At 46.0% G+C, this 121,656-nt stretch overlaps 1 protein-coding gene and 1 long non-coding RNA gene across 8 annotated transcripts; both read right to left on the minus strand.

The window, feature by feature from the left end:
- Positions 1-32,551: 32,551 nt before the first annotated feature.
- On the minus strand, positions 32,552-59,143 carry LOC133343764 (transducin-like enhancer protein 4). Of its 7 annotated transcripts, none has more exons than XM_061553574.1 (20): positions 57,921-59,143; positions 55,285-55,382; positions 54,143-54,206; positions 53,707-53,751; positions 51,299-51,361; positions 49,796-49,897; positions 47,436-47,646; positions 47,017-47,036; positions 45,500-45,619; positions 45,308-45,361; positions 44,753-44,914; positions 43,766-43,898; positions 42,905-43,089; positions 37,797-37,876; positions 36,098-36,347; positions 34,389-34,636; positions 34,119-34,266; positions 33,617-33,767; positions 33,414-33,490; positions 32,552-33,240 (listed from the first exon to the last, which is right to left on the minus strand). In XM_061553574.1, exons 1-20 carry the CDS (start codon positions 57,942-57,944, stop codon positions 33,133-33,135), a joined length of 2,343 nt encoding a protein of 780 aa, XP_061409558.1. In that variant the 5' UTR covers positions 57,945-59,143; the 3' UTR covers positions 32,552-33,132. The 7 variants fall into 7 exon arrangements, with proteins under 7 accessions (XP_061409558.1, XP_061409557.1, XP_061409555.1 ...); XM_061553573.1 differs by having other exon boundaries at positions 49,823-49,897; positions 51,251-51,361; XM_061553571.1 differs by having other exon boundaries at positions 51,251-51,361.
- Positions 59,144-64,152: 5,009 nt separating this feature from the next.
- LOC133343589 (uncharacterized) lies at positions 64,153-74,858 on the minus strand. The gene is made up of 3 exons (XR_009755266.1): positions 74,779-74,858; positions 67,357-67,466; positions 64,153-64,361 (listed from the first exon to the last, which is right to left on the minus strand). It is a non-coding gene; the product is annotated as an uncharacterized LOC133343589 (long non-coding RNA).
- Between the last annotated feature and the right edge of the window lie 46,798 nt (positions 74,859-121,656).

The following is a 121,656-nucleotide window of genomic DNA, read 5'->3' on the forward strand; positions in this document are numbered from 1 at the left end:
ATTGTAATAGGTATACATATATTTTACTGATCTCTGCAAATTACCTTCACAGACTTCAAGCAGAAAAAAACTTCATTATTTTAAGAGAAGCCAGTACACACGGTGTGCTGTAAAATGAGAACGGCATGAGATGATGAAGATAAATATGCTGTAAACAACTACGGCGATGATTATGATGACAATTATGATTTATCTGCTTCCAGCTTACACCCTTGTCACAAGTATTCAAACTTACGAACCGTCTCCTATTGCCAGGAACTTTGAATTCCCCTCAGGAATTCTTTAAAGCAGGCTCTCTACCACGCACCTCTTTATAAACAGCTCAGCATACAAGGGACACTGAAGGAAGTCAGATTTCCATCAAAACTTCACACGGAATGTGTTGTAGCAATTTTACAAGCCGTCGTCAGCCTGGTGAAACACACACATCTTTCACACAATGCTGTCAGTGCTGCTGCTGCTGGAGGTGATTTATATTACGACATTTATTAGGTAGCACTGAAAGAAAGTGCAGCATCGTGCTCGTAATTGCACTGCCATTATTACACAAGATCGTAGTTTGAAGACACGAACGAAGTTTAGTTGCCAAACTCCGCGTTAGTGGCTTCAATTTCTGCCATTGTGACGTTCGATTGCTCGGTTGTGATATTTAGCAACAACAAAAAATAACAGACGCCAAAATATCAGCAGCATTATAAATGCGTACAGATCAACATTGGATCATGCAACCGCTATGTCCCAGCTTCATAAGCAATGTCACAGTCTCACTCATAGGTGTGGACCACTTGCGAGTTTTAGAGAATATTGCTCGGCTCCTGCAGGTCTCAACTGTTAACCCGACAAGCTGTGTAATTACGTGCGGAATAATTGACACCTAAACGTCACTTGTCAAAGACACGTCCCTCATTATTCCCCAGCACCTAATAATGGGGTGGCAAGCACCGTGTCTCTAAGCTGGCATGCTCTAATGAGGTCTGGGCAGGAAGTCTCCTAAATGAGAACAAACCCTCAGGGACGTATCACACCTGTAATTATAGTGTTGCTGACAGGGCACTGTAGAACAACACAGCAACCATCATCTCCCCCACCCCACCCCACCACTTACAGCCCACGCAGTGTCGGCGTCCGTTCTGCACGTTGTTTACGCTCAATTTATATTTATTCGCGACGAATTAATTGTTGTGGAAACAGACACGTTACGGGTGTACATTACCTCGGTTTCCCATGAAAGTTACGCGTCATCTCCGCGGGCTGCACCCTGCATCGCATTCACGGTGTAACGCTTACGCACGCAGACCGTAGCCAGAATTGGAGAACACCTACGTGCTTTGTTTCTAAATTGACACACTAAAACATTAATGCGTGAAATTATAATTTTAAATTATAAAATTGTATTGGTCTCACTTCAGAGTTATGCACAATTTGCTGAGAAATGGATGAAGCACAATCAACAAGTAAATTACAAGGGTTTCATGAACTGTATAATACCACACTTAAAAAGTGCACACGGGTCTGTTAACCATTACACGATTACCCCACAGCAACATCCCAACTCGAGCAATAGCTGGCTCTATTTTCATCCCTGGAGGATTTTTTTGGATAACAAAGCCACATTTTTTTTTAGGAACTGAAAATCTAAAATACTTCATGGAAAGTGAAGCCATTTTCACACAAAATATGCCACGAAAAAAGATTCCATTTGGCAAGATGATATCAGACCCAGTAAGTCAATCTGATGTTGTTTGTACAACGTATTGCAGTTGTAGTTACTTTATTGCCTGGATCTGGGAAATGTGCCATTAACGCATTCATGTGCATTGGCCCATGCAACTGAGATGTGCGGGCTGTGTGTGTCACACACAGCAAGGTATTACTCATACATACGACTACAGTACCTTGTGTTAATTGATGGAGAAAAAAAAACAACACATTCATTCATCAGCAAATCAATAAAGTGCCTATGAAAAGTCTCGTGAAAGAAAAAAACTCATCTGAGTGTCAAACAGTTGATTTGGGCCGTCTCATGCCATAAAAATGGGCAAGTCTCCTCCGTCTCAACGTTTACAAGTGTGTCATGGGGTATTCTATCCTGATAAAAAGAAAACCAATTGAGCCACAATTTATTTCAGAAAAATTGTTACACACAGAGGCAGACTTGGTGTAAGCTAAACAATTTTATATCACCTCCCCCCGACGTGTACAGAATGCTCCCGAAAAAAAGTACACGAGGTCATAAACTGTCGATTAGGGTTCCATCCGCCGCAAGATGGGTTTCATCACACGGTTTTATTCCACTGCGCTTATTTAAGGGCTTCTGGCCTGAGAGATATTGACCTGCGATAGAACGCAAGGTGTGCAGTGAAGTGACAATGGAAATAAAACTGTCATTGGAGGTGATGGCGCCTGCCTGCCTCATCCTTGTCCCTGACCCCGCGGGGTCTATGGAGTCTCACCGTGGGGCAATCGCTCTGCTGTTTCCAAGCAAGCTTCACTGCTGCTGCCCGTCCAAGCAAAATAAATCCTAGCGACACAGGCGGTAAATATCCAGGCCATTTTTGGCAGCGCTTTTCTCAGATGAAGTGTGTTGTAGTGTCAATGCTCACGTCTACCGATTCGGTTTTTAAAGTGTAGGTGCTGCAACAACAACAACAACATTTTCATCATTCAGTGTATTAATTGTGAAAACACTTTCATAAACTTGGACAAACTGCTTGGTGATGCTGCGTTGACACATTCGTCAATAACACCTTAAAAGGAAAAAAAACAGATGGTAGGTCTCGTTTTGGGTAATAGCTCTTCTTCATAGTGCAGACAGGCCCCAGAAAGAGAGGATAATCGTTTGAGACGTTCACTTTCCACAATGGGGCCTCGTGGGAATTAAAGTAAATCTTTTTTTTCTTCTGATGACCAGTTTTTAAATAGGCATATACATAGCTACCTAAATAGTAACTAATGGATAACAGATATACCCTTAAATAATTGATCAAAACGTATGACTAAATAATCTCACATAAAAAGTAAAAATTTGAGATGTTGCAGGCAGATTGCATTTAATAGACTTGGGAAATAAGGCACACCGTTACGTGTTGCAAAACGTAGAATAATTAAATGCGCAATGGATGTTAAATTAAGCATGCATATGTGACCTCGTTGACTGAAATATTAAATGCTTCCCCTGTTAGTTTTGTGCAAATCACAAATTGTTTGTGCATTGGACTTGTTCTGACAACTTTGGGGTGGCGTGGTGGCACAGCGGTGCGAACACTTTGCACCATGATCCTGGAAATCCTCAGATTTATTCCTGGCCACAGCTAATCGTCAGTGGCGGGGCGATATCTGAACCAGTGGTGAAGTATGCATACTCTTTGGTTCTTTCGGTAAAGTCACGTAGATGAACAAAAATAATAATAAAATAACTAAATTCATTTTATTATTTTTATATGATTATTATTTTTATTTTTCACCTACGTGACTTTACCGAAAGAACCAAAGAGTATGGATCCTTGCAGTCACGGAAACTTAAAATCTAGAATGGTGAAGTATGGTCAAACAACTTCTATGAATAACACACCATAGAGTGGCAGTAGATTGACGAAGGGGCTGTACATTAGTATTAATATTATTATAACTATATGCAAGACATGCTTTATAATTTAAAAGAGTTATAGAAATTTGAAAACTGCTAGCAATTAAAAGATAAGACGTGGTTTTAATTAAACCTTTAAATATGTTTCAAGTCATTAATAGCATGTATTCTTTCCAGCCAAAATCTTTAATTGTCCAATATTTCATTTCATATCAGTTTAACATGAACTATATATACATTGATATTGCCAAAAAGAATAGAACGTTTCAATCAAACTTCACATATTCAGCCCCTAACCAAATAATCAGCATTTTAATAATTCCATGCAAGCGCCGCTGGCTCTAATTCCCCGCAGGGCATTAATAAAGCACTCTCACTTGCCATTAAAATCTGAAAATTAGCATTTATTCATTTATGAACTCACATAAAATATGAATGGGTAATAGTGATTATTTTTTTCTCCAGCAAAAAATGATCCCTCCAAGTCAGTTTTCATTACGGTGGAGAGGCATTACTGGCAATGACCAAACCATTTTATTAAGACAACTAGGGCACACAGTCACTTCAAATCTCTATTAGAAGAGGAATTTTAAATTATTTCTGGGCATAAGTCCCCGTTGGATTAGTCTATATAAAATGTCATTCCATTTGTCCTGTGCAAAATTATTAATTAATTATTGTCCCTCCCCCCCTCTCCTCTTACAGTGTCATTGTATTGAGGTGAACATCTCTTGCCAATTTATTAAACTTTTACCACAAATCTCTTGCGTTTTTTTTTTCTACAGGCAAGTTCTATTGCACTAGTTTTAAATTAAAAAGCAACATATTGGCATTACATCAAACTAATAAATCGTAAAGTTTTTCTTTTTGTATTTAATTAAAATTACGATACATGTACTGCTAAGAAATGTTCCTGGAGCATACTCAAATCTCATTTCAACATGAAAGAATAGAGGTATTTTATACTACGTATATAATATATCCTTGAAATGTTCTCATGTTTTGCACATAATTAATGTATATCTTTAAGAGCAAATGCATCAACTGTTACACTAAAACATTGCTTTGTTTTTGGAATTCTTTGGGGCATATGGCAAACGCTTATCTTTTATATTGTAGCTTGGAGGCACATCAACTGCCGGCAAAACAAGACCATGACTGGAAAACAGGTCTGGGCAGCTGCTTTTAGTCAAACTTGGATTCCACGACAAAAAGCCGTTCATATTTCTGAATCTTTTAAGTTTTCAAAGCCACTATTTTATTCGTAACCTCGTAAAAAAAGGTAAGACGTAGATTTAACAACGCACAGAAATGTGCATTGCATGTACAAAAGCTCGTATTAAGACCACCAGATCCCAAGCACTGCATGTGTGGTCATTTTATCATTTGAGACCACCGACTCGACATCATTGAGAAAATGCGATAGATTTTCTCAACATTTACAAGTTAAAATTTAAGGCAAAGTTGCACTCCTGCAATTGCTTGCTCACACCACTTCTGTCAGAACCACCTTCAATCGAAGGAGTTCTGGAGAGCCCAACTAGAAAGCATAATTGGCCTACTTTTCCACTGGCCAAACATCTTGGAAGAGGTGGAAGAGGCCGGGGCAGGAGGAAGAGATTTTTGTTTTAATGCCTATTGTCTCAACTGCCATGCCCAGAGATCAGATTTAAGCGGTGACCTCTGAGTTGCAAGTCTAGCTTGCGTGATAAACGTTACTCCCCGCAGCAGCATCAGCAGCATCGGCATCAGCGTCACCTGTCACCTCGTTCCGTGCATTCGAGTCGCTTTGCCGAAACAAAGCCAGTCGCAGTTTGGCGTGTCACACGGGCGGACAGGAGGCACCGCTTCTGCTCACGAAATCACCGAGCATGCGTGCGTGTGTCACCATGCGCGCATCCCACTCCAAATCCCAAGTTGCGTAGGACCGCCAAGGGCTCTTAGAGGAAGAACACGACATCTGCACGCAAGCATAGGGTGATGCGCACGCGGAGGGGATTGGCGGTTGTAGAGTGGGTGGATGGGGGTGCGACTCGCGCATGCTTCGCTACGCAGGCGCGAGCAGGTGTGCAGGCGGCAGTGTACACGTCCCGTTGCGGCAGAAGGTAATTCCGGTTTATGCCCATCGCGTCTTATTTTGTCACCAGCATGGCTAACATCCAGAGCCAAGCAATCCCCCAGACAGGTCTCAAGATTCTAGGGCTTTCCCCTTTGGGAGCTGCTGCTGCTGCTGCTGCTGCGTCTGTTGCTGCAGAAAGAGATGCACCGAACATTCTAAGCCACAATTTGACAGCTTTTTTAGTAATGGATGTAGTGTTAATTCTAAATGTTTATTGCAGCGACTATGAAAGACCCATAGTGGCGTGGGGAGGATTTTATCATGACAAAGATCTGTACATGTCGTAGGTGTGAACCATTAACGTTGTAAGTGATGCAGGGTGTTTCTTGGTTGTTCCGAGCCAATGCAAGCCACTTATTATTTTGACTTCAATCGCAAAAACAGCAGCAGCAGTAAAACAAATGGGAGACATCAATCTACAGCCGTTGAGTTACAGACATTGTTATAATCCTTCATCTGACATTTGTTTTGACTTACAAAAATGAAACCAACTGCAATTCTATTTCTCGCCCCCGCCGCAAAATCGCCTGATGGTTTTACATTTTATTTCAAAAGCCTCGGTCGTCATAATCAGCATTTCACGATGCGATGGCCCTGAGAGACTCGGGGCCTAACTCCGACGGCGAAGTTAGTTAAGGGACGTCTCTTTGGCTGCGACGGCGTAAAGAGTTGACGGGTCGACGCTGACAACATTTCTCCCTCTGCTCCTCCCCACGCCACGCTTCTCGCAAAATGCAAAGCATCTGCGCCGCACACCTGCCGCTGTGGCTGGAGCGACTCCGGAGGATTTGCGATCAAGTGAAGTGGCAACACTAATTCTAGATTTGAAGCTTTCGTGACTGCAAGGATTCATTTTCGTAGGTTTTTTTCGGTAAAGTCACGTAGGTAAAAAATTTAAATTAATTAAAGTAAAATAAAAAATAAAAATCACGACGTTTCGGAGGCAACACAAGCTTCCGTCTTCAGGTGGAACCGTCACAGCACGATTGCTGTATCTTACTTGATACAGCAATCGTGCTGTGACGGTTCCACGATTGCTGTATCAAGTAAGATGTATCAATCGTGCTGTGACGGTTCCACCTGAAGACAGAAGCTTGTGTTGCCTCCGAAACGTCGTGATTTTATTTTTTATTTTACTTTTATTAATTTAAATTAATTTTTTTTTACCTACGTGACTTTACCGAAAAAACCTAAGAATATGACAACAATAACCTTCGCCAGCAGAGCTCCACGCGGACATTCAAGCGTGCGTTTTCTGGGGGCAGCCCCCTGCGTCGTCATCGGCATCGCCGCCTCGCAAAACGTGGCAGAAAAGCGTCAGGGAGAGGAGGAACCCGCTTATTTGTTTAACTTAAAGTTTGGCACCGTATATTTTCCTTGCAGGTTCCTATGCCTGCTTATGGCCGCCACCTGTCCCCCGGTTTTCCCTGGATAGCGCACTCCTTGGAAATCTCGAAGTCTTCCCTGGATGTTAAAGTCACTTGTTTGTAATTTTTGTAATGATAATACGAATAATTAATCATCATCATTTATTGTGTGATTATACACAACTCGGAATAAGATATTTGCAATGCATCTACATGTAGTTATTCTCCTTCTCTGGGAATGGGAGATAGTCTCATTTTGGATGGTATGACCCAATTTTTTTTGTTGTACCTCAAGAGGTAGAAACCCTGGTGCTTCCTCGTGTCTCTGCGAGTGGTCTCAGTCCATCTGCGTCTTTTCAATGATTACTGATTAATGCAGGCGACTGTGCTTTTGATGTTCAATGTGGACACTTGATGTCCAAAAATTACTTTGCAGACTTTGGCTTAAATATTTAATCTAAAGTTAAGCCAACAGCTCTGAAAACATCAAACATATTTAACAGATTAATCAAGACACCATTAAAACAGTTTTATGAAGGTGAAATGCTAAATATATTCATGAAATGCATGCCATTTCAATATTAACTTTTTAAAACTCTTTTAAGAATTTACATAGATGTGCTGATCCATTAAAGCAGAGAAATAATGAACTTCAGAAGCACTTATAAGACAAGGACACAGAACGCAAGCTTTATACAATAACATGATTACATCACTCATATGAATTTAAATAACAATATCGATTTAATCCCGCAGAGGGCTGCTTTGTAGTTTACTTATTATTATATAATGTATGTGAATGGAAAGATTCATTTTAAAAAATAAAATCACTGTTTTGAGCATGTCATGGATTATTTATGTTTGCTATGGTGAAAGAAAAACTTTGGCAGGCCTGCAGGGTGTGTTACTTTATCACTCCGACAGCTGTTCAACGGATTTGGCCAGAGGATGATGATGGTACAGGAGGCAACAGTCAAACCTCATCGTATTAACCTATTATCGATGTGACAGGGCCCTCGCAGCCAAGGAATCTTCTGGCTCTTCATCCGTTGCCCAAGTCCATGGCGCACACACACACACATTGGCCCTCTTCTTAACCATACCATCCGAATTTAGCCTCCATCTCTTCAAGGTCCCCCAAGAGCATCGCTGGCGAGTGGCATGGGTTAATCCGCTGTCGGGTTACTGCCACATAATCACTTGGCCTTGCGAGGGTTTTTTTTTCTTTTCCTGGCAGTGTTGGCGGTTGTGGTGAGCCAGCCATCACACAGAGCTCGATTTACCGCACTTTGCCATGCATGAAAAGCCACAGACACGCATGGCGCATCAGCCAATGGCAGCTGGCCAGTTTGACATTGATTTCATTATTGTTTATTATTTTTTATTGTTATTCTTATTTTAGCAGCTTGCTGCAGCCTGCTGCTAAAATAATGGCCGCTATTGAGACTAATGATTTTCTGCACATTTCTTTGAATCTTCAATGTGTGTTAACGTATATATAGTTGAAATCTACAGCCTAATACTGTCTCAGACATGTACGCAGAATGAAACATAGTTTGGTTCATTCGTTATTTAATACTGTACTCTGCCACACAGGAAGTACAGGTATTTATTATTAATTCAATATCTACATACGTATATATGAATACTTAACGTGTTCGTCTTAAGTTTCAATGCTGCCTGATAAAAAGAAAATAGTGAGCCGTGAATAATCGGCCAACATTTGCTAAGTGGCTGGAGAGCACATACAGATGGAAAACATGAAAATGTGTTCTGAGTGCCAAGGTCTTTAATCATGGGGTTTCAGAACTTTCAAGACGTTCATCCCCTCAAGTATTATTCTCATGGTTCAGTATCATTGTTGGGAAAATTTTGTACGTATAAATACAAATGTACAACTAAATATGCCGTCCTTTGTATCTCTCTTCACTCTCCTGCTAAACCACCGCACCGCATCTCGTGGTGCAGCTCTGCACAGCAGTACGACTCACAGCCCCCCCTCCTCTCTACACCACGGAACATGACCGTGACCTGTCACGCGTCATCTCTCCGTGGCAGCCCCCGTATCTCTCTCTCTCTTTCTCTCGAGCCGCTCCTATCACCCCACACTCTCTACGCGAAAGGACCACTGCCGGGCGTCGTGTCTCCAAGGCAGCCCTCGCCGTCTGGAATGCAGTCACAGTCCTGCCGCTGCATATTCAAAGCAGCAGCAGCAGCGTACATTCTGCGCGTACTTCTCATAGACACTTTTGGAGGCCGCTGCCTCTTTCACCTGCCTGTCGAGTGTCACAGAGTCTGGCTTCCACACCGCAGAGTCGCGGTCGTTTGTGTCCGTGAAAATTGCATTGTTGTTATTATTGTTATTATCATTGCAAGTGTCATCTTCGTGGGTGTTTTGCTGTGGTATTTCAGCACTTATACAACACTTACTTTCTAGTGTCAGGCTTTTTATTAAAGCTTCTCCGAAAAAATCATCAGCCACAGTTAAAGCCACTGCTGGATAAAGGCCTCCTCCCACCCCCCCCCCCCCCCCATTTCACAATCCTGCAATGTAGCAATCCACCTGGAGCAGGATTTGAGCATTGATGGATGTTGAGCGCCAATGCGAACGAGTGTTAATGCGAACGAGTGTTAATGCCAACGAGTGTTAATGCGAACAAGTGTTAATGCGAATTGAGTGTTGATGCGAATGAGTGTTAATGCGAACGAGTGTTGATGCGAATTGAGTGTTAATGCGAACAAGTGTTAATACGAACGAGTGGTTATGCGAACGAGTATTAATGCGAACGAGTGTTAATGCGAACGAGTGTTTATGCGAACGAGTGTTAATGCGAACAAGTGTTAATGCGAATTGAGTGTTAATGCACACGAAGGATTCATCCACCAATGGAGATGGAGCGACGAAATAATTTTCCGTGCAGGTGCTGGGCGGAGTTGTTGCATGGCAGGGTTGAGAGAGGTGGCGATGGTTTTGGGATGCTCTCATCCAGCAGTGGATTGACAATGGCTGTTGATGATGATGAAAGTGGCAATGCAACCGAAACTTGGATAGTAGGGAAAGGCCACAGTGTAAATCGGTAAAACGTGCACGTGTTCTGTAAAACATCAATTCAATAACGTACAGCCGTTTGTGCCCACGAGTTGACTTCCTGAAGCTCCATTCAGATGAGATGGCACGAGCACGAACGATTACAACAACGCTTTTAGATGCCAGTAATGAATGTGCAAAATATATATTTTTTAAATGACAGCAAAAACTAAGGATTTTGAGAAATTGATTACAATGTTTAAATGTGTAGGACCTGCTGCAATGATATTCGAATGGAATTCACAAAACAAACTCACTCGTCAACAACGCTGGCTTAAAAGAAAATAAACTAAAAAGTCTGTAACGTTTCAGACAAAAGGCACTTATTTATGTACGTTCTGTGGAGAAGGCTCATTGCCCGAAACGTCACCAATTGCATATTTCCTCTTTTAAAGTAGCGTTGTTGTGCACCACCGCCAACGCAGCAGCAACATCATCACCAAAAATTATTTGATATTCAAACTGCATTGCAATCTTAAATCAACCGGCAAAATGTATTGTTAAACATTGTGCATAAACCGGAGTAATATTAAGCCAGCAAAGTTGTGTATTGATTTAGACTTTCACAAAGCACTTTGCTGACGATATCGTGCATTTTGTATTCAACGGCAGTGGCATCTGAAGAGCTTTGAGAAGTGCTTATTGTGACTGGTACCGTCACTTGATTCATTATCTCTCGATGTGACATGCAGTCGATTCGTGTGCTCTTCACAGTGCATAGCGCACAATGCAAGAGTGAAACGTTTCTCACATGCAGACTACCACAGCAATGACGACTCCAGCAGTAAAGAATACACGTTGTCATGCAAATGTTAAATGTAATGTTTTTTTGTATGTGTTTTGTCAAGACAAATAAGCATTCTGCACTCATCAGTGAACTCATGAAGAACAAAATCCTGCGCAGGACAAGTAAATGTATCATTCGTGTACCGTGTGTGTATAAAAATAAAAATCACAGTTACCGAACACAGGCCTCAAGGCCCCAAAGGCTAAGAATTCAACAATTAGCAGCACTATTGAAGGTATAATAGATTCAGAGTTTAACACGTTCATTAAACCTAGCAAGGTTATACAAATTGAGGGAAAATAACTAAACTATTTTTTTTATCTCATCAGGTAAGGCCCACTGATCGATATAGCTCTTTTTCAGAAGCAACCTGGCGAACAATGATAGCTTAACGAAGTGGCTTAGCATGTGGAAATTTATAGCATCCTCTAAACGCACATGGCCACAGGGAGAAATGCAAACTCCAAATATATACACAGACGTTGGGATCGAACCCACGTCCTCCTGCATACCGGTCGAGGGAGTTAACATCTCGCAACTGCCGTATCGAAGAGGCAATGTGAGGGAATTACAAAGTAGAGCGATGTGAGGAAATGCGAAGCGATAGAGACGCGCTGTGAGCTGCAGGGCGGTGGTTGAACGCGTTGTGGATGAGACGAAACGATCGGCTGGGAAAACAAGAGTCCTTGACGTGCATCGAGGAATCTGTGAGTGAAGTTCATGGGAAGAATAACCATTATGCAGATTGCACAGTAAAAACCAGGCTTTCATATATATTGTAGGCCATTCCCCAGGGTTCAATCGGCATGTAATGTAGCTCAGATCAATAAATCTCATGTGCTGGCTCCACGGCATCAGGCCCACATTGAGTGGTCGGTCTAATCTCCTTGTCTCCAGTTTCCACTGCACAGAATTCCCCCTCAGCGCCACAGACATTTTTTCCATAGCCCGACTTGCCGCTTTCCATGCCACGAATTTCACGTTGCAGTGAAGTGAACAGCTGCGTTTTATTTAGTCTCCCCAAGAGTGACCCGAGTATGTGATCTCCATTTCCCCACTGGTGAATAAAACGTAAATCTTGCACCCGGCAGGATCCTGCACACGAAAGCCACTGACAGATTACGCCCACCCAGAGCAAGCCATGTTTATTGCAACTAGAAACTACCAGCAGTGACACCAGGCCAGCCCGGTGCCCCGGGAGACACGTGACCCACGGATTTCGACACGAGGCAGGCCTCGGCCTGCCAGCCGTTGGCATATTGCGGGCATCTTGGCGCCCACTGCATGACAGGCCACTCGAAAGTGGAGCAGTGCAAGGGGGGGGGGGGAGGGTTTGGAGGAAAGCCTCGTCAACCCCATTCTTGGCCCGGTCACTAACACAGAGGAGAAGTTAAATACGGTTTACATGCACATGCGACCTCAGTTGCACGAGCAAAAAATGTCGAGTTGAAGACCATTTTTATACGACGAACCGTGGCACTCGTGAGGCGTGAAAGAACGAGTGGGGGGGGGGGCAGGGACAGTGACGGTGAGAAATGATTTGCGGTGCGAGACGTCCTCCTTTGACGTAGAAGTTGGGGATAATTCACAAACACCGCAAACATGCATTCGGCGATTATTACTGGAGTAGGTTCTGAGTAAAATGAATGGCATATTGTTCATGTCCCATTAAGACGTAATACATGTGGATGGCAAAGGCAGTGCTTAATTACTTGAGGCGGGAAAAAATGGAACAATGTGACAACCGACCAAGTGATAAAGAATTACAATAAAGGTTATTTGACCAATTCAGCAATATTAAAATGTTACAAAGTAGAAAATGATATATTTAATATTCCCGTCCTGTAACAAAAAAATGTCATGGCACGAGATCACAGGACGCCAATGAGTCTTGCAGTATTTCTTGGTTTTACCTTTATCCCACAAGACTCGTTTAGTTCCGGCCAGACACCCTAAAGGCTAACAGATGAGTCAAAGTTTTCTCGGTGCCAAAAATACATTTTGGCACCCCTTTGATTTTGGTTTCATTTCTTTCAGAATCCCAATTTGGACAAACGCATAAAAAAAGAGATCAAACAAGTGTTTGGCTTCTACATCAAAGTGGTGCTGCTAAAGAGAATCAGTCCAATGGCTTTCTGTAATAGAGGTCACATTACATCTAAGGCTGTGGAATATATTGAATGGAGTATCAGGGAAAGCAGCAAGGGAGTGCGTCTGACACACATACATGCGTGAAGAGCTTAAAGAGCGCAAAAGCATTTCTTATATTGTGAGACGGAATGCTAAGATGTTGGGCCGAACCTAAATGTACAATCGAGTGTCTGGCTCGTCAAAATGTTGCCTTCCTCAATGACACCTTGTTTAGATGCTCAAAATAATGTCACGGTTACCCATTTCCTCGATCCCACCAAACGTGTTGTACAAATCTCATACGAGGTGCGGTTTACATTCATTCAAATGTAGGAATTCACATGGTGTCGGCATTTGGTCTTATGAACAAAATGATTAAAATGTTTGACAGCCCTTTGTCAATTTACTGTTGGACCAAAGGTGCTCCCCTACGTCTATGTTGTCTGACCATACTTCGTCAGGCCGGTTAAATGCAGGTCGGTGAAGGAGTGGCCTTGAATCGATTCAGATATCCCTCCCCATCTATCCTCCCCATATCCGGGGAACGAACTCAGGGCTCCGGGTTCAGAACTCAGTGCCGTGAACAGCTGCACCACCACTCCCCCATGAAGTTGTAAACTATTTATGCATGCACGTAAGTTTGAACAAATGTATCGTGAGAATAATAACCAATGTTAATTGAGAAATTGCCACAAGCCCTGGGAAGAGCTGAGCTGCAGGCTGAGACCACTTGAGTCAAAGTCACATTGAGACAGTGTTTTCTCTTTGGTTCTCTAGTTTCCTCCCACATGAAATAAGGGGCTCATTAAGGTAGGGCTGGGTAGTTCAGGAGGTCAGAGCACTGAACTGGCACCACTGAGCTCCTGTGTTGAATTCTGGGCATCTGCCCACGATTAAACTGGGTTCTCAAGTGTCGTGAGTTGATATTCTCAGTCAAGTTACCAATGACACCACATACAAAAATATATTCCAGCTCTGAGAATTAAAAAACATGGCTTTGGCTATGATGCGATAAACATTACTCTTAGGTGTGCAGGTAGGAAAGTGTTGCCACGTAGTATGAATGTCACTGCAACAGATTTCAGAAGTAGTTCTGTGATATCTGCTTGCGGACCTTTCTCTGTCAGAGTTCCCGATGGATTCTTCATCTTGTGACACGATGCGGATTGCAAAAGGATGATAAAATTCAGGGGTTAAAATGATCAAAAGTAAACAATTGAACAATTTACCAAACATAAAAAATACCCTCTTATAAAAGAACGCGGTGCCTTCTGGGAAAATTTAAAGGCAAACATATTTTTCAATTCTTTAGAGTACATATTTGATATTTAAAATTGTATGAACAAACGTATAGCTTTCTACGCTGGAGCAGTCTGTAATGCTAATATTGTTTATTCCTTTCTCGTGTCAGTGGAAACCACGATATTTATTTAACTTTATCAACATGCAAAATAAGGACCAAACAAATGAAAATGAGATTCATTCCAATCAGTACCTATAAATCTCATCTCCGCCTCGCTGCATTTCAACTCAGCTCTGTTTGGGATTCTGTAACAACATTTCCATGTTTAGGCTGACAAAGATTGCCCCCCCCCCCCCTCCAAAAATAGCTTATTGTGCACGTGTATATATTTAAGCTTTTTTTTGTTATACCCCAGTGCGGCTGTACTAACAAAAGTCCGTGCCAGAAGAAATAAATGGTGTGATGAAACAACGTTTCCAATGCTAACATTTCCTGCAATTATACAAGCGTCGCAATGTGCACGTTTCACTTTCCAGTGCCATCCGCTTTTTAAAGATGATTGCCCAATCAGGGGAGAGATACAGATCTCAGCTGCTATCGTTTTACTGCCAGGGAATTCTTGGCAGATGCCTGTGGGAGTGGGTGCTTAATAACCCTGCTCCTCTGGTTACTTTCGGCATTCATTATGCAGTATCTCTTAACAGGAGGCAGATGGGCTTGCTGCGGTGCCGCCAAATACTCGTCTCCATGCCTCGGCAAGGGCTTTGGCAGTTTGGAAACTGCGTGATCGCTGTATAAATAAAGTGCTCCTCTGTACAAGCACCTGTAACTCACCACAAGCTAGACGCTCGCTGTCACCAACTTAGAGACACGGCGCTGATGCCGCGCCAAGAATTAATCCATCACACTCTCACCCCGGCCTGGATAGAGATCAGTTACTGGGTCTATTGCACACAGCGGGTGCCAAACACGTCACACCACAACACTCATAATTGCCACACACACACACAAATATCGCTCTCATCGAGAAATGCTCGCTCCACTTAAGATTTTGCTCCAAGCGATGTAACGGCTTACAGGAGCATCGCCGTTTGCTTTAATTTAAGACGTGGGGTAAAGTAAACAGCGTCGTATTTTAAGAACGCCCAGAAAAGCAGGGCGGTATGCCGTTCATCAATCTTGTGCTTTATAACCCTTCCGAGCGCCCTATGATTTCCAGAAGACCATAACAGGCCACGCACAGACCGCCGCGTCGTTGATTCCGTCGTGATGCCCTGCCTACAGTAAACCGATCAGACAGGTTTCAGTGCAAGAGTACAAAGACGAGAAGCTGTCAAATGTTATACAATTCAAATGATGCGGTAAAGAGAGAATAGAGGACTCGGTTCATCTATATGCTTTATACACACGAGCACTTCGTGTACTGCGAGTGATGATTGTGAGTGATGGAGAGAACTCGTGGACACGAAGCAAAGCTCCGAACGAACTTTGAAGACCAGATGCTACGAATGCAATATTGCATCAATGTGTTCAACCGAAACGGGAGTTTCCAATGTCAAGTATCTTTCTTTAAGAAAAGCAAACTCCCGATGAACAAAATGACAAAATCACCAGCACATGTAATGTCTGCTTTCTGCAATGGATTTCCAACTTTCAACACAAATCAGCATAATAAACAAAAACCTCCCAAGTGCGTCGTCTTTTTAACCATTGCCTTCTGCTATCCACTGCTAGGCTCCGCCAAAAAAAGAAGAAACTTCCTCCAGACCCCGCATCGACAATCGCTATCGAGAAGGCATCGCGAACCCTCTCAACAAGCTTCTGCAGTGTTTACACGTTGCTACACAATAGCACGTGCTTCAACTAGGCTGCGTCAACATACATACCTTATCAGAAGAATACGGGCAGTACCACACATAGACGGAATGCACTGACATACTGTTGTTGTGAAGTAGAACCACGCAGAGACGGAGTTTACTATAAGGCCGATTGCCGTTTATTAACACTATCACGTTCAGCACTCAAGCTCACACCAGGGGTAGGTGCTTTCTTTTCTTGGTCCTTACCCTGGACCCCAAAACTCTATGTCGTCCTACCCTAAGCTATCCCTTGGGCTCTCCAACACCGCCCGGCAACGAGGAGAGAAGAACCCACTCTCTTTAAGCCGATCCTTACTGAATACTTGGAGCCCCGCTCTCGGCTATCCACTTTGGCTCTCGCACTCGTCTGCCCCGGACGGGGGTTCAGCCAACACCGTCCGACGACGAGCGGGAGAGACCTCCTGCAGCCGACCCTTGTTCCGGGCTCCCACAACGACCACGCCTTCGTCACGGGGTCCCCCTTAAGTACCCCTTGGGCGGCAGCTCCCCCTAACTCGGAACCCCTTTGTTCCCGAAGGTACCCCCTTACAGCACCCGTGACATGATGTCATCCTCCGCTGTCAACTCACTCGCACCTCCCTCTGTACCCCCTCTCATGGTTGCTCACTCTACTCCTATACACTATCACTGAGGACGATGGGGGGAAAAGGCTGGCCTTTTTTCATATACTAGCCTGTTTGTCCGTCCAAGGACGGGTGTATATTGCAGTACATCTGAAATATTCAATAGAAAAATTGTTCAGCTCATGATTATTAATGAGTGGGGCTTGCCCCATTTTGAGTGACGTCACCCGCTAATGTTTATCGTGGAGGGGTGCGGCATGTGGAGTGACGTCATCCACTCATGATTATTAATTAGGGGAGGGGTGCGGCATGTGGAGTGACGTCATGCGCGGGACGGACAGACATTTCTGAGTGATTATAGTAGGTGATATATAGGGCCCAGGATCGGGCACGCAACCCTACACAACACAGGGAACGAGACGCGCAGGCTCCTCCACTCACAGCGGAGCATGATCATCATCATTTCAACGGTGTCGTCACTCGAAAGTGCTCGACATTTGCATATTCTCCAATTGCACATGATCCACATGATGTGGAATTGGAGAAGATCTATGCATGTAACTCTGTAGAAAGTAGATGGTGAAAAATTAGGAGTATATATATACATACACACGATAGGTGTATAGAGTATACATACAATATATATGAATATATTATATGTGGATATGTATAGTATAGGTACATATTGTTTCGACTAGTATATGCCATACTCTCCAGATTAAAATACGCTCCAGAAGCACCCCAAGCTTGTGCCCGACGTGAATAAAGTTAAACTAATCTGGTCACGCGCACCCACACACACATTCGTTTTAATATGGAATTGGGAAAAGTGCGTCTATGATCCAAAGGATATGGTATACCTCTGATATTCAGCGCTTTGAGATTATTAATTTCAAATGCGCTTTTTAAAACGGAGTTCATTATATGTTTAAAGCTATAATAGCACTAGTGGTGAATATTTGAACTGGTCCTGGACCTCTCCTAGGTCGATTCAGCCTTTAACGTGTACCTGGTGCGGTGTGTAAATGTCAGCACTGTCAAGACACTGAGGGAGTTGGGGGTTGGCCACCAAAGTCCAGTTACTGACATCAGATCTTGTGGGACATTTAAAAATATCTCAATAAAACATAAGCTATAGTGATAGTAAATGTTTTTATTTAGTTTAGTCATGAATTAAAATTTTAGTTTGTACAACGTCAACAAAACTTAATACGAATGTATGTTTATGTTTTATTGATTAATCTACCACTGTTTCCTCATGAGACCGCATTCAGTTCCCTTTGAACTTTGGATCTTCTGACGAAAAATATGAATATGTATACAAAAAAATAACGGCAAGACAGACATGTGCATGTCAATTATATTTAGGACTGTCCAAACACGGCAAATTTTCACCAGAGTTGGTCAAGAGAGAAGAGCCAGAGCGATTGTTGCAATTTGTAAGAACCATGTTAAATGCTTCGAATTGCGTTAGACCGTGCCATCGTTCGCCCGAACGTGCTGTGCTTCCTCCCGGGCAACTGCAAGTGGACAGATGTCCTGCCCTCACACAACTCGAGGTGTGCAGTGGAGGCACGTGATGACTTCATTTCAATCGTATGTGCAGTGTCGTAATAACAGATGAATAAACTCCTTTAAGGCACACACTGGTTTATTGTCTTTCTTTCGACACAGTCCCTGTACACACACAGAGGGATATACGGTTCCCTCACCCGTAGCCTAAGGAGGTACAGCCTCCGTACCTGGCGGGACCTATACACGGCTCTGACTGCTAGCCTAGGGAGGTACAGCCTCCGAACTGACGGGAGCTATTCCCAGTCTACCCGCGACCCTAGCGTCCTCTGGCTGGGACCTAGGGGAGGCGAGCTTGACCCACCACTGGCTCGGTGGGTCCCTTGACCACTGGTCGCGCAGAGCCTCAGCTCTTACAAGAGCTGGAAGGCTGGGGAGCCAGGGTCTGCCTGCCAGGACATATTCTCCCCTTGACCACTGGAACACTGAGCCTCAGCTCTTACAAGAGCTGGAAGGCTTGGTCCAGGGTCCTAGCTTCTTCAGCCCGGGCTGCGGTATTCGTGCGAGGAGAACTGGCGGTCCGCTCCCCGCGCGTCGCCCTTTTATACCCGTTTGTAACGGTCCTTATCCAATCACACGCTCCCTCGTAGGACCCTCTGATTGGTTCTTTACAAACCGTGTTTTCGATCCTCTTTTACCTCGTCTGACCCTTGGCCGTTGGTCTGGCGGGAATCCGTGTTTACGATCCGCTCTCACCTCTCCCTGACCCCGGCCGTTGGTCCCAGAGCGGTAACACTGCATTGCCCCTCTGATACATAGTGGCCCCGCGGGTTACCGAATAGAGTGTCTAGCACCTCTACATATGCATCAACAACTCTCCCGTGGGAGCCACGGAGTGCCTGAGAGAGAGAAGGGAACGTGCCAACACCTTGGGATTTATAAATACTCCGATCAACTTTTTCTCAAATAGTCCGGTCATAGAAATGTATGAACGTCCCACCCCCCGATCAACGACCCACTCTAAAAAAAAATGCTGCTGCCACAAGCTGGAGATATCAAACGTGGGTTGACGTAGCAAAGCGTTTGTTCTAAAAAAAATTACACAAACCACTTCGCGCTATGAAAGCAAATGCAAACTGATCGGTTCCAGGAGTGGTTCCATGGGCAGCATTTTGTTGTTGTTGCTGTTGAAGGCAGGGCGCCTAATTGCTCCTGTTTGCAAGATGATGTTTTCATTCCAAGTCTGGAGGTCCTAAATCTCACTCACTGGTACAGTTTCCAACTGTCTGCGATCCACGCAGAGCTTCACAACAGACGATCCGGGTGAAAGTCAGTGCCAAAGCTTGATTCATCTCCTGTTCTGCAAGAGACTTGAAGATCTTCATCCTGCCAAGTCGCCCTTAACCATCAATGCGCTATAATGCACCTGTTTTGACATTCGTTGCAGTGGAAACATTCCGCTGGCAATCGGAAGGGCTGTGCGGAGTCAAGATCTCAGCCTGGGTATTTAGAAGACAAACGCTTTGAGAATGGATATCGGAAGTCAACACGCACTCGCGTGGTGCTGTATATTCTCAACGCAGTCACCCTTCACATCAATGCATCCATCACACGTAAGCCCCGTAAATCATTACGGGGCTTCCACATTTAGCGCATTTCTCGATCAGTATCTGATTCCTAAAGCTTCCTCGCCACTCATTATGTGCGATACAAAGAGAAAGATCGCCCTTATAGCCTCAACAAAATGTTGGGACAAGTGCTGTTAAGCGAGCATATATGAAGGCCGGTACGGCACACGAGGAGGTGGGTGGCCAGCTCCCGAGTGGCGATGTTCACACACCACACCAGGTACCCATTTGAGGCTGAGTCGACCTAGGGGAGGCCACTGTTACTGGTCGTGAGCGAGAATCGAACTTGGGTCACCGGGTTCGCAGCGCACTTCGGCAACACAGTATGCGTGTAAGCACACACACGTACATTTGTACCACGTACACAATTTATGGTGCCTTTAAATCATACGATGGTCTTTAAAGGTCAACCTGCACATACCATTTTTAATAGCCAGTAAATCGGTAGGTGGCACATGCGGTGGGGTAAAGTGTGGGTTCCCTCTGTCTCTATCAAGGCGTTTTATGCAGCTTGACAGATGAGGCTAAAATCTCAAGAGGGGCTACTCCATAGCCACCTCTTGGTGCGGGCATTGCAAGGTTGCGCCTTTATCTACATTGCGTGTGGGTTTCTTCTTCTTTCTAGATTTGAAGTTTTCGTGACTGCAAGGATCCATACTCTTTGGTTCTTTCTTTCTTCATCTTCTTCTTCGGGTGGCTGATGCTGATGGAGAACAACAACTGTCATGTTACAGTGAGGTGGTTGAGCCAGATAACTGTTCCGTGTTAAAGCAGCGGCACAGCGACCCGACAGAGCTTTTAGTATTTCCATTCGTGCGCCAAGCGTCAAGCGTTTGCTTGCTGCCGCAGTTTGTCCAGCGGATGCGGTTCAGGGAGTCGTGACCCCCCCCTACCCCCCAAGAAGCTTCGCGGAAGATCGAGGCCAGGGATCTTCTTGCGTCGCCTCCGCAGTGCAATTGGATGGCGGCGTCAAATGGTTTTGACGGTGTCCACTCGAGCAGTCTGCTCCGAGCACGCGCTGCCGTTTGGGCCGAGAGCGAGTCCACGCGTCTGGCCGTGAGCTCTTGATGAGTTGCACCCGGCGAGACTTGGCCCGGACCGTGACAGCGTCTCGCGTGTCAAACTTTCCACTGGCGCAGTGTGTTTATGCTATCTGCCGCAGTTCGGTATGTACAAAAAAATATATTTATAACAACGGCGTATTCTGATATTTTGAGGTGGTGTTTCGCACGTAAACAGCTTGTTAAAAAAAATATAAAGATAGTATGCTCTCTCTCGCTTGTATGCTAATTATTTGTTATGTTATGAATTCAGCCGTGGGTTACAGCACGGCTCGTCGTGCACCAATTACGAACGTCGTGACAGATTCCCATCGGTCGGGACAGACAACGGCGAACAAGCGTGTCCTTTGTAGGGCTTCTGATTCCGGGGTGTTTTTTTTTGTGGTTGTGTTGCGTGTTTGTATTCACGCGCAAAGCGGCGCGACTGGCTCCTGCCGCCGACACAGTCACACAAGCGCGCGTGGCTTATCAGCACGATGACACACGCTCCACACTTCACGGCATTTGAACCCGCCGGTGCCACCTCAATTGACACCGCAAGCGCCCCGCATGATGAGAATCCGGGGCACTCTTCCAACGTCAACAACAAAAGCACAGCGCGCCATCTCGTTAGCCGGAACCATACCGCCTTGCATGCGAAGCTGTTTTGTCTACAGGTTATAAAAACAAAGGCAATGGATTTTCTATTCCACCCTCCCCCTCCCTCCCTCCCTCCCTTTCCTCTTGTTTTGGTCTTTCCATCAAACATTCTCATCTCCGGTTTACCTTTACATCTTCACGCTCCAGTTGCCAAAGTTTGGTTAGTTGGTTTGAATTGTGTTGCCGTATATTCAGTTCATTGCCTAGGGCAAAATATGAACAAGGGGGCAGACAGCAGACAGAATTGGAGCGTAGATAAAAGCGACCCACACTGCTTCGTGTAAACAGGGCTAAGCTGCTGGGTGTCCGTAGAGAAGCAGAGGAAAAATCCACGCAAGGGTCCTTCAGACCACAAACAAACGTAAAAGTTTGTGGATTTACTCGTGGCTCGGGCTTTGATTATATGTTGGCCTTCCTTTTCATGTGCGGTCCAAATAGTTTCTCCCAACTCATGAGGTTATATTAGAAACACAATGGCTCACTTTTTGCAGCAGCCTGCAGCGTTTAAGGTCGGCCTTGGGTATCTCAAGAAATGGAACACCCCAGCAAGTTTTCTTGGTTTCTTTTTTTTGTCCAGCTGACATCATCGCGAGTTTGAACTTTGTTTTTCTTGGCTTGCACTTCCCGGATCCAAAGGCTTTAGTATCCGCTATCAGTGCGACAGCCTGGACAGCAACTAACCTCGACAAACCGCATTGTCGGCAAGGCATTAACGCGGTTATCAACCTCTCGTACTTGGTCTCTCAGAGATAATGGATTTTTTTTAAGCCACGCAATTTTTGCTCTATTTTTATCTCGAAGTATAGCTGATCCAGGCACAGCCTTGTGCCGATGACTAACCAGCAATCAACAGGGTCTTCCGTGAGATGTTGCATGGCAGCAGAAGTACCGAGTGGAGATGATGATCAAAGCAGCCTGGCTGGTTTCCCAGTCACTGCGTTATCTCTACCATTTGGAGGCAGAGCCGAACATGGTCTCTTGGAATGTTTTGCCACTGTGGTCACATCTTGTGGGAATTAAGCCCCTCGGCCAACCTCTGGCTCTGCTGAAATGGATCTAATAGCTTCGGCACTAAGTGGCATTTATAGCTATTTAAAGCTATTTCCCCAAGATTGTCCAATGTGTAAGGATGCACTGAATACAAACCTAATAGTTTTTTTCGTAAGCTGAAACATGTTTTGTCCTCAGGAGCATGGCTCATTAGTTTGGTGTCCCTCCATCCATCGCTGCATATCCGCCAACAGCCTCAACGTTGCAAAATAAATCTGTCATCGGTGGGCGGTGGGAACACCTGGGTGGGCAAAACTTTCCGTGGGGAGCAGAGCCGTCCCTGGGATACGGCGAGTCAAGTCGACCGCCCCGGGCCCAGCGCTTTGGGGGGGGGGGGCACGCTATGGGGGGCGAGCCCACACAGGGTGAGTTGTCCCGGGCCCCGCACCCCACTCTATGGACGGCCCTGTCAGGGGCCCAATGACTCGACACGAGTAACGCCGCTTTTACAGCTTCGGCAATGGTTCAAAGGCACGTGCTGATGGCATAAGCTTCCTGAGTGATGCCAGATTCAACAAATGTAATCGACACAAGAAAGAAAACCGGAAAGAGTCGGCTTTCACGAACTACCTCGGAAATACGCAGTTAACTTCAGTCAAGTTGTAATTTTTACACAAACGAGCGGTCGGCTTAAGTGCACAGAGTGCACGTTAAATAAAACTAATAAAGGTATCTGGGTGTGCAGTACCTCCAGCAGCGTGCATTTTATGCTCAAACAATCCCCGCTTTAAATATCAGAAAATAACATCTCTAAGAAGAAGCGTCGTGCGAATTACAACTCGGATTAAGCACGAAACGAGCTGTGTAAATGCGAAGGTGATGAGTATTAAGCAAGGGATACACTTGATGTTCAGACCCAGCATGAGGTTCAGCCAACAAGTCCTCGGGGCGTTGATTTAATTCGTAATTTGAAAGGAAAACAGACATGGAATGGTTCCCAACCTGTGGTTTACTTTGTGGCGTCACGTGTACCGCCAGGGGCACACGTCACAATGTCGGGGGGAGGGGCGGGGGGGTTACGTGAGACGAATAATTTAGCGGCGATCACGTGGGGCACGATCACACGTGATTCCTCGGCCAGGACCGCATTTGAGGGTGTGCACGAGCAATGCTGAAGCTGCTTTACATTTGTTGCATGGAATTTGGTGAACCCGTGTGCTTGGACGCCTTCCTGTGCACACTTGTTGTGCTCTATGTGCGCTATAGCACACAGCAAGATGTATGGCAGGCAAACGGGTCGGGGAGCTGCCGCCTAAGACATTCCTAAGCGTGTTCCCCAAGTAAGTTGGTTTTAGAAACATGTGTGAAGAGTATTTGGCTGCTGGAAATGTCCACGTGATAAGCCACTTCGTTGAGCGACCATTTGTAGGTCAGGTCGCTTCTGAAAAAGAGCTATATAGCTCAGTGGGCCTTACATTCTAAATAAAAAAGAAAGTGTAAATAGTATAGATTAGTTTATATTGATTGAGTCGACAACTAGCTCATTGTTCACAGGGTCCCGTGATTCAGCAGGGCCAATCACACAACCCCGCCGCCCCGCTACCAGTCAAGACGAGCTTGTGCACCTTGCGAGTTTTCGTGCAAGAGACAAGACTCGATCCAACGAGACGCCTCGTGCTACGTTGGAGAGGTCACACTCGGAAAACACTCGCCGCATTACAGCAGCGCACGCGGCGAATGCGACTCGTGAAATGTTGCTTCGAAGGGAACCTCTTTTCAGAGACACCGAGGACGTGGAATCACAGATGGCGGCGAGACAGCTGAAAGAGAGAGTTATTCAGCCGAAGTCTTCCAGGACGGCTTCCAGAAGCCTGCACAATCATGAGCAGCGATGTTGCCGGTGCAGGAGGAGGGGACCCCACGTGACCTCAACTAATTTGGATGCCTATCGGAGTGTGCGGAGTGCGCTCGCGCTCGCAAGATCTTGGAAATTAAGCAGGTTCAGGCCTGGATAGTGCTCGAATGGGTGATCACCATGCGTATAATTGGTGCTCTATAGGCTGCTGCAGTGCGATGTTTCGTGGGCAGTGGACAATAATAATCGGTTGAGGTATTTTTATTCTATGCTACTCGCCTTCCAGTGCACACGTATGTGCACGTGCTTTGGATGGAATACAGTGCCGTTCATTAATTCTGACATTTTTGACAGGACCTCATAAATTCGTCGGACTAAAAAGGATATAACAAGACTGGCAATTTCCAGCACTACAGCATTTAGATTTTACAGCGACCTTTCTATATTGGTCCATAAAAATATGCGTTTCTCGTGTTGTCATCCAGTCCCAAGTGTCTCTGATTATACACTCTGTAACAATTTTGTTTTGTTCCTGGGTAGTAAATGTTATTTCCGAATTGCTTATGGCTCAAAAGTACAGAAAATGGCTATTATTCTCCACAAACTTTGCTTTTGTGACCAGGACATTGATATTTTGAAATTTACCTATTTTCCAGAACATTCCAGATAGATTCAGTGCTGAGTAAACTTGGAGTAATTTCTAGAACATTCTAGAACTTTCCAGTAAAATAAATAGTAGTATAAATACAGGGTCCTTAAGCCCACCAGTTCAGTTTATTTCCAGCTGCCAAAGTGGATACATATCTGCATTTTTCCGAGATGGCATCAAGAGGCTGCAAGCATCCGGCAGACGCATATTACTATGTCTGCGGCCATTTATCAAGACAAGAGCGAAAACGTACTCTGTGGAAGCATCTGCTAAGATGTGTGAGGCCTAAAAGGAATATTTCGGCATGCCTGCGAGCAATGCAAAACAACTCTGGAAGGTAAGATTGACAATTGTTGCTCGGAATTTAATGTTATAAAATTTGTAAAAAAAAATATTAACTTGTAAAAATTTTACATTTTTAAATGTTTTACAATTTTCAATGTATTGAAAAAATATATCAAATATGAAAAATGTTGCGAGAATCTCTTACACATTAATTATGGGTGAAATAAATTTATTTTTGTTGGATGGTACAGAAGGGAAAAGAAAGCCATTAAGTTCGCTATCCCAGGAATTTGGCGGGAAACGACTGACCACTCAAGCAACTGCTACTTCTGCATGGTGGACCTTTCCAAACGTCGGACTGGCAAGAATGCACCTGCTATCACGTATCCGGACCTTCCTTCATCCATCGCCCCGGTGCCACACTGCCATGAGCTCCTCGTACCCACTCCTCCCGAGAGAGAGCAGCCGTCTTTAGAAGAGAGCAGCAAGTCAGAGAGCGCGAGGAAGACGTTGTAGATCCAGATGACAATTTCAGAGGTGGAGCTGAGGAGAGAAACCCATACTCCCCCAACCAAAAAGGCCTCAACGACTTGATCAGAGATCTTGGTCTCACCAAGTCCAATGCCGAGCTTTTGACGTCTCGGCTCAAGCAGTGGAACTTGTTGGATGAAAGTGTGCAAGTCGCAGATCAGAGGAAGCGTCACCAACCTTTTTGCAGCTTCTTCACCCATCAAGATGGGCTCTGCTTCTGCCACAATGTGACCAGTCTGTTCGAGGCAATCGGAATCACCTGTAACCAGAATGAGTGGCGCCTCTTCATTGACAGCTCATCCAGGAGCCTCGAAGCCGTGCTGCTCCATAATGGTAACAAGTACCCATCTCTTCCCCTGGCTCACTCGGTGCACCTCAAAGAGAATTACAACAGCATCAAGACCTTGCTGGACGCCATGAAGTATGATGAGTATGGCTGGGAGGTAATCGGAGACTTCAAAATGGTGGCATTCCTGATGGGTCTCCAAGGCGGTTTTAACAAGCTTCCTTGCAATGTTTGCCTTTGGGACAGCAGGGACACCAAGCCACACTACCACAGGCAGTACTGGCCACAGCAGACCGAGTTCTCAGTGGGTAGGAACAACGTCAAGTGGGAGCCACTGGTGGACCCCCGGAAGGTGCTGATGCCACCACTGCACATCAAATTGGGCATTATGAAACAATTTGTCAGAGCTGTAGATAAGGAGTCGGCAACCTTCAAGTACCTTCAAGACTTCTTCCCTTAGCTGTCTGAGGCAAAGGTCAAAGCCGGTGTCTTCATCGGACCACAAATAAAGAAGATCCTGGAGTGCAATGAATTCCCCAAAAAGCTCACTAGTAAGGAGAAAGCGGCTTGGGACAGCTTTGTCACAGTGGTTCGTGGCTTCGTGGGAAATCACAAGGTCGAAAACTATGTGAAGCTGGTTGAGACTTTGGTGAAGAACTACGGCACAATGGGTTGTAGGATGTCTCTCAAAGTCCATATCTTTGATGCTCATCTTGATAAATTCAAGGAGAACATGGGAGCGTACTCGGAGGAGCAAGGCGAACGCTTACATAAGGATATGCTGGACTTTGAACGCCGCTAACAAGGACAGTATAACGAGAACATGATGGGAGACTCCATTTGGGGGCTGATTCGTGATTTAGCAGTATAATCGTAAATCTCGAAAAACTACTCACTTCTAAATCTTTTGTAGTCATTTTTGTATTACTTTGGTATAAATACATGTAAATTTTGATTCATATGTTTTTTTTTCTGACTTTTGAGAACGAAAAGACACAAATTAGCTATTTTTTTCATTGAGTAATAGCCATTTTCTGTACTTTTGAGGCATAAGCAATTATGAAATAACACTTACTACCCAGGAACAAAAATTGTGTTACATAGTGTTATGGGCTAACCTCTTGTTGGAGTTTGGCAGTCTACTGCAGACTACTGCCAAACCCCATCAAAGCATGAACTTACACGTGATTCCACTGTTACACCATAAAAGCCTGGGACTTAAGGTGACACTATAAACTCTGTTTATTACTCTTTTGGAGTAAGCCTTCTTCCAATCCACAGAACTTTCGACAGTAATTCCTCCACATCAATCACAGTTGCACCAGGCACTCTCCCCCAAAGAGGTTAGCTTGGGTTTATGCAATATACCACTATTTAATATACTCGGTATTACCTGCCATGAATTTTAATCAGCTTGAAAGCAATATTTCAGGCAATATATCAGTCTGCTGGAGAACTCTACAAATGTTCGACTAACCCGTTTGAAAGTTTGAGTCAACATTTAATGTGTGCAGTTCACAGTAATGTGAATAAAATGTGGTTTCAGGAGCACACTTTAGAAACACTCCATCTTGCAAAGGGCCCTGCCGATTGGCTAAGCAGCGAGACTTCTGGCACTCGGCGCACGACACAACTGGCCATTGCTGCTTCATTCAAATTCAGATTCCTTGAAACGGCACAGGTCACCGTCCACCCAAATGTCGCTTTCCCAGAAACAAGTGCATTGCCAGCATGGGCCTTTTCAAAGTTGATGAAAAAATTTTGATGGTTTTATCAGTACAATGTTGAAATCTGAAACTTGCAAATAATAATAATAAATAAATAAATGTGATTTGTTTATCCATGCAGGAAAGTCACGAGTCTGTAAGAAGGCGGTTCTCCAGTGGCATGTGATATACTGTAGTTTGCTTTGCAAATTAAGGTATATTCAGTAAATAGTCAAGTTATCTTGATTCATATTTATTTAATATTTTTTTGGAATAGATGTATTGGCCAATTATTTTATGATTTAACATATAAAAAACACATGCAGAATGTTCTTTTAATCTCAATCCACTTTTCAAATTACTTTTATCACTTGTCAAAACAAAGCAATTCATGCCTCGTTTCATATTGAGCCATTATCCACACTGCTGAATGAAAGCTTCCCTGCAAAGTCACCATCACTGGTGGGTTCTGCTTAATTTTGTACCAAATCCGATGTGTGTGATGTTCAGAAACGGGTCAGTTGTTGGATAAAGGGCAGCAGTGTTTGAGTGAGAGATTAGACAAAGCTTAGTTTGCAGACAAGGATAACAGGAAATGTTTCTTAATCCAAAATAATCTGCATTCACGACAGATTATGGGAAGCTTTCTCGCGAGCTGGCTTGATCTTTCTCGGACATCAGTGATATAATCATCCTCTGCCTTGGATACATAACCATACATAAACCGCGCGAACATGAGTCCAGGATTGAGGTCAGTCCATTATTGAACAAATTATTTGGTGATGCTGCTGTATTGGCAGTGGTGCACAAGCACACAAAAAGCGTAACTCACTCATAAATAATGCTGTGGCCTTAAAAGGATATTTATATGACAGGTGACGTTTCAGGCAATGGCCCTTCTTCATGGCATATAAAATAATAAAAGAGGGCCCTTGCCCAAGACGTCACCTCCATTATATTTAACTGTTAAGGCTGCAGCAGGATTGATACGTATTCAAAGTTTTTTTCATTATTTATCAGAAACCAACTGCTTGGAATTACCTCCGGCACATAGTGATACATCATGCCTTCCTGAGATATGTTAATGAGCCGTGGAGGCGAGATGTTGACTCCCTTGCCTGGTATGAAGGAGGTCGTGGTTTCGATCTCAACCCTGACACCTGTATATTTGGAGTTTGCATGTTCTCACCGTGGATTTTTCTCCGGGTCGTCCGGGTTTTCCCTCCACATTTCCCCTCCACATTTAGAATCAACGTGCGTTTAAATAATTTGGCTGGCTTAAATTTCCACGTGACAAGCCACTTTGTTAAGCTGTCATTTGTGGCCAGGTGGCTTCTGAAAAAGAGCTGTATAGCTCAGTGGGCTTTACCGGGTAAATTAAAAAGTATTTTTGTATTTACTCACCTCTTCCTGAAAGCAGCCGGAGAAGGACGATGTGCCAGCTGAAGGAACGGTACGCAAAGCCGAGGGACCCGTGGCGTTTTCACTTTGACACGCTCACGGGTTGTGCCGCTCTAATTAGTGTGTGCGCTTGTGAGGAAATTCGCTTTCCGAGATACAATGCAAATAGGGAAGGTTTGCACGTCGGATAGATATTTCCTCCTCCACCACCACCACCACCACCTTAAACGTCATCGTGTTTACTCAGAGACATGCCCTTCCGCGGATGAAAACTAATGCATTTTTATTGAGATAATATATTCTGATATCACTGCAGTGCTCCCTCAACTGTGTGCAATAACCGTCCCCGTTAATATTACATTGATCCCATCTGAAGCACAACAATGAATTAAGTGGTAGCCTCGACAGCAATGTGGAACACATTCCAGTCCTATTCTGGCATTAGAGAGGCAAGGACACACACACACACGCGCACGGCTAACAACGAACGTCCAAAGAGCCATCGTGACAGTAAACTCTCACCCGACTGCCACTGCGGCAGAGGGATAGAACGATAATCCTCGTAACATACCGCCTTGCAGTTTTAACCTGGATTCAATCACACGATGGCTGAACCAGCAGGAGGTTGCCTGCATTCTGCGCACAGCCTGCCTGCTTATTGAGGATTTCAGGATTCCCTAGTAATGCCTCGGGCAGGGACGGCTAAACGAATGCGGACCCGGTAGCACAAACTGGGAAAGAACATAGCAACGGTATAAGGTTGCTCAGCTTATGCCACGTGCCAGACAAGGCTACAGGAATAACATTCCCGGTAGGGGGTTTTCTTAAGTTTCTATCTTGGGTAGAGTTACTTACCCCACAAGACCAAACCCCCCAGCCCGCACCCCCATCCCTCTTGCGGAGCAGTGGTTTGTCGGGCACCTCTTTCCACTGCTGGGATGTCTCAGAGTAGTCAATCGATTCCGTTTGCATTCGTTGCTCGGGGTCAAGTTTGCCGCAGCCGCCACCTCGACCGAACCCAGCTCCGGCTGCTTGGAGCGAGGGGAGCCCCGTGGGGCAAGAGGGGTTCTCTCTGCGCTCGCCACGCTCTGTGGGCGAGGCGCGCCTGTGCATATTCGGAGTGTGCGGGATCTTTTGTACGGGCAGCCGTCAACTCACCGCCACCAGCAACAGCCGCAGCCGCCGCCGCCGCCACTCGGCCTCAAGAGGCGACTCGTGGCCGAGAGGCGGTGTGGGGATCGCGTTGCGGCGTGAAGCGGCGACGTCGGCGTTTTAGTGTTACGCGACGCGGGCTCGTTGGCTCTCGTCCAAAGCGGAATGTCAAAATATTTAATTACTCGTGCACTGCAGGTTAACAACCCCCCCCAACCCCCTGTGCCACCTCCTCTCCTCCTCCCCGTGTTTAAACAAGACACGGACACAACACATTTTGCGCGTGTGCCCAAAACGGGAACGGTATTTCGCTCGACTAAACGTGTTTGGGGATGCACGTGATCGACATTTACCTCGAGGTCTCATCAATTGGCGCTGCGCTGGAGCGGTCAACATCAAAGGGGAGAGACACCTCGACGGCAGAACGCAAAAGTCCCGCGGTGCGCGGCTGGGAAATCGGTGGCGCCGCGGACACCGTGGGAATCACAAAAGCCTTGAATTTAAAAAAAATCACGATTTTGGTGTCGTCGTCACAACGAGGCGCTTGCGAACAACACCACACACGCGAAACAATTGCGTGGTTTTGGCCGCATGCGTCACGGTGGCGGTCACACGACGGCCGACGGTTTGGTGGGTGGGGGGGGTTTGACGAGGTGCGACGATGGGGAACGGCAGACGAATTGAATATGCGGGACGTGTCTTTTAGATGCGGCCAAAACGCGGCGAGGGAGAGAGCCACGTTTACTGGAAACCGAATTGGGGGGGGGGGGGGGGAGAGGCCGAAGCAGCCCGCAGTCATCGTTATCGTCGGTCTCGCATGGCGGGGGATGTGCGGCACTTCAAAAAGGGTTTTTTGTTTTTGTGTTACGGGATGCACAGCCACCGAATGTCTCCCGCCAGATCAATGGGGCTTCCCCCCTTCCCCCCCCCACCCCCCCCGCCGTCTGCGCAAAGCGGCGATGCGGAGAGACGAGGAACGTCGCCGCAGCAGCCGAGGTGAAGACAAGGCGACGGCGATGGTCGAGGAATTTAGAAGGCGAAGTCAAACCGCGCACGGACGCCTCGATTTAGCGTGGGCAGGTGTTTTTTTTGCGACGAACGGAAATTTGGGCGATGCAACCTGGACGCGATGGATCACGCGAGAGAGACTTTCGGGACGGTGCCGTCGGCGACAAAAGCCGACGGCTGGGATAAGGATTGGCGCGAGCGGTCGCCGCTTTGTTACGCAGACAACGGGGAGAAGAAGCCCCCCCCCCCCCCAACCCCTTTTGTAACGATGAAGGCATCAAGATTGAAGATAAGTGGGAATTCTGCCTACTCCAACAGAGGGAAGCGTGGAATGACACACGGTAACCTTTCCGTCCCAGAAGCTTTGGAGAAATAAAAAGGGGTAGACCCTTATTGATGCCAGAAGTAGTTGCTATACATACACACACGAGGTTGCAGAAAGGCCACCATTTTCAGATGCTATACTGTACTTTACCATTAGAATATTGTTTACAGCCCCTTATGGAATCTACTGCTGGATGAAGGCCTCCCCATGCTCTGTCGGGAGCGGGGGATGGGGGGGGGTTAATCCTCCTTCCTTTACACCGGTGCGTGTGGGTCGCCGAAAGGGGGCCACACGACCAGTCAGTTGAGCTATCGCTCGGCTACTGACATTAGCCGTGGCTGCCAACTAGACTCGGGGGTTGTCATCTCAACGGCGCAGTGTGCTGATCACTGCGTCGTCACTTCCCCCTCACCGTCTCGTTGCGAATCCTGAATTAAAACGAGGACACAGGCACACGTTGGGGCGTCAATTGTGCCCGAGAAAAGTGCATCCATGGCGATACTGAAGGGTTTGCCCTGCTTTGAAACTAAATATCCTGAACATGAGAAAACAGAGTAGCATCAGAACACTAAACAAGGCGTTTAAAACGTATGCAAACCTTGCCTTTAATGAGTTAATTTCTTGTAAATGGTTACAGTACGAGCAGAAAGCAACTATTCATGATTTAAAAATAAAATGAATTAAAATCGGTATGGGTATGTACATTTTCGTATATTACATATGCCCCCAATGGTTGAAAAAACAAAAAAAACTAAACATATCGTGAAGATCAAGATTTATTCAATATTTACATTTTATACACAAAAGCAATCCATAAAATACGACACGACACACAACGCTTGATTTTACAGGTTAGTCAACCTACGGGCGCCCGACGGCTGCTTTTGTTCCCCTCCCCCCCCACCAACAAGACAGGTTTACCAATTCACGAGAAAGTCGGTAACATTTAGAGACTGTTCAGTGCAACATCATAAGTAAGAGAGCATAGTTTGACAGTTATATAAAAACGAGAGACGTTTTACTGCTCTTTCGGCAGGGGGGCTTGCTTGACCACTGCAGTCGACCACCCGAGTGATTTTTCGCTATAAAAACACCCGCGCGGCATCATCCCTTTCATTTCAGCTCAAAACGTGTCCATCAGCTTGTGTAATTTCTTAAATGAATTCACCTAACAGCAGTTCCTGCCCGCGCCCACCACCGCCCTCCGCTGAGATATGTGCACCGTTGTTGATTTAGAGGCTCAGATTTCACAAAGGCAATTTGTATACGCACGTGCATACGCGCGCGCGCTCACACACACACTCCGCGTTTTTAAAAAACGTCGGCATGTACACGCGCGATTCAATAAATGACTTCGTACAGGGTAGCCTTCTTGTCCCCGGAACCAGTGACTATGTACTTGTCATCCACCGAGATGTCACAGCTCAGAACGGACGAAGTCTCCTTGGACTGCAAAATGAAAATCAAGACGTTTGTAAAGCACTTGCAGCCTCTCGCGTTAACATCATTTTGTCGACGCAATCATTTTTTGTGCACAAAAAAAAACACAACCACCAACAGGAACGAGTTTTAACTGAAACGCCATTCCTGCAAACTTTGCAAAAAAACTCTGCGACACCTACCTGGAATATGCTTGCCCCGTAGGGTGTTCTCCAGGCATTCAGCAGGTAATCTTTACCGGTGCTCACAAACCATTTACCTGTAAAGTGACACGCACGAACAACCATTAACAACGTGGGTCTTTCATCACGGTCGTCGTTTTCGTGACGCGCGACACGTAATAAATCACAGCGACCACAAAATCGAAACCCCATTTCTCGCTCACCGCAGTGGGCGAACTTGAGCGAGAGGACGCAGCTCTCGTGCAGGTGCAGCTGGTACTTGTCGGGTTTGCTGTGGTGCAGCACCTCCACGTTACTGCTCTCCATGCCCACGGCCAGCCACTCCCCCGTCGGGCAGTAGCCCAGCGAGAAGATCTAGCGAGGGCGAGGAGAGACATTCATTCACACCGCGCGTCATCGGCCTGCCTTCTTGGCCCGGCTTCGTGGCCGGCGTTAAGAGCTGTGGGCACTGGGTGTGGCTTTTCAACCAGGAGTAATGTTTGTCAATAGGTGAGTGGAAGTTAGCATAGGCACGGTCCATTGATTTGTGGCCAACCGTTGTTTTCCAAATGACACAGAATCCAACTGTTGTGCAAATTAGACAACAGATTGGGCTTCGTCAGGGAATAAGGTGGGGAGATGATGGGGGTTGGGGCTTAGATAAAATATATATATTAAACTCTGAAGCAGGACAGGGCAAGAAGAAAGAGGGTGCAGGCAGCACACCTGCGAGGTGAAGTCGTGCTGCTGCAGCTGCCTGCCCTCCCGCAGGTCCCACGACCTCACGGTGTTGTCCAGGCCTCCCGTCCACAGCTTCGTGCCATCGTGGGAAATGTCGATGCAGCTCGCGCCATCCGTGTGTCCCTGGAACTGCCTGTGGGACGAGTTGAACCCGGGGCACGCACAGTTTATCAAGCTGGAGGCCCTGGCGTGCGGCGTGACATGCGACAGTTCGTGTCTGCTGGTGTCTGCTGGTGTCTTTGGCTGGCGACGGACCTGACGAGCGTCTGGTTGTGCAGGTCCCACACGGCGATGTTGCCGTCGCTGCAGCAGGAGAAGCACACCTTGGAGTCGGGACTGATGGCGAGCGCGTAGCACGCGGGCGCCGACGACGTGAGCTCCGCCTTGATGCGTGGGGTCGGAGCCGCGAGGTCCCAGATGGAGATGGTGCTCGCCTCGCCGCCCACGATCAGCGTGCGCCCGTCCGGCAGCAGCTTGCACGACCGGATGTAATTGTCCCGGTTCTCAACAACAAGAACGATAACAAAATTTTACTTAAAACTCTTTAAAAACTGGATGAGAGTACACACTTCAAACATCGTCATAATCAACTTCCATTGTCTGTTCACTGCCGGATAAAGGCCTCCCCCACGTGATCCCATCCGTCAGTCCCATGATAGCACAATAAAAAAAAGTTAAAGGTTCAGCCCTGAAATTGCTTGCTCAAGGCACTGTTGGCGGGAAGACCCCTCCACTCGAGGGAACACGTTGGACCAACCATCTCGGAAGAGGTGGGAGAGTATCCACACTTCACTCCATCACACACGGCGACCTGCCAATTGAGTAAACTGTGGTGCACCCCGTTGATATAACTGCTCGCTGGACAGAGGCGGGGGAAATAACCTGCACTGGCAGGTTTCAACTGCGGTAGGTAGAATCGAACCGGCGATCCGTGGATTGCAAGTCTGGCGTGGGAACAGTTAGATCAGAGCAGCATCTGTGCAGTTCATGAGACCATTGTAATTTTCTTCCTGTTTGAATGTATGCATGCATGTTGAACTTCTTATTGCACCGTACGTAGCCAACCGTGCCAATCAATTGTGCTCGATCCTGTAGTGAGACACTTGCGTAAAAAAATCAATGTCATTTATAAATGTGTTAGAGTAGTATTAATTTGAATTTGGTAACATTGTAAAATCGCACACATTGTGCAACTCTGCTTCAGCGTTGTGTATACCAAAACAAAGTGCGTGTACACGAGACGTGTACCACCTTGTGAGGGAAGTCAAGTGCGGTTATTCTATAGATAAACTTGTCCACGCCATAAGAATGTGGAATTTCCCACCAATGGCTCAGGGCCACAAAAAAAAAGATGAGCACCGTCTGAATTCTTATTCTTATGCAAGCAGGCAATTACTTTGACTGAAATAAACTAAAAACCAGCGCGGTAACCATGGGCAACTCAGGAGCATCCCTGATGTCACGACAAGGCAGTCGAATTGTATACTACAAAATAAACAAGCAGACAATGCATCTCCTTCATACGTTACTCCTCCGCGTGAAAAATATACAAGCGTTATTTTACACTACCCCACAATCACAATGCATTCTGGGGAGTGCACAATTTCAGAAACATTGCTTCAATGCAAGCAAACGCTGGTTTCGCCACACAGCGTCTCATCATCAGCAGTCAGACTTCCTTGAGAAGCAACGCTGGTGAACTGCCACATGTTAAGCAGCAAGGACCCTTTTCTTAAAATATGGGGGGGGGGGGGGGGGGAAAGAGTCCGAGTTCAACGCACAATGATTTCCATGTGATGGTATTAGTCGTGCCATGAGAAACATTACAACCCCCGCACCTCCGATTAGCATGGTTGGCTACATGCGGCGGTGAAAGAAGTTCAACACACTTACATACATACGTACATGCTCCACAAAGGCACGCATTTATTTGTTATTATTGCGTGTTGCAAACGTCAGCTTACGAGGCAGTCGAGCTGGGAAACGGGCGTCTTGGTTCCCGGCTGCCCGATGTCCCAGATCTTGACGCAGCCCTTGCCCCCCGTGTAGACGTGGCGCGTGGGGTTGCTGATGGTGACGGCGCACACCACCTCGCCGTGCGGCAGCGTGCTGATCTGCCGCGCGTGACGCGGGATCCCTGGGCCCATCAGGGCGTCCGGAGGGAACGGCACGGGCTGCATCTGCCCGTCCGCGCTCACGTGGAACGAGTACGCCCTGTGGCACCAAAACGCAAAGATGTAGCGCGCAAAGCACTCTCAACACGGCTCCATTGGGATTTATCGTGGAATATTTGCAATTGCAACCGCGCTTCAAGAGCCTGCACAGAAACAGTAATGTATCACAGTGGCATGCATATCTCACTATATATTTATTTTTGTTTGAAGAGAAGACAGCCAAGTCAGTCATCGGCAGAGGAGAAGAGGAAGGAAGGCCTTGAGCCTGGACTTAGGCGCAGAGAGTCCGTCGCATGGATCAGAATCTTTAATTAGACTGGAGAAATCCGAAGAGATACAAAGCGCTTTTTTTAATTTTTTACACGTCTCTGTGCGGGAGCCCTGAGCACGCGTAATCTTCTGGGGGTGCAGAACCGGAGGTGCAGAGGCACGAAGAGTCGGATTTCCACTTTTCCTAGAGACCAAACCCATACTATTTCCGTCAGCCTAGATCAGGTGTCGGCAAACTGTGGCTCCGGAGCCGCATGTAGCTCTTAAAAAGGGACCGCTTCGTGACGTTTTCTTTTTTAACAGACCACCATCTCGTATTCACATTGCATTGCGGGCTCTTGAAACGTTTTTTTTTTACAGAATTCGAAAAAAACTTAAACTTCTTGTTTTGTTGGTTGTCGACACCTGGCCGAGATCGATCACACCCGTGAAATAGGACTTAATAAAATTGAACGCAACACCACCAGATCCCCATACACCCCCCCCTGGATTGCCAGGGGGGTAGGGAGGGGTTTGATAGTAGGGGCAGAATAAGAAGAGTGACTTCCCACTAAAATAAAAAGGTTGTCTAGGGAGGTTTTGGCCGGAAAGGCTTGTTTTGTCGGGAGCAGAGCGCACGCGACGGGCACTACAGCGAGCTGAGAGAGCAAAGGTCGACAGGGGTAAGTGTCGGGAGGACCTTGAAAGAGGCGAGCGGGATTCTTGAACTATAAACTAACTATAAACAATTTTTATTTTACCAGGTAAAGCCCACTGAGCTATATAGCTCTTTTTAAGAAATAACCTGGCCACAAATGAAAGCTCAAAAGAAGTGCCTTTTCATGTGGAAATTTATAGCAGCCAAATATTCTAAACGCATGTCCTAAATGTAGAGGGAGAAAATGGAGGACCTGGAGAAAAATTCACGCGACCACGGAGAGACACGCAAACTCCAAATATACAGGCATCAGGAGTCGGGATCGAACCCACGACCTCCTGTATACCAGGCGAGGGAGTTCACATCTCGCTACCGAGACTGGTCCAGAAGGCAGGAGGGATAAGAGGGGGGGGGGGGGGGATGATGTGGATTCATTAACGCATGCAGGAGAGGAATCTGGCAGTGACAGCATGGATCATCTACAGGCAGGGGGGGCGGATTTCATCCGACTTCTATGCAGTCGTCATGCATCACCGTCACCAATGCATTGACATGTAAGTGTTATTGATGTGCAGTACTTACGGCTTTCCACCAGAAATACTGTTGGGCAGAGACGGGGGAACGCCGGGCACGCGCATGTGCGAATGTGGATCAAAGCCAACCTGTGAGCGCACGAAAAGGAAACGTTAATCACGCGCTATTAAGGCTCTTGATGCATACGAATTTAAATCGTATTAGAGTGCAAGTGACAGGAGGTATGCAAAACCCCTGTCTGAACAGCCAATTCTGAAAAAATTGAACATATTACAAAAACCCGTGTTGACGTTCAAATTTGGTTTCTGGAATGTATTTTTTGCAAAAAACATTGGGAGTGACTCATTCAATTAAAACATGCAGCAAGCAGTTTATTATTTGACCAGGTGGGAGGTCACATATTCCTCGGTAATCAAAGATAAACTCATATATTAACAGCACCACACATGGATAATATGGCAGTGAAATATTTTTTTAATTGTATTTTAAAGTTTATATTTTAATGACCAACCTGTACCGGGCTTCGTCCACTTTCTAATAAGCATTAGTGTTGCACTCCATTATGGGAGGCAAATGACTTGGTGGGCATTATACATTGCTATAGTGTTTAACATGAGATTTTGGGGGATTAGTGCCACAGTGGTTAGCAAGCACTTCCCTACGAACCCTGGGATCCGAGTTGGATTTCTGGCCACGGATGACATTGGTGGTGATATCTGAACTGATCCTGTATCCTGCCTCCCCACATCATCAATCCCCACTGTCCAGTATCGTCAAATATAATCAAACAAAACCAATGACCGACACAGCGTGGGGAGGTCTTCATCCAAAAGTGGATAAATAAGAGCTGCAAATAATTGTACATTATGCAACACAATTTAGAAAAGCATTCTGACCCTGTGCTTTGGCATCTATATATATGAAATCGTTCATGTCTGTGTCTGTGTGTGTGGACTTTGGCCCATACGCACTTTCATTGGACGGCGGTTGCCCCTGGCAACGGCTAGCCACGCCTTCGCCGCTTTCATTGGACCTGGCAACGGCTAGCCACGCCTTCGCCAAGGGCTGCAGTTTCATTGGACGGCGGTTGCCCCTGCCAACGGCTAGCCACGCCTTCGCCACTTTCATAAGCTCCGTATTTAATTAAATAATAGCCATTACACAGTATTGTTGGAGCGCTAGGGGGGGGGAAGGAACGCCACCCGTACCCTGCCTCTTCCAAGCCGACAATTTTAGGCGAGGCCGCAGGCTTTGCACGCTACTAGGCCTCGACACCCACCACGCCACTCTGAGGTAAATTCATCAAAGTTTTTCCTACTCTTCACTACACCCCCACCACAATGTGTGCTATTAATATTACTTTTAAACCCAACGCGCCAACAATCGATTACTTTAATGTTCACTGTACAAATACTCATTAAGCTGGGTGAGCGTACTGCCAGTCTATCATGTACACTGTAGCCCGCTTATTAAGCTCGGTGAGCGTACTGCCACTCTATCATGTACACTCTAGCCTGCTTATGAAGCTGAGTGCGTGTACTGGCAGTCTATAATGTGGACTCTTGCCTGGTTATTATAATCGATTCTTTATATGTTCTTTGTACAAACAGTCATTAAGCTGCTTGAGCGACCCCAGTTCGATTCCAACTCACGCCCACCACCGCTGACGATTATTTGAAACGGACCTGGCCCTCCCCTAGGTCCACTCAGCCTCAAAAGCGTAACTGCTGTCGTGTGTGAACATCGTCACTGGGGAGACAAAGGCGGCGGGGCATCGTGGATCCAAGTCCCGGGCGAAGCCGGGTCATGTGTATGTGTGTTTGTGTTTATGTGTATGTCTGTGTGTCTCTATGTATGTGTGTATGTATGTGTATGTATGTGTTTGTGTGTATGTGTGTGTGTATGTATGTGGGTTTTTTTATGTCTTTATGTGTATGTCTGCGTGTCTCTATGTATGTGTGTATGTACGTGTGTGCATGTGTTTGTGTGTATGTATGTGTGTGTCTATGTATGTGTGTGTCTATGTATGTGTGTGTATGTGTGTGTATGTATGTGTGTTATGTGTCTGTCTGTGTCTGCATGTATGTGTGTGTGTATTGTGTATGTGTTTGTGTGCATGTATGTGTGTGTTTGTGTGTATGTGTATGTCTGTGTGTATGTGTTTGTGTGTATGTGTGTGTATGTATGTGTGTGTATGTGTTTGTATGTGTTTGTGTGTTTACGCTCGCATTACACAAATGTGTTGCTGGTCTAAGGCGTTCCTCGCACAGCATTGCCGCTTTATTATTTCAGTCGTTTACTGCCTTACGCACCCTGAAAGTCGTGTGTGTCTGCAGCAAGCGCGTGTATGTGTACCTATGGACGCGCGCGCGTGTGTTGTGTAGGGGGAACGGTAGTGTAGTGCTTAGCGTGCTGTCTGTGTCTGTGTGTGTGTGTGTCTGTCTGTGTCTGTCTGTGTGTGTCTGCGTGTGTCTGTGTGTGTGTCTGTGCGTGTGTGGTGTGTGAGGAGCGGTGGGTGTAGTGCTTAACGCTACGCTGCGCTACCAACCCGGCGAACCCAGTTCCATTCCCGCTCACGGCCACCACCGGTGATGATTATTTGAACCTCCCCTAGGTCCACTCAGCCTCAAACGAGTAACTGGTGTGGCGTATTAACATCGGCACTTGGGAGACAAAGGCGGCTGGGCGTGGTAGATCCAAGTCCCGGGCGAAGCCGGGTCATGTGTATGTGTTTATGTGTATGTCTGTGTGTCTGTATGCATGTGTGTTTGTATGTGTGTGTATGTGTTTGTGTGTATGTCTGTGTGTGTATGTATGTCGGTTTTGCCGCCGTGGTGGATCCAAGTCCCGGGCGAAGCCGGGTCATGTGTATGTGTTTATGTGTATGTCTGTGTGTCTGTATGCATGTGTGTATGTATGTGTGTGTATGTGTTTGTGTGTATGTCTGTGTGTGTATGTATATCGGTTTTGCCGCCGTGGTGGATCCAAGTCCCGGGCGAAGCCGGGTCATGTGTATGTGTGTATGTGTTTATGTGTATGTCTGTGTGTCTGTATGCATGTGTGTATGTATGTGTGTGCATGTGTTTGTGTGTATGTATGTGTGTGTGTATGTATGTGGGTTTTTGTGTATGTGTTTATGTGTATGTCTGCGTGCCTGTATGTATGTGTGTATGTACGTCTGTGGATGTGTTCGTGTGTATGTATGTGTGTGTCTATGTATGTGTGTGTATGTGTTTCTGTGTTTGTATGTGTGTGTATGTATGTGTGTGTGTATGTATGTGGGTTTTTTTGTATGTGTTTATGTGTATGTCTGCGTGCCTGTATGTATGTGTGTATGTACGTCTGTGGATGTGTTTGTGTGTATGTATGTGTGTGTCTATGTATGTGTGTGTATGTGTTTCTGTGTTTGTATGTGTGTGTATGTATGTGTGTTTGCATGTATGTGTGTGTGTATTGTGTATGTGTTTGTGTGTGTTTGTGTGTTTACGCTCGCATTACACAAATGTATAATGCGGGTCTAAGGCGTTCCTTACACAGCATTGCCGCTTTATTATTTCAGTCGTTTACTGCCGTATGCACCCTGAAAGTCGTGTGTGTCTGCAGCAAGCGCGTGTATGTGTACCTATGGACGCGCGCGCGTGTGTTGTGTAGGGGGAACGGTAGTGTAGTGCTTAGCGTGCTGCCTGTGTGTGTGTGTCTGTGTGTGTGTGTCTGTGTGTGTGTCTGTGTGTGTGTCTGTGTGTGTGTCTGTGTGTGTGTCTGTGTGGTGTGTGGGGAGCGGTAGTGTAGTGGTTAGCGTGCTGTCTGTGTGTGTGTTTCTGTCTGTGTGTGTCTGCGTGTGTCTGTGTGTGTGTCTGTGTGTGTGTCTGTGCGTGTGTGGTGTGTGAGGAGCGGTGGGTGTAGTGCTTAACGCTACGCTGCGCTACCAACCCGGCAAACCCAGTTCGATTCCCGCTCACGGCCACCACCGGTGACGATTATTTGAACCTCCCCTAGGTCGACTCTGCCTCAAACGAGTAACTTAACTACTGTAGCGTATTAACATCGCCACTGGGGAGACAAAGGCGGCCGGCCGTGGTAGATACAAGTCCCGGGCGAAGCCGGGTAGTACAGCTAGTTAAATCAATAAACCTTTGGGGCTGCAATTATTGGCATCCACATTTCAGAACTTTGGTAAAGGCATTGTTTTTTTAAGACAGACTTTAATATATTTGCAACCAATCTGAAATATCATCAGAGATAACAGCAGTCGCTTAGACAGTCACACTCATCTATGTGTACAAGTTTTTCGGTTCCAAGAAGAACAACAATCAAAATGAAACACTACTACAACAACAGGGGGTAAAAGTAATATTTTTGTAGATCCATTTTACACTAAAAAAGGGTGAAAGTGTAACCCCCACAAGTGCTTGCTCATGCCACTGCTGGCAGAACAGCCTCCCCCCCCCCCTTCCAGGTAGCTCTTATAGAGGCCCCCCTCCAGAAGGGTACTGTGTGGCCAACTCTCCCACATTCGCCAGACATCTTTGAAACGGTGAGAGCACCGATGTAGCTCTCCACACACGACCCAGCAATCGACTGTGGTGAACCTATTTATCATACTTCTAAGTTGGACCGAGACCGGGGTATGGGGTGAGCAGCGCAGTGGAATTTAAGAAACTTGGTCCAATTTGTCACTCGCCACACGCGCTGGGAGATCGAATGGAACCGACGACCACTGGATTGCACGTGCAGTGTGCCCCACCGGTACACCACGGCAGCATCCCCCACTCCCACTTTACACCAGCCCACACAAAAAAAAATACACGTGGTCAGGCTACTTGTGGGAACTGAACCCACCGGCTCCGCGTCAACTGGCTGCGGGCGGGACCACCGGTCACGTGACCACCGAGTCGACCCAAAGCAGAGCAAGGTATGACGAGCGCCACACGTTACACCCACCGTGGGCGAGCGACGCCTGTCATGTGACCACGCGGTCGACCAATGCAGAGCGTGTCGGGCACCCTCCATGGGCGAGCGTAGGCCAGCCATGTGACCGTGCATTCAGCCAATATGAAGCGAGACAAACGTACGAGTGTGATGTTACACCCAGTGGGCGAGCGATGCCCGTCATGTGACCGCGTAGTCGACCAACGCAGAGCGTGTCGGGCACCCACCATGGGCGAGCGTCCGTAGGCGGCGGCCGCGGCCGCCATGGCGCTCATCTGCGGGGACATGCCGTGCAGGCTGGCGTACGCCCCGGGGCTGGCCAGCTCTCCGTTCAGCCCGGGGTGTGGAATCATCCCAAAGGGGTTGCCAAACGGCCCGCCGGCCGCAGCCAAAGGCATCCTGAAGCCGGCCCCTGCAACAACATCCCCACGTCAGAATTATTTAGCGCTAATCCACGGTGTCGCGACCGCCTAACTAGTGGGCTGGCATGGCGCACGTAACCAGGAAGGTTGGGCTCGGCCCAGATTCCAATGGCAGCCTTACCCGGCCCAAGCCGGCATTAACCGGGCCATGTAGCCTACTTCTCTTGGGCCTCTTGGCCCCCTTTCCACAAGGGAGCTGCTCGCGAACACCCGTGCAGCCCTAGGCACTAGCCGTGATGTCACGCTGGGGTTAGCAAGCCAAGCAGCGATGACATCTGTCACTTAGGTTAACTTCAAGGCAGTGGGTTTTTTGGTTGTGTTTAAAAGGATGGCTGAAAATGAAAAAAAGTGAAACAGATTTTTTCTTAGATAATCAAACCCAAGCGTACCTTAAACATTATTTCTATATTATAAAAATAACAAATGCTATCCGGGGTGTGAGGTGGAGCCGCTGGATCTCAACAGGCTTCCCCTGGCTCATGTTTCAGAAGCATGAAAGAACATCACTTGTTGCAAATGGCTAAATGTACGACCGCCGCAGGGTCACGGTGCATTTATTGCTCTTGTATCGCATTACTTAGTCCTGGCCAGAACGCCATCGCCGACTTGAAACACCAAACGCGCACTCCCCTCTTAAAAGGCATATCATCTTTAAGTGCGCCTTACCCAGAGGGTCCATGCTGTGAGGCTTTCCTGGGATGGGCCTAAGGCTGGCCGAGCCGCTTGTGCCAGGCACAGGGAGGTCATTTGAGGAGGCTGGGGTACTTGAGGCGGACATTGGGGTGTGAGGTTTCTCGTTCTGCAGCAACAACAACAAAAGAACCGAGGCGCATGTTAACGCAGTTCCCATCGATCTGTAACGAAACGGCCAAGGCCGAGCTTGTTGCAGAGTTCAATTAAAAAGGACAAGCGGCTCTTTAACCTCCAGCTACATACAGAGAAGTGTGCGGCAACCTCGGGCACGTAAACAAAATGATCCAAGAAGCAACTAGATCTAGCATGAAACGCTTCAATGTGGGCAGTAGTGTGTTGAAATAAACAAAGCGGCGTACTTGCACACAAAGAAGGTCAACACGATTGGGGCATTTACAAGCTGGATAAGAGATGGCAGTAGAGCGACAAATTCTTGATCTACGTGTGGAGGTACGAGCGCTATCCCAGTGCGCGGGAGAGGGGGAGGGCACTCCCTCTTCATATTCCACTTTTTTCCCCCAACAAGAACCCCAAAAACTCATTAGCAGAATAGTCCAATCCAGCTTTTTTTCACCCCCCTTGGGCAACAAAAAGAGCAGCGTTATTACTTCTAATGCTATGACAAAACAACAAAGCTACATTAAAACCGGTGACCTACAACGAAACGAAAAAAGCAACCGAAGCAACAAGCACCTGCACTGAGGTGGGGGGGGGGGCAGACCTCGCGCACCCCCACCCCTTACGCACCTAGGCCGGCTATTTCCATGCAAGCGCGATAATGGCCACCAGGGAACGATGGCTCCCAAGCACATGAAAGGACTGCGAGGTCGCAGCCCAGCAGCACGACTGGCGGGGCCAGATAAATAATCCCCTTGCGGCGCGGGCGAGCGGGACTGCCAAGTCAACAGCCGCCACACCACCACCACAGCTGCCGCTGCCTCCACCGCCAAACCCTCACACCTGCGCGTGGTCCTTGGAGCGCGAGGACGGAGTGCTGCTGGACGACGCCACCGACGCTGGACTCTGCGGGGGCGCCTCCTTCCGGGGCCCGTGACCGTGTGACCGATCGAGCCCGTTCTCTCGGGGCAGGTGGCCCGGGCTGCCCCGGGGGGACGTGGGGTCCTGCCCCCAAGGTGGAGGGGTAAAAAAAAAAGGAGGGGGGGGGGAAGAGGCGTGAGGCAGGAGGGAGAAACGACGCTAACCATGAACGGCGGGTGACACGCACCAACCCAACAAGCCACGGCGAGGCCGCCCCGCACGCTTCCTTTGCTGGAGGCGAAGTCTCCGCAGTAGTTAACGTCAAACACAACAGGCACGCCGTAAACCCTGCGTGGCTCCCGCGATGACCCCGTGCCTCGCCGCCTCTAAAACGGCCTGATTTATCGCGCGCGGGTGTCAGTTGCCCATATTTTATGCATGCGAGCCACGGACCACGCTGCCCTGTGTTTATGCTAATAATCCACCGGACGTAATTCTGAGTGCCGTTTTTTTTTTTACGAACCGCTCATTACGAACCTCATTTGAGACATCCACGACTAGGTTGTCATCACTCTTGTCAGCGTCGCTGTCCTGCAAATGCCAAAACATCGCACGCGTTAAAGATGCGTTTTTTGCCCTAATAGTAAAAAATGTGGGCTTTCCGTATGTCAAAGCATTTAAAAAGCCGATGTCAGTGATGCACATTAACCACATGTTCCATGTACGTACGTAGTGATTCATAGACTCCTTCACATCCATCTTCCTCTTCTTGTTCTCATTTGCAAAGTCGGACGAATTTCTGAATTTGTCATTGCCTCTCAAGCTGCCAGCTGGTGACACGGACTTACTCTGGAATTATAACACAAGACACAACTCAAGTTTAGCCATCACTACTGGCCCCGAAGTTTAAACATTCTATTTTATGCCACTAAATCACATCAACTAGCATATTCATTACTTTGCATTCTTCCCCCAATTGTATACCGACTGTGCTACCGATGTCAGTCATGAGACAAAGCATCCATTCGGACCGCTCGCAGAGCAGCGCAACCCTACACGCTAGAAATGGCCCACAAAAGCAGACACCACAGGGCTACCTGTGAAATCCCATCAAGTGACCTCTGGTCGACTCGGGAAGGGCGCAGAACTTTCCCACCTGCCCTGCCACATTGAACATTAATCATCACGGGAGTCACACTGACATTTCCCATTCTTATACGTGGAATTTAGCCATATTAAGTGCAGAACCAAAATGTATTTGCGGTTGTTTTTTGTGCCGTCATTTTTACGCCATCAAGTCACTCCATTTGAGAAACTGGTTTAATCACAGTAGGCTACCTGGATTCGAACACTGGACCTCAGCATTGCCAGCTTGGCAACCTGATATTTTAGCTTACCTGACCACCTGCATGTAAGAAAAATAGTTGTGGCTTTGAAATATGTTGTTGAGCAACAAGTATAATAAAAGCATTCAATGGCCACAAGTACAGGGATATACCTGCATTAAGAGCCTATTACTAGAGTTACAGCTCGGTTAAAAACACACGACCTTGGGAGAGCACAATTGTGTGGACCATGGAACACTCAAACAACTTTCTTCCACTTGAACTACGACAATTCGCTTCCCGAGTGCCAAATCGATTTGCACCCGTTCAAAAAACCCACAAACTTTTTTAAAAAAGCAATACATATGCAAGCACATTGCAAACAAGGGACTGCACCAACAAGTGAAATTATTTACTCTTTAATAAGCGAAGGCGGCATGCGTTTTTTATAAGTATTTCCAGCTCGCTCTAATAATGTAAAGTCGTGGTGTTTTTCTCTGTTGGCGAACCACTTGAAATGAGGAAATGTCGCTTGGTGGCACTCCCTGGGCACAATTAAAATTAAGAGTCCTCTATATTTAGTGCAGCAGAGAACAATTTTGAGCCAACACATTTTTTTGGTCAACAATTAGCCACTGCTGGGAAAAACATTAAACCCTCAGCATGTTTTACTGCATCTTATGCTACAGCCAGTGGACAAATTGATGCAATTTGAAACTGCACTGTAAACTAATTGCAACAAGAGCAAGTCTGTGTAGCTCCATTATGATTATTTGCAAAATTGCATTTAAACATTAAAACGGCGCATCGCTCCTTTGCTTAGCCTATTCAGCATAACGTACAGTAACACCACCCCACCCCGCCATCATTTACTATTAAAATGGTACAATTACATTTTCTAAATGTTAAGTGCGTGCTTACTGGGCCTGGGTCCCGGTCTGCTTCCGAAGATTTAATACGGCCGGAGACGATCACAGGAGCCAAAAAAATACAAAAGGAAAAAAGCACATTTGTTAAAACTCCAGAACGCACATTGTGTTTGGTCCACCTCTCACAAGAGAAAAGTGGGGCTTCAGCCGGCAGGGACATTGTTCGACGGTCAAGAATGATGATGGCGCGGCGGCCAAGATAGGAACGTAACGAATCCCGAGAGTACATTCGCCATGAGGAGATGGAGCAATATAAATGGTGACATTTTGGAGGTGGCCTTTTCACCCATCAGTGGGCTGATAGCTGCAGATGATGACGACGACGAGAACAAAACAAACACACTCTTGCCACTTCAACCGAAACGAGCGTCGAATGCATGCAAAGTGCCGCTCGCCTCCGTGAACACAAACCTCTGTGGTTGTTGTTGTCCTGGTGGTGGTTCTTGTCCTCCTTGCTGGGGATGTGCGGAGGTGGCGCCAGGGCCCCCGACAGGGCCAGGAGGCCCGAGCTGCCCACGCTCACCGGCGGGAGGCCGGGCGGCTGCAGCCCAGATGGGTGCGGGGGCAGCGGCACGGGCGGCGCGTGCGCGTGCGCCAGGTGCTGCGCCTGCAGCTGCTGTTGCTAAGGTACAATACATGTGTATATAGATAAATCACACGCGTTCCTGCATCCAACGGGATAATTTTTTATATTTGAAAACGTCGCGACAGATTTGGCGTCGAAGCGTCAACGGACGCCGGCGAACGTGATTATGCAACTGGCAAATATCAAAGTGCTTTTTGCTACCCATGTGGAGGACTGCCGACTATTTTGGATCACCAATACTGTGCTGCTCAACCACCATACTGCGGTGGGTTTTACACCCCGATCGTTACGCTTCAATCACACCGCTCCACTCTGAAATTACCTCCCATCGTCCATTTTCTCAAATTCTTATCACATTTCTCAATTCAAGGAAGGCATCAACTCTGATCTATTATGCATCAAATAGCGCCGTCCGTAGCTGGCCGCTTGGCGCTGTGGGCTTTTGGAGCTGCACTCAGCAATACTAAATTAATAAATATTGCAAGAGTTTGATGCAAGGCAAGGGATTAATCTGCAAAAAAGAGGAGGGATGGGGGATGCGCAATGACTTAAGTATAGCGTTTCAAAGTCGGGCATATACATTAAATTGGCTTGCCATCACTTTGAGGCTTGCCTTTTGATGTAAATGATCCCACGGCGCTCTTTGCAACAGTGGGCCATTGTCTGCGAGCCTCGTGGGCCAATTTGCCTGCAATTACTAAGAAAATGTCCCCAACTGTAGAGCTAACCAGCCTCCCTTATAAATAGCATCTATTTCTTAATAGCTGCATTGCCTGAGGCTCGAACGTGAAGTGAGGAGGTAGCGATAGAAGCACGCTCCTCACGGCACACCTGTACGCCCGCGCGTATTTTATCAGTCCGTGTATTACGGCAAGGCGAGGCAAATCCCCCCCAGAATAGAGTACATATATTTCACTGGCATTCCTCATGTCATCATTGAACAATATATATATTATTAACGCTACAAAAATAAACGTTTGCCCAAGGACCCATGTGGCGCAGTCTGCCAGTCAATCACAAACGCAATTGTCTCCCACCAAGATTAATTAAACCATCTTGAGCAATGCTGCGCTTTACAATTAACAACCGGCAAACAACGGCATGATGATGTTCATAATACATTAAGGGTTAAAGTAAATTTTAAAAGCACTCGTAAATAAATATTAATCATGCATTCACGACCACGTACAGTTCCTTCAACTCTAAAAGATCGGACGAATACACTCTGTGCCGATACTACGAACACTGTTTTGTTTTTAAGTTTTGCACAATGCTCTCTGTCAGCCTAAAATGCATTCTGCTGAAGCCATAACCCGAACATTCTGCCTGAACATGAAGCCCCCACCTAAAAGTTAATTTGCGTGACATTCTAGGTGGGGAATTCACGTAAAGTATATTTTTTTATGTGTCACTTTGACCTTTGATAGTGAAAAAAAATTCCCACGCATAATAGTGCACGGTCCTTGAAAGCTTATATATATATTTTTTATCAAATAAATGTTCTTGGAGGAATTGAGAGTATATTAAGATGATTTTAAAAAGGATATTGCTATTGGATTTTGTTTTACATTGTCTATTTAAATGGAAAGTACATACAAAACTATAGTGTATTACTCAAGCAAACAGCTCACTGAAAAACCACGTTATGGTCTCTTGCCTAATACTTCACTTAATGCCAAATGCTAAACTGAGAAAACCATGTAAAATGTTATTCAACAGTTCTAGAATGAGGAGGTACTAATCATTGAGCATCATTGTGGATAATGTAAAAATAAAATAATGCCTTATTCAAATATGTGTCGCTAATGTAAAAAGTTAAAAGCATTAAAAACACAAATCCCATCAGCCCCACAGGGCATTCTGGAAGTGCATCTTTTCAGCAGCTTCGGTTTAGTATCAGCAAATACTCGACATTCACCGTCATCAGACGTCAGGCTTGTTTAAACCGATTGAAGAATATTTGATATCATTTTCCACGAAGATAAGCATTTACGTAAAGCGACACACAACCGAGACACAAAATCCCATTTATGGATCGGCCCTAGAGGCCGCTCGTGATGCGTTGCATTTTTTAACGACGGCCAAAATAAAAAAAAAACCGCACCACGGCGGACAAAGCATTCGGCACGGCGAGCGTTCACGGCGTCACAGTCATCAAAGAAATGTTAAGTGGAAGAGGACAAACCAGCGGCAGGTTGGGAAGGGCACGTACCCCGATGATAGCGTTGAGCTCCGACATGGTCACCTGCTTAGCTCTCTCTACAGCCTGGATCACCTGCTGTTGGTGCTGCAGCAGTCAGAGGAAAAGACGAGAAACCAAATGGACTCCATTTCACTGCGGCGCCGGCCGTGCATTGCCTGTGCATCCGCTAGGGTCCAGAGACTCGTGAGAGCGAGAGGCTGCAGCAGCTCGGTTGCGCGCATCCTGAAGCAGGATTAACACCCGGAACGGTAAGAGTAACGGTGATAACTTGTTGAATAACGAGAAAAATCCACAATACGTACGTAATTAAAACTCATTACACTTCGGGTCGGAAAAATCGCACGTTAACTCCTGGGGACGGATGATTTCAGAAATGTTTGATGGATAATGCCTCGCTGCACGCCGGTGAGTCCATCACTGAAGCACCAAACCTCACCTGCTAAGACTGTCAAAGACTCAGGCTTCGGCATACAAAGGTAAAGGTGCAACCCCATTGGAGGAAATTTGGACTATTCTTCCATGCTTGCCAGACGTCTGTGTAAACATTAGTCTTCCCATAAAGAAGGGCGGTCGGTTGAAAAGGTGATATCTTCCTTTCTCCTCGATGGCAGTTAATGACTGGTGATAATTTTAATCAACCTGTTATTTTGTGTACAAGTTTACCGAAGCAGTAGCTTGAAAATCAAAAACCCCGCCATGGTTAAGTTACGTGTTATTTTAAATAAAAACAGGAGTCACGGACAGTACTTTTGGCTGCAAAGTGTGGAATTGCACAGAGAGATTGGTTCACCAACAGGAAATGCTTTACACCGCCTTTGACAAAGCAATGTGAAACGTTATTGATTTGGGTTAGCATGCACAGCCCTTGCTTAATATACCACTGAAAGCAAATATACATTTTTTTTTTCAAAACTCATTCATTCCACTTCCTATCAGATTTAATTTTCATTTGCAGATTTCAAAATGATTCACAGCATAAAGGTCATTGGAATTAAAGGTTACTGGGCACTTTTAACAAATGGATTTTTATTTAAATCCAGGAGCCCAGCTAATGACTGTCTTTTTACATGTCTGTTTAACAATGTCAATGAGTCGCACGTTATTACATTAAAATTCCCTCCAGGTAAATACCCTCCGCCATGCTATACTTTCAGGATGTGGATGGGCCAACAAGTGCTACACAGGTTTTTCAAAACAGTATGTTTAATGATCACCATTCCATATTCATCCTACCACTTTTCTATTGTGCGCACTCACACAAAAACCCCAACCAAGGATAATGACTGCCTTTAAAACAACGCGCTTCCACTAATGCCAAAATAACAAGCCCCGCTGGGTCTGTGCAGATGGTCTAAGCACTTACTCCCACCCATCTAGACTACAGACACACAAAAGCACGGATATAAAAGCACGGCATACAGCGTTGACTCTACCCACCTCCCACCAACTTGCAGTCAGCAGGGAGGCATTTTGGTCCATACTCACCTCCGGTGACAGAAACGGAATGATCTGGGCACAGATTGCATTGAGCCTTTTCACTATCTCCATCTGAAAGAGAATACACTGTTTAGTTTCTTAGTTCTGAGAGACGGAGAAGATAACTTAAAAAAACACAACAATAACAAAACATTCAGAACAGAAATTCGTGCAACCCTTTTTGAACGAAGATAACGCAATATTCACCTTGCCCCTATGGGTTCTTGAGATCAAAAAAAAATGTAAAACACATGGTGGTGTGGAGATAACGCACGTGGTGTTGTGTTTTTTTAAGTTTTGGAGAAACGGCCAATTCGATGCGGTCTGAGAGTATCTACTTCTGTCGGTCTTCAGTACCTCTCCGCATTTAATCCAACTAAGTCACTGCTACGCTTGAGCGGCAAACCAATAACACTCAGCACCGAGGAATGTGCACGTTCGACATACGAGCACGCGCGCAGATAACAACTACCCATGATATTAAATTATTTAAGGGCCAGGGAGTTCTGTACCTTCGGGCCCCTTTGCTTTGTTCATCGCTGGCTACAGTTGAAGCTCACCAATGCTCGACAATTAACACAAAAATAGAGATGTCGCCTCAACGTACCCACGCCATATGCATACGAATGCAATTTCTACGACATATCTAACAAAAATGTTTACATGTAAATAGGTGGATGTTGATATTAGCACCTGATGAGTGTTTACTAAATTCAACTAAGATAGGACTACTCATTTGCAGGTAAAAGGCACCTTTCACTTTAGCTTAATCGACATTTACTGTCACTAACAATACACTGTAAGATGATCAAAGCTCACGCTTAATTTCAATAAACGTTGACTGTAAGTTACGCAAAAAATGGCTAAATATATCCACAGAAATTTGGTTGAAAAAAACATGAACAGCAAGGGCTTCTCATCAACACCATGTTTTTCACATCTACATCATCAATTTAAGAATGACAATTTTAGGGTGTTGAAATTTGACAACAGAGATCCTTCTTTGAGAGAGGACTTTGGCATAACCAACGGCCTGGTAGGATCACTTGTTGCACCAAGCAACTCAGCTCTGACGCGACACGCGGGCAAGGTGAGATGGTGAAAATTGGAAATGGCACGAAATTAATGAAATTTTGCCATTGTGGACGCTAAAACTAAATTTACGATAATGAAGCATCGGTCAATGTCGATTTCGAATCGCTTGATACGAGTATCGAGATTTTCGCGTGCGTACGTATATATATCAGAGCGCGACATCCCTGCAGCCGCGAGTGGCAGCTGCGTTGGCCACGTTTAAAAAGATAACCGATTTTGTGAATATCATCGCGGCAATTAATTGAAATTGCCTGCGGTGGGAGGAGACGCTACACCTCTACTGTACGCCGAACCACAGGCAAGGCAATGCTGCATTTAATTTGCAATATTTTCATATATTCCTGTGCTTTGCGTTTTATTTTGAAAACGACAATGGCAGTTGCAAAACATATCTATTAACAGCTTTATACTTTTCACTCTGCGCAATGAAAAGAACTCAAGAAGCATGATGCACCCTTTTCAAATCTCTCTTATTTATCATATTTTACTCCATCTTATTATGTCTCAAGGCAAACAGCTTGCAGATCGCTGCTTGCAGACATGCTCAGATTAATAAGCAGCTTCCCGAGCCTAAAGAATTGAAGTGTTATTACTCTTTCAAGTCTAAAAGTGTAAATATTTTCCAAAACATTGTGGAGTGGATAAAACTCCCATCATACAGGCAATTTATATTATTTTACATGCGGTTTTACAAATTTACAACTACGCTTAAAGTGTCTTTTTAAAAAATGTTCATTGTTTAGATTAATGGTAGTCACACTATACTAATTGCTATTTTTTTCCCTTCCACAAACACAGGGCAGAAGCCTCAGGGGATGCCGATCCAATAAAGGAAGGCCTGCCACCATTCCACGTGTCAGAAAAAATATAATCCCTTCACACAGAACACAGCCGTCTGCATTACATCCCCATTTCCCTGTGGGGTGGGCTACGGGTCAGTTATTGACACACCAAGAAATTGCTTGGGAAAATTAAGTATAAATAGTTCGCCAGCTGCCAAAGTTACGAGTATTTAGCCAAAGAAAGCAGGACAAGAGCTAAGGACAAATTTGCTTTCCTGCAACAACCTCAAAATTCACATGCTGAAAAAAGTGCACCAGGCCATAAGAAAATGCAGATCGCTTGGAATAGACGCAACAGCGTTTAAAGCCCGACTATACTGCAGAACGAGACAAAACCAAAATCATACGGTGGGTGCAAAAGGGCCCAACAGTTGACAAATGTAAACAAAAACTATACAGCAGCTTTTTTTTCCCATTGGTGACAAATACACTTAAGGTAATATGACAAGAAGCACAAATTGTGCAGATTATGCCACTCACTTGTTTGTGCATTTCGATGTTCAGGCCATATGACATTTCATAATACTGAAAAACAAACACGGAAAATTTGATTAGACGATCCAGTCATTGTGCCGTTAGCGTTTTGAAAGGATTCATAACACAACACACACCCAAAGCAAATTGGATTACGTCAAAGATAGGACACAATATTAGTGAGGCTTAGGCGATGCTTTGTGAAATCTTGCCTTACAAAAATAGCACTTCTGTCTGGTTAGCATGGAGCGAGGTCACAAAGGACAAGCTCGCGCATAATAAAAGGCACATTATGAAAACGAAGGAGCGTGCTGGGAGGTTAAGGGACAATGGAAGTGGAGCCATGTTTTTTGACATTTAAGAACACTAGAGTTCAACTCAAAAGATTCCTCAGTACAGCAATGCGTTCGACAAGTACCGTTCTGCACAATAGAAGGCTTACCATGACATAATGCCGCTGCATCTCTGTTTTCTCACTGGCCAGTTTCTCACATTCCAACTTCAAACTGATGACGCAAGATGACAACAAAAAAATAGAGGACACTTATATCAGACAAACATTTTGGCACCTTCTACCAGAAACATTACTTTATTAATAACAAGTAAAATGCTTTGCTTGTTTATATACGGCTGGGTTATTCTTACATTCAGTATTTATTTTCCATTTTATTCACACCTTGTCACACCTCCTTCAATAACGCAATTCAGCTCTGCACTAAGGGCTCTGCCCAAGTCAACGTTAGATAGATCTTTATTATTTTTATGAGTGGAACGTCTCTCTCGGCAAGTTGTGTTTGGCTATAAACTCCAACTGTGTAAACACACGTACCACACCACACAAGGGGGCTGCTGTTTCCACTATTCTCAAAACCAAAGTCAGGTTGAATCCTACAACCAGTGATGAGGATGCCTGATGCAAAAAAAGGTCGCGTAGGTTCATAAACGCAGAATTGCGAATGAGGCCTCGTGCAACAACGCAGCTCAAATTTTAACGGGCGCCCGAGTAATCACGCCACGCTGTATGTATGTACATATTCCCACTGCCAAATGTGGCAATGGGGCTGCTTACACACAGGACCCTCGGCGCATTCTTTACACGACAACAATCACTCGTGTGTTCCCCACACAATTCGTGTTTATCTTAAGAATTAAAACAATAATCGCGTAATTCTGCCTTGGCAGTGGCGCCACAGGCAACACATAACAATATAGCAACGTATTCATCAATGACGCTGTATTAAAATGGGAAAAAATGATATATATGCAGTATTCTCTCGGATTAGAAGTCGCTAAGGAAAGTAAGATGCGCCCCAAAACGTCAAGGATAATTTTGTTTAAGTGTATCTGGAGACCCCGGTAATAGCGTGACGTTTCAGGCAACGGCCCTTCCTCACAGCGAGGGCTCACATTTTGTACTCCGCGTTTTTATTTTTAGGGCCTTGTTTCTTGAAGGACGTGTCGAGTTCTTTTTATTTGTGATGCACGTCGTAAAGCAGCTACGTTATCGTGGTGGTGTGCGGGGTTTGGTGATGGTGCACAGGGTGTGGTGGTGGTAGTCGTCGTTGCATGTGCCACGTTGCCCACCTGTGATACTGCGCCTGTAAAAACTGAAACTCTTCCTTGATGCGGTCACAAGTCTCATTGATGGCAAATTTGAAGGGCTGCCCGGCTTGGGGTGGCGCCTGGGAAAAAGACAAGAACACAAACTGATGAATCACCAGGCATTTTCACCCCCACACACACAATGCCATCACCTACCCTCCTCCCCTATATATATTTTGCCACCCCCACCCCGCCCCAGTTGCAGACAGGCCATCACTACTACTACCACCACCACGACTACGGGCTTACCAGTGCATCATCAAACAAGACTCCAGCGTGAGCCACCTCCATACCCCCCCCCCCGTCACTCTTCCTCCTCCACCACACATCTTCAGCCCCAATCTTTCCTTTTAAACAGATTACATTCCCACCCAAGCCGAACCAACCCCGCCCGCCGGCCGCCAGCAGAGCCTACCCAGGGAGCGTAAATCACTATAATCAGTCATTTCAATCTCGCACCCCGGGGCGAAGAATCCAAAGCGCCATCACGACAATCCACTGTCGCCCATTTATCAACCGCAACCATCTGCGTGCGAGGCGACCACTGGAATCTGGAACATGCCTTCCCAATGTGCAACATCCTCGTAATAGGCTCTAACTATAGAGTGGCGGAGAAGAGACTTTGCAAGAGGGGGGGGGGGGGGTGGTGGTGGTTATACATTACACAGATTTTTTTTTATCTTGCCGGAAGCTTTTTATGAAAACAATTTGAAGGACAGTGTGTGTGTGTATATATATACGTGCTTTTTTTCCTATGTTTGTCTCTGTCTTATTTACGCGTGTGTGTGTGTGTTGGAGATGGGGCGGTAAGGGGGGGGGGTTAGGACTCAGTACACCGCCAAAGAAACCCGGCCAACCTAAGTTTGATTCCCGGCCATGGCCAACAACCGTGGGTGCAGAGTTCACTCTGATGATGATTATCACGGTGTAACAATTCATTTCTCTTTTATTTTATTCCTGGGTAGTAAGTGTTATTTTCTAATTGTGTATGCCTCAAAAGTGCAGAAAATGGCTATTATTCTGCACAAACTTTGCCTTTGTGACCAGGACAGGGACATTTTTAATTTACCTATTTTCAAAGAGAAAACGTGGTGTGTGCATTTGTGCCATTCCTTCACGTAAAGTCCTGGTCACAAAAGCAAAGTTTGTGGGCAACAATCGCCATTTTCTGCACTTTTGGAGGCATAAACAATTAGAAAATAACACTTACTACCCAGTAACAGAAATCGTGTGACCTCGTGAATTATCCGAACCGGACGACAGACAGTGCTCGGGCCTTCACAAACAAAAACGAGGTCCACTCCACCGTCTGAGATGCGTTGTTTGCTTGGGGCACCATGCGGGTAAACATCGTCTCCAACGAGAGACAAAGGCAGCTGGGATGGGGCTGTTGTTGTTTTTTTGACACCGCGGCGTTAATAGGCGTTCGCTAACAACAATTGGCATCACAATGCATCGTGGTAGTCGTAGTGAGGGGTGGGGAGAGGTCCTCTCTTTGTTATACGTCGTGTGAGTGAGTATTTGTTGCTGTTTTAGTGCTACGCTATTGTCCGTACATTGCAAGACATCGTCGAGGCGGAGGAGACGCAAAATCTTTACGCACCACGCCATTGCCGAGCTTTCATCTACCACAAAAGGGGGGCCCCCATCCATCCGTCCCCCCGTCCCCCCCCCAAACTCTCTGTCGTGGCTATCCTCGAGCAGGAATGAGAAGCGACAAGACGAGAATGTTGACGACGAAGGAAGGGAGATGATGAAGGCTCGTGCGCGCCGGTCGCACAAAGGGGACGACGACGACGACAACGATGGCAGTCGGCGTCGTGGATGTATGCGAGGCATTTTGTTTGCCGTGGAAAGGTCGACGGCTGCTGTGGGGGTGGTGGTAGTGGTGGTGGTGCATCAACAAAACGAGGACACACACACACATACACCACTCACACACACACACCACTCATCGTCGCGATGGAGCAGTGTGCGCGAACAGCGGAGCTGCTGCCAAGAGCAATATTAACGAAGCAGCCATTTGGTTAATGCGAATGCTCTGGTTCTCGTCAGCCACGCGGCCTCCTGCCTTGTTAAACCACTGCTGCTGCTGGATTAGCAGATGATGTTATTGACAAGAGCACTCCTTATAAACTCTCTCTCGGATCTTCTGCTGGATAGCCGGGACTAAACTAACCCCCCACCCCACCACCACGGCTGTAGTTCGTGAACACGGCGAGACCGGTCGTGGCGCACGGAACGATGACGACGGCGACCGGTGGTGGCGGTGATGATGATGACAACAACACGCCGTCGTGTTATATTTACAAGATACTTTAGAGATTAAATTCGCGTAGGAGGAGAGGTGGAGGAGGTGGAGGAGGAGGAGGGGGGGCACGGAAGGGCACCGGCACAGCGAGCAGCACCACGGCCCCACAAAGAAGAATCAGCAGCAGGAGGAGGGGGGGCGGTGAGAGAGAGAGAGGAGAGATGGGGGGGGGGCCCTAAAGGACATCACTCACGACACGACGAGGAGCAAGGGGATGGGAGCATCTCGGGGGGGGGGGGGTGTGTTGCTTGGTTGGTTGTTGTCGTGGTGGTGGTTGTTGTTGCGTGTGGTGGTGTTAGGTACTCACAGCGTGTCTGCTCTGCGGATACATGGCGCGCTGCTGCCTATCGTCAGCAGCTCCGTCTCGGCAGGGGATGATGATGCTGATGATGATATAACTCCAGTATTCGGCTTCGATGTTCGCGACGGCAAAGCACCAACAAATAAATAACAAAAACCACCAGCAGCAGCAGCACGGCCCTGGCGCTCACAGAATCAGCGCAGAGCGAGCGACGATGGTCGCGTCCACGACGACTCCTCCTCTCCTCCTCGCTCTTCTCTTCTTCTTCTTCCCCTCCTCCTCCTCCTCTCCCCCCAAGCCTCAGTCTCGTCTGCCTCTCTCGCCAATGATGTCGCCGGCAAACCTCCCCATCAGAGCCGACGCAAGCTTCTCTCTCTCCTCTCGCTACGGCGGCTGCTGCTGCTGCTACGCCTGTGGGTAGTAACAACACTCCCCTGGTGTCTTTATCGAGCCCTCTCTCTCCTCTCTCTTCTCTCTCCTGTCTCTCTCTTCTCTCCTGTCTCTCTCTTCTCTCTCCTGTCTCTCTCTCTAAGGGTAGAAACTTCGGTATGCCGAGCGCACACGGAGACACGCGGCACAGGCGAGAGGCAGCGAGAGAGTGCGGAGCCAACACGCGTGCTTAACCCCCCACCCCCACCTCTCTCGCTCTCAACAACAAAGGACGGCTTGATTGCTGGACAAAGTAACGAGAGCACACGCACACACATACACAACAACAACAAGCCTCACTACTGCCGACATGCAGTTACCATTAACACAACAACAGCAAGTCACAGGATCATCCGCAAGGCCGACGACAACAAGAAGAAGCACTCCGCACACATCACCACCCCACAACAGTTTTGGAAGCGGCTCGTCTCTCCAGCACACTCACGAACCACCACCACCACCAGCAGGCAAGCAAAGCAATGTATAATATGTTTAGTTATTAACAGAGCTACGAGGAGAAGAGAGAGACGAGAGCGAGAGAGTGAGAGAGAGAAGCGAGTAAAGGAGTGTGGGGAACGCACAAAGAAGGAAGGGGCCCCGGTTGAACGGCGGGCAAACGAGACGGGGGGAGGTGGGTTTGGTGGTGGGTTTGGTGGAAAGAAATTAGCCCCAGCCCGACTAAGGAAGCAAAAAAAAACCCAGCGGAGCGAGAAGAGAGAGGAGGAGGAGTAGGGGGGGAGGAGGAGGAGGTGGAACACAAAAAAATTCAACCTCTCGCTCCTCCGGCCGGAGAAACGAAGCCGCGTGACGTCAACGCTCATTTCTTTTTTGCATTCGAACAGCGGCGGGGAGGGTGGCGAGAGGGCCTTGGCTGGTTTTCTGCTGGTTCCTGAGATTGGGGGGCGGTGGTGGGGGGGGGGTCGCGCCTCTCTTCCTCCTTTGTATGCAAGCCAATTAAAGGAGCGCCGCACTGCCCCCCCCCCACTACGCGAGCCAATTAAAGGAGCGCTCGCGTGGACCCCCCCCCCACTGCCCTGGCCGCCACGTGGGGCCGTGACGGCACCGCAAGGCCCCGGCCAATGGGAGAGGCCACGTGGGCGCGCTCCAATCATTAGACGCGCACACGCTAAGCACGTCATTAAGCCCCGCCTGATTGCCATTAAGGCGTATCTCGGCCACGTCAATCAAAGTAACGTGGGCTCGGCACCACCCACCCCCCCAACCCCACCCAGACACCCGCCCCCCTCCACCACCACCACCACCACCCTCCACCCCCCACCACCAGCCTTCTCTTCCCCTACCCCCCACATCCTCGCGTTAGCGAACCAATGTAATTGTGGCTAATTAGGAATAATTCCTGCGATCTTGCGCTAATTAGGTTTGATTGTCTTTCCGGAACGGGAGAGTTTTGGGGGGGTTTTTGCAGGTGCTGCTGCTGCTGCTCTTGCGGAGAAATGCAACCGAGTGGTGTTTGTGTGCGTGCGTGCGTGAGCGCAAACATTATTTACATAAGCGTGAGTGAGTGTCTTGTTGTCGTAAATCCACGGCGGTGTTAGATTTAGCACGAGTGATTGGTACACACTTTATTTAGCCGGGACAAGCACTGTATTTGGCACTTAGGGATTGAAGCGCTTTCGCATCGTGATATCTTGCATTGAGAACAGACCGAGGGTGCCCTGCCAGTGAGAGGAATTCGTGGTCATTTCGCAAGTCACGGAAACCGCCTCCCCCCCCCCATCGAGTGAGAACCACGTGGCGCGAACACCGCCTCGTTCTCTTTGTGTGCCATGGCCCAGGGTAAAAGGCGCAGCCCTGCAACTGCTGACTCGTGCCACTGTTGGCGGAAGGGCCTACACGAGCGAGAGCTCTAGAGAGGCCCTCCCCATCTAGAAGTTGGTTGGTCCACTCTTCCACGTTGTCCAACACGTCTAAAGGGCCGTCCATAAATGACGTCACGCACCTAGGGGGGAGGGGGTCAGACATTTGTGACGATGTGTGACGAGGGTGGGGGTGAGAAATGTGACATCACATCGAAATGCCCAAATTTAAATAAATATAGACAAAACACGTTCTACTTAATTAAAGAGACTTTTTAATAAATGTTTTCTCCTACAACATCAGAGTGCAGCGCCATATTAAATACGTACTACAATGACAATCGTTTAAAGCGATTTGAAGCATGTTTTATATATTTTTTTTTTTTGGGGGGGCAGAGCTTTGTGACGTCATATTTGAGGGGGGTCTTTTTTGTGACGCCGTGTGACGAAGGCCGGGGGGGGGGGTCAAAAATCGTCCAAAATCGCGTGACGACATTTATGGACGGCCCCTAAGACGAGAGTTGTGGGAAATACCCACACTTTAGCCCACCACTCACGACCTGCCGGTTGACTCACCGCGATTGTTATGCTACTGCTGCGTGGGCAGAGCCAGGGGGAAGGGGTGGGGGGGTTCAAGACACTTGTCACCATTGTTCGTGCCGGGAGATCGAAGGGGGCGACCTCTGATATTGCAAGCACAGCGTGGCAATCATTAACAACCAACGGCATCATCCCTCCTAGAATTTGGGTGGTATCGCCTTTGTTTAAACACAATATATGCATTAACGACACAAAGCGTTGCGCATGTAAATGCAAGGACGCATTAAAATTACAAATGTTATTTTTTTTTTCCCGGCGAACTAAATTATGCATTGTCGTTAAATATACAATGTGAGATTCAAACGCAACTTGTAAAGTTGACACTCAATGCGGGAGGGATTCAGCGTGTGGTGGTTGGTATCGCGTCCTGGCTTGCCGATGCTTCAACGCAGCAGAGGGCTTTCAGTGCGTGGCGAGGTGGCTGGCACCAACGTTGACACCACGAGAGAGCGACCATTATTGAACGCGTGGCCCTGCTCCTTGCGGGGTGAGACGTCGTTGTCTTCTTCCCACACACGCGCGCGCTCACACGCCATAAAAGTTTAGCCCACAAGTCACACAAGACCCCGTTTATTGCATGCGGTTGGGCTGCTCGGATTATAATATATAATCAGTCTCCACGAACGTATACGCTGTGCCTCCTCTCCAGTCACATCCGCTATTCTTTACAGATCCCCAGACTCGGGCAGTGAAAAGTGAAACACAGACTTACACCGATACATCTCGATTTACAGAGCGACCCAGAGACGTACATATTTGAGCCAAGAGTCCCGTTATTGCATGCGGTCGACAGCTAGGATTGTCTCTCTCCATGAGCTTATCTTTTTTTATTCTGTGCCTCTTCTCTCGTCACATCCACTATCCTCACATCTCAGCTCCATCGCAACATCCCATCTTCCCCGTCGGGCGCCCTCTCGCCCTTCTGCCCTGCACCGGTGGCAGCTCCACAGCGCTTCCCGTAGCATCTTCTTTGTCCCTTCTCAACACGTGGCCAAACCATTTGAGTCTCGCCTCCAAATGTCACCTCTCGAAAATTGTAGTAATCCCCGCTAAGGCTATAACTTCTTCATTCCTCCTCCGTTCCCTGAGATATGTACCCAACATCCAACGCAGCACTTTCATCTAAAATGTTATACAACTATAGCAGGGGATGGTGTTTCATAATGTAAAACTTCAGCACGTTAATCCAGCCACTGATGAATGAGGGCCACCCAAAGCTATGTCGTTGGTGAAGGCAGGGAATATAGTCGCGGGAGTAGCACGGTCGGCTGCGAAAGAACTTCAACATATAGTACATTCAACAATGTAATTTTCTGCGCTACTCATTGCTGCCCACCACAAGGCCACTAATCACCCCCAACCTGTAAGAACTTGCTGTGTGTGGTGGTCGCCCATCCAAGTACTATCCAGGGTCAAGCCTGCTTAGCGACCGAGATATGTCGAGAATGGGGGCATTCTGGGTAACATGGTGAAAGGAAATGCATCTTGTCAACACAACCAAAACACGGGAATTCACTTGGCGTTTTTGGAGTTTGAGCCAAGCCAGTGTACCTATTTCGCCCCTGTATCATGCTTGGAATTTCACCAAGGTCTCTTTTATCTTTAATCCTCGAGAAAAAAAAATCGTGTATATTTTCGATGTTGGGTATACCGTATAGGAAAAAGGTACAGCCCTGCAATCTATTGCTCACACGACTGCTGGTAAATCTTGACTTAAAGCTTTCGTGACTGCAGGAATACATATTCTATGGGTCTTTCGGTAAAGCCACGTAGATATAAAAAAAAGCTGTATTTTTTCACTTGCTTGTGTTGCGATCGAAACGTCGTGATATTTGTATTATTTTTCTATCTACGTGGCTTTACCGAAAGACCCATAGAATATGACTGCTGGTAAGTTGAGCCTCCGAAAGGGGGAGCACCAGAGACCCCCTCTAGCGGGTATATGTTTTAAAATTACCCATTCATACTTGCTTACAACTGGGGGGGAACCCTTTAATGTCGCCGAGTGGACAGAGGCGGGGGCATTTATGAAACCTGTTCAGTCAGTGTGCTTGCTGTTCGTCACACTACGGCAGCATCCGTGGGATATGCGTTAGCAAGTTTGGTTTCGCATTGTTGTTCGCCTCCCGCGTTGTGCTTCGCTCGCTTCTAAATACCGTACACCATCCAATTCGTGAGCACTCGCCTGAGCAATAATTCACTGAGAGCTTTCGCTTAAATGTTTTGTGTTGTGACATTACACCGCGCTTGCAGAGGGCATGTTCAACACATTCAGAGGGGCTGTACGCTGCCTGCGACTTATTTAATTTATATTTTTAAAAAATATATAGAGTTTGTGCTGAAGTATTTGTATTTATGCTTTTCAACTACTTTGGATAACGTCTTAAGCATTATTATTTATGACTGCCCATTCGTACGTGACAAAAGGGAGGGAGGGGTCACTATACATCTCTTGAAGATGATCGACTATAAACAAAACTTCAGCTGTAAAGTCGTGTTGCTAGTGTGGGCTGTCCAGATCGAAAACTGGCCAAATTCATCATCGATGCGCCTATATCTCCGAGACATAAACCAGAGCAAAACGGACTACATGTACAGTATTTGAAAATATGTAACACACATTTTGCTTTGACCCTAACCCACCGACTCCCCGTGCCATTATGTTAATGAAATACTTTCGAGGACAGAAGCATGTTGAAAAGCGTTACATAATCCATGACCGATGGTCAAAAATACGCCGGAGTGGCAATCAAATAATGGAATGCGTCCAAAAACGTACGTACAACCATGGCGAAGGAGCGATGCAATCAATTCCATGTGCAGATGGACTGTTATTACAATCGCATGTTCGTGAGAGGAAGGTCGCGGCTCGGGGAGGCCTTCATCCAGAAAAGGATTGACCATGGCTGCTGATGATGATGATGAGCAGGAATACTTTTTACCCAACTCGTTTCATTAAGGTCCCAATACCCCGTGATGGCGTGCCACGGAGGGCGTGCGAGTAAGCATGCCACGCGGTCATCTCATCTCGAGAGGTTGCGATCCCCGGCGGTGCCGATGGCGACAGAGTGGTGGAAAATTACAGCTCGCTCGCTAACGTAGCCTCCTCGTCTCGAGTTGGCGGCTCCAGACGCTTTTGGCGGTTTGTGAACAGCGCGCACTTAATTGTTGCCGCTGCAGAGCAACAATGGGCAAGTCTAGTGACTCATATTCTTAGGTTTTTTCGGTAAAGTCACGTAGGTAAAAAAATAAATTAATAAAAGTAAATACTTTTATTAATTTTAAAGTAAAATACTTTTATTAATTACAAATTTTTACCTACGTGACTTTACCGAAAAAACCTAAGAATATGAATCCTTGCAGTCACGAAAGCTTCAAATCTAGAATTAAGTCAAGTGACTTTCTAGCGCCACCTACTGATCAGTGAGACCGAACCCACACGGTCCGTATGGGGTTGGCACGTGAAAATCTGCAACTTGTTTTGTTGTTGTTGGTGGTGATGGTTGTTGTTGTTGCCAGGGCTTCATTCATTCAACCGCAGCTGTCCAGGACTGCGGTACGGAAAGTATATTCCCCTGTCGGCTGTTGGCTGTGGGAGGAACTGGGGGTTCGGGCGTTGAGTCAGTTGAACACTTAGGCTTTCGACGACCAATATTATTCATAATAAAGATTTTGGGGGTTAGATTTAACCCCAAAAATACCCTCTATTGTGGGGGTTTGGATATTGTTATTGTTAGGGGGTGGGGGCTCAATAATATTCTACGAAGAAAACTCAATACGTTCATGAACTATACTGCCCTGTAAGGGAAATTAATATATATAATAGGGCCTAAATTAAGTTCTGGTTGTACGTGTCCATTCCATTGTAAAAAAAAACAATGTATACCACTGGCCTAACACACCCAGCATTAATTTGAGCACAGTGGGGAAAATGTTGATATGTTGCTCATCAAAACATAAGATACGTGTGCAAGCAGCAAGATGTAATAATAATAAAATTCACCGGGGACGTCGCTGAAAGTTTGTGTTTTGAGTGTCTGGGCTAAACGCTGAAATGGGGAATGGCGATTGAATAAGGCTGAACTGTGTCACAAAGCGCAGCGTCGCAATGGTTATGGAGAGGTTTGGGATTTGGGTGTTTGCAAGAACGTTCAAAAGGCATCCAGGGGCACGGGGAAACGCGTGAATGGAATGACTCACAGACACAATCAGAGAAACACAGCATCAGGGAACAACAAATAAAAGCATCTCAATAATTCAGAAAACAAAGCGGATTTTGCTATTTAAAACCCATTTTTGCCTTTATACAACACTTTCTGAGAATAGTTATGCCGTACTTATGACTACATCTGCATATATGGATACACTTTCGCAAGCCGTTTTTTTTGCAATAAATAAAGAAGAGTGGTGGTGCAGTTGTGAACACACTTTGCTCGGAACCAGGTGAACTGAATTTGATTCCCACTTACAGCTACCATCAGTTGTAAACCGGTGCCTCTCTTCTACGACTGATACGGCATGGAGAGGCCTTTGCCTAGCTGTGGATTGACAAAGGGCAGAGCATTGTAACTGAGAGAGGCTGAGAAAGTACTCCTCTGTTGAATTTATTTTCATGGCAATTAATTAGTAGCAATTGGACCTCATTTATCTAAGTGGAAGCCACCAGACATTCGCCAAATTGTTCTGTTTTAATTCCTATGGGGGATATTTTGTAGGCAAGTTTCTGTACAAACAAAATTGAAGATCCATCATCTGCATCCACAACTGCAACACGCTGAATAATAAATGAATGTGCCACATGTAAGCCTATAGCTGATCCGAGGGCATTGTTCCATTCTCTTCTTAAGCGCAGTGTATGTTTGGACGAGCCTAATTTACTTTGCATTGGTATGGCTTGAAACAGCCAGTGTTGACCAGGTAGGGTACATTATATATCTATCATCAGATGGTTTATTATTATTGCAGTTGCTTGTGTAAGTAAGTAATTGACGTCTTTTTTTTCTTTTTTAAAAAACGTTGTTTTCTTACCAAAGAAAAATACAAAACGATCGAATGGCAATGGTGTGTATAATGATCAATTCTCTGTTCCACAAAGGCCTCTCCATGCCCTGTCAGTTGTAGAAGTTGTTTGACCATACTTCACGAGGTTATTTGGCAAAGACAGGCCCCAGTTAAGATATGGCTACTCTGCTGATGGTAGCTGTGAGTGGGAATCAAACCCAGTTCACCTGAGCATAGTGGATTAACAACTGCGCCACTGCTCATGTACGCTATACGGTATAACTAGCAGACTGCTTTAGAAGATCGCATAGTGACCTAATCTGGCACATTTTTATCAAGTAAAGTTGAATTCCTAATTCTCGGCCACAGCTAACAACATCTGTAGCAAGTGATATGTGAACTGGCCCTGGGCAACTCCCCCACCCCCCATCCTCCCAGCCCTTTACTTACCAACGTGGTGAAGTATAGTCAAACGACCCTCGTGATCAATACGGCCCGGGGAAACCTTCATCCAGCAGTGGATTGACGATGGGTTGTGAACTGTTATTTTATTACTACTACAATATTTACGGCGGTGCCTTCAAATGCCGACGGACGGCATACGCGTGGAGGCGATTGGACACGCACACAGCACACAAACTGGCACACAATTTTACACTTGGATAGTTCATAATTGTAAATGTCCTATATCTTCATTTAAAATTCATGCTCACGCACAAGCAATTTGAGTGCCACTTTAGCCTAAGTCTCACTACCTATATCTCTGGCAATAAATCTGCACGTTGTGCTCGTGCTGCACATTAACACCTTTACATTTGTTGTTTTTTAACTGACGAGGATTTTAAAATAAATAAATGGCAGGAATAGATTTTTTTTTCCTATTTGCTCAAGCAGCAAAATGAAAAATAAACAAATACATTGCATTTTGACGCCAATGTTGACAAACCCTCCCACAGCAGCAACCAGCTAACACAGTCGTAATACTCCTGGCAAAATCCCAGTGCGAGATGCAGCACACTATCTGGGGAAGGAAAACAGCTGATAGTGGCAGGAAGTGGGTTCAAGTCATCAGTGGCTGGGCTTTAACAAGGGCTCTTGCAAGGCACACTAATGGTATCTGCAGGGACCAGTGCTGCACATTATTCCATTGTCTACTCAAAGATTGCTGGAATGGCAAATGCATCTTCTTTTTTTTTCTATCTCCCTCTCTTCCCCTTCCAGGTTTATGGTCAATACCCATTACGCTCTGAATAGCTGGTAAATGGCAAGGCTTTCCTTTTATTTTGCAGCATTGCGAATCGCTAATGCCAGTGCTATTGGCATATGCTAAAGCGCATTATTAAATAATGTCTAATGTCCTTGATGTAATAATAACAACAGTTTCCCATTAAGCCACTTGCAGTTTGGTATTGACCAGATGGAATAAATACTCCACAATTATACACGCTTACATGTTATATTAATACAAATATCGGCTTATAGGATTATGGGACATGGGAGGCGGGTTGATGGAAAAAGGAAAAGCTGTAATTGTCAAAACAAAAGTCGCTTAACTTTTCAGGACACGTTTAAAATTTATGTTTAACGCAACTCACAAGTGCTGTGGTTTGTGCCACTGGGTCCTGCTCCGATTATAGGAGCATTCCACGGTCCATTGAGCACCAGCGCACACGAGAGCCAACATCTTGCACTTGTGATTAATGGCCTGGCAAACATGAGACCAGAAAAAAGGTCACCACATATCATTAACTGTTGTATAATTATATCATCAATAATCATATGGAAAAATCTGGTGGTTTCTTTTAGCCTCAATAACAACGAATATGGTAATTATTATGGCATTAAATGATTACCATACTAAGTGAACAAAAAAAAACCCACACCATATGACCTCATCGTAAAAATCTAACAGCCCTGCTTTTTTAAAGTTGCTAGAGCCTGAATACGATTGGCGGTCGCCCATGAGTTACACCTCAGCTGATATGATCAGCTGGTGGCATGCCGGATAGGACACCCTTGGCTCGTGCTTAGTGAGGGCAACAGAGCTGCAGCGATGGGAAGCGCCGCCGTGAAATGATGAATTTGCTCAGAGCGTCAGGCCGCACGTTTATCCATCAGCCGCTTGCCAGTCAAGCGCAACTTTGCCAAACAGGGCAGTTTATCCTCACCCGGACGGTGTCATCTACGTGGCTAAATAAAGATCAATTGCTGATTTAGGGTGCACTTTGGTCAGTTATAGGAGCGGTCTTCACTGAAGTGTAGAGCGCTTTCCTCCGACGAACCAAATCCTCACTTCTCAACTTACAGCGAGGAGTTATGCTCACGCCAATAAGGAAAAACGCGCAATAATCCCATCAATAAATATTTATTTTGGCGGTAACCATGAACATTTCTACCTTCTAGTGTAAAATGCTGCAAGGAAAACAAAAACCTGTGCTTAGCACAAATAAAATGCCCTTTGAATCCTACAAGGGCATACATATATTCCTGACTCTTATGGTGGGTAGCAAAATATTAAGTAGGTGGGTAATTTTTTCAGAGAAAACCCGCCCCGGCATGCCAAAACAAACCACGGGTACCGCGGTAAGTTGGCTGCATTACGGGAACAATTAGATCTGATAGAAAGCGGGGGTTTGAAACCATCAAATATTACACAGGGTGTGCTCTGCTCAACGGTAATCCATTGCGGTCACTGATGAAGCGAAAATACCCCCCTGTGTCAGAAGCGGCAGAGTTTGATTATAATCTGAGAGCAGAGTGCAGATGGTATGGGCAGCTGTCTTGGCTGCATATCAAGCAACATTCAGGATATCGGGAAGGACTGGATATCCAAGGTGTCAATATCATTGTACCAACTCTTACCGATGCATAACATGTGGTTGGTCCGCTTACTCCACGTGACCAGTGGAAGGTTGAAATGTTAATTTTGCTCCGTGATAGATATCGCATGGATGCACATGAGCATCCGCATTGTAATTTATTGAAATGAAATCAAATATAAATAGCAAAATGTGTGTGCACTTCTAAATATACAAACAAGATATTGAATATGTAATATCTGTAAGATACAATTCACGAGATATGATAATAAAACACCTATGTTTGCATATTTCAACCCCATTGCCAATACCGGTGGTTCATTATATATATATTGTATGTATATTTAACATCATTAAGCTAATTCCGGCAGGTGGCTGACGGAATTATTTTTTTTGCCGTCAATATTCCGACCACGCTGATGGAAATTGCGAGCGGTCGAGCCAAAAAAGTAATTTGGTCGATTGGGATTATTGGGCTAAACTTTCATGATTCTGTGCACTGGAGCGCGACTCAATTTTAACGAGCCCTCTGCCAGAGTGGAATGACTAATCAGCTATGGGAATAAGACATCTGTTATGCTCTCTTATGCTAACACTGTCTGTCTCCGAAAGAATCGATTGAAGGAGGGAAAAAAAAAAGAATGGGGGGGGGGGGGGAATACAGGGTCAACACAGTTCCCGACAAATGGCTTTGTCAAACACAATCAATGTCAATCTTTGAAAACTTTTTTTTATTCCCCCACCCCCTCTTCGTTCGGTTTTACCCTGAGAGGTTTTACTTCACAAGAGTAGCGAATATTCTTTGGCAGTAAAATATTAACGGCGGATGTTAAAACAGTTGTTAAAATTGTAACATGCAAAAATTGTAACATCCAATGCAAATGCCGTCGTGATATGACTGTTAGAACCCCTTTTGTTTGGCCTGTGCGGCTGAATTGTACGTTGTGCAACGGGGGGCGGGGGGGGGGGCGGGGATTTCAAGTGTGCCAGGAGTGGAGGGAAACTAATTGTACACGGAGGAGATGGAATGCCGGGAGAAACGTGTGCAGTCGCCCTACAGCGGTACAATTAAACGGCCTTTGTGCTCAGCATACGAGATATACCGTTAGGCCTCCCGTTGTCCTGCATACAGCCTGTCAATTTAAGTCATTTATTAAAGGCCTGGAGGCATCGCCGGGGCCACGGCTACCCGCTCATTACACCCAGATCGCCGTCTCCAGAGGAATCATTAAGTCCAATTCGGGTCCATCTCCCCCACCACGCAGATGACAGTAAAGTGTTAGGCAGGGCTTTAATCCATTTCCTGCTATGCTGCTGCCCCTGACTCCCCTGCACCCCTAACCCCTTTCCACCATTGATTATCCCCAACACACTTGCATCTGGTCAAGTCGGGTCCCTGATGGGCAATTACAGCACCGTACGCTTCTGACAGCAGATACAAAATAATGGATGTCATTAATATCGCGGAGAGTGGTAATTTTCGAATGCGGTCTTTTTACGGTACCAAACTCTAAAAAAGACAGCTCTTTTGTCGTGTTTCTAACAGCGGAGCTTCGCGGCTGAAAGGCCCTGATGAAACTGTGCTGCAAACAGGTTGCGTACGGGATAAATACCTGCAATAGCCGCTTATGGTAATGAATACGCTGTGCTTTGACTGCACGTATAAACTGTGCATGTGCCGAAAGGTGCACGCGCATTTTTATTTGCACGTTTCCAATAAATATTTCCTTCAGGAATTTGATTCGACCGAAATGCAATCATGACGTTTATTATGACCTTGCGAGCTCCGAAGAAAAGGCAGGATAATGGTGCTCGAGCAGAGCATCACGAATGGGCCAATTATTGGAAATAAAAATCGTTTGCATTCCAGATTCCTTTACAACAACAACAACAAGAAAACCCAGCGCTTCAATAGGTCGGCACTTGCACGCTTCCGCTCGTACGACGGCGAGCGAGGTCAGCGATTGACCAAGGTGACAAAAGTATGATTGGCAGCGCGAGCACTCTAGGCTCAGGAGACAGCGGTTTTCTGGTGAGTGGGATTTTGTTTGGTTGTTGAAAGTTTTCTTGAAGAAATACGGCCGCAGCGAGCCACTCAACAGCAACGCTCTCCCTGCCGTGGTCTCGCTCGACGATTCCCGGGCCCTTTGTGCTCACACCTCATCGAAGCACAGCGACACAAAAAATGCACGAGTAAGGGGAAGCTCCGTTCGACCACATTAGTGAGCAGAAAAAACATAAACTAACATGAGAATAGGTTTTGCCATTTTTTCTTGCAACAAAACAGGTGTTAAGATGTTAAAACACCAAACTGAAACCTTTTTACAAGGAATCATGTATGCATTAACCACAATGCTTGTGGTCAGAATGCAAAAAAAAATACTCTGATAATATATGCATTGTCTTTGAAACTGATTGGTCCACACCAGAGACAGCTTTCTTTAGAGCCTAGTCTCAAAAGGTGTTAGACCAGAGGACGCCCAAAGGCGTAAAGCACAAAGACAATGCACTATCAGAGAAATGTGTTTGTGCACCACTGCCAAAGCAGCTAACATGTGATTGCATCACACTGTGGGTGTTTCTGAGTTAAATGTGTGCCAGCAACATTTACGGTCTATATTCATAGCCCCCGTAAGAAATTATGTTGTCACGGATAGGGGGGGGGGGAATAAGTAAATTTATGACAATTAAACTGCAATTTAATTAATGCATCAATTATGTGCAACACTAATCTCCTGAAACATATAAAGTTTGTTGTCAAAGGTCATATAAATGAAGCCTCAGGCTGTATTATTAAACACATTATTTGGTGATGCTGCTGCTGCTGCTTTGGCAGTGGTGCACAAACACATTTAAAATAATCAACACAATCATTAATAAAATTACCTTAAAAGGAAAAAGATATATATCATTATGCAACGTTTCAGGCAGTGATCCTTCTCCATGTGCTATCAAGAAGGGTAATTGCGCGGAATGTCACTTATTATATACTTTAGCGTTTAAGGCCACAGTGTCATTGACTAATGTGTTGCATTTGTATTATTAGATGCTTAATGTTTTTGCTGTGCAAGAAGCATTAGTACGCAGGCATAAACCGATTTTGCGATTCGATCGTCACCATTCGGGGATTGCGATGTGATCCAAGAATCAATGTTTTTCATAATTGTGGTGAATGTAGCAGCCTCCAGTTGCAGCGGGGATCATGTGAACCTATTACATGCACTGAGTATAATCGATTCTTGCAAGCACAGTTCGATGCGTGTATTGTGAGCATAATAATCTACATTAATGGCATAATCCTATTAATTTTATAGTGTAATTTCGTGTTACCCCATACTTTTGGGATGGGCTAGTGTTATGTTTTTTCATATGTTTCATACATTTTTGCTCAAGTTTGAAACACCCAATGTTTATTGTCATACTTAAGATGCTTACATTAAAAAGAAAAGCTTTAAAAAAATCCACGAAATCCGGCCTTGACATTTATTGCCATCTCCTGAAAATTTCAAGCGGGGGGAAGAGGTTTTGCTTGCACCCTTTGCAAATCCCATTCAGCTTTGAGCTATAGAAGGTACAACATTTGCATTGCGGATTTTCTGGTGTGGAATTCCATTTTCCTACAGCAATATAAAATATAACAAAAAAAGTATACACTGAAGCATTCCATGCCTGCAATTGAAACAAGATGAATAACGTGTCCTTTTCTTACGTGAAGTCCCATGTGGTTAAATTTGGCCATGCGCATGTGATCATATAAAATGTGTATGGCCAAATCACCAGGTTCTGAAAGCCAAGCAGGCTTGGGCCTGGATTGTGCTTGAATGTACGTATGTTGAACTTCTTTTGCACCGTACGTAGCCAAATCGTGCTAATTCATAATGACATGCCATTATTGAAACATGCGCTAAGTTTGCTTTTAATTGGAGCGCATTGCCATGGGTCATGAAAAGTGGACACCAATGAAGATATTGAAGTGCAAAGGTGCGCACAGACCCAGTGCACATGGAACGGTGGTTCAACGTCGGCATGCTTACTGGGCAGTAACGTGGAAAGGCACGTGCAGTGCATTGCACTGACAGCAAAAAGAGGAACACGTGGAGTAGAGAACACACGCAGGCTAATGACATCATGTTGACCATTAAAGAAAAAGTAATATAAAGAAGGGCCATTGCACAAAACGGTGGCTTTTATATCTTTACATTGTTAGGCGAATCGAGAAGTGCTAATGGGTGACCACTATACAAGACACTGGTGTTGCAGTCTGCTACGGGGCTGCGTGAGAATATCTGCACCTTTTTTTTTGCTTGGTTCTTTCGGTAAAGTCACGTCGAAGGGAAGTAATAAAATAATAAAAATAAAACATGATAAAATAATTATATTATATTAGTATATTATTTTATTATTTTATTTTATCATGTTTTATTTTAATTTTATTTTTATTATTTTATTACTTACCTTCTACGTGACTTACCGAAAGAACCAAGAAAATGAATCCCTGCAGTCACGAAAGCTTTAAATCGAAATATCTGCACCGCCACAGGATGTGCATAAAATAGAGGCAAACAAATCTTTGGACCCCCCCCCCCCCTTGCCGAAATAAATGAAATCTAAATATTATCTACGTTGTCAGCAAGAGGGTATTGCAGCAAAATCGATTTTTGTCCTGCACTGTGTTTTAACGTCTATGCTTCCCACCTTCACCATCCTGAACTGACCAGCATGACAAAAGGTAAATAACGCCCATGACCCAGAATGGCACGAGGATGACCTCATGCAGCAGTCCATAAAAATAAGGTGCATTTATATGTTGCATATGGTAGCAATTTATTGAATCAAAATTTTAATGAATATATTGCCCTGTTTATATTTGGTATTTGAAATATTTGCCAATACAATGCAATTCAATTAATGCATACCAATATAAATTGCATCGCAAAGTACACATATATACATTTTTTGCAACGATCAAAATAACACAATATAAATAGACCATCTGAGCAAACAGGCATGCGGAGAAATATCATATGGAGATAAATGGGTATTCTTCCTCCTTGCCTTTCGAATGTGATCATGATCAAATTCATTGCGGTGAGGTATGACATTAATATTCTGCACAAAAATCAAAGGGCAGGTGATTGCTGTCAGCTTGGCTGCGTTTATTACCGGTGCACGTTTGATGTCAGGGGAATGCCGAGGCATTAATGAGACAGCCGGGTAGCACTGCATGTTCTTTAAAGCAGAAACCATCACCGGTGCCTGACATTCACCGTAATTAGGCTGATATTTGTCAAAGCTTTTGGCTAAATGAAGAACCGGCTGTACCGTAAGTCCTTGCAGAGCGAGGTTATGAAACACGTTTTTTTTTGTTGAAGCCAGATCTAATGAGCGCAGACGGCAGAATAAAAGTTTTTTTTTTTTAAACATTATTAAAAGGAGATATGAATTGTCAACAATAGTTAGTCACAAAGCAAAGAGCATCGGAGGGAAAGACGGGATCTTTATATTTTCATGTGCACACACAACACATGAACGGAACAAGAGGTACATCTGGTACATCACTCGTTCTTTGTTTGTCCACCCTTGCAACGGTTCTTCATTTACAGAACACATTACGGTTGCAGTTTGTCGAGTCTGCATGACTGCCAATAATCATTTGGCTCTTTTTTTGTCATTTTATATTCTCTTTTTGCCAATGTCAATTTCCAAACGCTTGTGCAGAGAGATAGAAATACATTCTGTATTTTCTTAATAATAATTATTAAAACGCTTTTGCCTTGGTGGCCAAAATAAAAAAGGAAATTCAACCAGACGTTATTAATAATTACGTAACAGATAATAATTACGTAAACAGATAATCTGTTTGTCAGTTTTACTTAAAATTCATGGAACACAACTATTATATATTTCACGTGGCTCAACGTATAATAGCACGCACCAATTCGCCACCTACTGACCGTTTCTCCGTGATTCGTACCTCAAGGAAAGATCGATTGCAGTTCTAAGTACATTGCACCGATCCTGCCTGTGACCGAATCACCCGAAAACATTCTCACGAACTAAACATGCTTGAGCGTGGATAACACCTGGGTGGGTTGGTGACCACGAGTGTTTGCCAGGTAATACAGGTGAGAGAAGACTCTGGCCCTTTTCTTTGTCCACAAGGTAAGGTCCTTTTTTTTCACGGCACGGGTCCCACACCTTTGTTCTCGCTGTCTCCCGCAAAGCCCCGAACGCCGCTTCCTGCTCGCTCTCTTTGCCGTCTTCCTGGCTTCCACCCCTCGCCGCACTCCATCTCCACCAACCGTCACCTCTCTTACCCTCACCTGGCTTAACCGTCCCACCTGACGCTCACCCAACCCTCCATCTCTTTTCCCTTTTGAACGTTCCGGCCAATATTCTTGCTCCCCGTGCCCTAACCAATCAGAGTGTGGAGTGTTTGCTCCACAGACTTCTTGAATACTCTGTCCCAGGGATCGTGTGGGACAATCGCTACACTGCCACGGGGCTCTGACGTGGCTAGGAGATAGCAGTATTTGTGGCTTTTCTCTGGGTTCTCCAGTTTTCTCCCACATGAGGCCGAATATTCGTCAATGGTACTGAGCAACATTTCACAATGTAGGACTCACGTGACAAAGAGACTTGAGACTCAACAGAGGCATTTTCTGGTAAATAATTGGCATTGCTCTGATTAAACGAGTTGAACTCTAAACCAATGGGTTTTGTCTTTAAATTATTTCGGCCGAAGCTACCATACCCCGACCAATAATAATAATAACGCCAAATTAATGCTTCTGAACATCTAGAAAATTGGTCATAATTACTTATTTGTTTTAAAATATAGCTGCAAAATTGTAAAGCTGCTTACTCCTTAATAAAGGCCAAAAGATCCATTAGCAGTTTATAATGTAACATCTTGCATTAAGCCCCCTGACAGTAAAAGCAAAGTATGCTGCTTAAAATGCAAATGCATTTCCTAATTGCTCTGCTTTTGATGTGCACCCCATAATAATTGCATATAATTAAAGCCATTTGGAGGTAGACACAGTAATGGGGCAAGACTAATTCAATTTGATGTCAAAATATTACATGCAAGAGCACAACTGGGTAAAATTATCGCCGCAGAAAAATTAGTTGGATAATTTGGAGGAAACATTTACAGTTAAATATTCACCGTGGACTCTGGAAGCATTTCCATTAAGCAAGCGGCAATAAAATGTATAAAGCCATTACGATTTTTACTACAAACTCACACGATGGAAAATTAGGTTTAGCAATGGCTACCATCGCAGAATCTCGCGGCGATGCCGTCAGTGAAGAAACAGCGACGCGAGAAGCCTCCGATTTCATCCGCTGCAAAATAGATCGGAGCAGCGAACGCTGCCGAGAAACTCCTCGACGCGCAGCATAAAATATGCCACCTTATCGGCCTTTAATGCAATTAATCTAATGCCGTGTTCATTATAGATGAAGAGAGGTACACTTTCATCAATGCAAAGCAGATGTTTAGCCCAATTAAATGAGGAATGTGGTGAACATTTATTTGTTTGGAAAGTTAGTTTTTCACTGAAATGTTGTTGTCGATGTTCCAATATCAGAAGAATAATTTAGTAGTCAGCAACGAGTTGTGCCCAATCATGGGCTGCAATTACACCTCGTGCAGTCCCCCTGTGACTGGGACATGCGTCTTAAATAGAAATTTATTGCCATTTGGTTTCACTATAAAAGTGGCAGCAGTTAGATTGTAAATGCAATGAGAAACGGCTTCATAAAGCCGTGAATTAGGGGTAGGTTTCCAACTTACAAAAAGACAAGACCTACCCCACTGACTTTATGGGCCTTTGTAACCCATTCACCGCGGTATCCAATGGCCTCTGTAATTTTGCCAGGCTTTACTCAGCCAATAACAACATCACCTTGGCAGAACAATACAATTAGACATCTATGGTTTTTTAGTGAGCTAGAATAATACAGTTTTAACAATTTTTTACGATAATTTCTTTTTTTATTTTCATTTTTTAAAATTAGATTTACATGATTTATTTTCTGGGGCATGATTGAGATTCCGTGTTCAAAAATCGGTCGAAAAGAATCAAATCTCCCACCACCCCTCCCCCCCCCCCCCATGTCCCCCATCAATTTTACATGATCGGTGGTGCTGTTATTTTATAAGAACCCGCTTTGTGTTGCACATGGCCTATTTTGAGGCATTGTCAACATCCAGCAGGCGGGAGGAGCAGCCAATTATGTGCGCCAGACTACATCCTTGAAGCACCTCGCAATGGGGGATGCGCACCCCCTGACAATGGTTTCAAAAACATTTGGAAGTTGCAAAGTGCTTGTCTGCAAAAAAAAATTGGGCGACTCTGAAAATGATAATGGAGGGGGGGGGGTGCGATTTGTAGGAAAGTGCCAGAAAGCCACAGCAGCAAAAGCACAATTTACTCCCACACTCTGGAGTGCAGCGATTGGGGCCCTCGCCCTTGTTAAACGTAATTGAATGCAGTCGCTGGCAAAGTACAAGCCCCTGGCCTTTCATCACCATAATTGGTGGCCATCCATCATTCCTGGGTAATTTCCAGCAAATACTGGTGATTTTTCACACCTGCCAAGCGCCTTTGTCGCAAATAAAAGCTTCTATCCTGCAAAAGCTCCATTTTTAGAACAAATGAACGAGCCCTTTAACCGTCAAATCAAAACCATCGTGTATAGTGCCAAAAGATTATGTATGCGGTAACTACTGCGGAAGATTGCTATGCTCTGCGGTGTAGGATCAACGTCAGCATGCTGTGACTTGTAATTACGTTATATCTTGTACACATTAGGTGAGCGTAATGTTTAAAAGTAAATGGACAAAAACAAATAATACATATAAAGTAAGCACGTATGCCAGATGTGGTTGTTTTTCCATATAAACGTGATCAGATAAAATACAGATAGGTAAACATGCATGCAAATCATACCTTTGTCTGTGGATTCTACACATGTATTTATTTTCATGAAAAACCCACACTCCAACAAAAACTATTTTGTTCCAAGGACAGACAAAAAAAAGTATTCTTTTCCGTGTCTGGCATTCTTTGGTGCATCAAGTAACGAAATCTCTCATAGCCTGCATGATCCATTCTGGAAGATCACAGGCATCGCGTATGAAACATAAAACAAAAAGTATCGCTTGCATCACTCCGTGCCAAACAAAGTCAACTGCTTTGAGGCTTCGCAAAACAACACAGGGTGTAATATGTTCCGTAGAATTGAAATTGCATGCAAATTGGCACACATGATTGACTCGGTTTTTTGTTGTTATTCTTCAGAAACTGTGCGCGCAATCAATGCGGAAACTTCACGCTCATCAACTATTTTAGAGTAATGCGCCATCGGCACACCTGCTCCTACCCTTGCAGAAAGGCAGTGAAATTGGATTCGGCGTAAAACACGATTGCGCGTGGCACGATAGTCCCGCCGCTGTGAGTGGAGACATGCACAGGAAAGGTTGCTGGGTTTCTCCGAAACAATCTCAATGAAAGAAGCACTTATTATCTACAAGTTGGAACAGCTGAGGTCCCAGTTTGAAATCCTCTCATCTGCGCCTCCTTCATTTCTTTATCTCCAAAGGGAGAAAAAAAGGTTATGGCCAGGTACTCCAGACTTCCAATGCCGCTATGACAGGACCTGAAACCACCTCATCACAGCGTTCTGCTCTGAAGTCGACTGCACTCCAAAAAAATAATGAAGTAAACCCGCAGACATAGGGGCAGGTAAAGGGACAGATTGGGAGCACGGCAAAGGGCGGGTGAAGGGAGGGCAGAAGGGACGAAGGCAATGGGCGAAAGCTGTGACCTCAAGCACGAGCACTGGGTCCGACGAGCCGTGTGACATTGTCTCCAGAATGTCCTGTCCCAGTTGAAAAAACAAACAAACCGACATACGACCCACTAGAGCATGAACAACAACAACAACAACAAAATTTCGGTCTCATTTTAGGATATAGGAATTAAAAAAGTGCAGAATCTTCTTGGTTCTTTCGGTAAAGTCACGTAGAAGAGAAATTATAAGTTAATAAAAATAAAACATAATAAAATAATTCTCACGACGTTTCGGCCACAACGCAAGCAGCCGTCCTCAGGTGAAGAACAGATCCTGTTCTTCACCTGAGGACGGCTGCTTGCGTTGCTGCTTGCGTTGTGGCCGAAACGTCGTGAGAATTATTGTATTATGTTTTATTTTTATTATTTTATTATTTCCCTTCTACGTGACTTTACCGAAAGAACCAAGAAGATGAATCCCTGCAGTCACGAAAGCTTTAAATCGAAAAGGTGCAGAATGTATAACCCCTGCAAGAGCTGTCGCCCTCAAAGTACAGGGCCTGCCTCTGCAAACGGCACTGGAGGATGACACTGTGGTGAGGCAAAGACTTATTGACTTCATGGAAGCTCAAATTAACTGAACCTTAGTAGATTTGAAGCTTTCGTGACTGCAAGGATTCATACTCTTAGGTTTATTCGGTAAAGTCACGTAGGTACAAAAGAAAAATAAATAATAAAAATAATAGAAATAATAAATAACAAATATTTTTTTTTACCTACGTGACTTTACCCAAAAAACCTAAGAGTATGAACCTTAGTAAACACGATTTACGTTTTTATATAACAGCCACATTCCTGAAACTAGTTCTGAAAGGCTAAACTCAATACGTGGAATTCTGGGGCCTCGCGACGATAAACAGTCGCAACCACCAGCTCCAGGAATTCCTCCGTCAAGCGCATGTTTGAATATTTTTAACATTAGATATTCATCGTGTTTTGCTTTTCATTGTAGATTTGGTTTTACAGGCTGCCTGCGTTGCACGTAGGGATGCTGCTGGGGAGGAATGGTTACAACACCAGACTTGCAAATCCAGAGGTCGTTGGATTAATCTCCCATCGTGGCTGTTGAAAAATTATGATGTTTCTCAAATTCACAATTCACCCCCAGCCCGACCTTTCCCAACCCAGCAGTGTAGGACATCACGGTCGACTGGCAGGTCGTGTGTGGTGGGGTGAAGTGTGGGAACTTCCGCTTCTCCCAAGACGCCTGGCCAGCTTGGAAGATTTCGGACAGACGCCTTCTAAAGGGTCTCTCTTGATCTCCCACTATTGGAGGGTGCTTCCGCCATCAAAGCGGGAAGGCAAGCCACTTGGTGAGCCGGTGCCAACAATGACCAAAGCTCTGCGGTCCTGCATATATCGAGGTGTTTTGCAGACTATTAGTGAGTGTTTGCATGCGGGAGGAAACCGGAGAGCCGCTTGAAAAAAACTCACGCATACGAGGGGGCAATGATATATCCCATTAATACGGAACAGCTGGAGTACACATTAGCTGTACTGCCTTCTATGGCCAAACCAGGGTATGGCACCTCGACGACTCCGGGAAGGGAGTTTCAAAACATTTGTCCGTTCCACCGACCTTCGCTGCCTCCACAGTGCCGGATTTTAGGCCACGTGCACTGCCACTGCCCTGGCAATAAACCTGCTCTGAGCAGTTTACCTTCTTGCATGTATCTTAATAGTGAAAAATTGGACTTTTAAAATCATCCACTTTCATAGATAGTGAAAAAAAATCAAATAGCACAAGGTGAACAAAACGCACGCTATTAAAGATATGCGAACGTCAACTCACCACACATCATAAGAAACTCACGACAGAAATGCGAATGCCTGTGCAATTAGCGGCCGTTTGGTTAACTCGGGAACAAAAAATTTTTACATCTCGTTGCTTCTCAAAACCTAGGGGTTAAAGTTATCACCCTTACAATCGCCCCCATTAACACACGCTGGCCATTTGGCTCGAAGTGCTGATCAAAATTCCACATTGCCAGAGGGCAGTTGGCCTTTGTTACCCGACCCACTGCTCGTTCAACTCAAATACTGCAGGGCTCTACGTGAATATTTTATACAGCACATTGGTGAACGCTTCCACAATAACATCGTTAAAATAATTCAAACGTAGTTGCCATTGACTCGTGATGATCCACTATGTCACAGAGACGGAGCGATGAAATCAGTTCGTGTCTAGACGCTAGACGGATCGTTGCATCGCATGGATCGTGAGCCGGTAGAGGTGGCTTAGCGATGCCTTCATCCAGCAGTGGATTGACCTGGCTGATGACGGTGATGCCACGCAGCACGGTACTGCGATGAATGCCATTGTGTGCCAGCTGAAGTGTTTGCGTTTGCTTGGATCAAAGGGAAATATATAGAGGCAAAAAATAACAATAATTCTAATGAAATGCACGGGAGTTTTTTTATTCATAAACTTTTACAACACGGTAGCACAGCGATCACGTCATCGGTTATCGCACGTGAGCGTTGTGTCGTGAGTAGGTCCATTATTGTATTTGGTAACTCGCACAAGTCGTTTATAATCTTTATTTTTAATCCCCGACTAGAGAAACAGGAAATTTCACAAGGCAACTGGATAAACACAGCGGTTTAATGTTGTAGCCAAGAATGAGACAAATAAAAGTCCACTTTGCACTCATTTAAAGCTAACAAATTTGACAAAAACAGTAAGAGGAATAAACATTGTAAAATACACTGTTCTCAAGATTCTTTAAAAAGAATTACATTCAAGCACTATGAGACTTTATATCACTTTCACTGTTTGAAGGGGGGGGGGGAACAACTGTATAATGAGTTCCTTTATGTTAAGTTGAAATTCTTAGAAAATAGATTGCATGCCACACTTTGCCTAAAAAAAAGTATGCATTCTTATTTTTCGTAACTCAAAACTAGGCCTTGCTTTCCCAATTGCTGCCATGTAAATTGATCCTTATTCGCGTGGCAGGCCCCAAACCCACATTCATCACCGTAAAACCACAATCCATTTTCTGACGACAAACATACATACCTACGGTAGCTGTCACAATAAGCCATACAAACCTGAATCGCATTAGGCTACGGATAATGTTTTACATGCAGCTGTACAATTAAAGCTGTTGTTCATTGCCAGCGGAATTGGTGCCAAGATTCATAAAGTTCTCTGGACTAATTTTATGGGAATTGACTTACGGAACTGGGTACAAATATATTTTTTCAATTACTCGCATGCAAGAAAAAGCTTTTAGATTTGCTTTTAATAGTGTGAATGCATTTTTTTTAAATAATTTTTATAATAAGCCCTGTTAGAGGAAATATTTTAAACAAGCTACTTAGTGTCATTTGGTGATGCTTTTATCTAGGAAATGGAAACAGTGGAACATTTATTTGCTGATGAATAAATAATACGTATTTATGCGATATACAACACTAAATGTTACATGACAATCAGCATAGTTCCAAGTAATTTATCTAATGACTCCATCCGTAAAGTTGAAAATCATTATGCAACTGTGCACATAATGTACATTGTCGCTCCAAGCGCATTACAATATGGAACAAACAAAAAATACATTACAACAATGAACACCCAACTTTTACGATGACAGGGTGCCACCCAGGATGTTTGTGTGGCAGTTGCAAGCTCACGATGTGTCCTGAGAATAATCCCTGAGATGGGTATTGGAATTGGGGTCTGCGTGTTAGTGTCAAGACCTTCCTGGTCCTTGTGGATTTCTACCAGAAATAACTTCAATGTCCCCGACATACCGGCAACATGGTTTGCAATTAGTTTGGACAAATCCACGAGGACCGAGAAATCCGTTAAGAGCATAATACCTATTTACCTGCAAATCAATCTCCCATTCCAGATGAATGCTACAAACCGGGTTGTCTCTTGATAGCTGGATGGGGATTTTTTTCTTCTTCTTTGAATCGCTTTTCACCACCATCAAAAACTTGCAAAAAGCATTTTCACAATCACCGTTGATTTGCAATTCTTCACGTTCCTCAGCAAAAAAAAAATGTTCACAGATAAACTGGCAATGTATTCGCATTTCTAAACCTTCTCTCATGCTACGTGTCACTTGAGAAAATTGGTGTACTGAGGTGGTGTCTATAGTCCTGAGGGAACGTGGTTTTATTGTGTTAGTAATGCACGAGCTCTGTTGCTGCTGCTGTTCCTGCTACACGGCCTATCAAAAGCAGCCTTTAAAGGCCTTGGGCCTTGTTTTTGGGGAGTAATCATTGCACCGTGTACACTTATTTATATATGTTTTTAAATTCATGAACAAATAACATCCGTGACTGATAATATATGTCAGAGGCCTTGATGGAGTAATGGATTGACAAAGGGTGTAAATTAAACGTTATATTTGTGCTCTACTACTACTACATAGATTTTTGTGATAGTGCTGTTTAGGTCTCTGGTGTGTTTACAGGTTGTACCGTGTGATTCTCGGCATAATATTTGATGTTTCATTCTGCCTCTTGTAAGCTGCTTCAAATAACTGATATTCAGTTCCTGAAGTAGCTCTCAGCACATTGAGCAACAAGTCAGACATCATACCGAACAACATGTGGTACAACCTGACCACACATCCAATACCTAAATTTGTGCTCTGGTTGCCATTGCAAAGGGGAAATGGTGATTCAAAGTGTTTGAGAAGACAACCACCCCAGTGGAGTAATGAGATGAGAGCTCACATGACCATGAGGGTTGGTGATAATTTCATCCAGCAGTGGTTAGAACATGGCTGATGATAATGATGATAACACTATGTAACAATTTTATTTATTTATTTTATTCCTGGGCAGTAAGTGTTATTTCCTATTTTGTTATGCCTCAAATGTACAGAAAATGTCTATTATTCCACACAAACTTTGCTTTTGTGACCAGGACAGTGATATTTTGAAATTTACATATTTTCCAGAACATTCCAGATAGATTCAGTGTTGAGTAAACTTGGAGTAACTTCTAGAACATTCTAGAGCTTTCCAGTAAAATAAATAGTAGTATAAATACAGGGGCCTTAAGCCCACCAGTTCAGTTTAGTTCCAGCTGCCTAAGTGGATACATATCTGCATTTTTCTGAGATGGCATCAAGAGGCTGCAAGCATCCGGCAGACACATTTTGCTATGTCTGCGGCCAATTCATCAAGACAAGAGCGAAAAAGTACTCTGTGGAAGCATCTGCTAAGATGTGTGAGGCCTACAAGGCATATTTCGGCATGCCTGTTGGGGATCAAGACAAACCTCATTTCACTTGCGAGCAATGTAAAAATACTCTGGAAGGTAAGATGGACAATTGTTGCTTGGAATTCTATATTATAAAATTTGTCAACATTTTTAAAATTTTATATTTTTTCATTTTAAAATGTTTACAATTTTCAATATTATTGAAAAATATATCAAATATGAAAAATGTTGCGATAATCTCTTACACATTAGTCATGGGTGAAATAAATGTATTTTTGTAGGATGGTAAAAAGGGGAAAAGAGAGCCATGAAGTTTTCTATCCTAAGAATTTGGCGGGAACCCACTGACCACTCAAGAAACTGCTACTTCTGCATGGTGGACCCTTCCAAACGTTGGACTGGCAAGAATGCACCTGCTATCATGTATCCGCACCTTCCTTCATCCAACGCCCCAGTGCCACACTGCCATGAGCTCCCCGTACCCACTCCTCCGGAGAGAGAGCAGCCATCTTTAGAAGAGAGCAGCAAGTCAGAGAGCGAGGAAGACGTAGATCCAGATGACAATTTCAGAGGTGGAGCTGAGGAGAGAAACCCATACTACCCCAAGCAAAAAGATCTCACCGACTTTATCAGAGATCTTGGTCTCACCAAGTCCAATACCGAGCTTTTGACGTCTAGGCTCAAGCAGTGGAACTTGTTGGATAAAAGTGTGCAAGTCGCAGATCAGAGGAAGCGTCACCAACCTTTTTGCAGCTTCTTCACCCATCAAGATGGGCTCTGCCTCTGCCACAAGGTGACCAGTCTGTTCGAGGCAATCGGAATCGCCTGTAACCAGAATAAGTGGCGCCTTTTCATTGACCGCTCATCCAGGAGCCTCAAAGCTGTGCTGCTCCATAATTGTTAAAGTACCCGTCTCTTACCCTGGCTCACTCGGTGCACCTCAGAGGATTACAACAGCATCAAGACCTTGCTGGACGCCTTGAAGTATGATGAGTACGGCTGGAAGGTCATCAGAAACTTCAAAATGGTGGCATTCCTGATGGGTCTCCAAGGCGGATTTACCAAGTTTCCCTGCTATCTTTGCCTTAGAGACAACAGGGACACCAAGCCACACTACCACAGGTGGGACTGGCCACAGCGGACAGAGTTATCTGTAGGGAGGTATAACGTCAAGTGGGAGCCACTGGTGGACCCCCGGAAGGTGCTGATGCCACCACCGAACATCAAATTGGGCCTTATGAAACAATTTGTCAGAGCAGGCTTCAAGTACCTTCAAGAATTCTTCCCTAAGCTGTCTGAGGTAAAGGTCAAAGCCGGTGTCTTCGTCGGACCACAGATAAATAATATCCTGGAGTGCAATTAATTCCCCAAGAAGTTCACTAGTAAGGAGAAAGTGGCTTGGGACAGCTTTGTCGCAGTGGTTCGTGGCTTCCTGGGCAATCACAAGGTCGAAAACTATGTGGAGCTGGTTGAAGAACTATGGCACGATGGGTTGTAGGATGTCCCTCAAAGTCCATACCCTTGATGCTCATCTTGATAAATTCAAGGAAAACATGGGAGCGTACCCAGAGGAGCAAGGCGAGCGCTTCCACCAGGATATACTGGACTTTGAACGCCGCTACCAAGGACAGTATAACGAGAACATGATGGGAGACTACATTTGGGGGCTGATTCGTGAAATTGATTTACAATATAATTGTAAATCTCGAAAAACTACTCACTTCTGAATATTTAATAGTTTTTTTGTATTACTTTAGTATAAATATATGTAATTTTTTATTCACGTTGGTTTTTTTCTGACTTTATGTGAACGAAAAGACACAAATTCGCCCGTTTGCTCTTTGAAAATAGGTTAATTTCAAAATATCACTGTCCTGGTCACCAAAGCAAAGTTTGTGGGGAATAATAGCCATTTTCTCAACTTTTAAGCATAAGCAATTACGAAATAACACTTACTACCCAGGATAAAAAAAATTGCGTTACATAGTGTAATTCTTCGGTGGGTTATTAAGCAGTGAAACATGAGTACATGTTTTAACTTACTCATATTTTTCAGCATATTTTTTGTATCGTTTGACAGACCTTCATCCAGCTGTGGCTTGATCATGGCTGATGATGATAACTATGATTTATTTTTTGGTTTAAGCACCGGTACATATTTAAAGCCGAACAGAGCTAGCACCTCTAGTCCATGCGACATTATTTGGGATTCCAATTAAGTTATCACATTGTTAATGTTGTACAAGATATTTACAAAAAGAAGTATCTTATAACGTAACCGGCTGACAAGCTGACAACAAATCCCCACTGGCTAGACTAGTAAAACATTCACGTTGTGAGCAAAGTCATGTTGACTCCTTGCTTAGGACATCTCCTTTGTCTTTTATGATCCATGAGTTATTTGGCCAGATGTTGTGTGCTGTAGAAATAACTCCAAAATGCGTGCATTCCGGTGACAGAGTTATGTCGTCCCATGGGTTGCAGTGATATATATTTTTACTGACTTAAATGTGACCGGGGAGAGAACCCTAAAAGCTGCATGTTGCAACCGGCTTTGATGGTGATCTACTTAATTTTTATTTTCGATCTCCATATGCACGGAAGTTGTAATAATGGGGACAAGTTTCCTAATTCCCTGCCCACCACCGCCTCTGTTCACCCAGCACTATGCAAGTGTAGTGGCATCGGGGATGTCACTGTATGGTGCCGGCCCAGAAGGGCCGTGCCGTTCAATGTTTCTCCATCGTGGACAGCCCCGTGTGGGTGGCTGTGTGTAACACCAGCCCTAGCGGGGACAGCACCGTGTGGGTGGCTGTGTGTAACACCAGCCCTAGCGTGGACAGCACCGTGTGGGTGGCTGTGTGTGACACCAGCCCTAGCGGGGACAGCGCCGTGTGGGTGGCTGTGTGTAACACCAGCCCTAGCGGGGACAGCCCCGTGTGGGTGGCTGTGTGTAACACCAGCCCTAGCGTGGACAGCGCCGTGTGGGTGGCTGTGTGTAACACCAGCCCTAGCGGGGACAGCGCCGTGTGGGTGGCTGTGTGTAACACCAGCCCTAGCGTGGACAGCCCCGTGTGGGTGGCTGTGTGTAACACCAGCCCTAGCGTGGACAGCGCCGTGTGGGTGGCTGTGTGTAACACCAGCCCTAGCGTGGACAGCGCCGTGTGGGTGGCTGTGTGTAACACCAGCCCTAGCGGGGACAGCGCCGTGTGGGTGGCTGTGTGTAACACCAGCCCTAGCGGGGACAGCCCCGTGTGGGTGGCTGTGTGTAACACCAGCCCTAGCGTGGACAGCGCCGTGTGGGTGGCTGTGTGTAACACCAGCCCTAGCGTGGACAGCGCCGTGTGGGTGGCTGTGTGTAACACCAGCCCTAGCGTGGACAGCACCGTGTGGGTGGCTGTGTGTAACACCAGCCCTAGCGTGGACAGCACCGTGTGGGTGGCTGTGTGTAATACCAGCCCTAGCGTGGACAGCACCGTGTGGGTGGCTGTGTGTAACACCAGCCCTAGCGGGGACAGCCCCGTGTGGGTGGCTGTGTGTAACACCAGCCCTAGCGTGGACAGCGCCGTGTGGGTGGCTGTGTGTAACACCAGCCCTAGCATGGACAGCGCCGTGTGGGTGGCTGTGTGTAACACCAGCCCTAGCGTGGACAGCACCGTGTGGGTGGCTGTGTGTAACACCAGCCCTAGCGGGGACAGCGCCGTGTGGGTGGCTGTGTGTAACACCAGCCCTAGCGGGGACAGCGCTGTGTGGGTGGCTGTGTGTAACACCAGCCCTAGCGGGGACAGCACCGTGTGGGTGGCTGTGTGTAACACCAGCCCTAGCGGGGACAGCACCGTGTGGGTGGCTGTGTGTAACACCAGCCCTAGCGGGGACAGCACCGTGTGGGTGGCTGTGTGTAATACCAGCCCTAGTGGGGACAGCGCCGTGTGGGTGGCTGTGTGTAACACCAGCCCTAGCGGGGACAGCACCGTGTGGGTGGCTGTGTGTAACACCAGCCCTAGCGTGGACAGCGCCGTGTGGGTGGCTGTGTGTAACATCAGCCCTAGCGGGGACAGCACCGTGTGGGTGGCTGTGTGTAACACCAGCCCTAGCGGGGACAGCGCCGTGTGGGTGGCTGTGTGTAACACCAGCCCTAGCGGGGACAGCGCCGTGTGGGTGGCTGTGTGTAACACCAGCCCTAGGGGAGACAGCGCCGTGTGGGTGGCTGTGTTTAACACCAGCCCTAGCGGGGACAGCACCGTGTGGGTGGCTGTGTGTAACACCAGCCCTAGCGTGGACAGCACCGTGTGGGTGGCTGTGTGTAATACCAGCCCTAGCGTGGACAGCACCGTGTGGGTGGCTGTGTGTAACACCAGCCCTAGCGGGGACAGCCCCGTGTGGGTGGCTGTGTGTAACACCAGCCCTAGCGTGGACAGCGCCGTGTGGGTGGCTGTGTGTAACACCAGCCCTAGCATGGACAGCGCCGTGTGGGTGGCTGTGTGTAACACCAGCCCTAGCGTGGACAGCACCGTGTGGGTGGCTGTGTGTAACACCAGCCCTAGCGGGGACAGCGCCGTGTGGGTGGCTGTGTGTAACACCAGCCCTAGCGGGGACAGCGCTGTGTGGGTGGCTGTGTGTAACACCAGCCCTAGCGGGGACAGCACCGTGTGGGTGGCTGTGTGTAACACCAGCCCTAGCGGGGACAGCACCGTGTGGGTGGCTGTGTGTAACACCAGCCCTAGCGGGGACAGCACCGTGTGGGTGGCTGTGTGTAATACCAGCCCTAGTGGGGACAGCGCCGTGTGGGTGGCTGTGTGTAACACCAGCCCTAGCGGGGACAGCACCGTGTGGGTGGCTGTGTGTAACACCAGCCCTAGCGTGGACAGCGCCGTGTGGGTGGCTGTGTGTAACATCAGCCCTAGCGGGGACAGCACCGTGTGGGTGGCTGTGTGTAACACCAGCCCTAGCGGGGACAGCGCCGTGTGGGTGGCTGTGTGTAACACCAGCCCTAGCGGGGACAGCGCCGTGTGGGTGGCTGTGTGTAACACCAGCCCTAGGGGAGACAGCGCCGTGTGGGTGGCTGTGTTTAACACCAGCCCTAGCGGGGACAGCACCGTGTGGGTGGCTGTGTGTAATACCAGCCCTAGTGGGGACAGCGCCGTGTGGGTGGCTGTGTGTAATACCAGCCTTAGCGGGGACAGCACCGTGTGGGTGGCTGTGTGTAATACCAGCCCTAGTGGGGACAGCGCCGTGTGGGTGGCTGTGTGTAACACCAGCCCTAGCGGGGACAGCACCGTGTGGGTGGCTGTGTGTAATACCAGCCCTAGTGGGGACAGCGCCGTGTGGGTGGCTGTGTGTAACACCAGCCCTAGGGGGGACAGCACCGTGTGGGTGGCTGTGTGTAACACCAGCCCTAGCGTGGACAGCACCGTGTGGGTGGCTGTGTGTAACACCAGCCCTAGCGTGGACAGCGCCGTGTGGGTGGCTGTGTGTAACACCAGCCCTAGGGGGGACAGCACCGTGTGGGTGGCTGTGTGTAACACCAGCCCTAGCGTGGACAGCACCGTGTGGGTGGCTGTGTGTAACACCAGCCCTAGCGTGGACAGCACCGTGTGGGTGGCTGTGTGTAACAGCAGCCCTAGCGGGGACAGCACCGTGTGGGTGGCTGTGTGTAACACCAGCCCTAGTGGGGACAGCACCGTGTGGGTGGCTGTGTGTAACACCAGCCCTAGTGGGGACAGCGCCGTGTGGGTGGCTGTGTGTAACACCAGCCCTAGCGTGGACAGCACCGTGTGGGTGGCTGTGTGTAACAGCAGCCCTAGCGGGGACAGCGCCGTGTGGGTGGCTGTGTGTAACACCAGCCCTAGCGGGGCTTGGTGAGCACTGGGATAGTGCAGGCACCACGCACAGAGTGTGGTGGGGGGCTCCCACGAGGGGGAGGGGGTGAGTGTCAGCCCAGGGGCAGGGTTGCCCCGGGCCTTGTCACTCTGGTTGACCCCGTAGACACGTGATCCCGAATGTCCATACAGGGGGCCCCAGGTGGGGGGACTCGGGGGTGATCACGTGTCCAGAGAGAGCTCTTGAGAAGGATCGAGAGGGAATGAGAATGTTCGGGAAGGCGGGCGGGGCCAAGGGCGGAACGGCCCCGACCGGAGATGGATATAAGGCGGGTCCCCGTGGTCGGAGAACCGAGCGAGGGTCCGACCCTTCGTAGCAGTAACTCCCCTGTATAGTGGAGTTAGCTGGGTGGTCACCACCCTAGGTTGTATCTGGTAAAGGGGCAGTTACCCCTTTGTGTTACGGTGTTACAAATAAATGTGTTGCCTCTAAAAGGAACAACGTCTGCGACTCAGTTGGACTCACTACACATGTGTAATGACGACTTGACACACTTCCCTTGAGATGGAACTTTTTTTTGGAGACACGTTCACTTGACATCAAGCGGAGATTCCAACTGCAACAGCCCCGAGTCTCCCGCGCATCTCCCTTTTATATACCAACACAAGGCCACGCCCCCCTTCTCGATCATTCTCGCTGACTTTGGATGCTCGCTCTACCGGCAGACTCTGCCATCCTCTTCCGTAGCCTGACCACGCTCCCTTCTCTAACATTCCTGTAGCCACCAGTCCCTTCGCATTCACAACTGATACCCCTGTCATAACCTCCCGTGGCCACTAGTCCCCTCACACCGCATGCAGGCTCGATTGTCATTACAAATGCATTACTCCGCAGTTAGTCTATCTTTAGGTTCACGTGTAGTGGAGTAAAGTGTGGGTACTGACACCTCTTCCAAGAGATCTGGCCAGCGCAGTAGTGCAGGCCAAATGTCGTTTAAAAGGGGCTTCTAAATAACTCCCTCTCGTGGAGGCCCCGCAGGAATGGTGTTGAGAAGGCAATGTCAGGGTTGCACGTTGACCTTTCACCTCAAGAATGCTCCTATGACCACTAAAGTGCTTGCGGTCCGTCAGCCAGTGAAACATCAACAAGACACTCTCCCATATAACAACAAAAAAGCTCAACACATTCATCAATAGCGCAGTATCTTTAAAGGGAGGAAATATGCAAGAGGTGTTGTTTCCGACAATGGCCCTGCTGCATGGTACATGCACAGAAATCCTATACATCCTTCATATCACGAATTGATCTTGTTAATAAATATCGTAGTTTGGCAATCCACTGCTGGATAGAGACCTCCCCACACGTGTCGGTCATGAAGTTTGTTTGAACAAACTTCGCTACGCTGGTCAGTTCAGGGAGGTAATATCACCCGCCAGTGATGTCAACATTGGCTGCGAATTGCGCACAGCTTCCCATGGCACTAACGACTCATCTCTTGCTTCCCCCATACAGACCATTATGAGTAACAATATAATAATAATGAGTGCCCGATTTCGATTTGTTATTCAAGTCAAAGAATCTTCCTGCTCAAACCTCACTCATCACCACTTGTTGCCATGGACCAGTGATGGCTCTCTTTAGAAATTTCACATTCCAATAACGAGCGGCAATTTATCTACAGGAAGACGACTCAACTATCTCACTCATTTAATCGCCACTGGAGTAACAACATTCTGATTTGATCCCTGACCGGGTTTTGTGTTTTTCAGTGGGTTTTTTTCAAATCTTATATCAATTGTGCCGTTGGTGTTATGCCAAGAGATGACTAAGCCGGTGGTGAACTCTTGCAGAGCATTTCAACTCCCTTCGTTAGGGAATGGTCTGAGGAGGCCGTTTTCATATAACTTATAAAAAATATCCCTCCAATTGACGTGATTTATTCACACATTAGGGGACATACTTTTCTACATTTCCTGATTTAAGATAATTGTACGTTGCATGACAGTGAAAAGTATATATATATATATATGTTAATTATCAGAGCTGGAATTTACTCAGATTAAGTGAAAATCTAAATACAGTACTGCATGACATAATGGTTATATTGTTGACTTAATGCTGACCAGGTTAATTCCATCACGAGCAGCTGAAATCCATTTTGAACTCGGCATCTCAGCGGTGCCAGCTCAGTGCTTTGAACTCTGACCTCCGAGTCACCCAGCCACCTTGCAACCGGAATTTAAATTTGCAGCGTGCCGATTGTGAGTGAAGCACTCGAACCACTGCTCTACCAAGCCAGATCTCCACTGCCATTTCCCCCCAATTCATAAAAATTGTGCTGTTGGCAATGTTTTATGAAAAAAAAAATCACTTTGGAAACTTGACAGTGGAGTGTGCTGCGTGTGTCAGAGAAATATCCAATGGAAGTGTTTTTTACAGAACCTTCAAATTGCCTTTTTTATCCTTTACAGTTCAGGGGTGGCACTTTCCTCCATGCTCTCCTATGAGTTTGTTTGACACTTAACATTCAAAACAATATTATTCTTTTCCCAGAACGGAAATGTATCAAAATGAAGACTTAAAGCTTTCGTGACTGTAGGAATTCATATTCTTTGGGTCTACATGATACATTTCTCCTGCCTCAGCAGCTCTCCCGCTATATTTTTCACCTGATGACGATTGCTTGTGTTGCGATCGAAACGTCGTGATATTGTTAATATTTTATTCATTGCACTATTTTTACTATCTACGTGGCTTTACCGAAAGACCCAAAGAATACCCAAATGAAGTGCAAAATCAAATTTTATATTTCGATATTTTTGTTTAATGCCAACCATTGCTGACTGGGCAGAGACCATCAAGCCGAATGCAGTGAAGAACCCGGTTTTTAATCTCAGGTGACAGCCCAGAATCACACCCGGGATCACAGAAATGGCAGCTGAGCACCTAAGCCTTCTGAGCTAAGTCGTCACCTCCTTTCCTGCTGTCTTACACATTAAAAGAAGAAGAAAAAAAATTCGTGTATACAAAGCCCCCCCCCCCCCCCCCCCTGATCGTGGCATCTCATTGGAGCCTCTACAGACGCCGCAGTCCGAGAGGTCCTTGCTCCCCTCCAGAGAGCCCCGTGTCCCTTGTCCACTTTACATTTAACCTGAATTACATCATTGATCATTTAAACTCAGGCCTACCGGAGGGGCCTGCATCGGTTTTTTTTTGTTTAATCCACAAAGGACCCCCGGACATTGCTTCTGCTGAGCTTGGGCAGCGTGGACAGTGGTATCACATTACACTTTAATGCGTCCATAAATTTAATGAGGGTAGTAACAACAAGAAAAAAAAATGTATCACGTTTAAATAGACACGGCCCGCAATGTCTTTTCGTAGAAATTATTTGCATAATAAATATCGCGGATGTTTGTGAAACGAATTCCAGTAATTATTTGATTAAGTCCCATTGATCGTGAAACACTGGAGTCTTAAGTACCGCGCTCGCCGCAGACTGAGGTAGCCCGCGCAAGCTGCTGGGTCATATTTATCTCGGCCTTTTGTCTAATTCATGAATAGCAGTTCAGGCAACATTAGCATAACAAGTCGACAATTACACTGCAAATTAATTCACTAAAGAGATACAAACAAGGGAAGAGGCCCATTAAATCTTGCAATTTGCAATTCAATCCCAATTTGCTGCTCCGCCGCTAATTGCCTCTGCAGCAGCAGTGCAGGTGCTCCTGCTGGATTTTGTGACCTTTTTTTTTCTTCCGGGCAAGAATCTTCTCCCCAGAGCTGAGCCGCGATAACGAGCGTAATTAACACACGCGTCGGTGCTGACACTCAGCTTTCCGCCCCACAAGCCTCCTCTGACTACACCACCCTCCCCTGGCCCTACAAACATTTGTGGAGCGCCTGTTTACCCACGGATTTAATCTCGCAGTGTCTGTCACCTTCTGTTACTGCAAGGACAGCAGTCACGGAGGCACTTGTCACCGGGGTGACACTGCATCACAATTAGCCAGAGCGCTGTTACAACGACGGGGCGAGGCCGCGGCGAGTGTATGAAAATTGTGCAATTAGCATTCGCGCGGCCCGATGTCTTGCGCTCCACTTTTCCATTATCAGCTAAAGAAAAGGTAATTATGGGTCTATAGTATTAGAGGCAGCTGCATATTAAATTCAGTGGAAACACAATATACCAGATCAGTATACTTCGCTTACATTTAATTTAAAATCCTTGGTGCAGGCGGAATTAAAATATGCTAAGCTTAAAAGCCTTATTATTTCATGTCCCTGTGTTCTATAAAGGAGGAATAGAAAACGTGAATTCACTTTCATTCATCAATGATGCATTAACGACTGTCATGACCCCCCAAGAGATAAATGTTGCTCAAAACTTCTCCTTAAACATTTACATTCTTGTTGCTGCCGCGAATAGCTACGAAAAAGGGCCCCCATAAAAAAATATCACGCTATTCAATTATGGCTAATCGGTTACATCTCCATCATAAAGTATTCATGGGGCAAGAGACTCAGCAAATAAATAAATAAATAGGCAAAGGGCAAGCATTGCAAATCAAGCCCCTGGGAATCGATAGCAGACAAAGTAACGGTAATGTATCAGATACAAAAGAAGTACACATTGTTTTTGTGCCTGTGCTGGGGAGCCACGAGGCAAAAATGGATCAATTTCCAGAACACTGCTCCTCCCTGCAGCGACGCCACATAATTAGGCCCTCCTCCCGTACGAGGAGGAAAAAAAAAGAATGGGAAAAAAAGGCAAAAGAAAACATCGTCCATCTGATAACTCCCGGTGGCCTGTGCCCATCCATCCGTGAACGCAATAGATCACGGGGGGTGTAGAAAACATTGAACAACGAGAAGCCCGCCTCCCCAGCGTGTCAATTGGCGTGACGTAGCACGTGTCGCTATTGCGGCCCGCGTCGCCCACAAAGAGTTATAATCGGCATTCGTTTAGCGCGCTCGAGATAAACAACTAATCATTTTAAGGTCCATAAGAAAACGTGCAAACGAGAAGTGAACGCATGCATCGTTATCAGGAACATCAATGAAAAGGACGAATCTCGTTTCATAATGTGAGAGATAGTCAGCACATTGGAAAAAGGCGAGATTAAGAGGTAAACTAATACATAAATTCCAGGCCAGTAATAATGCTTTAGATCTCAACTTTAACATATTAAAATGTTGCTATTGGAAGGGGGGGGGGGGGAGGGTTAATATCTGGAGAAGCCTTTTATTAAATGAGGGGGCTACATTCTCTCTTACGGAGCAGCTTGCAGGACAGCCAAACGCAGAGCCGCATGTTTTCTGGAATGCTAAGCAACTTGTATAAACTATCAGTATGCCAGACAGATGTGTTTTCACTTGAATTTGATATCGCAAGTCTGGGACATCTGCCCTTGTGATCCGTCCTTGATCATTCTCATTCATATTCATTGCTCGGAAAGGGCACACCGCTACCCTCTATTCCTCGCCCTCAGCAACGCAAGGGCAAAACATGTGAACCTCCTTTGGTTGTGTTTTTTCTCCCATTTCTCTCCCACCTTCGCTTGTTCTTCTTCACACTTTCCCTTAAAATACACGCTTGATGTGGCCAGGTGCCTCAGATCTCAGCGCTGAGTTCGAGAACCTCGGTTCGAGTCCACGCGCCTATCTGTGTGTAAACTGTGTTCTCGAGTTTAGCGAGTTGATGACCGCTAACGACTGCGTACAAAATCAAACGTTCCGGAGAAATGTTTGGTTTTGCGCGTAGCGTGGAGAAATTCCAGGCCATAGAAGTCAACACATTTGCTCGATAGCCATACAACGAGCATTACGCCCTGTGTCGAAGCGGGTGGGATCGTGCGCCGCCTAGTGTGAATATCAGGTCACATGCAGAGATTTCGGAAACAGTTCTGTGGTATCTCCTTCTGTGAACAGTTCTTTAAAATATAGCGCGATGCACGGGTCTGTCAGAGATTCGAATGGATTATAAGGCTCACGACATGATTCCGACAGCACAATTGGGATAATATTGGGGGAGGGGGGGGGTGGGACAAAAAAAAACACGCACAGGCTTACTTCTGCCCAAATGTGGCTGCACCAGACATCAGTGGGAAAACACGACCTTCCATGTATCCTCATTCCCCTGCCCCCAACTCGCTCCTAACCCAGACCCTCATCCGCCTCCTAGTTCCCAAGAGGACAGGCAGCTCCCGAAATTGACAGAAAGATAAAAGCAGACGAGGTCCAATGGCTTGTCCAAGAGACCTCCTCCCTCCTTTCCTTCCCTCCCTGCCCACAGCCCCTCCCCCCATCCCACGATCCCGCCACCAGCCCCCCCCCCCCCTCTCTCTCGCAGACTCCACAGAATGATGCAAAAGAAATCCCGGAAATGGATTCCGTCATTTTAACCTGACCTTTGTGGAGATGAGTCCCAGGCAGTCTGAAAACTTAAAGAGATTGGAAATTGGGCCCCCACACATTCCCCCCCCCTCCCCACCCCCGCGAGCCCCTGGTCTCTCCCCCCCTCCGTCTCGGACTCCGCCCCCCGACGCGATCCTCTTCCGTCGCCTCTATTTCTCCCAGCATGTGTTCACTCAGGCAGTGACATCTCTCCATGCGCTCCCCTGTGTGTTTAAAGCATCATGAAGATTACCCAGGGCCATCTTTCCTGGCACCTAACTCCTGCTATTTAATCTCATAATCAGCTATTTATTACACGGCAAGCACACGCACGTGCGCGCGCGTGTGTATGTGTGTATATATATGGGCATATACAAAAACACATTTTGTTTCGTCTTTTATGAAGGCCTATAAAACGTAATGAATACCGGTATGTGATACAATGTTTATGAATGCGTGTTTTTATTATATATCTATTTTTTTTTTACATCCAGCTATTGTCTTCGTATAACGCGCGCGCGCACTCCTCTAGCCGGCTGATTAAGCCGCTCAGGATTTATATCCCGAGTCTCGTGGGGACACGCGTGACAGTTAAGGCACCCGCGGCTATCAAACCGAGGGAAATTAAGCAGGTGTGCTGCGCAAAAGATATGAGGCATAATAAACACAAATCTCCGCTAAATTTGGCCGCCGGGTGATTTAGATGCCCTCTCCGAGGAACCATCAGCAACCGGGCACAATATCCCCATCCAGAGTGTGTGTTAGGGGTTTTCAGTGCTCGCATTTGTCATTGTCTCCTGCCTTACTTTTATTAATCCATAAAACATTGCTCCAGCGCCAAGGCACAGTGATTTCCTGAGGAGATGGAGAGGAAAATGGAAGAAATATTCCCTAGGCTACATCCGTAAAATTACAGTTTGTGCAGCAAAAAAAAAATGAAAAGCCCATCAGGGCATGATAAAAAACCGAGATGATTCGAGTTCAAAAGGATAAAAAGACTTATTTCTCTTATCCCACTTTCTTAAAGTCAATCATTTTTAGTTGCTATGTATAACCACCACGACCCTCACTTTATGTTGCCCTAATATGCTCATAGCTCCATACGTGTTGTCGGGTTAATTACACGATTATTAGACAACAAAAGTGATGTTCTTGTAGCGGTTCACACAATGAGATGAGTTCGATTCCTGGCAACTGCTAACATCAGTGGCGAGTGATTTCTGAACTGATCATGGGTCCTCCCATCACCAGCCTGCACTGGCCAACATCGAAAAGGATGGAAAAAACAACCACCCAATAATCTAGATTTGAAGTTTTCGTGACTGCAGGGATCCATACTCTTTGGTTCTTTCGGTAAAGTCATGTAGGTATAAAATAAATAAATTAAATCACGACGTTTCGGGCGCAACACAAGCGTCCGTCATCAGGTGGGACAACCACAGTAAGAAACAAATGCTGAAGTTGGCCCACTAATGTATGACATTCACATGGCGTTGTTCTTAAAGGAAGGAACAGCAATACAAATTAGAATACTAATTGCTTTCACAGAACGTTGAGAATGTGTTCACTTTGCAAGATGTTCAAGTATGGAAAAATTAAGCCAATTCGTGGAGCCTTAACAACACGACAACGTACTAAAGAAATGCTCCAATGTCTTTTCGTTCATTATATATGTATATATATTTTAAGGAAAATGTTTAATTTTGATTAAAAAAATTTTCATGAAACGCACCAAACGAAAATATTTTGCATGATACATTCAGCAAACGTGTCGCCTTCTTGTGCATATTTGTGTGTAAGTGGTAGGGGGGCATGGGCACAAAATGGAAATAATGGCATTTCACTTTTTTTTAGGCTTTCAAAAATCAGTGCAATTCTATTGTAAAAAAAATATACATTCAACATTCATGCTCGCTAGAAGCTTTCCCTGTGCAGTGTCTGGGTTTTCAATGGGAAAGATAATACAGTAACATTATATAACCCAACAGTCTGCTTGTGTAAGTGTTCCAGTATGTCATATTTTCGCTTCATTTGCTGCTTTGTAAAGAGAAAAAAAACATCCTGGTTCAATCGTTAAAAAAAACCCCCATAGATTCAAAATACCGCTTAAGAAGAAGCTCATTGCAAATTACTACTTCTGGGTGTAATGTGGCAATGCTGTAATCTACTTTAAAGATTTCCACATATTGGAAGTGAGGTAAAATATTCTTATAAAATGATTGCTTTTGTGTATCTCTGCAACAATAAAATAAATTACGGTACAGTCTCTAGATGTATTATTATTTAAATACGAAATGTTGTATGTCCAGTTTTGCAATTGCTGTCACACCACTGCTTGTGAAAAGGTCCTCCAATAGAGGGAGCTCTGGCGAGCCCTTCGAGAAGCAATCTGGCTTTCGATGCTGGCCACGCATTTCGTCAGAGGTTGGAGCGCTCCACACTTTATACCACCACAACACGACCTGCAAATCGGCAGACTGCGGTGACGTATTTATACGACTCAGTGGACAGACGCAGGAGGGGTTAACAAACTTGCTCGTTGATGCAACTGCCGTGTCGAGGAATTTTAATCGAATTGTAAAAAGTGCTCGTCATATTTAATTTAAAGTTAACTCAGACATTTCGATGGAAAGTTGGTACAAGTGGAATAGTCGTAAACAAGGCCGCCTACATATTTGTCGAGGGACGGGGCAAGATGCCACATGGAGTGGTGAGTGGTGGCATTGCCATCTACAGGGCCGGTGTGGGACCCTCTTTTGCTTAAGGCGTGAGGCAAATTGCCCCTTTTGCCCCTCCCGTTTGAACAGCCCTGCTTGCAAAGCTCCAAAGCAAATGCCTGTGCCATTGGGAGGGAGGGGGGCAGGCAAACACACAAATAAAGACAAATATGTGAGGCAGCATGCTACCGGCATGCCATCCAACCCTCGCCGCTTGCTCGTGATCAACAGAACTCATGCGTAGGATTTCGCGGTTGTGCCGTATCGCTCGCCAATGGGTTAAATTCTAACTTAGCAATCTTTGAAATACGTAATCAACCGGGCTATGCGTTAATTGTGTGTTGACCGACTCTCTGTGTTGCATTACATTACATTTCGATATTTTACTAGGTTATTTAATTTTAGTGTGTCTTTCTCCTAATTTTCAAGCTTGCGTACCGTACCACGTCGTTGTCCACTCATTGACATGCTAATTTTTTCTCTGCCCCCTCCCTCTCTCCGCCCCCGCCCCCTCTCCATATTTAAGGCCCCGTCACAGAGACGACCTCTCTCTTTGTGCCGAAACGTGTTCTCTCTCTGTGTATCTTTATGATGTCTGTCTGCTTATATGTCTGTCCATAGTTTTCTGGTTAGATTTTTGTTGCTATTTCTTTTACACCTGATGATGATTGCTTGTGTTGCAATCGAAACGTCGTAGTATGCTATTATTTAATTTATTATTTTATCTTTATACGTGACTTTACCGAAAGAACAAAAGAATAATTCCTGCAGTCACGAAAGCTCCAAAATTAAGACGGATGTCTGAAGTTTGGCTTCGCGTGCAGGGGCAGCTTCTTGGGGAACTAAATTCAATTCGGCTTCCCAAAAAGCAGCTCCCAGCACGTGAAGCACAAACTTCAGACATCACGGCGAACAACACGCGGTATGCAGCTCCGAATATGCATCGGAGAGCTCAACGGCAGAAGCCATGGATCGACTCCAAAAGTGGTGCCGGTGTGGGCCTCGTGACCGTGACCTCATCACGCAATTACAAGCACGTAATGAGGACGTGTGCCATTATGCCTCGCTAATTCAATCCCCCATAGTCCGCCAGCCAGCACTGAAGTACAGTGCGCGTTGCTGGCACCGATCATTATTAATGTTTAACTGGTCACAGATAATTGATGGGCGAACCCGTGCTCATTCATCCGCTCAAGTGAAGAGGTGCTGTCATCCACCGAATTTCTAATTAAGACAAATTGATCAGGGTTCGGGGAATAAATGAATTCACCGAGCTATAAAGAAAGGTTTCGGTAGGGCAAAAAAAGAACAAAACAAAAAAAGAGCCTTTAAGTCCAGTGGGGGCTGGGAAGCAATAACCCTCGGCTAAAGAGCCAATAATCAAATTGATCTGCCGAGCACTTTGTTTACCCGGAGGAGCAGTGTCAGGTTTATTGCTTTGGGAGGATCAGCTCATGCATTATTAATACACCGTTGGCTGTCGATCGCGCTCAAGTCAACTAGAAACGCACACGGGGTTTTTTCTTCTTTTTTTCTCTCCTCTCCTCTTGGTCGCCGTGCGTGATTGACTGGCTTCGGGTTCTACACCATCAGCGATGCACCTGTGGCGACCGTGGTAATAATAAAAATAATAATACATACATATACGCCTGTGTTGATTTTTTAGCTCTGTTGACTCAATTTTGGTTGACAGAGCAAGATCAATTTCAAGGTGGGGGGGGGGGGGGAAACTGAATGTGGAATAACAGCTGACTTCCAGCAGACCCGTTTGTGCGGGTTGTCAGTGCAAACTGCAAGCCCCCGTTACCAAAAGTCTCAATACATTCTGCTCCAAAATTACTGTCAACCGCAACGAGAGGCAGGGATGGCACGGTGTACGTCTGTCACGGTGGTTGTGTGTAAGTCGAGTCAACCTCAAATGAAGGCCTGGTGCGGTGTGTAAACATCGCCACTCGGGAAACAAAGGCGTGTCCGGGTGTGATGCTGGCCACCCACCCCGTCGTCGTGTGCCGTGCCTTCAAAGGTGCTCGCTAACATAACTTACCCCAAAAGTATGTTCAGGCTATATGGGGGATCTTTGTTTTGTGTGTACCGAAAAGCTGTTTCACTTAAGATAATCATAGTCAGGATACGCGCGCATTGGGACGAGCACGGCATGGGTGTTGTTTTTTTCTTTCTCCGTCAAATAATGACAATTTATCTCTCAAATCCGAAGCGATGTTTGCGACAGAAGTTGTTTAGTGGGGGAAAAAAAAACCTTTAAAATATATATTTATATTTCATTGTAAGAGTTGAGTGAAAAATGGTGGTGACAGATAAAATGATGCTCGGCATGATAAGTGCAGGGAATGGGCGGAAAGAATGACAATAAAATATAAGTAATGGAGATATTAGGAAGATGACAAGAATAGAAGCGACTCACGTACATAAAAAACATTCCGAGTCCCACAGAGGAGTTTGATTCACGCGTCGTTCTTAAATGACACGCAACCACTGTGGATTGAACGCCCCATGCCTGCGCTATTGCCCGACAGCCCTCGCGTTAAGGGGGGCAGGCGGTGGGGGGGGGGGCTGAGCTTTTGATTTGAAGCGCAGGAGCCGAGCATGCAACTCACCCCCACGATGCCGTGGGACCCCGTTGTATGTCCGGGTTGGCTTAGGCGCTTGATGGTGATGGATCGGCACGGGTGCAAAGCAGATGACAACAACCACCCCACCGCCTCACCCACACCGACCCCCCCCTAACTCCTTAAGGTCGGCTCAGGAATAAAGGTCAAGCGCCGTAACGAGGAGGCCGCGAGAAAGCAAAGTTGATCTGAACGAGGATGCTTCTTCGGAGCGTGACTGAATGCCTCGTCGCTAACCCGGGGATTTCTCGCCTGCAAGCCAGCCCACCTGCGAACAGCGCCGTAATCAGCATCGACAATAAGCTGCAACGCGGACCTTTCTCTGTAATTAACACAAAAAATATTTTTTTAAACCCATCTTCTCATTATTAACACAGCGGGACAATCGTGGTGAAGGTAAATTTTATTTACAAAAGAAAAAAGTTGTACGCTGCCTTCGAACCAAGGTCATACGCGACGGTTACGTTTCATATTCGATTGCACATTTCAATGGCAATTTCGCGGCATCGATAAGACATTCCACGTTGCGGGAATGTGAAATATTAAAATCGAACAAAAGAACATTTTAGGGCGAGCAAATAAGCCGATACGCTTACACACACACACGCGCCGTGAAGAGAAACGCCGAGACACGGGGCCGCAGTGACAAGGCCAGATAATGGTTCGAGTTGAAGTGGTGGCGCGGCACTGTACCTACGACATAAGCCCGAGCACGACGCTGCACCACTCTAAGTGACTTTCCTCATCCCTCCATAAAGAGATCTCATCGGTTTTGACAGGAGACCCCCGTGGACCTCCACCACCAGAGTGACTCTTTAAATGTCAGCGTTCGCTGGGGACCGGATTGAGTGTAAACACGCTGCCCTGGCCGTCACAGTCGGTCCGCCGCCTGCCTGTCCCCACCCCCCCCCCCATCTGTGCCCCCCCCAACCACCCCACCACCCCCCCTCAACCAAGCAGCACCGGGTGCAGCACGGCTCTCCCCTGCACCCCCCCCTGCCACAAACACATGCCCTGTCTGTTATCTCCCAGCTTCAGCGCCAGTGAAAGGCACTGGAAGTGACAGAAGGATGACAGGGAGAGAGATGAGATGAGAAAGCTGCAGTAATAACAAAACCCTGCTTCTTTCTCTTTTTTATGTTTGCACCCCCCCCATATCCACCCCCCCCCCACACACAGTTTCTCAGTAGCACCCCCCCCCCCCCCGCAGCCAACCTCCCAACGCTGATCTCTTATAAAAGGCTGCCCCTGCTTTTAACTTTAGCGGGTGCGTGATACAGGGCGACAGGTTCACACAATAGCACTGCATTTAGACAGGATGTGTGTGTATGCGCGCACATGCTCGTAGGAACGACACAGACGTGTTTCGGAAACCGAGGAAACTACAACGAGAAGTGCATTAATATTTCATGGCGGGTGCAAACTTCTAGACACTATCAAAGATTGTGCACATTCGCAGAGCTGCAACGCACGTCCTTGTGCAGGTATACGCACCGTGTGTCTCGATCGCTTCGTTTCGCTATTCACGTTTAACACAAAAAAGCAACACGATGTAATATTGCAATTTGCGAAGAGCGTTTACACGTGGATATCGACACTGCGGTGTAGTGGTTTTCTCACTGCGCGATTAACTCGGCGAGCTGAGTTTGATTCCCAGCTGCAATAAACAGGAGTGATCATATCTGAGCCGGATCTGGGGCCGCTCCCAACCAACCTGCTGCACTGACCAGCATGGTGAAGTATGGTCCAACAAAGCCTGTGACCAACATAGTTCAGTTGTCCATTGACAGAGGGTAATTTTTGTATCATCATCAGAGTGGCACCTTCATTTTGCTAACTGAAACAAGGAGTATCTGATTAGACTCCGCATACAAATGATTATAACTGAATATTTCCAAGGCTGGCCTTTCGGTTGAAGCGTTGACTTTACAGATATATCCATGGCGTGCACAATAAATATATAATTGTATATCAAGAACATGGGATTATTCTTTTTTTCATGGAGAATAACGTAAAATTATTTGAAGAAGAATCATGGTAAAGATGCAGACCGGCAGATGCTCGCCCGACCCACCGCTGAAGAATCACCTCGGATTCTAGATTTGAAGCTTTCGTGACTGCAAAGATTCATATTCTTTGGTTTTTTCGGTAAAGTCACGTAGGTAATTTTTTAAAATTAAAATGAATACAAATAAAATAAAATAAAAATAAAATAAAAATCACGACGTTTCGGAGGCAACGGAAGCTTGTGTTGCCTCCGAAGCGTTGTGATTTTTATTTTATTTTTATTACATTTTACTTTTATTAATTTTAAGTTTTTTTACCTACGTGACTTTACCGAAAAAACTCAAGAATATGAATCACCTCCGCTCAAGCGAGCTCTCGAGAGCCCCTCTCGAGGGTAATTGGCCTACTCTTCAACACTGGCCGGACGTCAGGGAAGACGGTGGGAGTAGCCTCACTTGACCCCCCATCACACGCGCGAACCGCTGATCGACTAACTCTGGTTGTGCACATTGACACTGCTGGCTCTACCAGTTCAGTCAGATCGAAGGAGTGACGACTGGATTGCAAGTCCCATGCAGCGTGCTAACCATAGACACCACAGCAGTATACCTCGTGTGTGTGTGTGTGATTGTATTATTCAAAGCCAGCATTTCCTGAAGATGACAATTCTCATTTTCTGCCATTTGCAACTGCTTGGAGATTTACTTTACATCTGGTGAAATACAATAGCTGACAATTATTAGGAAAATTCTCATCTGCAATGCAATGCCATGCAACTGGGATTTTCTGTGAATAATATTAAAATATTATATGTTACTTTAGCCTGCTGAAACACACCCGTCTTACTCACAGACATTGTCAATGCACACTACGAGTACAAACCATAATACAATGGTGGTTAAAAATAAAAACGGCATGGCCGTAACAAATCAGATTTGTAAATAGCAACTTCATGACAGGAGGCAGCCCACACTGGGGCTGTCCACAGCTCTGCGTGCGAGGCACAGATTTAGCAGATGGCTGTCCCCGTGTGTCAACGCTGTTAAGCACTCGTGTTGAAGCAAAGAGCCCACGAGACTGAAACAAAAGCCTCCTGCTACAGAGCTGCACACTGAAAGGCGAGACACTAAAAGCTCACCCCTGCTAGGATGCGCACATCGATTTCCACCCCCTCCCCCGCAGCCCCCACCCCCCATCATTTTTTTTGGTCCAACAGATTTAGTGCACCGGGAAGATCAACCGCAGCACTTCCTTTGCTCGGCTCCCTTCGTCCCATTTCCTCCCTTCTCGCCGCGTCTACGATCCCCATACCCTGCCGGGCTTACACCATCCCCCCCTCCGCCGCCCAATCCACCTCCCCTACCTCTGCGCCCCGGCTCGGCTGTGACATGTTGTTGTGCTAATGCAGGTAAAGAGACATGTTGTACATACCCACGGTATTTGATTTGGGGTGAGCCTATATTGATTGGAAGGTTTCAGTAACAACAAGAGTTACATTTATAAAATGCCGCGGGTTCTTTTTTTCATTTACCGAGCGCTGAGCTTGTATTAATCCGGGCCGAAAATAACTGTTATGGAGCAAAATGTTTAATGCTTCCTCACGGTGCTATAAAGCTGAACTTTGCAGTTTGCACAAAGTATTACAAACAAGGCGCTGTGTAGATATTAAAAACCCTCTGATTAGCACGGTTGGCTACGTACGGTGCGAAAGAAGTCCCACATTCAATCATCCAAAACCAGATTTAGTATTTTGTGGTGAAGGGCCACTTAAAATGAGCAGATGTCAGGAATCCCAGGCAAACGTTGTTTCACCACTGTGACTCACTTGCTTCGAGTGCCTTTCTAATTATTTCACCGCACAACCCAGGCAATAAAGCCCATTAAAATTTGCTCCGCGAGAGCCTCTTTGGAGCCGTACGTTACATGATGCTGCACAGTCTGCTCAACGTGAATATTACGACTGACGCTGCATGCCCTGTATGTTGGACTGGCGCCTGCACCCAGTTCTCTACCGCAGCTGCGGCGATGGCTCGGTGCTTGCTACGCCACAAACCACCACGTGTAAAGCAATCCCCCACCTTCCCTCCCTAGCTCGCTAGCAAGACCAAGCAGCCCGCACCCGCGGCGCGCGCGTGCGTGCTCGCGAGACGCGGACAACAGCCAGACTCTCTGCGGGGTAATTAGATGGAAGGACATATGGCCGAGAGCACGTGTGTTCCCCCCGCAATATCCCGACGGACAGTGGGATTGTGGAGAAGCATTTACAGCGCGCCCGATTGGTTACAGCATCATCGTCGTCGGTGACAGATGGCTGCAATCGCTCAATAACCCCCGACACAGCAGCACGACAGCTTGTAATTATGTTTGCCAAGTGACATCGCGAGTCTTAAAACTGATCTAAATGATATCAACTCTACGGGAAAAGAAAAAACACATTTAGCGGGTTTTTTTTTGCGCGTAGTTGTTTCAAACATTTTTAATTGACAATTTGGTGTGTGCATGCGCGTGTGAAAGTTAAAGGTCAGCAGCTCTCTCTGCACAGAGTGCTCGTCACACGATAAAAGAAGAGGCGCTCTTTGCTTCGAGGCAGTCTGGCCTAATCATTTTCTATTCTGGCCAGATAGGTTGGCAGAGGTGGAGATACCGACATACTACTGGTAGGAACCTCCTGGTTACACCAGCCCACAGGGGATTATTGTGTCCGTCCGTCGTGCATCCAAAAATGGGAGGAGTGGGGCTAGATGGAGAGGGGAGGGTGGGGAGGGGGCTGGGTGGGGAGGGTGGGGCTGGGTGGGGCTGGGTGGGGAGGGGCTGGTCACCCCGTGGTGCCCTTATAAAACTCAACGTTTAACCTACTCACGCTGGCTTGTGCCCGCCCTCACAGACGGCCATATTTGCGGAATACACCACGCCGCCGTTGACCCTGGCCATTGACCGAGCAACCCAACGTTCCTACCAGCTCCCTCCGCAGGAATGTGTTTACCCCACCCGAAGTTGATCAGACAAAGTTATTCACAGCAACACGAGGACATTTTTTCTTCCGACAGTGATCTATCGATTGCCTCCTTGATGCGCGTCCAATCGTTACGGATGGGCATTGTCTGAAAAAATCATGCGCCTAAGGTTTAATCAGCCTTAATCGGGTATCAAACCTATTTCACCTGGGTTACAAGCCCGGAGTATGCTAGTTGACGTATGCAGCGCTTGCTCCACACATTGCGTGTGCATTTCACATAATAATGGAAATAAATGAGATGGAGTTTATTTTTAATCACCGTGCTGTTATGATCATTTTAGCTGCAAGCATGCACGATATATTACAACTTAAAAAATATATTGTGTGATATAAAGCACATTTAGTTACGAGCACCCGTACAGCATATGGCGTAGTTTTATGATTAACTATCTGTTTGTGCCGCAATTCCCCTAACCCCATCCGTCAAGAGATGGAAAACATGGAACTTTTCACAAGCGTAATAACTAACAACTTCCCGGGGGACACGCTCCTTACAATGACAAGGAAGCGTTCGGTATCTCGACGGAACAACAACAACGCACACGGAAAGGGCTCTGTGTGGGATCGGGTCGTTTCAAAAGAGCAACAGCACCACCTACAGATCCATCGTTGTCCTCCCGATTGAAGTGGGGTCATTCAACAGCCCGTACCTGCTGGCCACCAACGTAACACGATTTAACGAATCACCTCTCTATGCAAACACGTCGTGGCGTGATTCGAGGGGGAGTGTTGCACGCGGTGTTTTAAAACAAATTAGCAGGAGGCTGGCGTGAAGCGAAGTGAAGTACTGTATTTCAGCACGATAAACGTATTTAGTTGTTCACTATACACACGTATGCGTGTATTGACATGTGATGATCACGATTATTATTAATAATTTGTGCATATGCATATATCAGAAATAGATTTCAAAATTGTATATTTTCATTCCTATGTATTGTTTATTCACATAACGCCCTGGATTTGAAATCCAGAGGCGGCCAGATCAATTCGATCTCCCGGGCGAGGCAGCTGAAACAATGGACACGTGTATTGAATTCTCCCGACTCTGTCCACCCAACAGTGTGAAAGGGGACAGCACAGTCGATCAGCGGGTTCGCGTATGGTTGAGGCAAAATGTAGGTATTCATCTTCTTGGTTCTTTCGGTAAAGTCACGTAGAAGGGAAGTAATAAAATGTGGCCGAAACGTCGTGAGAATAATTTTATTATGTTTTATTTTTATTATTTTATTACTTCCCTTCTATGTGACTTTACCGAAATAACCAAGAAGACGAATCCCTGCAGTCACGAAAGCTTTAAATCGAAAAAAAAATGTAGGTACTCTTGCCTAGTCCAAGAAGACCGGCCAGCATGAAAGGGGAGGCCAGCTACCCTCTAGGGAAGCTCTCTAGAGCTCCCTCTGGTGAAAGACATTCTGCCAGCAATGGCGTGAGTAAGAAATTGCTGGGCTGCGCCTCTGACATTGTTTTGTATCATCCAATAAACGGAAATAGTATTTTATATTACCAGCACATCATGCTGATATTCAGCTCTTTAAAAAAGCACTTGAGCAGTAATGTGATTTGTGGTCCTAGTTGCTTCACATACTTCAGTGCCCTACAAAAAAACGAGGCACGATCCTTGAGACAGTGTGTTGCTATTGGCACATCTTAGTCATTTTAAACTCACCATGGTTCCTCTCCAACCTCACAAGCCTCTGCTGTCTGAAGAATTTCATTAGCGAGAGAGTGTGAAATGCACTTTCCACGAAGGTCACCTTTGGCAATCCACTGGCTCTCCACAAAAAATATATCTGCATAGGTTAAACGCTCTTGGCACGATTTTAAAAGCCTTGCTCTCATGTAACCATTTTTTTCCGAATTTCATTACTGCTGACTTGAGGAAGAAACAGTAGGGCTTTATCAGCATCAGATTCTTGTCTCATTGCCCTTGCATCTCGCTCCAGCACCAATGAAAGCCAATGCCACTGACTGTGGACATGTTTTTTTTGCCAGCCATGATGAATAGGAAAGTTCTCCCGTGTCACTGCAAAAGCAATGCCTGTCAGCAGAGCAGGAGGACCCATGCCCCAGCACCGCATAGCCCGAGTTGGCACAAGCCCCCGGTGTCCCCCTTCTTCCTCCATCCCGACGCTTGCCCTCTCCTGCGCCTCCCCGCAAAGTCTGGCATCTGCCGCGCTCCTGGACATGCTCCACTTCGCGCTAGCCCGCCATGTGAACTTGCAGTCAACTGTGAAGGGCTTTTTTCTTCCCTGGCAGCGTGGCAGTGCGGATGGGGCAACCTTCACGGTGCTTATTCCCTTCTAGACACCGCCACCTCCCACGAGAAATGGATCATTGGCTTCATTGTTGTGGACTTTTATAGCTGTCCATTTTCTCTCTTTCACCGGGGGAAGAAAAAAAATTGGTGATGAATAAATAACAAAATAAATACGAGACCTATGGCGAATTACCAGGGCGTCTCATCAGGGGTACGTTTGTGCGAACATAAAGGAATAATATTCAACCGCTCGGCAAAAGATATGTCATCATGCCAAAATATCTGAGGATGCAATTCAACACTGACAGTGTAATGGACAGGCGATATTAAAGCAGAAGTAAAGTTTTGGCTGCATTCAACCCTTCCAGGGGGGGGGGAGACGAGAGATTGTACTTCGCAGATAAAACAAAAAAGAAAATTAATTTACGTCTCCTCTGCAATCTTTCAATATCCTATTGCCGAAGCCATGATCTAAACCAATCAGTTGACAGGAGGTCATCTTAGCTGAGGCATACAAAGTGGAACTAATCTTTCCACTAAGAGTGGGATGTTTTGTTAGGCCTCGGCTCTAATGGCAAGCAGTCGCTCGGCCAATCAAGACAAGAGGGAGCCTCGGAGGGGCAGGGTGGAGGCCAAGGAAGGATTCCTATCACCTGTCGTGGCTTGTCTTCTTGTGACAGTTCTATTTTTTTCCTTTCCTCGGCCATCAAAACAGGTCAGACTCGGGCCCACTGAATGCAGCTGTATATCGGTGGAGGGGGGGGGGGGGTGCAGAGAAGGGGTTCGTGTTGGAAGGAGGCGGCTGCTGCTACCGCTGGTGCAGTGCAAGGAGGGTGAGGGCTCACTGTCAACGCTGCAGCCCGAGTTTTGGCCGGCCGCTGATGGACGTCCAAAGCCGTTCCGCTCCGCAAGGCACCGCCGCTTTCTCAGAAATGCAAACTCGGCGCAGAAAGTCAGCTGATCGGCAGACCCGAGGAAGGAAGCCGTCTCGGGTTTTCCAGGGTGGTTTCGGATCCCCCGCCTGCCTACAAGCATGTACAATGAATGTTGTTGATTTATTTACGTCCCTTAAGTTGTGGTCCCAAAACGATGAGCATGAAATAATTACACAAAGAGCAGGCCTCCTAAGCGGTCTCGCGGGCTAAAGAGGCACACGGTGTCAAGCACACAAATTAAACTTGCAATTAAAGTTTTCTTAGTGCAAAGGCTCATTTTTTTTTACAAATACATTTTATATATATGCAAATTCGATGTTCTCTGGTTCACTATAAATTGACAATATGCAAATTCTATGTTCTCTGGTTCACTATAAATTGACAATTTATTACCGCCGTATCCTCACCACCACGAGTAAACCAGTCACGTTCCAATTCGCCACTGGTAGCCAAGGGAAGAAATCAACAGGGTGGTGAGATGTGGAAAAGAATGAGGTTCATAAGCAAAACCTACTTTGGACTGGTGTGGGTTTAATTCACCTACATCTGTCAGTTCAGTGGTCACAGTTAAAAGAGGAAATGTGCAAGCAGATGACCAGAAAACAGGCGGATCGAAATCACGGCCCACGAGCAACGAAGACAAATTGCAGCTGTTGGGAGGTGGGAGCAGTGAATCGGCATTGGTGACTTCATTAATATCAGGCTGACAATCGACGATGGCGATAATGATGATGGCGCAAAACAATTAAATGATTTGTACATTTCATGGCATGGAAACTACTTGCAAAGTACCCAGCAGAAATGAAGAGTAAAACCCTTAATAAATGAAAAGAAAATTAAAACGTTCTCTTTAAAAATAAATACATCTGAATAATGCATTTGTTTACCCAGGAAAATCTGTCTGAATGTTAATAACCTTTTCAGGAGGTTTATATTTTTGAGACTTTTGGCCAAATCTGTTTTGTTTGTAATTTGTGTGTGCCTGTGGAAGGCAAATTGGGTGCCTGGCTAAACCCGTGCACGCAAATGATAAACACTCAAGCGCCACACGGATGGAAGCGTACCATACTTGCTGTACTGCAGTACTGATGACCATTCCTGGAGGTAAGCGAGATTGTCAGAAAATAACGTTCACTTCTTCAAAAATCTCATTGCGAACATATTTCAGTGTTATTTGTTTCTCACAATCATGGTCCCGGTTGTGTCATTGACGTCATGTCGACATGACAGGAATTACATTTCCAGTGGGGATTCTGCAGCTAGCAGGGCATCGCCCCGTGTCAGAGGATGACGTGGGAATATGATGTCACAGGAAGACTTCTAAAGTCGCTTCAACGTACCCTTGATGTCCATTTGTTTTATCATGCCTCGCAAGGATCGTCGTATGTTAATCAAACTGAACCGTTTAATTCCCATAGTTGAAATACATTAAATCGAATTAAAAAGCCCATTTTAATGCGATGCTCATGTAGCCGCCAATTGCTCCGTGTAGCAATTGGCGACTGCTGAGACCATTGAGAGCCTCGTTCAAACACCGTGGGGGGCGAGTGAAACCCGGATTCGAACTCATGCGGTGCCAGCTCGGTGTTGCTGACCCGTGAGCCACCCCGGACACCTCCATATACGCAGCGCTCTTAGAAAGTCAACGCGACCTCATCGTGAGATTTTCTCAGTGAAATGCACCGCGCACTCGACGAGGCTATTACTCCGCGACAGCTTGTCGCACAGCATGCCAAGTGCAGCGAGCCTACAGGCTGACAAGGTCACCAACCTCCTCAGTGCAGGAAGCAAATGTAGCACTTTTTTCTCCTCTCACGCTGCTAAATGAAGGCCATCTGAACTACCCCCCCCCCCCCCCCATTTTTTTTGTTCAACGTCTCTTTTGTGCGCGCGGTAATACAATGCCTTTATGACACAAACGGTATCATTAAATACCAAAAAAAAAATGTGCACGTTGACTTTTCACGCTTTAATCATGGGGCCATTGGTGGCTTTCCAAGGAGAAATACACGGTGCAGTTTCATTTGCTGAATGGTGGCGGTGGGGGATGGTGGCGGGGTGGGGGTATCTTTATATTTGCACTTGCAATACCTTTCATTGTACCTCTGAAAGGTGAGCCTTGGCCGCAGTTGTCTACACTTTCTCATTTTAAACAAGCCCAATTAATCCAAATGCCACTGGCTCTGCCGAATTTGCCGGGGGACGTTGAACCGCAAGGCATCAGTGGCTCATTGTCCCAACAAGGCCCCTCCATTACTGTTTTGACAGCTGAAAGTTCATCGCGCCTGCAAGCAGGCTTACCGTTTCAAAGCAAGCATTCGCAACAGATCCGGACAAGTCACTTCTGACATATCTGCTTTCCCAACCATAGCGCGCGGTGGGGGGGGGGGGGTCCTTACTCATCGCTTTGAGAAGAGACAAAGGATGCACAAATGTAAAAAGAGAAGTTTTTCATTCGACTCGAGGCAGCGAGTTTTTTTTGTTAGTCTGAAATCGAATCTCCTGGCAAAACAATATGAAACACAACACTACGTACACGTACACCTGATAAGCAAAGTTAAAAGGTCCTGTCAGTGTAATATGATGAACTCTTTATTGATGGGCTTAGGTGCTCCATGGCACCATAACAACAGCCGTGTCTGTCACAGTAAACACGACACCGGCAGAATTCTAATCAAGCCAACATTGTAGGCCTCAACAGTACCGCGTAAATATTACTTTGTTATCTCTACGTATACAATGAACTGTTTATGCTGCCGCTTAAGTGGATTATGCTATAGCCGTCTATATATATTTATACATACGAGAAAATATGAGACAGCTTTCTGGAATTTAACACGTAGGCTTTCGCGACCAATATTATTCATAATCAACGTTTTTGGGTTTAGATCGCGTTATTTATAAATGTGTCGTAACCCTCCACCACCCGACACGGCCAATCAGTAAATGTTGTGGTTTCACACTTAAACACACCGGTGGGCTAAAGCAGTGAACTATTTGTCTTTTGTCAACGGGACACTTTTTTACTGATTGGCCGTGTCGGGTGGTGGAGGGTTACGACACATTTATAAATAACGCGATCTAAACCCAAAAACGTTGATTATGAGCTTTCTGGAATGTCTGCAAGTTTTAGGATTTATCCAAACACCATTCGCATGCACCATCATCATCATCATCAGCCATGACCAATCCACTGCTGCATGCTACTGCTCTCCTTCACGATCCTGTGATGCCGCGATCCACCTGGCACCCGCACGATTCACGAGAATGGGCCATCACTCAATCGCGCGATGTGTCCTGCCCAAGCCCACTTTGCTAACAGAATCAAGTCTTTAACGTGCATACCTTCCACGCATCAATGCGTTCCACCTTTTGTCCCCACAATGTGATTCCGAGCGCGCATCTCCCCGCCGTACTGTGTGATATTTGCACCAAAATTATTCTTGGAATTGCAACGCGATAAACACGACAAATGAAATGATGATTTAATAGCAATGTGGGCGAAATTCTATATTTATTTCAAAAAAAAAAATTGATCGTCATAGATTGAACGTCCTCAAGGTATCACTGTTTAAAATGCTGGCAATTTCCCGTTGCCTTCGGTCAACATCAGAGTCATGGGTGGCTTCGGCCTCTATTTGTTCGTGTTTGGTTAAACTCGGGGGAGGAGGGGGTGGGTACAAAGCCAGTGGCCACGAGTCAACAGCCTGCTGAGACTGACCGTTCTCTTATCAAACGTTTCACAAATAGTCCGATGGGCCGCATGTGGGACAGAATGTGACCCGGCGACACGGGGCCTTGGCTGCGTTCTGGCACTCGAGCCAAGGTCGCATATCGAGCTCTTGGAGCGCTGGGTCAGAAGGACCCAGTAATCTCAACACATGCGGCCGAGCTGCAATGATTCGTCAATGGCTGGTGGATGTGCGGGGGTTTTTTTCACTTCTTCTACCCCCCCTCCTCCTCCTCCTACTTTGTTCTGTGTGACCACAATGATAATTCACTGTGTAACACGATTTTTGTCCCTGGGTAGTAAGTGTTATTTTATAATTGCTTATGCCTCAAAATTATAGAAAATGTCGATTATTCCCCACGAACTTTGCTTTTGTGACCAGGACTTTACGTGAAGGAATGACGCAAATGCACACCACGTTTTCTCATTGGAAATAGGTACAATTTCTAAATATCACTGTCCTGGTCACAAAGGCAAAGTTTATGGAGAATACTAGCCATTTTTCTGTACTTTAGAGGCATAAGCAATTAGGCAATAACACCTACTACCCAGGAACAAAAATTAATAAATTTGTTACACAGTGTTATTAATGTAATGGATTATTAACTTTGCTTTTGTGTCCTGGTCACAAAAACAAAGTTTGTGGGGAATAATCGCCATTTTTTTCTACTTTTGAGGCATAAGCAATAAAAAGATAACACTTACTACCTAGGAACAATTTTTTTCGTTACACAGTCTAATAAATTCCTTCTATAGTAACGTCACCTCAGCATTATCATCATCATCAGTCGTTAGCCATGTTCAATCCACTGCAGTATGATTGCCTACTCCAAGCCGTCGCCACCTCCTCTCATGATCCTGCGATGTACTAATCCACCAAACGGCCGAACGCGGACGGATTTCATCGCTCCGTCTCCTCGGTGCACAGACTAATCAGGTCGCTGCCTTGCCATGGGCTAAACGGTAAAATTATTAACAATCCAAAAGCCTCCAGTATTCAAAAGCAGGATGTATTTAAATAACCACAAGTACGACAATTATTTTTTTAAAAACTATAATTATCCACAACCCTTTGTCAATCCACTGCTGGATGAAGGCTTCCACGTGCTTTGTCAGTTATGGAGGTTGTTTGGTGAGGATGGGGGACATTAAAGGATTAATTAAGATATCACTCGCCACTGATGTTAGCCAAGGTTGAGGATCAAACTCAGGTGACCAGTTACATAGCACAATGCACACCCCCCCCCCCCCACAACGCCACCACTCAACCACAACTATAATAATATGTATACTTTCATCATTTCTGAAGACAGTCACTTTAAAATGGTGCTACTATAGCCGAATGTGGTTTGTTCAATTAATCCTTTGAAATCGTCAGCTGTTTGCCCAGATTGTCCACTGCGTCGTTGTTTTTTTGATTGCACTGCATGTCAACAAATGATCCCCTTGCAGAGCAAACAGACTGATTGCCGTGTGCCTAACCAGCATTTGCCTAGTACACAGGCAACTGTATTTGCCATTAGTAGAAAGCAAACATGATACGAAAAATTGGTTATATATTAATAAAAAAAAGCTTTCACAAACAAAACCGAAATGTGCATTTCATGTGCATACACGCAATAACAACATTCACCGGTATTAAGTATAATCCTGAGTGAGTGGGTGTCTTCACCAACCTTCCCTAACCAGTATGGTGAAGTATGGTCACATCTTCTCACACTGGTGTCAATAATCTTTTTTTCAGAATCAGATTTTTTTATCGAGACTGGAGAAATCCGATGACCTATGAAGCTATGTTTCACAGGTGTCCAGGACGGGCGGCGGGTCAGCAAGTTCCAACGGCAAACAATACACAAAGAACGATAGGAGTGCAAAAAGGAGAAAAATGTAAGCAAGTTTACTGGGACTTTCATGGCGAATTGTGTCACAGCTATTTCCTCAACTGAATCAAATTTGACAATAATCGTCTGAGGTGTGTGCGAGTTTCCCCGCGTGTTGCTCGGCACGGCGTTTGACAGTTCGATCCACGTGCCTCTAGAAATGCTTGAACAATCGCGTGGAGCAAAATGTAAATTCCTGCAGAAGCTCCCAACAGCGTGGAGCGAAACATCAGACATCACGCTGAACAACAACAACAACAACACGTGGCACAACACAAAACACATCGGAGAACTATGCAGCGCAACCGTGACAACCTGCGTAGTTTGAGTAATAATTGTTTAAAACACACACAAAAATACGTCCTGGATGTTCTAAGAGGCTCAGCGGTAGAGGTATCCATCCACACGACTTCGGTGCCGCCGCCGCCGCAATCCAAACAGTGCTGCGAAAACAGAGCCACGGCTCAAGTCAACAAACAGGCTGCTTCACAAACACCGAGGGCCAATATTGATCTTACAGCAGAGTAAAGTTCATTGGGAGGGTCCTGGGTTGAGAGGCGGAGAGAGGGGGGATGTGCTGGAGGACCTGGGACGAAAGGGCACGAGGGGGGGGGGGGAGACTGTAGAAGTCTTTGCTGGCTGTCTTGTAGGGCGCTGTGAGCAGACTGCGTGCCAATAAGCGTGAATAAAACATTCCACACGGGGCACAACATTCGCTCGCCCACATTTATGTTGAAGTGGCGGCATTCGGCTTGGTGCATTTGTTTGTAACGGCAAAAAAAAATTTATAATCTTCGCAAAAAAAATGTTTCGAACTGAAACAAGGCAAAGGTAAAGCTCCCCCGTATAGAGTTAACATATTTTTGGACAAGTGCTGTTAGCGAGCACTTATGAAGGCCGGTCACGGCAGACGAGGGGGTGGGTGACCAGCACCAAGCCGACCGCCTTTGTCTTCCTAGTGACGATATTTACACAACACACACACACAAAGCAGCATTAACCATTACAGTGGTGATGTTGCCAGGGCATCTGAGCCAGGCCATTTGCAATCTACGCACAATTATAAAATTAATTACAACTGCTGTCATTAAACTGCTAAATTATGGTGACATAACTATAGTGCTGGTGCCAGACTTGGTTCATAGTAGTAGCACTTGAACCCACACTTGAACAAGGGAACACACATTTGTGCACTGCAAACATTGCAGTGCCTTTGTGCGTGCTCTTGTCCCGTACACTTTCGTCTCTGGGTGGTCATTCGGCACTCACTGGTTGGTAGTCAATCGCCTCCTTATCACTCTTCTGTTGCTCCAACCAAATTTCCTGTTCGCATGAACTTCACTCCTGAATTCCTCCTCGTATGTTGAGGACTCGGTCTACTAAACTGTTCGTCCACCACGCTGCAGGTTCAAATACTTCGCTCTCTCTGCGTATTTCCTCGCACTGCTCGACTTTGGAATTTCCTGCCATCGTCTGATTTCCCAAAATCGTATAACCTTGCTCATTAAAAAAAAAAATCATGGAAGCATCTATAACACTTTCAATAGTGCTCCTTGGGTGATGTTCCGGATCTGCTAACTACTTTAAAGGTAAAACGAAAGCGATAACCCATTCGTGTATTCTGAAGGAGGATCTGAGGCCATGCTTCCCATAGTGAACTGTAAATAATGAAATTCATTATGCATGAGAAATTATACCCTGACAGCTGGTCGTGAGATCAGATTGTATGGCCTTAAACCAGATGGGGAGAGTAAACTTACACAGCACCATAATGCATACTTGTATAAATCCTGCTTGCAAGCTGAAAAGGTTCAAAGAATCTTAAGTGGCGTGATAGTCTCGCGGTTAACGCGCTTACCGCCGAGCGAGTTTGCGAGGGGTTTGGTCGGCGATTCGCACCGCTGCCCAATAACGGTGCCGCACGTGTGGTTATTTAAGCGTGGCCTGGTAGCTAACAACGTTCACTTGAGCCGTCGTTCACACGGGAGATCCATGGCGTGTGAGAGAAGCCACAGGTCACATCTTGAAGTTTGAAGATTATCCAACGAAATTATGTATATTTTTGCACACTTAATACGTTTCCATTCTACACGTGAAGTGATGTTGCCACCGTTGTGATGGTTAGCGTCACTCGAATTTGCATTTCAGAGGTCGTCGGTTCGAATCCATAAACGAAAACGATAAACTATGTTTATTTTACCAGGTAAAGCTCACTGAGCTATGTAGCTCTTTTTCAGATGCGAATGGGCTACAAATGATAGCTCAAAGAAGTGGCGTATAATGTGGAAATGTTTCACAGCCAAATGCTCACAACGCGTGTTTCTAAATTTGGAGGGAAAAACCGGAGGACCCAGTTAAAAATCCACGCGACCACGGAGAGAGAGAGACATGCAAAGTCCAAATATACAGACATTAGGGTCGCGGTCTAACTCAGGGCCTCTTGTAAACCGGGCGGGGTAGTTAACATCTCGCTCAAGGAAGTGGCTTATCATGTGAAAATGTATAACAGCCAAATACTCCCAACGCATGTTTCTAAATGTGGAGGGAAAAAAATCGGAGGACCCAGATTCAAATCCACGCGACCACGGGGAGAGAGAGACATGCAAACTCCAAATATACAGCAGGCGTCAGGGTCGGGATCGAAACCCACGACTTCCTGCATACAAGGCGAGGTAGTTAACATATCGTCACCGTGATGCCCCGACAGCTGCAGTTGAAACAATAGGAAGGTCTATTTGTGTACCGCAGTTAGTCCATCGGCAGGGAGCGTGCTGTTGGGTACGGTGTGAGTACGCTCACATCTTCCAAGACGTCTGGCCAGCATGGAAAAGTAGGCCAAAAATAACCTCTCTAGAGGGTCTCTAGAGCTCCCTCTAGGGTCTAGAGCTCCCTCTAGGGTCTCTAGAGCTCCCTCTACTGGAGGCCCCTCTGTCAGCAGTAGCGTGAGCAGGCAATTGCAGGGCTGCACCTTCACCGTTCTGCGTGCAAAGTGCTCTTTAAGGTTTAAGGGAAATGAGAATGTGCAAAAACATTGCGAGTGAGAATAATGGTGATGAGTTGATAATGATGCCTTGTATATCGAGAGCTTCCTAGCCAACTAACGACTGTATTGCGTGTCGAGAATTACTCAACTGGTTACAAATCGCGGAATTGATCGACGGATTTAAACCCGAGCTTTTAAAAAATCTGAAGAGATGCCTCGGCTGTATTCCAGATGATCAAACCTAAGAAAAAAGGGATGCATGAGTGATGAAAGTGTTCATCTTTCAGAATAATATATTTGATTCAATTACAGTTAACATTGTGCTCATACACAGTAATATCGCCTCTTCAGCTCCTAAATACATAATATTTGAGTAAATATTGGATACATAATGAAAAGTATGTATTGCAATAGCATGTGAGTTTAATCCACCGATCATTATCCATTATGTACAATACTAACATTTTCATAAAACAAATAAGTAAATGTTCAGCCCTTTGTCAATCCACTGCTGGATGAAGGCTGCCTCAGGCCGTGTCAGTCCTGGAGGGTGTTTGACCATACTTCACCATGCTTGCCAGTGGTTGTAGGTAAATTGGGGTACAGGTGTTCAAATGCCACTAGGAAGACAAAGGCGGTCGGCGCGGTGCTGGTCACCCACCCCCTCATCTGCCGTGACCGGCCTTCATAGGTGCTCGCTAATAGCACTTGTCCAAAAAAGTATGTTAACGCTATACGGGGGAGCTTTACCTTTGCCTTGTTTCAGTTCGAAACATTTTTTTGCGAAGAGTATACTTTTTTTTGCTGTTACAAACAAATACACCAAGGCGAATGCCACTTCAATTATGTTAGCCATGGCAGGGTATCGAACTCTGGTGATTGAGTTCATAGCGAAGTGGTGTTAACCACTGTGCCACTAGCCTGTCCCATAATTATACAACAACTTAATGAAATACTTAATTTTGATATTCTCTATTCTATAATTCAATTCACCTATAAAGAAACATTGCTTATGTTCATAATGTATGGGTTTTATACATACTGTTTTTTTGTAACTATTAGATTTGTATTTTATTTTACAAGGTATGGCCCACTGAGATAAATACATATTTTTCAGAAGCGATCTGCCCACAAATAATAGCTCAACGAAGTGGCTTATCACGTGGAAATGTATAACAGCCAAATACTCTAAATGCATATTGATTCTAAAAACCCGGAGGACCCGGAGAAAAATCCACGCGACCACGGGGAGAGAGACACGCAAACACCAAATATACAGCAGGCGTCACGTTCGGGATTGAACCACCCACGACATCCTGCGTACCAGGCGAGGTAGAAAACATCTCAACGACGTGGCGTCATAGTATCGTCAATTTTGCAAATAGAATCCCACAATCACTGAGGAACCACAGACGAAGCTGGAAGGCAGTTTGCAGTCGGTGGTGAGTCAGTGCTACCAACAATTTCCCGAGCTCTGCAGTCCTTTAGGAATTACCATGTTGTCGTTTACTTGAAAGTTTTGACAATATTTTCTGAAGCTTGCCATAACTGTTCAATTATACAATACAATAACTTACCAGCGTTCGTATAAAAAATACAATCAAAACTTAAGGCTAAAACTTGCCGAATGCGTTTTTTTTTAGTTTAGACTTTATAAGAATGCTGCATTTCACAACACGGATGTCGGATGCTTTAAGGTAATTGTGTTGGTTGTCATAAATTGCTTCCTCACCTAATCCTAATGTCCTGTTTATAATTCCCTCCTGAAATTGCCCCCCCCCCCCCATTCCTAGGCTGCCCCCAGGCAGAAGAGTTAATCGGCTTTCCTGTTTCCAGCTAAGGCTCTGTAAAGCTCACACCAAGCTTCTTATGGTCTCACGTCTGGAGAAGATGATGAAAATGAGGTTAACCCGTCCGCCCACGAAGTTTTTTTTATATTTTATCGAGTGACACCCCGTGTGTGTGTGCGTGCGTGCCTTCGAGAGAGAGAGCACCTGGTGACACAGTTGGCTGGGCCAAGTGGTGGCGTAACGAAACCTGTCCCCGGGCGAACGTGTTGGGGGGGTAGGGGGGGGGGTGTTTGGGTGGCGGTGTAGCTGAACGGCAGGAACCTGACACGTTCTCGCACCCGTCTCGCCGCGTAATGTGCCATCGACGAACGACGCGGAGGCACGTGGAAAGAAATGGCGACGCTCGTGTCGTTCGCCCACAGCGTCTGGGGGAGGAGTCCTCGTGAACAGAGGTGAACAGAGTTGGTCCGCGTGCTGTGTTCTTGGGGGGCGTCCATAAATGACGTCACGCGATTTTGGACGATTTTTGACCGCCCCCCCCCCTTCGCGCACACGGCGTCACAAAATGTCAGACCCCCCCCCCCCCCATCAAATATGACGTCACAAAGCTCTGCCCCCCCCCCCCAAAAAAAAAAACATACTTCAAATCGCTTTAAACTATTGTCATTGCAGTGCGTATATAATGTGGCGCTGCACTCTGATGTTGTAGGAGAAAACATTTATTAAAAAGTCGATTTAATGAAGTAGAACGTGTTGTCTATATTTATTTAAAGTTGCGCATTTTGATGTGACGTCACATTTCTCACCCACCCCCCCTCGTCACACATCGTCACAAATGTCTGACCCCCACCCCCCAGGTGCGTGACGTCATTTATGGACGGCCCCTTGGGCCACGAGGATTTCCATGTCTCGCTCGATAGTGATCTGCCCTCATTCCCTTTGCCATTCGCCAATGGAAAACGATGCATCGGCTCGTTTCATTCAGATAACACAAATGACGTCACGCACCTAGTGGATTCATAAGGTCCCATGTACAGTATAACAATATCAGTCCATTCACACGAATCTTGATGTTTCATCAACGCAACATGAGCACAGTATACTTGTTAAATGCTGTTTTGCTGGTCTATAGTGCCATCTGTGGTACAGAGAAGGTCTAAGCGAAGTAGACATTTTTACGTGAGAATACGGCAGTTTAAAGTAATTGCGATATTACTCTATAACCAAATGTTGCTTGGAAACTGGTCGAATAATTATTTGCTACAATATCCATCCCAGCAAGCTATTATGGAAACTGGTTTGCAAAAGCTACGAATCATAAAACCAACTATATACAGCACTTCAAGATATAAACTAAACTTTGTTTTATTTGACCAGGTAAGGCCCACTGGGATATGTAGCTATTTTTCAGAAGCGACCTGGCCACAAATTATAGCACAATGAAGTGGCTTATCACGTGGGAATTTCTAGCAGTCAAATACTCCAAATGCACGTTTCTAAATGTGAAGGAACGTACTTGCAATGGGGTGGTGGGGCACGCCTCAAATGCACCAATGTCGAGGCGAAGGTTGATGGATCATACTAAATGTTGTCATGCTCTCTTCCCATTGGAGTCGAGGTGCCAATACCCTGGCTTGCCAGGAGAAGGCGGTACAGCATATGCAAACTCCCACCCGTTCCATCTGTACAGGATAGAGAGTTGCCCCCTCACATGCACGAGTTTTCGGATGCTCCGGTTTACTGACACGTGTACATCGTCATTATTTGGCCTATAACAGCTTAACACATAGAGGACCACAAAGCTGGGGGGGGGGGAGGGATTTGGGCACCCGCTCGCCACCTGGCGGCCTTTTCTGCTTGTCTG

This window comes from Lethenteron reissneri, chromosome 18 (genome assembly GCF_015708825.2).
Source record: "Lethenteron reissneri isolate LAM-NWPU_2019-01 chromosome 18, ASM1570882v1, whole genome shotgun sequence".
Classification (NCBI taxonomy): Eukaryota; Metazoa; Chordata; class Hyperoartia; order Petromyzontiformes; family Petromyzontidae; genus Lethenteron; species Lethenteron reissneri.

Bases quoted from the DNA above. Each gene is read 5' to 3' on its own strand.
- LOC133343764 (XM_061553571.1), bottom strand. From the start codon at position 57,944: ATGTATCCGCAGAGCAGACACGCT. The intron at 36,348-37,796 runs GTAAGTACTGCA...TTGGTGCCACAG, and splicing joins AGTATTTCTGGTGGAAAGCC to GGCGTACTCGTTCCACGTGA. The intron at 34,637-36,097 runs GTAAGCTGACGT...CTTGTTGTTGAG, and splicing joins TTTCCCAGCTCGACTGCCTC to AACCGGGACAATTACATCCG.